Source organism: Lissotriton vulgaris, chromosome 2_1 (assembly GCF_964263255.1).
Source record: "Lissotriton vulgaris chromosome 2_1, aLisVul1.2, whole genome shotgun sequence".
In the NCBI taxonomy this organism is placed as follows: Eukaryota; Metazoa; Chordata; class Amphibia; order Caudata; family Salamandridae; genus Lissotriton; species Lissotriton vulgaris.
The window spans coordinates 1,945,172,212-1,945,316,390 of record NC_141687.1 but is presented as its reverse complement, the minus strand read 5'-3'; the positions used below and the strand labels follow the sequence as shown (position 1 = coordinate 1,945,316,390).

The window sequence follows — 144,179 nt, the reverse complement described above, 5'->3', positions numbered from 1 at the left end:
AACGTATCGAGTTTAAGACACTGACCATGGCATTCAGGGCACTCCATGGCTCAGGTGCTGGCTACCTAAGGAAGAGGATGGGATTTCACTGTTTGTCCAGAGCATTACGTTCTGCGTCCCTGTCACTGGCCACTGTCCCGGCAGTTAGGCGCGCTCGCATCGGGGGTCGCTCTTTTGAATATCTTGCACCCCGGGCCTGGAATGCACTGCCACTGTCACTAAGAAGAAGCGAGAATCTATTGTCTTTTAGGAAAGAGCTTAAAACGTGGCTGTTCTGCAAATAATCTTCCTCTATTGTCATTTTCGTGTTGTGTTAGGTCTGACAGCGCTGGGACACTCGGTTCGAGTAGCTGAGCCCTTAATAAAACTCCAAATAACATAACATAACATAACATATCTCTGTAACCCTGTCTGCCTTTTTGCCTTTCCATAGTGTTTTCGGTCTTTCTTTCTTTTTTCTTTTTCTTTCTTTCTTTTTTCTCTTTCCTTCTTTCTTTCTGTTGGTCCTCCTTTCTCTCCTTTTTGTTTCTTTCACCTTTCTTTTGTCCTTCTATGTTTTTTGCTTCTTTCTTTCATACCTTCTTGTTTCCATCTGGCCTTCCCTCTTTTTTTATTTTTGTTCATTCTTTTTTTTAATTCTCTTTCATGACTTCTTTCTCTTAGTAGTAGTAGATACGCTTTATTCGATAAAAATGTATCATAAAAGCATAGCTTCTTTCTTTCTTTATTAAAAACAAGAGACTGTCAGAAATGGCACACCAATTATTTTTTTAGGAGTGTTTTAGCCAAGACCTGTTGATTTTACTAAAATGATATGTATTATATAGTTATTTATGGAGTTTTCAGGCAGAGTTCATCCATTAGTCTGTGGTTGTGCCATTCTCATTTTTTTATCCACCCACTCCAGCATGCATCAAGGGGCAATGCATCAGCCCACTTCAGCCTTTAGGTTGACTTCACTATGAGTTACATCATGCTGTCCTTTCCTCCACACAATACATAGTTCCCTTCAGTGGCAGGGAGTATTATGGTAATATGTGCTTTTATGAGACCCAAAAATATTTTTGTCCTTCGACGTTTTTTTTTGATTGATGAAGGCCCAGGATGCAATTAAGTTCCAGGCTCAGGGTGTATTTTGCTACACAATTTACTAAGGATGTATAGGCAAAATAAAAATGTCAATGAAAGATAACACAATATATTTAAGTGTGAGCATAGCAATTATACTCTAGTTTACCAGGAGGAAAGTGCACAGAGATCAAAAACACCCTACCACAGTGTCTTGAAAATGTGGTGCCCATGCAGAAAAGGAGGTTTTGTTAACCGCATGGCACATGTTGTGACATTTTTTACATATAATATATATTTAGGAAAACAACAAACTGTTTTTTGTTATACTTACATTTTTATAATTTAAAAAAGGGGTAACTCAAAATTTAATTCTCTGGGATATCTGGGAGAAAAAGACAAAATCACAGTTGGGTGGGATGAGGGGTGAAAGGAGATGGCTGTTTTCTCTGCCACCAAAAGAGGCTATCCTGAGTCAGAGACCTCAGAGTGTGTATATGCTGTGTCCACCAACCAGCCTCATCACCCTCAGTGTTGCTGGGTCCTTCTGTGGCTGTATCTCCACCTTTGGACTCTCTCCTCTTGCTTTGTAGAGGCCAGCCAATGTATGATTCACTAGCTCCAGAAGAAACTGAAAGCAAACATATTCACACATCAGTTACACAGTAGTGAGGACAATGAAAACAATTTGACATATTCCATAGGTACAATCATAAATTATTTTCATTGAAAAATCTATTTAAAGGCCACACAAATAAACATTATTATGTTCAAGATTATGATTTTGGAATACTGCTTGCTAAGTCACAAATGTCATGGATATTATAATACTCTTATTATACTTTTTTCTGATGCTATTAAATGTATGTTAATGTTGAGAGGACATATGTGACATTTGTCACAGATAAATCCGTCAAAAAATATAAATATATCAAGGTGGCCCATACATTTTGGTTTATCACCACTTCTGTACTCTTAACCCTTGTTAACCTGGCTGGATTAAAGTGTCTGTGCTCCCATTAAACATGGTTACATTGCCTTGTTCCTGATTGACACATTTAACTTACAGATACATCCCTAGTATATGTCGTTGAAAATGCACCCAATGCATGTAAGTGAAAAGCCATTTGTGTACTACAACACCTTTTGTGACATTGCAAAAAATTGGATTAGGATTTGGGTAGACCACCTCAAGGAGTAATAACAATTCTTGTGAAGCTGAACCCCCAAAGTCATTAAATTAATCCTAGCTCAGACCTCTAATAGCAATGGCACCGAGCATACAAGCGTATCTTAAGGCAAAGTGTAAAGTGTAAAGGAAAGTATTTATGCAGTACCACCGAGACAATACTAAAGTCAGAACCATAAACAATAAAGTCCCAATCCAAATTTGAAAAAATGTGTAATCTTTTGTAATCAAATGAGGCCAAAAAGAACAAACATGGAATATCCAATAAGGGTAACCGGTGAGATGAATTTTTACAGGTTTTGATAAATATAGTGCCAAAAAGGGCAGGTCAGTAATTAGACCAGGACTGGGATCTGTTGCAGACCGCAATAGAGTCTGGGTGGGATACACCAAGAAGATTTTTCTTGCTGAAGCCTAGAATTTGAAAATTTTCAAAAAGTTTTTAAGTCCAAATCCCAAAAACCTCTTTGATGAAATGTTAACATTTCTGGAAAAAGAATTACAAAATCCCTTTCTGTGTTGGGACTTTAAATTATTATTCACAAAAATCCTCAAGAGCTACAGAGCTACATGAGAACCTGCCACAAAATGTATCTGACTGGCAGTTCGACAGAATTGTATTGAATGTCAGATTCATCCCATTCTAAGGTCCCTACACCTCCTGAAAAAATGACAAATTATCTTTCTGCCTTGGAGCATAGAAATGTTTTTAATAAAAATCCTCAAGTGCTCCAGAGCTTCAGTGGGACCAAACTACTTAGTGCATCTAACCTGTGCTCAAATACGGTTGGCCTCAAATCACACCAAGGATCATGACTAATTGGCTATTTTCCCTTTTTGGAGCTATATTTATCAAAAACCTTTAAAATTCAAGTCTCCTGTTCCACTTATTGGATTTTGTTATTTTGGACTCATATTTATTATAAAAATGTACATTACTTTTGTAATTTGATTGGGGGTATTTATTGTTTATGATTTTGACTTTGACTGGTTTTAGTACCAACATAAATAATTTACACATTGCCCTAAGTTAAGCATGTCTTCTTGCTTTCATAGCTACCAGGGGGTTGAAATCAGGTTAATATAGTGACATTGAGTTTTCACCGTAACTAAAGTTTTACTAGTCCTTGAGTTGGGTGCTCATCACCCAAAATAATAATTGAATTACTCCCTTTCCTGCCAAACCAGGGTCTTGTAATGGGGCTGACCAATAGAAATCTATGGCAGGACCAAAGGCAAGGATTATGCTCTGCTTTCTTTATTTTCATATCCAGTAGCGTTTAACTTTAACATAAAAAACTATCTTTCCCATGGATTCTCGGGAAAGGTCAACAAGAAGGTGAACCAATCAGCAGTCCCAAGCTCCCTGAAGGGTAATGGGCTTCTGGAATATGTCCTCTTTCTTTCCTGTTCTTCGGCAGTTAAGTCACAATTTTTTTTCTCTATTTTACTATGATGTTTATTGGTATATTTCTTCTAGATGGTATAGTGATTGCGCTTGTATTAGTGTTGCGCTGCCCAGACGTCCAGGATACCCACACTAAGGGTGAGTCCGCCCCGGGGAGTTCTTGTGCCCCAATATTCACGCTTGCGTGACCATAAAGCTTTCCACAGCCGCCCAACAATTAAGAGCCTGAGATTCGCCAAACTGGTGGGGCAGTGAGGACACTATTGAGATCCGTTCCCTCTTGTCATTTGTTTAACTGGAGGCCCCTTGAAAAGTCATGGATGGGGATTATATCGAGGAGGTGTCCCTACAGGTCCTTACCCCAGATGATGAATTCTCAGAGGCAGTGGATGCCTCCATCCATCAGGCGGTCGCGATGGCCATGGGCTCCTTCCAATGACGCCTCATGGAATCACCTATTTATATGCTGACAACCCCCCTCCAAAGGACACCCCCTCCCTTAACCGCACCCCTAAGCGCAAATCTGAGTCAGCCATCGACCTTGGTGCCTTTGAATGCCTTGAAAAGGCCTTCCTTGCACACCCTTCCCTTGACCCTTCCTGATGCACTGTGCGAGGTTCCCCCCTTGTCCCCACAGGGAGGGGGCGAAGGCGATGAGTCCCACGGTGAATCCATGGATGAAGCAGGCCCATTGAGGCCCTGGCGCTCCCCTGTGAGCGCAGAAGCCCCTTTAGTAGACATGTTGGTCTTGAGGACCATCTGCTCCCACATTCAACAGAATGGGTCGCTGGGGATAAGGTCCCCTGGTGGTTGACAAGCTTTGAACGAGTATAATCGTCGCCTCCAGTCCTGCTATAGAATGACAAATATCCTAGTACACATGAAGGAAGGTTTCAATTCTATTAAGGAAACAGAGGTGAGGAGTATTCCTGCCCAGAGTTTCCCGAGGTTATCAGTCACCTTTCCCACCTGGTCTAACAGAGATGGGGATGGCGGTGTTCCTGTGTTGAGGAGGTGGTTTTTAGGAGCCAGAAGCGGCATCCAGTGTCAATGGTGACTTTTTGTTTTGCATCGGAAGCTGTTTGGATCATTTTCAATGGCAAACAGTGTCCACCGTCTTATACTGGTGAGTGGCTCTTTAATTATTATCTGGAAATTGTGGTCCAGTTGCCAATAACCTATGAGGCATTTGAATCGGCCGCAGACCGCAAGACTATCGTAATGGCCTGAGTGCGCACATCTTACCTTAGTCTCTAGTGTTGCGTGAAGCTCTTGTGTAGTCATCGTTGGCATCTTGGAACGCGAGCTGTCCCACGACGTTGAGTGAGACACACTCGCTGTGAGCCATCCAACGCAGTTCTCCCCTGCGTGCCGCCATCTTGGCTGCCTGAGGTTGCTCTTCAGGCTGCTGTTAGCGGGGCACCCTGTCGGTGTAAATTAAAAACAGACATCTCAGCTTTGTCGAAAATTAAATAGAATCGATGTCTGAAATAAATCACTAAAGCGCGCGGTCCCCGCATGTGGGCCATACCTCATAGAGCTGCTTCATGTTGGTGAAAAAGCTAACCCTTCCATTCCTTAAAATTTCGAAGACAGGAGAAAAGCTGCCCCTAGTAACCGCGTAACGAGAGCCGTCTACCCGCTTACCTCAAAGCTCCCGATATGCCACATGTACACCAACAACCACAGTGTGTATTCGTCGGTGTTGAAACGCTGGCACTGGAGCATCAGCGCCCTTAAGTACGTGACCAAGGGCGCCGTGGGGCATTGAAATGAAAAAAGTCTACTCTTTTCTCAAGCCCTGTGATTAGGTGACCACGATGTAGGCGCCATCTTGTAAAGGGCAGTTAAAGCCCGTTCCCAAAATGAAGGCGGCTATATCAAAGCTATTCATCCACATTCAATGCGAAATTTAAACTAATAACATTAAAAATGAAAGATAAAAAATAATAAAATGCAAATCCTACTATCTGTGAGGGGAATTTTTTGAATATGTGAAAAAGGGCCGTCATCTCTGCTTTGGGAGAAACAGTGAAATACAGTGATGGAGAGATACAATGAAATGCAGTGACAAATGGACAGACCAGTTCAAGATACACATCACAAAATTCTCTTCACCAGATTAAACTGTAACTCTGTTTCGAAGACCATAGGCACAGGGTCAATAATAAAGTGGAAAAACTGGAATATTAATTTAGCTGGGGGGACTTTATATTCGTATTACTACTTATCCTACGACTCTCATCCAGTTTTCTTTGGAGTTTAAACCATTTTCAATGGTATTCAAACGAGAAATATACCATTGTTCACGTTTTTTTCTTTTAATCTCCGTATTGCCACCTCTTGTATTGCCTGTAATTTTCTCTATTACGTACCATTCAAAGTCAGTAAATTTGTGTCTTGCTGACTTGTAATGTTCCACAAGCGGGGCATTTTGTTTATTCGTTTTCAATGCTGACCTATGTTCAGTTGTTCCAAAGATGGAATAATATTGTGAGGGTGGTATCATTTATCTCAACAGGGAATTGCAGTTTTTAATTTTGAGTTGGCTTCGACGAATCAGAAATCCACTTGACTTTGTTACACGTTAGAAGCCTTAACAAGGTATTGGCGCAAGTCTTTGTTTGTCCATCATTAGTTATGGGATCATGTACAAGCCCCACTGCTAGACATTTGGTGGTGACCTTAATCAGCATGTGGATAAGGATTGGTTGATGTTTAAGCAGTCTACAATCAATAACTATGGGGGGTTGTAGTATAAATGTGATAAGGCGGGGTGATGCTAACTGCTATTGAATGTCGGAACACCTCTATAGGAGATATATGGAACTACTATGTATTTGTTGTTTTATATAAATATTCATTGTGATGGTATTTGTGGGTAGATATATTTTTCTGCTCTCAATACAATTTGCAAGAAATGATTGTTTTATACTGTGGTAACATGTCGAGACAAAGCTCAATGTATTAAGTGCATGAAGTGAGCATTAGCATTGAAACTGTGCCATGATTGGTTTTTAATTGCTCTCATATTTGCTTTGTTAGATATACAGTTTGAAATAAAGTAAGGAGTATATGTTTTATTCAAGTCCTGAAGAAGGTGGCATTAACAAGTTGGTCCCACCGAAACGTGTCGACGCATTATTTCTTTGTTAAATTCGAATTGGGATAAGCTACATAGAGGCCAGATTTTATTGCCCCTTGCCTTGTTTACTACGACTTCGAATTAACTTTGCAAAGGCATAGTTGGTTTGGCTTTCTTATGATCCTTCCGTGTAATATTTAGGTTTTGTTATTTTGAACTGCCTCTTGTGAGATATTTTGTATTGTTATCTTGTACGTCTTACGCTATTAGAGTGAACCCAGTGAAATGTTTTTATGATGTATTGAACCCAATGATTTGACTATGGGATTTTTTATACTGATGCTTTATTAAATCTATACATATCTTTTTTTAATTCCTGTTTCATTGTATTCCTTGTGGAGATGTTCCAAGTATATAACACATTTAATTGATATTATTGTGATTGAATGGAGTGAATTGTTATTGGTGTGTCCAAAGAGAATCTTTTTTATTTGCTTGTCATATATTTTGGCCAGCATACCATCGGATACTGCTGACTGCCATTACCCTTCCCTCCACAGTTGCCCGGATAATTTTCACTTGTGGCACCATGCACTAGATTAAAAAATAATGTGAATATATTATATAAATTACCTTGTTTCTCTACATACTTTGGGGCAGATTTATGATGCCCTTGCGCCACAATTGCGTCACTTTATTTGACGCAACTGCGGCGCAAACAATGCGCCCTATTTACAACGTGACGCATCTAGGAGATGCGTCACGTTGTAAAGCCCTGCGCCATAAGGAGGCGTTCCTGCGCAGGGGGGGGCGTTCCTGCGCAGGAACGCCTCCTGAAAGTGGCTGAGTGAAATCTATGAGATTTCACTCAGTCACTTTCAGGCCAATGCTGCGTCAAAACCCTGTGCCTGCTTGAAGCAGGCGTAGGTCTTGATGCAGCATTGTGTAGATGCGGCACCCACGAGCCTAGCTGGAGCTGCGTCGCGCTTGCGACGCAACTCCAGCAATGCGCCACATTTCCGGCACAGATGCGTCACCCATCTGTGCCGTTTTTGCACCATGGTGCGCCGCATTATAAATGCGGCGCACCATGGGTGGCGGAGCTGTGGCGCACGTTAACTGGCACATCCCTGGGGATGCGCCAATTAACATAAATCTGCCCCTTTGTGTTATATGTCTTTTATCTCTCTGACATCTCTGTGCCTCCGATTAATTGCGATTGTGCTGATATATATTTAATTATTAATCACTGGGTGCCACAGAAACCGCTGTTTTCTGTCCAATCATGGGATTCAGAGGCATATGTGATGATAAGAAGGCCCTAGAGAGTGACTTGGTGGTGCTCCTCTATTTGGACCTCTATGGGAGCCCCAGTTGTAGGATGGCCAGACCTTACACTATGATCCTTTTTTCTCTGTTTCTATAGGTGGGTATTCTCAGCCATTGTCTTTACATCAGCAAAAATACTTATTTTATCAGCATGGTATAATTTCTCTCGCTCTCTTATTTAACTGAGATGTTTGGAAGTATATTCATTGGTTTCTTTTTTTAATTGCAATCCAGCATGCAGACAATACATCTCTTAAGTTATCTGTGCCTTATATTTACTTGGCAAATCATTAGGGGGTTTCTGCTTGATCCAGTTCCAGCGTGTTGAACATTTTACACACTTATGAAAGAAACCACTTGGCCTGCAGAACAAACAAGGGGATGTTCTATTAAACATACCAAATGAAAGGCACTGTCTGTCCTCAGAAAACCGTTCCAAGGTGCAATTTATATCAACACTTTTACACCAGGCAATTGTACTGACTTTTTCATATTGTGGAGTTTCCTTTTCTCAAGCCAACTCTTGATTTTAATCAGTTTATTAGGGTATTCCGATTTTACCGAAGAGTATAAATTGAGCCTTTAAGAGGCCCCTAAGAAGGTCCCTCGGTGTTCTTTGCATCCCAAATTACCGAGCTGCTGACTTGTGGTTTATGATGTCATCATGTTCTTTGATTGTATCTTGTGCCGGTAATAGGCACAGCTGGAGGTAATTTATTCCTTATCTCACACTGGGATAAATGTCTGAAGAGAGGAACCTCGTGTCGGGTTTAGTGCATGTCTGCCTGACTCGGTCTCTCCTTCTATTTTGGTTTTGTGAGTCTCGACTTACTGTTCCCTCATAAAAGCGCACAGGCGTCAGGCACATGGAAACGAGGATGTTGGGCTGCACCCATTAGCGAGGGACACACTGCGAGCGAGACTCCGGCCTGCAATGAATGCACTTATTTGCAACGCGTCCACGGACTGCAAAAAAAGCGCCACCAGGCCATGTAAATGGAAACGGTGAGCTATACAATTTGCAGTTTTATGCTATTATCTATTAGAATGTTATGTTATGTGCATAACAGAAAATAATGTAACAGTATGTTACACAAAGCAGATGTACACAGTAATATCCCAGTGCCATATCCCATTACATCCAGTTTTCTGTAATACGTTCACTAGTGAGCCCCACACATTAATCTGTTATTTGCACAGTAGCATGTTTGAGAGGCTAAAGCAATAGTTCAAAAACTCTCCAAAAACTGCTCTGCAGCTCTAGGTAAAATCATGGTCATGTGAAATTAAACAACCTAAGATACAAAATCTGGATGGCAAATCAGAACTGTAAAATGACAAAACAAAAAAACCTCTTACGTGGCAGGACACAGACATAAGCGATCTGTTTATGATTATAATACTAAATGCTGGTGGTTAGCCTGTTTCTGGCTGCTGCAATCTTTAGAGAAGGGAGAAGAGATTATATATATATGCCTAGGCCAGGATTCGACAATTTAGTGAAATTTCCATTAATAGCTACAATTAGGCCACTTATTTAGAAAAATTATATTTGATACAAAGCCAGGTTTCTTTTAGCTCCACGGTCCCCTCTGGGTAAATTCTGTCAGTTACAGACAACATAGTAATTTTTAGGTCTCGCTGAAGCAATGAGTAAGCATTATTTGGCGAGTTTCTAGTAAGGCTTCCGAAAAGTCTCCCCAAGCTGCGGATTAGACACAGTTCATGTGAGCCACGTGCTACACATCAAACACAATCGGCCTCGGCATCAGACTTCAAAGGAATGTGTTCCCCGCCCCCCCCTTCAGACTTCAAAGGAATGCGCTCCCCCGCCACAGCAATGCCCAGAGCTTGTTGCTTTATTGCTCTCACTTGAGGCCTTGTTCTGGCAAGTTTAAAACGTCATTAAGAAAATACAAAACATTTACTCCATTTGCGCCCTGTCCATGTTGAACACACAATTTTATTTTTCTAATTAAAAGTTCTCCGCAGCCATATGCAAATCTGTATTGGTCCTGCTTCAGTATGAACAGCATAACATGAATTGTCAAGCCATGCCCACCCTGAGCTGGAAAACACCCATGGAAGGCTGATTCCACCCTCACTGGGCCGCCTTAGTGAGGTAATGTAACATCTTAGTCACTCCTTCCTCTCTTTTGGCCAGACGTAGGTCGCGCAATACCAGTCGGTAACGACCGAAATTACCGAATTCCGTCCGTTACCAACCGGTTTTGGGTTTTTGAGATGCAGGTGGCATTTTTTAAGGATTCGGTATTTTACCGAATCGGTAATTTAAGGATTCGGTAAAATACCGAATTCTTAACATACCGATTCGGCAAATTACCGAATCCAGGATGTAGGAAGCACTCAATTTAGTGCATTTCTCAGTTAAGGATTCGTTATTTACCACCAACTAAGAGTTGGTGGTAAATAATGAAAACCCTTGAAAAAGCATTTTTTTTGCTTTTCCAACAGTGCCATGTTGCAGACATACGTGCCCTTAGGGCATGTATGTCTGCAACATGTGCACCCATACACAATTGAGGGGTGCAACAGGGTGTCAAAGTGACACCCTGCCACCCTTCAATGTTTCCCCCAATTACCGAATCGGTTTTTACCGATTCAGTAATTGACATTCATTCCTATGGGCCTCCAGGCCCTTAGGAATGAATGGCAATTACAGAATCTGTAAATACCGATTCGGTAATTACCGAAACTTACCGATTCGGTAATTTTTCAAGAAAAATTACCTACATCCCATTTACCTGTTCTTAAATACCGAATCGGTATGATTCGGTATTTAAGAATCGGTAATCTGGGATTAACTACATCTGGCCCTTTATGCTCTCTCATTTGTTCTCACATCCATTCTCTCTCCCCCTTCCCTCCCCTTCCTCCCTCTCACCTTCACTTAATTGCTTCCTCACTTGGTGGATGTTTAACTCTGATCATGCATTTCCACTCTAGAGTTTGCTTTGCTGTTCCTGCTATTCACGTGAGTTGTAAATTACGTAAAACATGCTATTTCTGTGAGAAGGGCGGTGGTTAGGCTTCGACTTTAGATTCTTCTCCATGGTTTCTTACAACATTTAACAGTCTAACAATAGCACTCTACCTCCCTCACTCTACTGCCCTCACTCTACCACTCTACCGCCCTCACTCTACCACTCTACCGCCCTACTCTACCGCCCTCACTCTACCGCCCTCACTCTACCACTCTACTGCCCTCACTCTACCACTCTACCACCCTCACTCTACCGCCCTCACTCTACCACTCTACCGCCCCCACTCTTCCACTCTACCACCCTCACTCTACCCCTCTACCACCTTCACTCTACCACTCTACTGCCCTCATGCTACCGCCCTCACTCTACCACTCCACTGCCCTCACTCTACCGCCCTCACTCTACCACTCTACTGCCCTCACGCCCTCACTCTACCGCCCTCACTCTACCTCTCGACCACCCTCACTCTACCACCCTCACTCTACTACTCTACAGCCCTCACTCTACCACTCTACCTCCCTCACTCTACCACTCTACCGCCCTCACTCTACTGCCCTCACTCTACCACTCTACTGCCCTCACTCTACCACTCTACCGCCCTCACTCTACCACCCCCACTCAACCACTCTACCGCCCTCACTCTACCACTCTACCTCCCTCACTCTACCGTCCTCACTCTACCACTCTACCACCCTCACTCTACCACTCTACCGCCCTCTCTCTACCGCCCTCACTCTACCACCCTACCGCCCTCTCTACCACTCTACGGCCCTCACTCTACTGCCCTCACTCTACCACTCTACCACCCTCACGCCCTCACTCTACCGCCCTCACTCTACCACTCCACCGCCCTCATTCTACTTCCCTAACTCTACCACTCTACCGCCCTCACCCTACTGCCCCCACTCTACCGCCCTCATGCCCTCACTCTACAACCTCACTCTACCACTCTACCGCCCTCACACCCTCAATCTACCTCCCTCTCTCTACCACTCTACCGCCCTCACTCTACCACTCTACTGCCCTCACTCTACCACTCTACCGCCCTCACTCTACCACTTTACCGCCCTCACTCTACCGCCCTCACTCTACCGCCCTCACTCTACCACTCTACTGCCCTCACTCTACCACTCTACCGCCCTCACTCTACCACCCTCTTTCTACCACTCTACCGCCCTCACTCTACCACTCTACCTCCCTCACTCTACTGCCCTCACTCTACCACTCTACTGCCCTTACTCTACCACCCTCACTCTTCCACTCTACCGCTCTCACTCTACCACTCTACCGCCCTCACGCCCTCACTCTACCACTCTACTGCCCTCATGCTCTCACTCTACTGCCCTCACTCTACCACTCTACCGCCCTCACTCTACCGCCCTCACTTTACCACCCTTACTCTACCGCCCTCACGCCGTCACTCTACTGTCCTCACTCTACCACTCTACCGCCCTCACTCCCTCGCTCTACTGCCCTCACTCTACCGCCCTCACTTTACCGCCCTCACTCTACCGCCCTCACTCTACCACTCTACCGCCCTCACTCTACCCCCCTCACGCCCTCACTTTACCGCCCTTACTCTACCACTCTACCGCCCTCACTCTACCACTCTACCGCCCTCACACCCTCACTCTACCGCCCTCACGCCCTCACTCTACCGCCCTCACTCTACTACTCTACCGCCCTCACACCCTCACTCTACCGCCCTCACTCTACCACTCTACTGCCCTCACACGCTCACTCTACCGCCCTCACTCAACCACTCTACTGCCCTCACGCCCTCACTCTACCGCCCTCACCCTACCGTCATATCTAATTTATGCTCTTTTTTTCTGCACACTCATGTCCTCTTGTTTGTTATCTCTAGCATCACCCTCATCACACTCTCCTAACAAGTCTTCCTTCTCCGGCATGTGACCCTACTTGCACCCATTCGGATCCATCTTCATTCTTTTCTTCTTTTCCCTGTTTCCGCCACACACTCCACTCCTTTGTGTCTCCTTCCTGGCCTCTTTCCTACTTTAACTTTTCATCCTTTCTGCTTTAATCCCATTTCCACCTTCTGACCCTCACACCCTCATCCTCACACACCCTCACCCTCAGACACCCTCACCCTCACACATCTCCCACCCTCGCAAACCCTCACACATCCTCACACACCGTCACATACCCTCACACCCTCACACACCCTCACCCCCACACACCCTCACACACCCTCACTCACCCTCACACCCTCACCCTCACACACCCCCTCACCCTCACACACCCTCACCCTCATACACCCCCCACCCTCACAAACCCTCCCACATCCTCACACACCCTCACATACCCTCACACCCCCTCACCCTCACATCCCCTCACCCTCACATCCCTTCACCCTCACATCCCCTCACCCTCACATCCCCTCACCCTCACCACCCCACACCCCCTCACCTCACACCCCCTCACCCTCACACCCTCACACACCCTCCACCCTCACACCCCCTCACTCTCACACCCCCTCACCCTTATACCCCATCACCCTCACAACCCTCACCCTCACACACCCTCACCCTCACTCACCCTCTCACCCTCACTCACCCTCTCACTCTCACACCCTCTCACCCTCACACACCTCACCCTCACAACTCTCACACACCCTCACCCTCACCCTCACACACCCTCACCCACCCTCACACCCTCACACTCTCACACCCTCACCCTCACAACCCTCTCACCCGCACACTCCCTCACTCACCCTCAAACCGCCTCACCCTCACACCCCATCACCCTCACACACCCTCACCCCCTCACCCTCACACACCCTCACACACCCTTTCCCTCACACACCCTCACTCACCCCCACACCCTCACCCTCACACCCCCTCACCCTCATACCCCCTCACCCTCACACCCCCTCACACCCCCTCACCCTCACACCCTCACCCTCACACCCCTCACCCTCAAACCCTCACACCCTCACCCTCACACCCCCTCACCCTCACAACCCTCTCAACCTCACACACCCTCACACACCCTCACCCTCACACCCCATCACCCTCACACCCCCTCACCCTCACTCACCCTCACTCAGCCTCACACACCCTCACACACCCTCACCAGCATAGCATAACAAAACATAGTATAGCATAACAAAACACAGCATAGCATAGCATAACAAAAAAAGCATAGGATAGCAAAACATAGCATAGCATAACAAAACAAAGCATAGGATAGCAAAACAAAATATAGCATAACAAAATAAAACATAGCATAGCAAAACACAACAAAGCATAGCGTAGCATAACAAAACACAACAAAGCATAGCATTATTTGTTATATGAAGTGATCAAACAGTAGACATTGTATGCTAAATACATTTGGCAGTGCTCACAGGTTCTTCAGGCTCAATTTGGTCCTGAACATGTTCATTGTTACGCAGGGATGTGTGCCATGTTGACTCTTCACTTTGATCTGCACCAAAACACGCATCAGCAAGGGCATTATGTGAGGTGCTGCAGTCCTTAGAGACCTTCCCTGGTCAAAGTGCCCTTGGTACCTATGGTACCTTTTAAAAGGAACTTATATGTGGCCAGAGAGTTGCCAATTGGGGTTGCTGCAACAGTACAGTTTTAGGGAAAGAACAAAGAACCTGGGTATCAATTGGGCAGGACCCCAGGGCACACTTAGTCTGAGCGTCACCATCAGGCAAAAAGTGGGGGGCAACCATAAAAAAGGGGTACTTTCTTGAAGAATTGTTTTAAGTTCATATTTTTTGTGCACTAATAACAATGTGTAATATGCAAGTTTACCCAGGATCCTACATATATAGACTGGTTTAATATAATTGCAATTGTAACTAATTGCATGTGATATACAGAAGTGAAGTTAATAGTGTGAATTTTTAAGTTTAAATGTCTGCATAAATCTCCCTTTTGAAAAAGACGGATGCCATCTTTGTCTCCCACTCCTGCTCCCCCTGTGCACACATTCTTTTTTGCAGATCACGCAATTAAGCTGATGACATAATGGTTTGTTTCCACAACAGCAATTGCCTTGCGAGTGTTGGACTTGCTATGGTACTGATGTATTATTACAACACGTATATTTCTCATTTGGTTTTTTCACTGGGTCCATTCACTGGGAGAGAGTTTTATTTGTCTAAATTGTTCATATTTGTTCGAATTTCTCTGGATGTCATTAGCACAGAGGGTGCTGAATACGTTTTTTAAAACTGAGATGGTGCTTATGTGTTATGGTAATGTCCTGTAATAATTCTTGTGTTCTGATTTGTTAAATAAAATTATACATCTGCTCACACCACAATAATTCTGCAGTTCTAATTTATTAAGCAAGAATTGTGTATAAGAACTCCTTGATTCTAGGGGTGAGCCAGTTTTTTAGACTTTTATATTTTACTAAGGATATTACCTGATTTTCTTATGATTTAGTTGCCCATTGAAGTTCAAATATTTTCAGTTTTTTACATACTGTTTATACCTTTGCGTCTACAAGCTTTATGGCATTTACTTTGTACTGCTTATTTTGAACCTTTTGTAATAAACCGTTTAACTTGTCATTGATCCAGACCTCAATTCTTTAGTGGACCCTATTAACTATTTTACTCTGTTAATTGATGTTTGGGAAAGTGCCTTAATGTGGGGATACTTCACCTCATGAAATTGAGGTTTAACACCGTGTTCAATCCAGTGAACTGTTGGAGAACCAGAAGAGGCAAATTTTGGTGTACCTGAAGTTTGGGGTATTGTTAGGCTCCCACACCCCTACATGCACTCTCTATGTTGCTTCCTTCTATCCGTGCCCCCTTCATTGATTCTCACCAATTATGCCCCCCATGTTGTCTGTGCTCGACCCTTGCTGCTCCGCCTTCTTCCAGTATTGCCTTCCCCCACCTCTAAGTTACCGGCCTCTACCCTCATTGCTTCCCCCGCCTGCTGATGCTACTTTTTATTCTTTTTGTTTACGGATCCAACTTGCATCAGTAAACAAAAAGAGAGTGCACGGTGTGAGGTTGGGTACAGGGCCCACTCCCTCCCTTCCTGGGCAGCCAACCCCTTGTTACACACAGCCTTTGGACAGACTCTCCACCCAACCCCTGTTGAGTACTGCCTTTGGCTTCAAGAATTCCTCAGGATTGCAATGACCGCCTCCGCCTCCCAATTTTTTGATTATTTTGGGACTGATGGGGTCCCCCCAGGGACCCTTGCCCCCCTCCACAAGGGGGAGGTGGACCCCTATATAGTGTTTGTTAAGAATTTCAGGAGACCTGGACCGAGTACATGGGTCCTGAAATGGTGGCCAGAACATTTCTTGTTATGCTGTGGAATGCCTGTCAGAGACCTCACTCGGTCCTGCAGGAACAAAGTGGCGGATGGGACAAAGAGCCTGCTCTGCCAATAGCAACACTTAATTTCTTTTATTCCCGGTCCAGTGGGACTACTGATCGATTTCTGAGGTACCAACGGTTGAAATGTGTCTATGATTTTTACCCTTAATGTATCCAAATTTCTGAACGGATTTACAGGAAATCACAAACAACACACTTTCTAGGTATAGATCAAGTTTCCTGCCAAAGTTGGTGTAGTTCTGTACTGGTTGATTTTCCTGCACATTGTCTACATTTCTCTATGACATTGCATGGGGAAATCACATTGTGGGACCACTCATTTTTTAGGTCTCGCATAGGCAGCGCATGTGCTGCCTCTACCAGGCATCAAGTAATCAGTATGTTGGGTGAAACTGCCATTAGTTTAACTTTGTCATTGCTCTTGTTAGTTTTTTTTTAAGTGGCTGTTGATGCGATGTTGATGCGATACTCACTGCCGTTTAGTCCGCAATCAGCAGCTCCTAACTACTGTGTTTGTCTGATTTTTGGCAGCGTGTTCCCACTCTTTCTGTGCGCATATCTGCCTTTTATAGCCACTGAGTGCAACACACATCTGGTGTGCCGGAGCCCTTCTTGCGCAATCAACTATCGCTGTTCAGATCCAGCCTCCCTCACACACCCGGTGGGGCTGCAGACAGTCTCCGGATGCCGGACCCCGCGGAGCGCCTACTTGGCAAGTCAAAGCTGCGATTGGCACAAAACTGACCGGCAGCCGGCTGCCACCTGGCTGCGCAGAGCCGCTGCCTCTAATCCCCCGGGGCCCGCTTCCCACTTGCAGCTGCACAATGGGGCTCGGGCTACCACTGCCGCGGGTCACCCTTGTGGGGTTGTTGCGCATACTACAGGCAGCGTTGGGGTGTCAGGGCGCCGCCGTCATGCATGGAAGCCCTGGTGTGGGCACCTGGGGCATACCTGCACACAGCCGTCGTCAGCGGGGAATGAAGGCTTTTCTGACCATGGTGTGACACTTTATCTTAGCCAGGTGCTCTAAGTGTGCATGGCAGCATTCACAGCCTTATTTGACTCCAGTTTACTCACCACACTGCCCGCCATTTCTAGGCCTCCTTGTCTAAATATCCTGCATTGCTCTCGTGTTCTAAAACCGTTAATAGAGTCATCACATTTCCTTCGTAGATCTCCAGTATCAAGGCTGTTGGCGTGGTCGCAACCCCTATGCACTAGATTTCTTCCCAACGTGATTTGTTCTGCTGAGGGCCCGTGCTCCGTTCCGCATCGTTTATGTGGAATTTGTGTGCATTTTGGAAACAGCGTCAGTCAATTAGTCCTTCCCTGTCCCTGTGAGGATTCCCTCGCTCTATCCCTTTTCTTTCTGCCTCTACTTTCTCTTTGCTCCCTCACTGTCCCTCCTCAATGCCTCTTGTTATCTCTTTTTCTTCTGCCATCGCTCTCTTTCTTTCGCTCATCTCCATGAGCCACTGGCGCTTTCTTGTCCTCATCTCCTTGTATCGCCCCTCTCTCTCTCTATTTGTTTTTCCTTCTGTATTTCTTGCTCTCGTTTTCTCGCTCCCTCCTACAAACTTAAGTATTAGCTCCTTGCACCGAGTTCTTCCTTTCTTCCCCACCCTCTGCGCCTTACCAGGGGCCAGATGTAGGTAATCCAAATTTACTGATTCTAAAATACCGAATTTTACCGATTCGGTGTTTTAGAATCGGTAAATGGGATGTAGGTATTGAGTCGGTATTTTTTACCGAATCGGTAAGATTCGGTAAATACCGAATCGGTATTTACTGATTCGGTATTTCCCATTCATCCCTATGGGCCTCCATAGGGATGACACCCTGTTGCACCCCTGAATCGTGCATGTGTGCACATGTAACACTCATACATGCCCTAAGGGCATGTATGTTTGCCACATGCAACTGTCATAAATTGCAATAAATTGCTTTTTATAGGGTTTTCGATATTTACCACCAACTTGTAGTTGGTAGTAAATTATACCACATTTAGGCCTCCTACATATAAAAAGCCTAATACTTGTCGGTAATGGCTGAAATTCGGTAATTTCGGACGTTACCGGCCGGTATCAGGCTTCCTACATCTGGCCCCAGGTCATTATTTTACCACAGTGCAAAATACCTTTACATCACATTTTGGAAACTTTGACCTATTGGTGTTGTAAATGAAAATGCCTTTTATTATAGCAGGTTTTAAACATATAACTGAAAGGCATTGTCATTTACAATGCCAATAACTCAAAATCTTGCAAATGCGAGACCTATTGCATTGCAAATGCTTGTTCTATATAACTGCTTGACGGACCACCCCAAAACCTTGTAGGACGGAGCTGACGCAGACATTTTTTAAAAGAGTTTCATGAAGGTTTGTCAAATGGTGCCAAAGGTATTAGGGAAACCCAAAATGCTCTTCCTATGGAAAGTCTGACGTAACTATAACGGTCAAAATATCGAGTATGAAATATCGATTTAACAAAATATCGTGGCAGAAATTTCGAAGGTGCAGAATATCGATGACAAGAATATCGTTGGACAGAATATCGACCCTAAGGTAAGTAATATCGATGTAAGTAATATCGAAGTTAGTAATATCGATAGCATATATATCGATGTTACTAATTTCGATTACACTTATATCGATATTTGTATTATTTATTTTGTTTTTTATTATGTATGTGTTATATGTTTTACGTAAGTAATTAAAATAATTAATATTATATGTCTATTAAATTTATATATTATTAAATTTATTTATAAGCAAATTATATGTTTTAGTACCGGAGCGGGTTGTGGGTTTGTAGTGGAATAGAGTGGGAAGTCATTTAATTATGTTAAATTGATTATTAATTAGTAGGTTTTATTAATAGATTGTAATTAATTGGTAATTATTTTTAATTAATTGGAAAATAATTTTAATTAATTGATTAATTGATAAATATGTTCTGTAGCGGGTTATGGGTTTATAGGGAAATAGGGTGGGAAGTAATATAAATAGGTTAAGTTAATTAATAATTAGTAGTTAATATTAATTCATTATAAATAATTGGTAATTAAATTTAATTAATTGGTAAATCATTTTAATTAATTGATTAATTGATAAATATGTTCTGTAGCGGGTTGTGGGTTTATAGCGGAAAAGGGTGGGTAGTAATTTAATTATGTTAAATTTAAAAAAAATTGTAGTTATTTTTAAATAATTATAAATAATTGGTAAATCAATTTAATTAATTGTTATTTCATTAAAATTAATTGATTAATTGATATATATGTTTGGTAGCAGGTTGTGGGTTTATAGGGGAATAGGGTGGGAAGTTATTTAATGATGTATAATTAATGATTAATTAGTAGGAATTATAAATTAATTTTAATTAATTGATAAATAATTTTAATTAATTGGTAAATAATTTTAATTGATTGGTAAATAATTTTAATTAATTCATAAATAGATAAAAGTGTTCTGTTGTGGGTAGTGGGTTTATAGCGGAACGTGGGAAGTAATTTAAATTTAATTAATTAATAATGTTTTTAAAATGATTGTTTTGTAAATAATATAATTGTTAATTAATTTTTAATTGGTAATTAAATATTATAAAATGGTATTTTTATTTTATTTATTTTTGGTTAAATATATTTAGCTAATCATGTTTTTATAATTATGTTTAGGTATTGTATATGGTTTAAATTTTTTTAATAGCTTATATAATTTTTTTTATAAAAAGCTTTTATTTATAAGTATGTTATTTTAACCCCTACACTATCCAACATTTTCCCTACTTTTGCACTCTCTGGAGTTGGAATAGTAATTGTTACCCGTACGCTATCCAACATTTTTCCTACTGTTGTTCTCTCTGGAGTGGGAATAGTAATTTTTACCCGTACGCTATCCAACACTTTCCCTACTGTTGCACTCTCTGGAGTGGGAATAGTAATTGTTACCTCTACGCTATCCAACGCTTTCCCTACTGTTGCACTCTCTGGAGTGGGAATATTAATGTTTACCCCTACGCTATCCAACGCTTTCCCTACTGTTGCACTCTCTGGAGTGGTAATAGTAATTTTTACTCCTACACTATCCAACACTTTCCCTACTGATGCACTCTCTGGAGTGGGAGTAGTAATTTTTGCTCCTACGCTATCCAACGCTTTCCCTACTGTTGCTCTCTCTGGAGTGGGAATAGTAATTTTTATCCCTACGCTATCCAAAGCTTTCCCTACTGTTGCACTCTCTGGAGTGGGAATAGTAATATTTACCCCTACGCTGTCCAACGCTTTCCCTACTGTTGCACTCTCTGGAGTGGGAATAGTAATTTTTACTCCTATGCTATCCAACGCTTTCTCTACTGATGCACTCTCTGGAGTGGGAATAGTAATTTTTACTCCTACGCTATCCAACGCTTTCTCTACTGTTGCACTCTCTGGAGTGGGAATAGTAATTTTTACCCCTACGCTATCCATAGCTTTCCCTACTGTTGCACTCTCTGGAGTGGGAATAATAATTTTTACTCCTACGCTATCCAACGCTTTCCCTACTGTTGCACTCTGTGGAGTGGGAGTAGTAATTTATACCCTTACGCTATCCAAAGCTTTCCCTACTGTTGCACTCTCTAGAGTGGGAATAGTAATTTTTACCTCTACGCTATCCAACGCTTTCCCTACTGTTGCACTCTCTGGAGTGGGAATAGTAATTTTACTCCTACGCTATCCAATGCTTTCCCTATGGATGCACTCTCTGGAGTGGGAATAGTAATTTTTACTCCAACGCTATCCAACGCTTTCCCTACTGTTGCACTCTCTGGAGTGGGAATAGTAATTTTTACCCCTACGCTATCCAACGCTTTCCCTACTTTTGCACTCTCTGGAGTGGGAATAGTAATTTTTACCCCTACGCTATCCAACGCTTTCCCTACTGTTGCACTCTCTGGAGTGGGAATAGTAAGTTTTACTCCTACGCTATCCAATGCTTTCCCTACTGTTGCACTCTCTGGAGTGGGAATAGTAATTTTTACCCCTACGCTATCCAACCCTTTCCCTACTGTTGCACTCTCTGGAGTGGGAATAGTAATTTTTACTCCTACGCTATCCAACGCTGTCCCTACTGTTGCACTCTGTGGAGTGGGAATAGTAATTTATACTCCTACTCTATCCAACGCTTTCCCTACTGTTGCACTCTCTGGAGTGGGAATAGTAATTTTTACCCCTACGCTATCCATAGCTTTCCCTACTGTTGCACTCTCTGGAGTGGGAATAGTAATTTTTACCCCTACGCTATCCAACATTTTATATAATTAATTGTAAAAATATTAAAAGTATATTTAATTTTTTATGTTTTTTACATTTTATTTATGTTATTATTTTATGTTTGTAAATGTATTTGTAAATTAGAATATATTTTAATAATTTATAAGTTAGTAAAATAATTAATACAACATATTGTTCAGAACATATATATTTACAGTATATATTTAATTAATGTATTATTATTATATATGTATTATTTATTAATTTTAAACATTATTAGATACTTTTAACTATGTATATTATATGTATTAGTGTTATTTACTTTATTTTACATTTATATTTTAAAAGAAAAAAAACGATATTTTTAACATCGATATTTTTAACATCTATATTATTTTTTTGATATTTTTGTACTTACCATGTTGTAGATAGGAAGTTGATATTCTTGCCCTCGATATTTTAGACTCGATATTACTGTAGGTCGATAATTTGGAGGTCGATATTTTGTCAGTGATCCAACTATAACTGCACAGTGGTAACACTAGTGTTACTTGCTTTCAAGTATGAATGTATATGGTAATTCTCTAATGTGAACCTAACCAAAAGCAGCGGAGCACTTTAAATGATCAAATAATGCTTAAAGTCAGCAAGTAACAGGAAATGGAGCTGAGTTGTGCATGGTTAATGCATTGTGTTGCAGTGTTCTTTAAAAAGGTGAGTCTTTCACTCTTTCCTAAATTAAAGCAGCATTTTGCTGGCCCTGATCGATAAAGAGATGTTGTTCCAGATCCTGGGTGCATTTATTGGAAAAGGCCTATTATCTTAATTGTTTAATTTTTTACACTTCTTATTTTGCAGTCTAATGGTGTTCAGGCTGTGGATGTGCCAAGGACCACCAGAGATAGTGAGCTTGTGGGTTGTCTGCAAGATTAGCAGTGCTTTACATGGCTAGGTACTATCCAGTACTGAGTACATGCACTTTTTTCATTTGAAACTGTGAGTACCTGCACTTCCCAGCACTGCTGCAATACATTTAATGGCAGAGTGACCACAGTTCTTAGAAGACTTCAGGTACTCCAGAGAGTAAGTATGTGGGCTCCTGTATGTCCATTTAAAGCACTGAAGATAAGTGAAGGTGCTGGCTGTGATGGCTTTGTAAGTGTTGGAGCTAGTTTTGAAGATGATGTGAATTGGCAAAGGGAGTCAATAGAGTTCCATCCAGATGTGCTTCATTTCTTTGGCCCCTGGATGAAACATGCTAGGGTGTGTAGGACGCCTCTAAGGGCTTCAAGTGTGGAGTCTGGGAGGCCATGGACCATTCAGATGCAAATGTACAACGGCTTGAAGTGCAGTGCTGATGTTGCTTTCTGAAAGAAATTATTATTTAATAGAGAGAGCTGCTACCAGGTCGTCTTTGTGTTTTATTGGCAATTTGTTCCTTGAGGGAGCGGGTAGTGTCTTTGGTGAATTAAAGTAATTTGGCATTCATTCAGGGTTGGGATTCGAAAGTGTCAAGGTTTATGTCATTGAACCAGTTTGTACTGTATCTTGTTTGTATTTCTTGGAACATAAAAAGGATTCTTCCTTGGTTGGGTTGAGCTTCAGATAGGGGCTGGACATTCAAGTCTGGATGATGTGCAAGCAGTGGTTGAGGTGCTGCATGTCTGAAGTTGAGGAGACTTTCAAGTAAAGTGGAATATCATTGGCATGTGGTTTCATGTAAAGGCTGAAAATGACAGGAGACAGTACGGAACTCTCGGGGACTCCACATGTGATAAGGATCTTTTGCGACCTGAAGCTACCAATGTAAACAAACGGGTGCTGTTTGGAAAGGTAGGAGGAAAACCAGTGAAACACACTGCTGGTAAATTCCATTTGTGACTTGACGGTGGGATAGTCAGCTATGTTGAATGCAGTTGAGAGGTCCAGCAATACCAGGAGTCAGGGATCAAGTGCATTTGTTTTAACAAAACGAATTTTACTGAAACCAGGATGCAAGGGGTTACATTTTTACAGTAAAGTAAAATCATTGTGTTTAGAGAGTGATTTCAGTGTGTAAAGCAGTGGGTTCCTAGCCTGTGGTGTGTGGAAACCAGGCTGTCAGCAAAGCCTATTCAGGGGATCAGTGAGGCTTTAAACAACTAAATAATATTTGTAGGTTAATAGAGTACACATAAATAAAAAAGCAAAATGTAAAACTGAACATTTTGAAATGCACTGTAAATATGAAGGAACTTAAAACAAAATGTCAAAAATTAAGTTTGTATCGTTACCTTGAACTGTGGGAGAAGTGAAGTAATGCAGACAGTAGAATGGACGGTTTGAATGGACTGGAACTCATGTGCTCCGCCATTTTGGGACCCTCTCCTGTTGTCACTCTTGTCCTGGGTGCATCTTGCCATGTTGAGATGGTTTCCATCGATGCCCACAACCCGGGTGCGCCATTTTGTTGATTCTTGTCCTTTCATTTGGTCCCTTGGATTCCATCCTGCTGATCTTCAGACATTTCTCTTACGCTGGACTGCCTTATTTCTTTCTCCCCCTCAGGTCCCTCTCTCTCCTCTCACCAATCTCAGTCTCCAACTCTTCTCCCCCACATATCGTTCTCTACCACTTTTTATTTTATTTTATTTTAATTAAAAAAAAATGTTTTTTAATGTTTTCTTTTTTCACTCTGTAAATATGTGATGTATACTTGTCCAAGCCGAATCGCTGGTAAAATGGAATCCTGAGAATATTTGTATATATATGTATATGTATATAGAGATAACTCTAACCTCTAGTATATGTGGCAGACCTTTGTACTCACTACCATTTCTATGTGATTCTTAGAGTTTATCCATTTGTATCTCTTTCTTGAGTGACTTTGCAACTTTTTTCTAATTGTATCTCTTCCCTGTGTGACTTCACACATTTGCATTTTTTTCCTGTTTGTATCTTTTATATAACTCATGTAATCTTAAGTCCTTATGTATCGGAACTGGTTCTTTTGTAAAGCGCTCTGAAACCTTCCGGTAATGTTCGCGCTATAGAAAATCGCATCAATTAAATAAATAAATAAATAAATAAAATATGCATTCTAGCATTTCACTTCGTCATTTAGAAATAGCACCACATTTTGAAACATTCCAACTTTTCCATGAAAAATTTTATTTTTGTAAATCTTTTTATTATTCAATTAAACAAAAGATTTCATAATGTATGTATGTGCTTGATGTATGCTTGTTTCTGTAGTTTTGTGAATTGTTTTGAGGTTCACATCGTAGAAACTGATTAGGCGGGCCTTATTACTGGTCTTCCTACCATCTGGTCAGTGGGCTCATGAGTCAGATGCAGGAACAGAAAGCCTTTGAAATCCCTGTTTACTTTCTATATCTTTCACACTTTGGTTTTCCACTGCCTCGTCACTGCAAATAGAACCCTGTTTAATGGCTAAAGAAGGGATAAGCATTCAGTCATCTGATGCCATTGTGGTTCAAAGAGTACATAATACCAATTGCATTGCCCCTGCCAATTTCGTGAATTTACATCCACGTATGCCCCTGTAATCCTTATCTTCTTTGTTTCCACAGAGCGCAGCCAACTTTATAACAAGGTCCTCACAGACTGGTCCGTCCTTCATATTCAACAAACATAAAGCATTCGGAAAAAAGAATGAAAGGGTTGTAATAAGGAACAATGTTATCTAGGTTAGTATAGAATATTTTTTATTAAATTAGGTCATCACCCCATAAATCCTCTATAGCCAAACAGTTGTAGCGCATTGATCAATGAATAACAATATAATACGTAATTCATGCTGCAACACACATCAGAGGTTTACTAAGCAACTAATGCAAATCCCTAGATATTCATGGAACAGCTGAACTACACCTTCTCCCACCCACAACCTACTGAGGGAAATTAAGTCATGAACGGACCTCCGTTAGGCAGGGGCATAGCTTTGTCAGTTATATTTGGGGGGAGGTGTGAATCGCACGTTTCCCGAATAAAAAACAGTATACCGAAGGCTGGAGGGATGACCAAGGTTGGGATACACTGTTCCCACGAGAAACAAGTTCAATACTGATTTGCACTAGGTGGTCCTCTGATGAGTTCCTGATTAAAAAAAGATAGCAAGTTAAAACTTTTTAGTCAAAGGAGGGTGACAAGAAAAAACAACAAAGACATAGGAGACCTGATCCAGGCACCCCAGAAGCAACTTTCAAGCCAAAAATGCACTTATTTGAGGGGGGTGCCATACCCTAAACCTCCCCCTACCGAAGCTATGCCCCTACCCGTAAGCTTACAGATGTCACAGAACAGCCAGAGTGCAAGATTCAGAGACCCGTTGTGGCTCTACCTTGAATTTCAAGTGTTGCCCAGATCCACAAATTCAAAGTAGCTAGTGCACTTATGTCCAAAAAATGACAAACCCGTATATGACCAGTAAAAGGGAACAGACAGTCCAGGCCAAATATATCTCTAAAGGGAGAGAAAAGTAATGTTTTACATAGACTGGATTGTGAAGAAATAACATGTCACAATCATTTTATTCTGCTACATGAGAAACGATGGAAGAACATACAGATGAAATGAAGGTCAAGTCAAGTCAAGAAAGCTTTATTCGATTGTTTGCACAGACAATCATAAAAGCATATAAAAATACAGTACAATTAGTCATACAGAAAAAAAATATTAATTATTTTATACTATATTTAAAAAAATTAAAAACAGTATTAAACTGAAACAAGCTCTTGACAGAATGTATTAGATCATGGACAGTTGCTTCCTATAGGACAAGACTTTTTTCAAAAATATCAATATCCTAAACACCGTAGGCTCACTGTTTAAAAGTTGTAGAGCCAAAAAGGCTGGTCGGCATTGGCGCAACTCAAACTGTTTAAGAATAGGCAACAAGTACAGAGCCCTTCCAGCAGTATAAAATTTACAGAAAATGGTGACATGAATCATGGACTGTGGGGACAAATTGTCACAGGGGCAGGATTGGAGATTTTGAGACCAGTCATTTGGTGTGGGAAAAGTGACTAGTCGATAAAAAATGCCCAGCCTAAAATGGGTCAATAGGAACCTATCATAGGCACCTTGTACGTAAGTCAGGTTGAATGTTAAAAGTGATTAAAACCATCTGATTGTGCAGAACGGTCGGTTTTAAAATTTCAGACGACATTCCGATAGAGTCTAGCAGCAGCATACCCTTTTTTCTTAGCTTCTTCCTTGTTAAAAGCTTAAGGGAGCGGGGATCGGTGAAAAACTCAGGATGGTCAAGATCCTTTAAAAAATTATACACATATCTTAGCCATGGAATCCTCATTGCTCCTACCAGGATCAGCGTATCCGCAAGAGTTTCTCTATTTAAATTGGCCTTATCTTTTCACCACAATCTGTGCCATAAACTGCTTGGGCCCAGGTGTCATTATGGGCAAAGAGAATGCCCAAGTAGTAGAACTTCTTTGCAACCCCAATTTTCTGCCCTGCCACAAACATATCCTTATGCTTCTTGATGCCAGTACCACAGCCCATAATGAAAGTTTTGGACGAGTTTACTCTTAAACCTAGGTCTTTCATAAAGAGGGGGAAGCTATCCAAAACACGCTGAAGACCTATTTGGGTACGAGACATCAGTACCACACTGTCCGCGTACAGGAGGCCTGGAATTGGAAGCCTGGTTACCATCGGAAAATCCTGGTTGTCCTTAAGAAGAGCCTCCCCTAATCCATAAATATACAAATTAAAAAGGAATGGGGCCAGGACACAACCCTGTCTGACCCCGCTCTTAATCGGAAAGGCTTCTGAACATTCTCCCCTCATACCATAGCGAACGCTGGCCTTGGCCTCACAGTAAAAACGTTAAATAAAATAAATAATGTTTGGTTCAACCCCCATGACTTCTAAAATTGACCACAATTTGTCATGGACCACACAGTCAAAAGTTGCTGTGAGGTCCACAAAAGCTAAAAACAGGTTACCTTTCTTAGCCCTTGTGTATTTCCCCACCAATACAGAAAGGTTTATACCCTGCTCAGTAGTCCCTACCCCGGCCCGGAAGCCATATTGCAGGTCTGAGAGAACAGAGTTCTCCTCAGCCCAGTCCTGAAGACGCAAAAGAAGAACTCTGCCTACCACCTTTGTTATTGCGTCCAATAAGGAGATGGGTCTGTAGCATCCCGGATCGTGCCTATCACCCTTTTTAAAGATAGGCACGATAGTGGAGACAACCCAGGTAGGCAAAAAACTAGTGCTACAACTAGCATTAAGCACCTATACCAGGAGGGGCCCCCACAACGGGGTGTTTATTTTAAAAATATCAATGGGAACCCTGTCTGGTCCAGGAGCTTTGCCACCTTGGCTAGCTTGAAGGGCCCGCTCCACCTCCTCTAGGGTAAACTCTAGTTCCTTGTTCTGCAAGGAGCAGTTCATGCCAGAAGTGTTCCGAGGGAGATTATCATCCGTGAGGGGACTACCCTCTCCTTTATATACCTGGAAAAAGTGGTTAATCCACTGATCCTCATGTATGGCTATCTCAATAGTTGGGCCCACCTCACTGGTCAGAAAAGGGGCCCTAATTGCCCTTCAGAACGCTGCACTATCTTTAGTTACTGAGGCCTCATGTAGGGCTTTGCAAGCTTCTGTCTTCATTGTGGTCTTTCTAGCCTTTAATGCGTGCTTGTATGTCTCTCTGGCTAACCTTATTGCAGAAACATTTCTGGGAATTTTCTGCAAATCTTTCTTAAGCCGGGAAAATGCTTGAGTGCATTTCGAATCGAACCATCCAGGGTGAGAATAATTATTCTTCTTACGTCTAATGAGGGATTCACTTATGACAGTGGTTATACCCATAAAGGAAGTTAAAATCTTTTCAGGGGCAGCTTCTTCGCTCAAGCAGAGGTCTATGTCAGTGTTACACTTCTTTATCACTGTATTGGTAAGTTTTCCTTGGTTAACGGCTGCCCATCGAAGGGAGTATCCGTTGGTACTTCCAATAGTTATAGTTCCCAGAAGTTGATCATTGTTGCTATGTGGTCTAGGTCTCTTACAAGAGGGCAATATAAGTGAAAAACAAAGTGGATAATGGTCACTAAGATGATTTCCCGAGACATAAAAGGAACTGAGACTGCATGCCTGGTTGCTTGATATTAGTACATAATCAATTGTAGAGCAAAGTCCCCTCCTGTTAATTTTCCCTGGTAAAGGGGCAGGAGATGGGCATAACTCATTCACAAATCCTAAATCGTTACTGAAAATACGTTCATTAAGCGACTCCCCCAAGGCAGTATGCCTAAAGTGTGACAAACCCACCCCATCTTCTCTTAAGGTTCCACATATATTATCCCCGGCATTGGGACATAGCGTGCAATTAAAATCCACTGCCACAATTATCATGATTTCTTCTGACTTTCTTCTGTTGGCTAATTTCAGTGAGTGCGGGATGTTTGTTATAACAATGCCCGCTTTTCCTGCCGGAATATTATTATAAAAATTTACCAAGGCTATGGAGCGTGTTGCATCCACATCCGTTTTAATTAGGTGGTGATAATCCTTGCTGGCGAGCAGCGTAAAATTCTTTATATCTAGGGAATCCACACAGACCACCCTTGGCCCTGCCGCTCTGTACATCAACTGCGGGGGTATGGTAGGACCTGTATCCGTTCAGATTTATCTCTTTCTTAGTCAAGTTTCTTGAAGACACAAAATCTCAAACTTGGTAATAAAGTCGCACCATAGTTGATTATTTAATTTAGCAGTAGTCCCAGCTATGTTGCATGATACAATATTACAGGAAGGAGGTTTACCATCATCAGTACATTTGGGGAATGCAGAAGAAGTATCATTATCCCTTTCTATCGTGCATACTCTCAGGGCACAAGTCCTAAAAAAGAAGTGGGGGCAGGCTGACGTCACGACAGGAAGTGACGTCACGAAAGGTGCCTTGCACCATCAGACTCCTTGCATCCTCTCGCTCACCCCTTAGATGCGATTGCATCAGACAAGCCAGCGTGGGAGCAGCGTTCTAAATGAGCTCCAATTTCGCCCAGGAGAGGCCAAATAGTGAATGTGTGGCCCCATTTGCTCCAGTTATCGAGCTCCCGGTAAAATAATTGGGGGGATGCCGTCCACCCGCGTGGTACCCCGACTCGAGCCCTGCCTAATCTGTTCCTGGTTACAGGGCTGGGAGGCACGAGAGAAACCACAGAGTTCAGTCAGTCGATATTTCTAGGGAGTTCAGTGCATCAAAGCGATTATAGATTGGCATGGGGTATTTAAACTGCCTTATTTCCCTATGATTATCTCTCTCAAACATGGAGGTTTGCCGTTGTGACAAGTTGGGTGGTCTGTAAAAATATCCCAGCTGTAATTTGTTTATGGCATGCCGGTTCACAGGTCTGTTAAAGCCCATTTCCAGGATTGTGTGTACTAATAGAGGTGACCTAAAAGTTAAAACAACAAAGTCCCCCCGCAGTGATTTAGGTGAAGGGCCACCCATCCAATTCGGCAAACTATTTTAAAATCTGAAAATAGATGGTTATTAAGACCAATCTTGATTGACAGAAAGTGGAGAGACTTATTCTTTAGGCTGGACCAGTGCTCAGAATCGTTATATGGGCAAGAAGGGACGTTAGCTAAGACCACGGTATAAGGGGTTGCTTCTGATGGGAGATTTAAATTCTGTGGTTGGTGAGTTATGAGTTAGGTCTAAATGCTCAGGGAAATATTTCCCCTTCTCTGAAGCTCTATTTTTGCCGTTTGTCCTTTTAGATTCTCTGATAGATTCTGCTTCCCCCTTTGTGCCAGGCGGGTTCTTAAAGGCTGTGGGATGGTGAAGAGTTTCAGAGAGATGTTGACTAGTACATGTTAGGTCTTCATTGGGGTTACTATTGGTGATCCTGCCATATGGTTGTTTATTTATTTTGGAGCTCGAGGCTGTTCCAGAGACCAAACCTGCTTCCCCACCCGGTGGAAGGCATTCTCTCGTTTTGGAGCCAGTTGCCGCTGTAGCTGAATAACGACTGGTCACCAGCTCTTCCACCTTTTCTAATCTAGTTTCAATATTAGTCATCTTTAGCAGGACAGGTTCTAAGAAAGATGTCATCGTAGTCTCAAGCTTTCCCCAGAAGTTCCCATCTAATACCCCCTCAGCAATCTTGACAATCTCATTATATTTTATAGGTGGCTGTGGGCTATTCTCCGCATCAACAGCTGATTTCACTCTTCTCCTATTTGCGTTCTGAGCTGGTTTTGCATAATTTTGCCTCTCTTTGTCTTTTGGGGTTCTGCGCTGATGTCTGCCCTACGATTGGCCTTTTGTCCTCTAGTAATAATTTTCGGCCCACCAGAGTCAGCCTCGGGTTCAGAGGGAAGGGGAGAGAATCAATGTCTGCTGCTTGAATATTTACAGCTTAGTGAGGTGCCAATCAGTTTAGGGGACAGCTTGTTACTGGATGCCCTGCCTTGATTCGTAAAGACAGGTGTCAGGGAGAGTCTATTCTGTGACGTTACGGGCTCTAGAGACAATCTTCGTTCTATTAACTTAATTTCATTTATGAGGACTGATTCTGCCCTCACAAGAAAGGCGTCTAAAGTCCTTAAAACACCTCAATTTTTACGTGTATTCATACTAGAGAAAAGAGGCCTACCCAAATAAAATAAGTGCAACAAGAAAACAAGTAGTGCATAAATAGTCTCAGAGTCAAGTTTTTAAAGGGGTGGCTCAGACCAGCCTCTTACCGTCTCTGACGGGCTCAGACGGTCCGGCCCTTGGTCCGGGCTTCGTCCCGCCCGCCTCCCCCGTTGCGGTGGGAGCGGCAGTGCTTTATGCGTGATGGCAACGCCTCTCCCTCACTCGCAGCAGCTGCAGGTGTGTTGCACTCTGGGGGTTTAAGTCCTCCCCAGAGTGTGGCAAGGCAAGTTTGCATGGTGGCGTTGCTCTGATACCCTTATCCCTCCCGGGTTATCTCAGGATTGTGTGGGAGTGGCTCGAGGACTGGAGACCGAAGGCAGCAAAGAATCAACAGAAAGGGTCACGTTTGCAAGACCAGTCTGGCAGGTAAAACACTCAGGAATGAAAAGGCAAAAAGCAAGTGTCCCAATTCATTCCAACAACTAGCAAGTGGCACTGCAATGGGAAATAACATTTACAAAGACAAAAGATTCTGAGGCACCACATGAAGGGCTTCAATGGCTTGTGCACAACCACACTACTGGTAAATTTCATAGAGAGATTTTGCCCTAGTGACATCATCATGCTACATGATTGAGCATATAGTTTAGCAGATGATGAGGCAGACCAATATAACGTAATGGAGCATCTGGCACTTGGATAGCCTTTGCACCCGGAACACAGGAGACATTAGCTCAATGTTTTCTGTAGTGAAGTCAGGGAGTGACTTAGGCTGTCGTTATAATTTACTAGACTGGCAGAAGCCAATCACCTATGCAAGAGCTAGTGGCTTTGTCAATGTGTTTAAAGCCATGCTGTACACCAGCGTGGCTGCTGTTCAGCATGGCTAAAACGTAATGGAGTAAAGGAGAGTAGCGGGCGTGGAGTGTTGTATAGTGGCATGGCATAGAGTGTTGTAGAGTGGTGTGGTGTAAAGTGTTGTGGCATAGTGTGGCATTGCATAAAGAGGCTTAGCATAGAGTGTCGCACAGTGGAATAGCATGGGTGTCTTGGAGAGAGAACAGCGGAAGCGCGTAGAGTGGAGTAGATTGTCATAGAGTGGAGTGACAGTCATAGAGTGGAGAGGAAGAAAGCAGAGTAGAGTGGTATAGAGTGGACAAAAGTATCATGGAGTGGTATAGAAAGAGTAGATCTAAGTAGAGTGGTGTAGAGTTAAGTGGATTGTTGTAGAGTGGAGTGGAATAGAGTAAAGTAGTGTAGTAGAGTGGAAATGCATAGAGTGGAGTAGAGTATCAATCAATATATCATACAATTATAAAGCTAGCAAATCACCAGTGAGGGTCTTGAGATGTTGGCTGCTGCGTGGAAGTTTGTTTATTTGAACATCCAGGTCTTGAGGTCTTTCCTGAATTGATGGAGTGATGGGGAGGTCCAGAGGTGCAGGGGAAGTTTGTTCCATGTCTTGGCCTCCAGATGTGAGAAGGAGCGTCCTCCGCTGCTGGTTCAGCGGATCTGGGGGTGTCTGTGAAGGAGAGGGAAGCAGATCGAAGGTGTCTGATTGGTTGGTGGAAGGTCAGGTGTTTTTTGATGCATGCTGGACCTTTATTGTGCAGGGATTTGTAAGCTTGGGTCAGCATCTGGAACTGTAATCTCTTCTGGCTCAGGAGCCAGTGCTGTTTCTTGAGGTGGGGTGTGATGAGGGTCCTTCTGGGGAGGTCGAGGATGAGTCTTGCTGCTGAGTGTTGTATTGTGTGAAGTTTCTTCAGGAAGCATGCAGTGATTCCTAAAAATAATGTATTTCTGTAGTACAGCCTGATGGTGACTAGGTCCTACGTGACGGTCCTTTTGATGTTGACTGGGAGCCACCCAAAGATCTTGCACAGCATGCAAAGGGTGTGGAAGCAGGTGCATGAGATTGCATTGAGCTGCATTTTCATAGATAGTTTGCAGTCCAGGATGATGCCGAGGTTGTGGGTGTGGTCTGTTGGGGGGGCGAGTTCTGCCGACCATGATGTATCATTTTCCATGGTGTCATAGTGTGGAGAGGCATAGAGTGAGTAGAGTGGCGTAGAGTGGCGTAGATTGTCGTGAAGTGGCATAAAGTGGAGTAGTGTCGAGTGGAGCAGTGGAATGGAGTAGAGTAGTGTGTCGTAGAATAAAGTGGAGTAAATTGCCATGGAGTGGTATACAGGGAGTTGTGTAGAGTGTCGCAAAGTGGAGTAGAGAGCCATAAGGTGACATAGAGATGAGTAGAGTGGAGTATCGTAGAGTGTAATTTTGTAGAGCGGAGTGACATGGTCCGGCCTAGAGTGAAGTAGTGTAAAGAACAGTGGTGCAGAGTAGACTGGCATACAGTGCAGTGACATAAAGTACATTGGTTTTGAGTAAAGTGGTATAGCATGCATTGACGTAGAATGCAGTGATGTAGAGTGCAGTGGTTTAGAGTGCAGTGACACAGAGTAGAGTAGAGTGGTGAAGAGCAGAGTAGAGTGGCGCAAAATGGAATGGCAAAATGTAGAGTGCAGTACTTAGAGTGGAGTAGAGTGAGTAGAGTGCAGTGGTGAAGGGCAGAGTGGAGTGGTGCAGGGTAAAGTGCAGTGGTGTAGAGTAGAGTGGTGCAGAATACAGTAGTATAGAGTGCAGTGACATAGAGTGCCGTGGTATAGAGTAGAGTTCAGTGGTGCAGAGTAGATTAGAGTATCATAGAGTGGATTGCCAAAGAGTGCAGTGGTGTAGAGTGTGGTGGCATTGCCTGGAGCGATGCAGAGTAGAGTGGTGTACAGTGTAGTGGTGTAGAGTTAGTGACAAGGAGTGCATTGGTGAAGAGTAGAGTGGTGCAGCACATAATGGAATAGAGTTCAGTGGTAGAGAGTGCAGGGTTGAGTGTCGTAGAGTGCACTGGTGTGGAGTAGAGTGGCATATAGGCAGAGGCGTAGAGTTGTGCAGTGTATAGTGGAGTGGTGTGGAGAGCAGCGGCTGAAATGACAGTGGTGCAGAGTAGAACAGAGTAGAGTAGACTGCAATGACATAGAGTGCAATGGTGTAGAGTGCAGTGATGCAGTGGCATAGAGAAAATAGCGCAATGAACTGTAATGATATATAAAATAAATTTTAATTATATTGATAAAAATGAATAAATACATATAATCCTGTATGCATGATATGTTTACAGGATTATAGACAGAAACAGCCCAGTCCACCAGAATCAGGAATAACCATATTGCTGATCTTTGACCAAATTTCCGTTTTTTTTAAGAAATATATCAGGAACTAACAGATTTTATTGTGTAAACATATCATGTATACAGGATTATATGTATTTATTCATTTTTATCAATATAATTAAAATGTATTTTATATATCATTACAGTTCATTGCGCTATTTTCTTGTTTGTTTTTGCATAATGTGTCTTTGAATAGCCATTTCTTGTTGTGTAAGTCTGCCTGGGCATATACCTTCGCATTAAAATTGTTTTCCCTGACCCAGGAGCCATATCCTAACCAGGGGGTCCTTGATACACTACACAGATTGCAGTGCTGTACAGTGCAATTTAGTAGAGTAGAGTGAGTTAGAGTGGAGTGGCATAAAGTGGAGTAGAGTGGCACAGAGTGCAGGAAATAGAGTGCAGTGGCATAGAATGGATTGTGTCAGAGTAGAGAAAAGTGGCATAGTGTGGGGTGAGGCAGGGTAGAGTGCAGTACCAGAGAGTGCAGTGGTGTAGTGTAGCGTAGAGTGCAGTGGTGCAGAACAGATTAGTGTGGCGTAGAATAGCCAGGCATAGAGAGCAGTGGCGTGATACAGAGTAAAGTGCATTGGTGTAGAATACTGTGGCATAAAATGCAGCTTTGCAGAGTGAGCCGGCATAGAGTGGAGCTGTATTGAGTAAAGTGGAGTGACCTAGACTGGGGGAGATGTAGAGTGCAGTGGTAAACACTGCAATGATGCAGAGTAGAGTAGAGTGGTGTAGAATGCATTGACATATAGTAGGGTAGAGAGGCAAAGATTTGAGTGGAGAAGAGTGAAGTGGCATACGATGGAGTGGCATAAAGTGGAATGTTGCAGAATAGAGTGCAGTGGCGTGGAGTGTTGCAGAGTACACTGGAGTGGCGTAAAGTGGAGTATGCATTGTGTGGTAGCACACTGCCTATACAGACAACACATCTTCAATTGAAATGACCATTACATTTGCACAGGCATACAGTTCACCTGATAAAAGTATACAACACACAAACAATAATGTGTGGAAATGTCATAATCTAGTGTATTGATTTGTTTTTATCCTATTGAAACATGTGCTTCCACTACTCTACATAATTGCCAAAAAAATACATTTGTGCTCCCCAAATTCTGATATATTATTAACTATCTACACAGTTTATTTCCAGACATTTAAATATTGTTGTGTGCTAGAAAAATATAATATCCTACAACCTTTCCTCTGGCACATCCCCAGTAGCCAGCATGATTGTCACATAAATACTCTCAATTTGAAGTCATAGAAAGAAATGCAAACACCAAGTTCTCTTAGAAGGCAGAGTCTGACATTTGATCTGTCTTTGAATGCACAGCAACTGTAACATTTAAATGCCTATTTATAGAACTCTAACATTGATGGAAGGATACAGCAAATATGGCAGACAAGCTCAACCTTGACAGGCTAAAAAGAATGAAGTCAGCAAATAGAAACAAAGCAAATGTGAGTTACAACCCTCGAAGCCAATGGTAAGCAATGGGCAGAATGTATTCCCAGTGAAGCGTTCTGAATGTCCTTAGATGTCTTTAGCAAACCAGACAGCTGTGCTGTCTAGTAGGCTGTGACCTAAAAACGGGTCTAAAACGAAGAACTTCTAATGCAAGGATCAAAAAGGTAAAAAGTTGTACTTCTCCTTCACAATGTCCTCCAAACAGCATAGTTTCTTACATTGAAGTCACAGCTTAACAAAGCTATTTCGTTGTTCTCCGTCTACCACTCAACCACATAGCCACACGTCCCTTTATGCTCAGACTGATATTTCTGTATCTAAAGCTGCAGCCTAACAGAATCAAATGTCAGACTGGAACATGAATCTCCATAATGTACAACAAAAGGGTCTAGAAACTTTTAGAATGGGCTGAGGAATTAGACCTCTTTTGCCTCAGCTCTTAACATTAGAATACAACCTTCAAATGTTTTCGTAAGAGCTCCAGGCGCCCTTTTTCCGTCAAGTCAACAGCAGTCGCATTGTGCGGGAAAATGCCTAAAATTCTGTAAATGAGAGTCAATCTGAACATTTACCGGAAGGGTAGATTCTGTCTCCTTTTGCCCTTATCTGAGGCACTGCACAGCAAAGCATCTGTTAAAGTCGAGGGTGCGTCTGTCTCTGAGAACCACAACTTTTTTCTCAGATGAAGTATGATGTCTTCCAAAAGCTACATATTTTCCTTCATCAATAAGTCCACACCGTTCTCCTTGCCCAAGACACATGTCAAGAAGGAGAGCAAAAAACTACAGGAAGAGCTCAATAGCTGTGATTTATAAGACCTCTTATGCGAGCTTTTGTAGCAATTATATTTTTGTAACAGTGGTAACGGTCATGAATTCCACTGAGGTTGCACAGGGTTGCAGAATTTCTACAAAGGTGTGAGGGGTCTTCCAGTGAGTTGGGTGAATGTGTGAGCTGGTCTGTGGATTTCTTCAAAGGCTAAGCAGGTCGGTGTTTTACAGTTTATTCATTTGTTTATTTATTTGTTGGTATTTATATGTAGCACAACTATCACATCCTAGGAGTCTTTGGGCGCTGGCACCTATTGACACTCTATTTTACAGCCAGGAAGGAATCATTTGTGGTGCATTAGTCAGGATTGTGAGCTGGGAATAGGAGTCTATGGAGTGACATTGGCTGTGTCCCTTTCATTGGTTCTGCCTGCTCCTCTGAGGTTCGATGATGCATATTGAGTCATTAGCATATGATCATCTACTCGAGGTTCTCTCTGGCAGTAGCCGCCTCCCCCTCCCCACACCCCCAGCGCCTTGAGACCCTCACGGGTGAGTAGCGCGCTTTACAAATGTCTTGATTGATGGATGATGTCCAAGGGTGACCAAACCTGAACCGTGGGTGGGCTCTTTATACTTGGGGTTTCAATGCTGAGCTGCACCCTATAGGATATTTCCCGTTCCCTTCTCCTGTGCAGGGGTGTAGACTGTGCGTGTGTGGACTGGCAGGGCACTTCATTTGCCTCCAGCTGATGTGGGTGTGGCACCCTATTCTTATACAGGACACCATAGCCTGTGTGCAGTAAAGTCTGCGCAGTCATGAGGAGGTAGCACAAGTTGAAGGGGTAACAAGGTCACCAACCCTTACTGACCAATTAAATGAGCTTCCAATCTGTTTGCGTTTCAACCCTCAGCAAGGGGGACACCCCTTACCCCCTTGTTAACGTAGAGAAAAAGAAGGTTGTGCTGGTGCTTGAAGGTTTGAATGTTAATTCTTTGGAATAATTCCAATAAATTCCCATAAGTTAGTGCAGAACGTATTTATTGACACATCAGAGTGAACAGCCAACACGTGTTTCATCCCTAAACGGCCAGCAGGCCTGGGGCTTCTTCAGGGCGATATTTTAGTCATGAGGAGGTAGTCAGGCGACAAGCGTCAGTCCTCAAGCTTCTTCATGGTTGTTGAACGGTCACTGGAGTTTTGTGCCTCAAACTCTCCCTCATAAGGGACTTTCTGAGCTTCAGGACCAAGAGCATACAGGCGGCAGCAAGGGGCTGCACTCAGGAGCAGCAGGCACATTTCAGCAACACTGCAGCATGCTTGAATGTGCATGTTCTTTAACCTTTGTGGGCAGGTTGAGACATGACTGGGGTGTAATACTTAAGCCTCTTCATCAATTTACTGTCTATTTATTTCAGACGCAGGCCTAAGAAAGACCCACATCCCTGTGGTAAAGGGCACAGTTGTGGAACGCCTGGTTTTCAGGAGCCAGTCCTTGTTGGGTTGTGTGGAGCCTGTAGTACTTGATGTGCTAGCTCCCAGGGGCAAGGTGGGTTGGAGTGTAGCACTCTGGCCATGCCCATCCCTTGTATCCTGACATATATAAATGTTCTGTTGGTTGCTTCGTGCCCTGGGTGTATCTGCAGTCTGGCATGGGCTGGTACAACCTTCTCACTGCTAGGGACCATGGTATAGGAGGAGGCCTGGTGCCATGCCTCTTCCTCTTCATCAAGGTGCCAGGCACCTCAGGCACTGGAGGAGCTAGCTAGCATGTGCTGACAGGCACCTGCATGTGCAGCACAATTCTGAGCAGGGATGCTCACCTCAAATGATGGAGGTGGCAGTACTGCTTCTTCTCCTCCAAAGCAGTCACACCTTTGGTGTAGGAGGAGGCAGAGGTAGTGTGGCAGCTGATGCAGCTCCTGCCACTGGGACTTCTGCCACGACAGAGAAACAGCCAATGCTTAATGCTTCGTTCCGACCACTGGTGAGGGTTGGACCAGTTGCTGCAGTGGCCAGCTTCAGTCCTTGGACTCGTTATGTAGCGTGGAGGGACACAACAGTTTCTTGTCAGCTTGGCTGTCCCTCAGCTCTTTTGGTATTGACTCTAGTCCACACAAGTAGTTTTTGTATAAAGCGGGGGGTGAAGAAGGCTAATTCTCAGGCGTTCCTCACTACTTGTATGCTGTGGGGCAGTACCAATGCCCTTCCTGTCAGCAATACTGGAGGTAGGGGAGCGCCTGTGGCTCAGGGGGTGTGGCATCAACCATGACAGGGACCCTCTGTGTCCAAAGGTCACAATTGACACTCCTGGCTCTAGTTATGGGCCTGTTCCTCCCCAAAGCCCTGGCAGTGCATCAAGAAGCTTCTTGGGATGTTTCTCCAGTACTCCATACCCCCCTCTTCTTCGCTACGTGCCAGACTTTATTCTGTGGCTTGGTGGGGCATGGAATGGCTCTCTTTACAGGTAGGCACCGAACATAGTCTGGAACCACGGAACATCCGCTAATGATGGGCATAGTCACCTCCAGGATGTGTCAATTCTTTTGCTTCCTTTCGCCGGACAAATCTCAAGTACCACTTTGCTTACCAAATTCTGGGATCAGGCAGCGTCATCAGCACGGGTTGAGAAGGGGCTGCGCATACCTGGTGACGATACTGGGCCAGAGCAGGTGCCAAGGTAGGGATCAAGCCTCAGCAGGCTGCAGCTGCACACGGGGTCTATCTCGTTGCCATTAAAGTGTAGGGCGCCAGTGATAGAAGGACCGACACAAATAGAGTATTGGTAAGTAACTTAGGCTCAAGCAACCATGTGTTGTAATAGCATTTCTATAGCGCTTCATACTTCTCCCAAGGTGCTGAAGTTTCACCCATTTGTGTGACCCGGTGATGTAATGGTTGCTTATATGTGTGCAGTGCTTTATATGGGCTGCTACTGCACTTCTCTATTTTGAAAGAGAGAGTACCAGCACTTCTCAGCAGAGGAAATACTTTCAATTGCAAAGTACTGCTACTCCTCCGAATCAACCGGGTGCTGTGGTATCAGGTACCTGCACTACTATTTTTCCATTTCAGGCATTGTATGTGTGTATTTTTGCATGTGAAGTGTGAGATCTTTCTAAGAGGTGACATCCTTCATAGCATGTCCTTATAGACGCGACACAATCTATCTCCAAAAATAATCACTGAGTAAATACAGCCCATTTCGTTTCCACCATAGATTAGCAAGATTCTGCTCTGCATGCTCGCTGCGCTATCTTACTTGTTAAATGGATATGAGGCAAAGACCACCCCATCAGAAAAGGCAGGCGAGGGATCGTGTCCCTTTAAGAGAGTGGGGCGGCAGAAGTTGGGCTTTGTCTGCTGCCACGCCCACAGTTTCCTCTGGTGGTCCATGCAGAGTAATTAGGACAGGAGTTTGGAGCGCGTTTTACTACAGAGCTGTGGCCTCGCGCGCTCGGGTGCTGTTCAGGAGGAGCACTGCACGCTGCGTGACGTGACCTTCTCGAGGCAGTGAGGGGAGCGGTGACAGACATCCACAGAGGTAAGTAAGACCAGAGCACAGGTTTACTTTTTTGTTTAACTTCCAGAACAGAAACAAGTGTAACGGTAAAATGGTCCGATTAGGTGAGTTGGAAGGAACGGCATCCACTTTGGTTAATTAGGAAACTAGGTACATTTACACTGCACTGTGTGTTGACTTTTAAGAAACTGCGAAACGACTTGCATGTACTTGTTTCCAAGTTTATTTAAAAAGTGTTGCCACTGCACATGTATCTAGAATGCAATGCTCATTTATTTAAATATAACTGACATTGACTTGCATTTAGAGTACATTGTGTATTCATCTTTAAAAACAGAGAAATTTAAATGCACCCTAGGTTCTAAATTTTGCAAAATTCGTGGTATTGAGAGAGCAATAGAAAAAAATACTGCGGTGACTTGCATTCAGAATTAGACGTATTGTGCACTCTTTAAAGAACGCTGCCAGACTCAGCAATTGGAGTTTACTTATTTTAATAAATAAAGGTTACCGAATCACTTGGTGTTTGCATTTTTACAGACTGTGAAATGTGAGACTCACCTGCAGGCGGCCGTTATCATTTCTTGCCAGAAACCCAGGGCTAGGCGGCTAATACTTTAAAAGCGACAGATCTCGGCACGGGACAAAGCTGACATCCGTCATTTGTCACCTCACATCAGCATTTCACTGCCACATTCCTTCGACTTCGATGGCATCTCTTCACGGCTCAGTGGAGCCGCCAAGGCTTTGTTGGGCAATGAGGCCGGAGATATTCCCTTTATATGCAAACAAGTGTTATCTGTGGGAATTGTTCAACTTTCTTTTACTCTGCTTTGCAAAACATAATCCGCTGTCATTGTTTGCTTTCTTTGAAGTTGTATTTCTTCATGACGTGCCAGGCACTAATTCTTATTGATTTGTAGATCTGTTGAGAACATGTGGCATTTGAACTGTAAATGCACTGCGTAAAAGCAGTTTCTTCTGTCAGATCCCGGTTCTACTTCTGTTTGTAATTCATGTAACCTAGGCAATAGGGCGGTGACGTAGCATGGTCCTTAGACACATCGAATCATTTTATACGCAATAAATAAACATGATAATTTTTTTTGCAGTCTGTCCGTACTGCTGACTAGGGCAATGGAAGTGCGGCTGAGTAGCACTGCCCTCCCCGCCCCCAATGCCTTCCACATAGTTCTTCCAGCTTTAACATTCCCTGAACTGTGGTCACTTCAAAGGAGACTCTAACGCTTGCCTAAACAGGGCACAGATGTCAAATGCCTGCTTCAGAGGAGCACACCTTGGTGCATGCTTCCCCCTACTGGCCAATATCTGAACTAACGATAAAATATTGGATTCGACCTTACGGAAACCTGTGAACACCAGCACCGAGATTTGAAGTTATTTATTTAACTCCTCAGCAACGAACTCGTGTAGCATGGCTTGAGCCTTTCTGACCCTGCTCAAAGCAAACATGCCAACAATTTAGAACGGAGAAGTGGTAGATTGTGAAACAAAAATCGGGAGAATGTATTTACCCCATGAACTTCTATTGAAACAGATGTAATTTCAGGCGGGTGACAGCTAAAATAGTGTCCTTTTCGGCTTAAAAAATCTGTAGTCTCCCTTATAAATCGGATCTAGTGGCATGTGTGTTAAACGGATGCTCGTAGGCACAGGTGCGATTGTTTAATATGGCATGTTATATTTACACTGTTTCGCAATCTTGGACACCTAGGGCCATATTCATGAACACATTTTCCCATAGACACAGAATGGGCAAAACCCTTTCATGAATCAGGCCCCTAGTGGTAGATTTGCAAACATTTTGCGCTGGGGAGTGTCACAAAAGTGACGCTAACCATCACAAAATGTTTTTTTATCTCTTTACTTTCCAGCGCAAAACCAGTTTTGAATGGGAAAGTACCCTACAAGTAACGCAAAAGCAGAGTGAAGCTTTGCTTTGCGTTACTTGTGTGGTAAATGGGTGTTCCCATGCAACCATGCCTTTTGACACAACACCCTATCCTCTAACAATAGTAGACAGGGTTTAGCGCGCAAAAGTTAATGCCATCTGAAAAGAGGCGTTAAGAGTAGAAATGTTTTTATTTCTCCTTTCTTTTCCTACTTTGCATGCACTCTGCACAGCGGGGTACACATACAAAGTGGGAAAAGTTATTTGTGGAGGAATGAGTGGATACTGCCTGGGTCACGGCAAAACTTGAGTCAAGGCCCAATTCCATAATTGACACATACCACTCAAGTGGCTACACCCAAGAGCCACTAGGTAGAAGACTTTGGTAAAAGTTAGAAGAGAGGTGTCTGTGCCTATTCATTGTTAATAGTATCAGGGATGATAAATTCCAAAACAATTTTTCATTTTCCAATAGGCTATGCTGTGTTTATTTTTAAAACAAAATCCAATAAACAAAAGAACAGTCGACATGTTTCGCCTGTGAGGCCAGCAGGCCAAGGGTTTTTTCAAGGCAAAAAGTGTCTTGTATGTAGTCAATCAATTATTATTTATTGTGTTGAGCGTGAACAGTCTCTGCAATCCCAGTTATTTTGTGAACGACCAGGACCGTAGAGACATCTCTCTCCTAACTTTTACCAAAGTGGGGAAAGTGTTTGAACTTGTCTAGGTATAGTATTTTGCACAGGAAGGGTACCCTTCCTGTACAAATCCTATGCTAGACTCAGGCACTCACCATAGAGCTTTAGCCTTAAGGTTTGTGTGTGCAGCTGAAATCCGTGCTGGCGCTAGGGAGAGGGGGAGAGAGCCATATCTCTCTAGATATGGTGCTCTCCTGCTCCCCCCTTTGTCATGCAACGCAGTGCAACATTTTTGGCTGCTGCGCTGTGTGACATCTTTTAAAATCTGCACTGAAATGTTTTAATTTCTCCTATCTTTTTCTACTTCGCATCCGTGTTGCGCTGTGCACCACACATTCAAAGTGGGAAAAGTGTTTGAACTAGTCTAGGCCTAGTATTTTGCACCGGAAGGGCACCCGTCCTGCACAAAACCTATGCTAGACTCAGGCCATGTGCTATGGGGCTAAGGTGTGTGCCTGGAGCACGGTTTCTGAAATCAATGCTGGCGCTAGGGAAAGAGGAGGAGAGAGCCATATCTCTGTAGATATGAAGCTCTCCTCCTCTCTCCCTGTCACGTAACGCAACACAACCTCTTTTGGGGCTGCGATGCGCTGCGTTGCGTGCCTTTTTGAAAAATCTGGCCCACAGGCTTGATTTTTAGACAGATAACAGATAACATCTATGTCAGGAAGTCTCACGTACTGGAGCATAACGTCACTGGTTTTTGTTGGCCCCGTTGATGGGGATGTACTGTGTAAGCACCTTATGGTTCAATATTACAGACAGGGAGTGAGGGGCTTGAGTGAACGAACTATGAGGGGTGTGAAAGGTGCGGCTCCTCAAACTGAAGCGCCTCAACGCTCTTCCTCTAGGAGTCGGCGCTTTATGGATTAAGGCAAGGTGGGGTGTAAGGCTTTGTTCGAGAGGTGAGATGGTTGACTTCGATGCGGCTGGCCAAGGGTGGGGGCCCCCGTAGCCTGGATTTGAGAGAGGCAGGCTAACCCACTTACTGGAGGGGCAGACTGCAGAGCTAGTGGGACTCCTTCTCTCTGTTACAAAACAAAAAGTAGCGCTGTGGGAAAAGGCAGAGTCTACAAGGGTGGTGTGTGTGAAGCCCACACAAAGTAAGAGTTGTTCTTTGACCCGGAAGAGACCGTGGCACTTCCGTCAGTGTATTGTCTCTTTTGGGACCTTGTGCAGAATTCAGGAATACATCAGGTAAGTTCGAACACATATGGTTCAAGGTCTGATCCCACCTAGGCAGCGGGGTTCCTTTGGGGCGAGAGGAAAGGGACTGAGCTCTGCAAAATGCTTCCTTTGGTTAGAAATCAGAGCATGAAACGAGAACAGCCTGGCGGGCCTGCGCAGCTGCAGGTGACCTCTCGGAACCGAGGCCCGGAGTCATCGGAGCTTCAGGGGAAAGGCGAGACCCGCGGCTGGACTGCGTGTCTCGGTGTGACATTGAAAGGGGAGATGAGGCTGCCTCTGAGGGAACATCCGATCATCAGGACGCTCGGGTGAAAGTGAGACGGCGTGGCGCGCACTCACTGCTGCGCTCCTCAGCGCGAGCTGGTATTTTTTCCGAATGGCAGAGGTGTAAGTTGTCTTTCGTGACTTCAGCGTCTCGCAGTCTCTGGAGGTGTCATTACTGAAACACGCGCCTCGTATGAAGCCTATGAAATGGAGGGACGCGTTTAACGTGCGTGACTTGTGGCTGAGCGCTGTTTCCTAGTATAAACACTACACGCCCGAAGTTTTACAGTGTGCTTATGTTTTATTACATTTCACCCTCTGCAGACCTCTAATACTCTAATAACATTGCCCACTGCAATGGGAAAAACACACACCTTTACCTTCATTGTGTAATTCATGCAGACCTTTGACCTGAGCTCAAGAGGTTACATCCCCGCAGCTAGATTAAATCTTGTTATGGGAACTTGTTTGCCCTTGCCGGCATGCTGAGATAGGCCCGGCGGTGACCACGAGGAGTACAGGTCAGGTCTGCCTGCTCAGGATTGCCCGAGCAGCCTTTAGCCATGCCTGCCTGCAGGGGAAGTCCAGAACTGTGCACTCGCACAAGTGCGCGCACGCACCCATCCCATTCGCGGCCCGGGGGCTGACAGTGAGTGATGCCATGCCCTATCACTGGCCCCGGGGCTTGAATTTCCGACCCGAGCGGCTCTCCAGAGTTCAAATTGTCTCCGTTACGGAGCGAAATGACCCGGAGACGGAGACTGGTAGCAGACAAAAGGCAACATTGCGCAATGTTTTCCATTTCGTGCACAGCCTTTGTTCCACGGTAATAGGGTGAAAAGTGGATACTGTTCATTGCTGAGCAGACACAATAGCTGTTAAGTAGGCGATAATACCATGGGCGCCTCACGTGCAGGTGATGAATGCCTGAGCTGAAGTGCTGCTCCAAAAGGACATGGCCACGGGTTAAATAAAACGTGCATATCGGTATGTTATGAATTTCATCACCGTAGCTAAAATTTTCACCTACACATTAAACCAGTCTTGAATTCTATGCTCTGTAAATAACAGGAATGGTTATTAGTTGACCTCTGAAGGATTAACAATTGACCTTGAGGGTGCACAGTCTTTTCTGCAGCAGTTGCGCTAACCCACTGAACAGTCCAAATGGTCACAGGATTAATTCAACGTTAAAGACTGAGGTGTGTTCCCCACCTACTCAAAGAAAAGAGTAACCACACACAATTTCCACAGATGTTGGAGAATGCATCTGATATAACAGTTGAACTAAAAACGTCATTATAATCCAGAACCTAAGATCGGCATGTCTCATCAGTCTGCATCAAATGACGTGCTAGAGAACTTTCTAAGTGAGCAACCTCCCTCAACCATGAGGGGATGCTCGCAAACCTCCCAAGCCTCAAAAATTGCCCTAACTCATCTTCTAAAAGAACATACCACAACATTCCATGCAGAGGCGCAACTAGAGCCACATTTCGGGGGGGGGGGCTAAGAAAAAATTTCGGGGGGGGCGAAACTTTAATCAGTAGGCAAAGTGGAGCCGCAGGGCCTCCAACAAGGGTGAAATAACAGCAACGCCTAATTAACATTCAAATGGTCTTTTAAAGATCTGTGAAACCTTCGGGTGCTGCTGTGTGTGTGCCCGGGATCTGTCTCATCCCGGGCTGCCACACACGACGGGGGGGGGGCTGAAGCCCGGTGAGTCCAATGGGTGTTGCGCGCCTGATTCCATGTGCATTATATCCTGCTCAGATAGGCCACAGGGTCAGCTATCTCACTGCTCCCAACAATACCCAACCCACTCCAACAGTAGACCTCAGCACACAACACAACTCCCAGATCCCAACAATGCCAATCCACTGCTCATCCAACATTGCTTTTTATTCAGCTCCATGCAGCTATGCATGTACTTCGCCCTACACCAAGGCACAGCAGGGTGACTATGGCATATAACTATGGAGTTGGTTCAACATTGCCACCTCAACAGTGCCTCCATATTTTTCACAAACTTACATATCAAAAGTGTTCACACCAACCTGGGTTAAACTTATAAATCCACACGCTGCCAGCATTATATTGAAGGCATAAAATCAGCCAAGAAAGGCCTTTTAACAGAACAGTTTCTTGGTCGAGCTATGGACGGCTGTGAACCGCAGCAGAATTAACTAAATGGCAAACTCCTTCAGCTCACACGTCCATACTCACAGTTCACTCTAAGGATCAGGGTTAAAACAGTTTGCTTGGCAGACAGAGTTCCAAGGTTAAGGAAATAATGTATTTTAGCTGTACAATTATTAAATATAGTTATTTGAAACGTACGTCTTCCTTCCAATTCTAGGGTTTCTATATAATGCCACATTTTTCGTGTCCTCTTTCAAATTTCCATCTGCAAGTCAGAATTCGCATAAGTTTGGCTCATTCTTTTCACAAGTAGTCATATAACAGCAATGAAGCACTGTAAGTGTCGCCTGGGTTCATAGTCTAATAAGTCTTGTTCACTGTGTTTTATAAAGCAGAAAAATACATGGGAACCAGTGAAAATAACGTTATCTCTGTTCTGGCTGATGAAAACGTTGGGAAAAAAATGCTTTATACATTTTGGGGAAAATTGTGGTCATTCTTGTGCCATACAAGTTATTTATTCTATCCTGCTATCCTTGGCCCCATGCATTTCAATGATACTGTTAGGGAGAAAAAAAACTACCCCTCCTTTAGATAATCTGCTGCCATAATATCCATGATATATTTAGCTGAAAAGTAATTGACAATGCTGGAGTTTTCAAGGAGACGTCACCCATTATTCATGACTTGGGAGGTATTGCCTACCGTACTATTTTTGATTGGGGGTTCAGTTCACTACATTCTTCGATTGGTGGAATAGTGCATATTCTTCCATGAAATGATACAGGTGGTTTGAATTTCCACCAATTTATAATTTGTTCAGTACCCATTTCTATACTATCACCTCTCTACACGCAGTGAGACTCTCCTGATAGCCAGTGGCATTGAAGCTTTCCTGCCTCCCTGCACTGTGACTTGTCCCATTTCTTCTTCCAGTTTTATCTATCCTTTTCTCCAAGTACCAGTTAACCTTCATCCCGCCCCCTTGTTGGTGTCTCTGCAGCATACGAGTAGTGGATGAAAGAACAGTAAGAAGAGCTACTGCCAACCTTTGCTGACTGAGAGTCAGTGTCAGCCCTCAACACTTTGGACAGGTGCAATACCGAGGCTGAGATTGCACAACGTGTAACACATGCATATTTACAACTTTTTTGAAGAGGTTAGCACCTGTGTGCCTGTCTGGAGCAGAGATACTTAGGCTCTGACTGGGTTGTTCCAAATAACAATTAACTATTGGGTTACAGCCACTTCTCAATAGTCCGAAAACCAAATAATCAATACAAACAGCAGGCCTCTGAGTACTGCAGCAGGACTTTCAATATGCTGAGGTGAAACTGTATCAATACAGGTGAGAATGGTATCAGAACTCAAATTTTCACTCACTCGGCAATTAAAAAACTCCTTTCAGCGAGTTAGGCACCCACACCAGAGATCCGTCTGTAGCCTACACGTCACTCATGTCAGGGAGTGATGAAAACTCCTATAATTCTGCCCTGCTGTATCTGTTCTGCAGTGAGTGGAATATTTCCTTACTGCCATGCTGTACCTGTTTTGTGAGGAAGCAAAGCTGCTGCCTGATTTGTACATGTCCTGTGGCGGGGAAAGTTTGTGCAGCTATGTCATAGCTGTATCTAACCTCGGAGGGAGGAAGCTTGCACTGTTTTGCCCTGAGGAAGGGGCCCTTAGAAAAAAACATTTAAAACACCAAAACATGTTGGTAGGAAAGAGAAGAGGGTTCTTTGTTTCACCCTTCTGTTTTTAATCTTGTGGTAGGAATTCACCTACAAAACCATTTTTATTGAACCCACACACATATTTAATATTGGCCGTAGAACAACACAAATGACAACATTTGGGACGTCACCTCACCAAACTAGTGATCCTATCAGTAGGAGACTGTAAATCAAGCAAACAGCAGCACTCTGCGATGCTCCCCAGCACTGGAGATTGAACCCCCTGTTGAAGCATACCACACTAGATAGGCGACGGTTCATTATCCTATGTGAGTACAAGACGTTATGGTAATACCTCAAGAGGTTTGGCTGTTTCTGTATGTTTGTATCTACGGAGAGTATTCAGTAGTTCCTTAACATATAGATGAGAAGTAGCTCCATGTCATGTATAACACCTTCAGCCAATGCAGACATTTTAACCAACGGCATTTTGCATCTTAGGCAATTGAGCTCATAATGACAGTGCTAAAAGCAACACTTCTGGAACCACAATGAAACAGGCTAATGGCTGACAGTCCAGGAATGACTGCTGATATCATATCATAGTGCCATTGGAGTACTTCTGTAATGCAATATAACATTTAGTACCTGACCTTCTGCTTTTTTTCTTGTTGACAATCAAGGATTACATAGCCCAGTGGGTGAGAGGACCTTTCAAATGCAAATGCAAGCATCTCATTGCTAATGGCTTAATATTAACACACCTTGAAAAAAGAACCAGCTTGCTAAACCATAATCTACATCAACAAAGCGAACAGCAGCACCTAAATGTGTCTGAAAAGACACTGAGAAAGGAAAAACAGTGTTCGGGGCAACAATTCATGAGGCCATCCTCTGCCACAAAGTTGGTGTGATTTAGGTGGAGCACCTATTGAAGCTCCCTGACTTGAACAGGTGCAGCACGTGCTGCCCCGCGAGGGCCACCAGTACCCTGAGTGCTCAAGAGACAGAGTAGGACCTACCTATGTGTCTGTGCTCCTCCACGATCACATGTACACCAGCAGCAAGTGGCAGTTAGCCCTTGCTCCACCTACTGTCAAATTAATGAGAAATCAGTCAATGGGTTGGAAAAAGGGTATCTTGTTTTAGGGTAAAAAACAGGAACGAGAGCATAGGATGCATGCAGAGAGATAGGTTGTGGCATCAAAATACATGAGACACAATAACATAGGGCCTGAGGTCGGGAGGCCAAAAGGACACAACTGCACACAGATAATGACAGTTCACACAGAAAAAGGGTTCAAAAGCATGGGCCACTAAGATACAAAGAATCTGAGCCAGAGAGACACACGGAATACTGCTGCATTGGTCATAAAGGGAAACAAAAACAAAGAAGGCAACATGTGATTAATGCCACATAGAGGCTGTGGACACAAAGAGATTTGAGCACAAAGAGACATGGCTGAAAAAAGACAAAAATGCACAGACATAAGCAGAAACAGACAAGAAAGTACCGGAACATGAGCCTGTGAGACAGAAGGGTCAAACTTAAAAAGAGTTCAAAGAGAATATGCGCATCAAGAGACGGGACTCAAATTGACACAGACACGCTGCATTCAGAGAAAGGATACGTTAAGATATTTGGTAGAACAAAAAAATGACAACTCACAGAATGACAAAGTTTACAGAGAGCATATTTCAGATAGAGGCAGAGGACATAATGAGCCTGTCACATAGCAATAGCATTGTATTATATAGAGAGACGTGACAGAAACTCTGGCTGATGTTGAAGCATTACTCAAGAATTTTATGCAGCACCCGCTAAAAGGGGAGGCAAATGTAAGAACTGCAAATAGGGAGTGCATCATGGTTTGATAAGGAGGTCTGCTCTATATGACGTATATATTGATCACTGTTCAGGAAAGGTAAGACATATTGCTACCACCAGAACTGGAGGTGGAAGCAATGAAAGCAATGGTTGAACAAATGCTATGAAGTATGCAACGAGACATCAGCATTTGCAAAACTGGCAGATAATGCTGAATGCCAATTCTTCCAATAGCTTATAAAGTTCAGGGAGATATTAGAAGGGGGTTGTATGGTTGAAACTGTGAGAGATAAGGCCGTAGAGATTGTGAACACGATGAGCCTGTGCATTTAGCGTTTCTCTATCTACTGAAGCCTTTATATAGGGTCCTTAGGCAGCGATTGTGGCTTAAGTTGGATGCTTTGATGAGTCATATGAACGTTTTGTCACAGATACATCTTAAAACCAGAAGTTTATTGGGGGGACAGTAAGAGAATATATTGTCTTAACTAGTGTATGAAAACACAATATTTATTTAATGTCTTTTAAGCTGTTTTTTCTCTTGCCTCATGCATACTGTAAATCCACCTTGAATGGGCACCATGAGTATTCTTTTGCCCCTTTATGCAGACATTCATTCTTCTGTTGACCCACACTGCTGCAGGGATATAGAAACACTGCACTCCCTGGGTTATTATGCATTGGCAAATCTTCAGGTGAGCCCTTTTGATTAAAAAATGGTTCCACTTTGGATGTAATCTTTCAATTTAAATATCTTGGCATTTATATAGACGAGAAACACTCCTGGCACCTGTTCTATGAAAGATAATGGGCATTTATACAGGCTTCATATATTACCCCATTGTGTTTTAATTAAAGGCTTGGTAGTGGTCAGTAAACCCTGTGACCAGTGCCAATCGATGCTGTTAAAAAGATGTGTGCGCCCTGTGGCTTGACCCCCCTATAAGAAAGGCCTTTTACCTGTCAGAAAAGATGGCCTGTCAACGGCTGTTTGGGTTGAGAACCAACACTCCTGCTTTCAAGCTGCGCCTACTGACGAAAATAGAGCAATGTGTGTGGCAATGGCTTTGTAAGTGTCTTTATGTGTTCATTTGTGCATCACCGTGTGCATGTGTGTTAGTGTGAGCAGAGTGCCCGTGCATGTGTGCCTATGTGCTCATGTCTGTATCCCAAGTTGGTGTGTGTGTGTGTCCAGGAGGGTGCAAAGTAAATGACAGCCCTCTTGATTTCGTCAATGTTTGTCCTCTGAATGTCACGGCAGCCTTGAGGCTAATTCCATTTGATATGTTCGCTGTTTCTGCGGTGCCATCATTATCCCAGTATCAGTGTCACCCTCCGCCATATTTGATCCTGCTCAGATGGTGAGATAGCTCAGGCAAGTGATGTAGACCTGTGTGGAGTCACTGTTGAAATCCAGGTGTTTCACTCAGACTCTCGCCCATGTGAAGTGATAAAAGAAGTCCCAGTATGTCAGGCAAGAGTTATGCATCCTAGTTACAGTGCTACTGTGATGTATCTGCATGTACACACTTTAATATTCTTCTTCTTTCCATATTACTTTTACTTACCCAGTACCTCTTTTTCAGTGCATTTTCTCTTGTGATAAAGATTAGCCAGCCCCATCTTTGTAACCCTTACCCTGCTGCAGTAAGTCCCATAACGGACTTTTATTGCCTCAGCGATCTCTAATAACATGCTGGCATTTACACGGAAGAGACAATTTCGCAAACCCTTCTCGTCCGTGGTAATAACATTGTGATACTATTCGTGCAGCGCAAACTAAGACAGCGACGTCCTTTGTAAATTGTACGTGCGCCTGTGAACAAACTCAAAGTTAGATTTTTTTGTCGAATTTGGATCAATAATGTATGACTCGCCCTTCGACGGTCCACGGCTGTGCATTACAGGGTGCCAAGAGTTCTCCGTCACAGGTGCATTAACCAACAGAACGCAGTGGCAGTGCCAACAAAGGAATCTGGGCGCATGTGCAGGAAGCCACGCATTATCCAAGTGCATACATACGTCTGTTTTTCAGAAGAGGGAACAGGTCGCAAATTGCAGTTCATAAAAGTACAAAAGAGGTTGTTACTTGAAGTCGTGATCCATCATCAATTTTTAATTACAGACGTTCCTTCTGTTCGTGTTCTTTGGAGCTGACTTTGATGTCGCTGCCTTCCTCAACTACAAAGCTGCAGTATTGTGGCTCAGAAGATGCTCTGTCTGATGTTCCGCTCACATGGTAAAACAAAGGCTTGTCTGCAAGAAATCACATTTGTGCTCCATGGACTCTGGAAACAGCAGCTGCATGAAATGTACAGAGTGACATACGTGTTTCAACCTCAGAGTTTCCAGGCCACAGTCTGCTGCCGGATAATTGCAGGCAGGATGGATGCCTGTTAAAACAAGGAGGGCTTTATTTGCTCATGTTTCTTTCTTTCTCTTCTTAAGAAGTTTCCTCTTTGCCTCATATCTGCAGTATTTGAACCCTCCCAAAGGTTTTCTTTGTCAATCTGATACAGTGCTTTAATTTAAAGAAACATGAATGTTTTTTTACATTTAAGAATGGAAAGGTTTATATATTTTCTGTTTTCCAACTACAGAATGTCGCATTATTACATTATAATGGTTAATTACTTGACATTTGACATTGGTTTCCAGATTAGAAATCCGTGTGATCTCTGTCAAACCCATGTGCTATGTAAATGCAGAACTTGAAAACGTCTAAAAAATGACATCATTTCATAAAAAGAGGTGAAAACAAATAATATATTATTTTACTCCCCTAATTTCATCTCAGATAACTGGTGAGATCTTCAAAATATAGAAGCATCGGCTTCACGATGACATCACCAGAGCCCCTTGTAAAGATTATAGAGCGCCCTCTATTGATTCATTGACTGCACTAGGGTCTGATGGAATCAGGACATTCCCCTAGCTTTAAGGGCATTGCGACCAGGTTTGAAAGGAAAATATGCTGCTGTCGGCAAATTAATTACTTTGTAGTGCAGGTATTTGGAAAGCAAACGTTCTTTTCTAAAGGGCTTGGTGCTATGCCCTACATTTTTGTGGTAGGGCAGGCTGTAAAAAATGTATCACACGTGGAAACACGAATTAAAACGGGGGCAGAGGAGGGCAATGTGGATTAAAATTCCAAGGTGGTTTCCAAGATACCCAGTGCAAGATAAAGTATGTGCAAGAAAGAAAAGAAAGCAAATTAAGCAGTTGAAAACAGCTTGAGTTCTGTTAAGAGCATCACCCAAGCCACTGTAGAGTAGTAGAAACTACTAGACTACAATCATATGTTGACTAAAATGGTTTAATCTCCTGTGCTGTGAGCCATGGCTACAACACCTTCTCTGATTAACTGACATATTTTGATATTAATATTTAGTATACACTTACATGGTTCCAAAGTACATTTCATTTTGTAAATTAGCATGATGCAGATTCAATTCACAGATTTGAGATATATCTCCTTTAATTGGATTTTTCTTAATTTTGAGCATCACCTGGAAAGCACGCTTTCAAATACAATTAATGTTGTGAGCCTGGCCCAATAACCAGCCAATTTCCTTGGGCCTCGCAGTACTGGACTATAGTTGCAAGGTTCAGGGGATGGAGGGCAGGTCTCTAGGGTTGTGTCTGGACAGTATTTTACCATCATGGACAGTTTTTCATGTCTAAACCAGAGGAAACAAGCAAACTATCTAAGAGAAGGTCTTGGAATAAAACAATATAGAACAAAAAATCCTTGCCTCATCAACTAAGTTGAATCGCTCAAATTGGAAGTGCCCAAAATATAAAGAGAAGTAGTGTAAGCAGAGGTCTTCATAATCGGGGTAGGCCCCCCTGGTGGACCTAAGTTGATTTAATGGGGGCACGAGCCTCAGCAATGGCCTAGATTAATTGAAGCATTCAATTATTCACTATTGGGTATGCTTTACTGTATCGGACCTAGGTAGACTTGGCATGCCAAAACATGGGTCACGTGCACACTATATCACTAGGACCAAGCTATACCCAGCTGATGAGCCCTAAGAAGGGCAAAACTATTTCTGGGTTGATTGTGTTCCGGTTCAGGGAGAACCTAGCCTGGAAGTTTAGTCTACACTGTTCCCATTGGAGCAGGGTCAACAGTGATTTGCATATGTCTGGGTCCAAATTGAGGTGGCTTGTTGTGCAAAATAACGATGGACTGGCATGCTGCGCGAGTAATTACCAGTTGTTGAGATTTACTCAAGCATTCCATCCATCACATTTTGTATACTTTTTTGTGGAAAGTAAATACAGCCATAATTTGGCTGCATTAGACTCATAACCACACAAAGCCACAGCCCCACTGTGCTTGCTGCATTATTGATAGCTGAACCCTTAAGTGGGACCTCTTGCCCTGGTCATGGCACCCATGGATCAGTGCTGCAAGGCAGAAGACAACCGGCTCCCTCCATTGGGTCTCTCATCACTGGACCGTGGCTGGCATACCTAGGAGAGGATTCCCCTTTCCTGGGCTTTGCAGCTCTGAATCATGGCTGTGCGGTGCATGAGAGAAGGGACCTGTTGCTGCTAGTCATGTCCCTGATGCAAGAAAATTATGCCAGACAATAAAATGCATCCATAATCTAGATGCATTGGGTCCCAAACATCCAAGGGCCCCGGTGTTACTGCACCTGCTGCACTACTGATAGCTAAACCCCTGAGAGAGACCCCCAATGTGCTCTACAGTCATACTTCTGCGCTGCAAAGCTCATGGGCTTGTGCTTCCTCCTGTTGGTGTCCAACCAAAGCTGGCTGTGAGGCCCAGGTAAAGGAGGGCCTCTCCCAGGCCTCACCTCTCTGGAAAATCGCTGTGAGACCAATGGAAGGGAGGCAAGTGGCACACGAATGAAGCCACAGGCCCTGTTGCAAAGTAAAAGTGTGCCTTCAACTTTGTCCACTGTAGGATATGTACTACATAATTGAACAAAATGGAATACTGTTGTGAAAATAAGAAATGCCAATAAAAAGGTTAAAAAAACGTGTCCACTGGCTGTAAACTAAAATAAAGCCATCATTTGGGAGCATTGTAAACTTTTTACACCTAGGCCAAGTTCTAGTGCACCTGCTGCACTACTGATGGCTATGCCCCTGACATGGACCCATGCACAGAGCCCTTGTACAGATCTGCCAGCCAGTTTCAATTGGGGCCAGAGGAGAGGCCCACAGAAAGCGCCCTCCTGGGCCTCTCAAGCATGGTGTAGCACTGAAGGAATTAAGGTATGGAGCCCACTAACCCGTGGGCCTTGCTGCCCATAAGCATGGCTGCCCAGCCCCAAGAGAGCAGCCCTCCTCAAGGCCTTGTAATGCTACACCATGTCTATGAGGCGTAGGGTAGGGGCATTTACTCCACTTGCCCCCTCAACCATGGTTTAGTGTGACAAGGCCCAGTAGAGAGGATTCAGAATAGTGGAGCCCTCTACCACAGGCATTGCAGCAATGGTGTAGTGCTGTAAGCCAGGTCCTCTCCTGGACCACCCTGTTATGATCCAACGCTGTAAGGCATAGGAGAGGGTTGCCCCATCCCTTGCGCCTTACAGCTGTGATCTAGTGTTGCAAGGCCCATGTCATGTGGCCTCACTGCACTGAGTCTCACATGTGTGGAGGCACATTGTGTGTGCAGAGATATCAGAAGATGTTTATTGGGGAACTGGGGAACTATGAGTCACATAGAAGATTTTTTGGGGTTTCATTTGAAATTTGTCCCTCTAAAGCGACCATGTTAACTCGGGTGAAGATTGAGTTTAAGAGTGTGATTACTCTTCACTCTGTAGTGGGATACTAATCCTTTATCACCTCCTGGAGTAAGTCTTGACTGCTCACTATTATAAATTTTGAGCGACAAGTTTAGAAAATGAACTCTGGTATTCAAATAGAATTAAATAGTCTTAAGCTTTGAAACACCTGTTTTGCCCAGATACATTTTACCAAAGTTTGCTAGCTCAGCCCACAGGCAATCCCTGCTCCTTTTGTCAAAAGCATTTGAATGAGCCATGAGCAACAGCATGTATATTCTCTCGATGAACTCTTTGTTGGTAAAGTACTAGGTAGGGGGCATGATATTGTCTGTTGTACACAACTGTGACCTGAATCCAGCTTGTTTCAGTGGTAAGATCGCCTTTTCATCCATCCAACCCAATATATATTTTAAAATGAATTTGACAAATAATGTATTCTTGCAGTTTAAGAGGGCTATCATAATGAAATTAACTGGGTTTAATTTTGTGTAGCGTGGAACAGGTTTACTGCCAGTCCACTAGGTTGGGAGTTTCCAATGCAGCAGAATCATTTTATATATAAAGGATAGGAATGATCGGCCCAAAATTCTGTTTTCAGTTTTTAAGTGAACTGGTTAGCCCACTGGGAATTAGAGAATTTGAATTTTTGGAATATTTGAACACTTCATTGATACCAGGCCAAATGATTTCAAAAGAAGTAGAGACATAATTCAGAAGACTGACATGGGAATAGGTGCAAGAAGTAGGATCTTTTCCATATAGTACTGTAGTATATTCAGCCCATTGTGTGTTTGTTTTAGTGCCTTTCATACCCAGAGAAACCAATGCCCAACATTTCTGGTTGTTCTTTAATTTATTGGCTATAATAATTTGAGTTATTATATCCACACAGAGTACCTAGCGGGAAGGGGCCGACCAGTGGCATACTATCCCTGTCTATCATGAACCTCGGAAAACAAACACCTGGTCATAAAACACAGTTAAAGAGATAGAAATCCAAAAACCATAAACTCATATATGTGAGTGTATGTGTGTGTGAGAGGTGCCAAGCGAGAACTCCTTTCAGGACAAGAACCTCACTGACCCGAGGGTGATATGATTCATCATTGAGTTCCCTCCTCACACCTGGACTGTAAGGTCCACGGTCTGGCCTACTCGTACGTTTTGTGAGGTTTATAATAATTTGATCCTATAATTTCTCTTTGTGTACAAGTTTTATAGTCCTTTCTTAGTTGATACTAGGACTTTGCTATTCCAACAAAAATAATCAGCTATGAATTGTCATGAAATATTTCCTATTGCAATTAACATGAGAAAAATAAACATCAGAAGTAAACAGAGACATATTATCCTAAGAACTTAACACTTTCAATAAATGGACTTAAATAACCTCGAATTGTGACTACCAAGATTAATATCTGAATCATTAGCTAATTGAATTGATTGACCAAGGCTCTTGTTGACAAAGATGTTGGTGATTGGACTGATTTACGTTAATTATTTTATGCCTGTATTATATCCATTATACAATTTCTAACGTTAAAGTGTGTATTTTCCGGATGGTTACCATGAGCTGCAGGGAGCCACGTGGAGATGAAAGAATAGATGTTCAGTTAATGTCACTTATTGCAATTATGTTGTGGTAATGTGAAGTGGTCAGTGGTGCAGTTAAACAACCCTAGTTTCTATGTGCAGCAGTTGGCTGTAAACACTGTGACATAAATTGTTGTTTAATAAAGATTTACATATACATTTACATATACAGTGCACTTTACTTGAATGTCTAGAATTCATTATCTCAGTTGTAAGAACTTTGTCTAATGTCCCAACACATACTTACTGCATTTTTATGTGATGTAACTGGATTTAAAATAACCCTTCCCATCCCCTCTGCAGTAATGATGGAAACGGGTTGGGTTGAATCTTGTCTACTAATGTACTCATACTCTGTAAATGATCAACCCACCGATCAGAATACTATTACATAGCTCTAATGATCAAAAGTTAACAAATGTTCATTCTCAGTAGAGAATTCTTTAAGGGATGGAACCCCACTGACACAAATAATCCCTATAATTTAAAGAAAAAGGTAAATTGTTTAGTAATGTTAATATCAGTAGGAAATGTACATGATTCAAAGTGTTGTGATTCCCCTCTGACTTTTATAAAAGAGCAAAGAAGAGTGAGCTTGATCTATAATTAAGCTCAATGACTGATTCCGAGAATTGTTGCCTAATAATTTTAGATGCAAATGACGAAGTGAAAGGTTTAAAATTTGTGGTCGTTGTATCATGTACCATGTGAACATTAAAACCCATGTTTTCAACACAGACCCATCTAGGCCCATTGTTCATATCATTATTTGACTGTTGAACTCCGATGTTCATGGAATTATCAGACAGGATATGTTTAACAATGTAAATTGGATAGGCAATCAATCTATTGGAGGAATCCAGGTTATCTTGTTCCTTTCAGTTAACTGCATAAATGCATGTAATTCTTTCTCAGAACATTGGAAATTGATATCACTTTTGATCATTCCTTCAGCAATAGATGTTGAGCTGTTGGAATTTGAAGTTTCCTACATTTGAAGATTAATTTGCACTTGCTTTTGTCATCAGAAGATGCTATTGAGAGATTAGAGCTGAGTGATCAGAAATGTAAATTTAATTCTTACAAGTGACCTCATCCTGTGTAGATGTTGGGGAATTTATTTTGTCCACATTAATAGCTGAAGCTACAGCCTCAGTTTTATGCTTCAATTTAGAATTAAATAATCCACAATGTTGATCATTGGGATACCTCAAGAATCTATTTTTCTCTTATGACTTTGTTTGTGCCACTGCTTTTGGGATGTTGAATCTCATGTAACACAAGGGGACTTAACAGAGACACATTATATCTCTCCAAATAAGAGACTATTTACTGAGATTTGGTTTGTTTGAACTTGACTGTATTAGACATTTCTGAGTAGGCTCTAACCTTATGCATACCATCTAACTGAGAGTCTATGGTTTATATAAGCTATTATTTGTTCAAGCACAAGAAGTCTTGAATCAAAGCTTTTATTAAGCTTAGGGGCACCTCACTTTGATTCAATACATTATTTTTCATTGGCACAGCAATGACATTCTCTTTGTAATTGGCTACAGAGTAAGGTATCTGTTCTAAAATGGTGAATTAAACTTCCATTTTCAAAGATTGCCAGGTCAAGGCAGTGTCTATATTGATGAGCAAAGAAGCCATCAAACGTATCAAAGGTAACACCACGGTAAAATTATCAGTGACAGATGAATGAGTAGTGTTATTTCTATGATGGCTCTGTATGATTGAGCTATGGGTGTCATTAATTAGTACTGAACCATGACAATTGCTTGGAATAGTATCAGGAACCCCAACATCCTACCTTATCTACCAAGGAAGCATTATAACTAACAGAATCTGGAGCAGGTAAGAGTGAAATATTCCCCTAATTGAATTTAATAGCCGGAACCTCCACAGTCGGGGAAGAGTCACCTGCTGTACTGCTGTAGATAGACAAGGGTCTACAGTCTCCTGTTATATGCTGCCAACTGAGAGTGGACTGTTCTAGGGGAAGCATTATGGAAAATTGAAAAAATAAGAGCTGTGAATTTGTGGTTCTACTTAGAAACTCTTCATTGCTGTATTGCCCCTCAACTGTTATCACACGTTATTGGTGTATCCTTCATTGCTACACTCATTAACAAAATCACCACTCTAACTAACAAGTTAACATTTTAAAATAGAAGGTAAAATACTTAATTAAATTTACCAAAAGAATTGACCATGAATCTGCTAAAAAAAAAGGATTGGATTTAGAAATTTAGATTGTAACAGCCATGCCCCTTACCTCATCTCTCTGTCGGAACTTCTAATGAACTCTAAAATACACTCCTCTAGGCTTCGTGCTGAAGCTTCATGTCGATGCATGATTATGTAGAAGAAGATGGGAGACAACCCTGAACTGAAACAAATCCACTTTCTGCACCTGATCTCCAGTCTTAAGTGCTGGCAAGTCTCAGTGAAGGTTTGTACTTATCCCGCCATTGTTCGAAGTGCAGTTTGAAATCACAATAATCAAGAAAAACAAAATTCCAGTAGGACGGATTCCTTCATGTGAGGATTGGGTGGTACTGCACTATGGCCCAACAAGGAGACAGGCAAGATCCACACATCCCTTAGCCCCCGAACTCCAGCTCAAGTTGAGGTTAAGGCTCAGTGAATATTTTTAAAGAAGAGCACAGGGGCACTTCAAATGCATGGAGAATGATTTTCATGACAATCTCTTTGTAAGTGTGAAATGTCTATCAGAGATACATTGACTTTACATTTAAGTAATTTTAAATTGAAAATATTAGTTCAATGAGCAAACAGAAACCTATGAATAAAACAGTTTCCACAACTAAATTTAAAGTTCAAAAATATTTTCCAAGTACTGTGTGCTCTATTTTCCAGTGTAAGGCATCGTACCAATGACACTGCAGTGAAATTCTCAGGATTTATCTACAAACCTAAATCATAGCGCATTCTGGGTTGTTGGAGCTTAAGAATAATGTTGTTGTGTGCTTACATTTAAAGGATGCCCATCTGTCTAATTTGGTTGAAAATAAAATAAGATTTTTCATACACACCATTTCAATTAAATAAGGCACCCTATAGGAATAAAAATAAAAAATATTGCGGGAGTAGGGGGTGAAATTTATTGTTATGAGCTACGCTTATCACATGACACATAAAGTGTCCTGAAGAACGCCGTAGTTAACATTTTGGTATGTGAGATGTGAACAGGCTCGAAGTTAGAAGCGTACCGTATTCCCTGATTTACCTACAATTTTTTTAATTGATAGAAGCTTTGTGTAACCAATTCAGCGACAGAAAGCTGCGACTTTATTTGCTATTGTGTTAAAACTTACTTGGGAAAATATATATTGAGTGCTTTTTAGGTCTTGCCTGAGAAAGTACATACGCTGTTGCATTCAAGACATTTGCTTCACTAACAGGGCACAGAGCCCACCCATTGCTTACTAATGGCTGGCTTCATTGTCACTCTCATACCCTTGATTCTCTTTGATCAGCATGTGCTGGCTTCTCTTCATTTCCATGTGGTTGGTCCAAGTCCTGCTTCCTTGTCAAGAGCAGAGTCCTTCCACTGCATGCAGTTTGTGTGAGGTACATTTTTCTTTTTCCTCACAGCACTCCATAAGAGTTTGTGTGTCTGAAGGTCGTCTCTCCCCATCCTGCCCTGTATCTGTGCTTACCCATCATTGTTGCTTGCACCGTCATTGCTGCTTGCCCCATTCCCCCTCCTGTGTTGATGATTGGCCCTTCACACCCCATGTTGTTGTTAGAACCGTTTCCCCCACCCAGTCATGCCCCTTCCACACACACCGCTGATGCTTGCCCTGCCGAACCTCCTCCCAATATTGTTACTTGCCATGTCTCTCTACTCGCTTTTTTCTCTCACCAGAAAATAGGCGCTATGGCATGGCCCCCACTGTCAGCGTCATAGCAATTTTCCCCACTTACCTTAGGCCATTCCGCACAGCAGCTGTGCATTGACAAAGTTGACAGCTCTGGCATAGGTGACACCTTTTGACTTTGCCGGTGCTTGTTAACCTTATGATGCAAGGCCTACTTTTTCCTTTGAACCAATGACTTTTAATTTCATCTTATCATTACTTCATGCCATCAAATTCCGCCCCCTCCCTCCGACCCGTTCTCTTGGTTCTTGGTTCTAGCCTGTTGAAAGTATTGAAACTTACAGCTGGTGTTGCTGCTGTTAATTCCAAGTGCCCAGTCTTTAGAACAAGCCTTGGTCCTCTCTTGTTGGAAACATTCCATGGCTTCACTCTCCTTAAAAGACATAGACCTACCCACACGCCTCACTCAGTTTATCACAGTATCTTTACTATATTTTCTTGACAGAATAAATGAAGGCGTCGTTAATCAACAGTTGTTTTCTGCATTAGAGCAGAATCCTTGTTTGATTTTGCTCGGGTAGTTTTACGTCCAGCTTTCAGGACCAACTATGTTCCACTGCTGCTCCTGAGGCTGTTAGTATTATCTTAGCAGGGCTGCCCTTGAGCTGGCCTTGAGCTGCAGGTTCTAGCCACATTATCTGACAGGCTCTCCTAACCCCTTCTTGGGAGACACATGTGTTTGCTTTGGGGTCAGGGGGGTCCTCTTTCCGTATTCGAACAGTTCAGTGAATTACACTAAATAATGTACTGTGTGTTGTTGTAGGCTACATATGTTGTGAGTGTGTTGCATTTCCGGTGCTTCACACTCAAGACACACGTGAGCTGTCTGGTGTGGTGGACCCACTGAAGTGCTAGGTGTACATTGCTCATGTGTCATGTGTGGCATCAACCACTGAGAAGCATTCTTACACCTGTGTGTGACTGACTAGGCCCCTGTGCTCCACAAAAAACAATCCTGTGCACAGTGGGTGTGATCGGTTATATGTTCTGGTCGTCTTGTGATAACATGTGATTTGTTTCATTGATGTTTGCGTGTGTACCGCACTAGGAGCAGTGTCGTGCCTTGCTTAACACATTGACAAATACCCTTCACCAATAGACAGGTGGAGGAATCCATTATAACAACTTTCCCCCCTGCAGCAGGCATTCCATTGGACAGTGACGTCACAGCACAACTGACAGGGGGCAGCCCAACGCAAGACATAATGCCACTCCTTTTTTTTAATCACAAACACAATACCATTATAATTATGAAACCCTAGTTTACCATAATACCACTGTGCTGCTGGTGGGATATGGTTGGGCATGTGCCAAGTGTATGGACCAGAGAAAACGTGCGATGAGTGAGCTGGAGAAAGAAACTGGAAGGGACAAGGGAAGAGTGACAGAGTGGGATGGGTGAGAAGAGGACAAGGGGATAGTGGTGAGGAAAGAACCAGGGAAAGTGGGGATTGCAGCAGCGTGGTGGACAACCGGATAGTGGTAAGAAAGCATATCCGTCCACGCAGTCTATCAAAGGTGGGTGTGATGACAACCACATGCTCCAGCTTTCTCTTATGTGCTGTTACCAGCTGCACTTAGAGATAATAGGGCCTCAACATACATTTCTTTACATGCTCTTTGTCCCAGTGGTTTCCAGATGTGGTCCCCACTCTAACATGCTGCACCAACCCTACTGATTAGGGTAGATGCTCTTCATTTACTCACAAATGTTGTGATCCACACAGTGCACTTTCCTCCTCTTAATACAACCGACAGGATGTTTTCAAGCCACCTTACATATTCGGTGTTTTTATTGTCTCACAATTCTATAGCAACAGATCAATCCATCATTTCAAAACTATTCGGGAGTGTTTATCTAACCTTTCACGAATTGCTACCACTGCCTTACAGAGACATATGTGTTGCCTCAAACAACAGAATTGAATTCAAAGCAACAATGCCACAAACAAGAAGTCACCTGCACCAAAAGGTCGAGTGTATTAAAAACATATAATGTAGTTCATTATAATCCGTTTTGTACATTAACTCGCAGATTTTAAAAGTTGTTGTACGGTTTGAGGATACTTATACACGAAATTAAGTAGTTAATTACTAATAGTGCCAAATAAATCTATGAATATGTAGAGTATTTGAAAGAGAATATATTCATCTTATGTGTAAGTATAGAGACATTCATCCACTTTATAAAGAATCCGACGTGAGGTAAAATTGATTTATTTTGAGTTCTTCAACTCTCATGAGACAGCAAATAGTTGTTTTGCCCTATCGAGCCGTGCAGTCCTGGGGCCTTTTCAAGGCCAGAAAATAACATTGACATATAAACACATTATAAAAACGACTATCTAAACAATATATTAATAAAGTATAAAGGTATTTGCGCACAACAATCAGTGCAGGTGTGTCTAATACATGCAACCAAGGGTGGGTACTCAAGTCACCACTGCAAAGTAGTGCCAAGTCGCCAAAGTGTTGCTGTGTGTCAGGTAAGCAACCAGAAATGCAGGAACGTGGGGATATGTTAAACGCAGTGATCTAAGGAGTGTAAAGTAGCAGCTGAAAAATGTCAGTGAGAAGCGAGAAGAAAATAGGAGAGAATCCCGAGAGATGGGTCACCTGAAATTACTGTGAGAAGGTCGAGAGTCATTCTTACCGTAGTGCCAGGAAGTCCAACAAACACAGTGGATGAAGGTTTCCATACCTCTGCATTCCTTGAATGTCTCCTCTTTCAAATGTTCTATTTAGTAACAGACGTATTTGTCACTGGTGGTAAATAACTACTTATTTGTTATGAAAGTATCCCTAACCTTAAATCAGTCTTGGTGACTCCCGGTGTGAGGGGCCATGTCTTCAAGGGAATAGCAACACATTCGTTAAAATACTAACTAGATTAGGCAATTGCCTTCAGTTTGTGAACGTTGTATTGTTTGAAAATTGTGTGATTTAATGTGCATGAAGGTTTGCATTGGATAAATAACTATGAGTTGAACTTTTGGCAAGGCATTGACCCCAAACGTACGCTACATTATCTGAGGCCTTGTGTTATTGTGCAGTGTGATTGTGTCAGATGCTGTGCCTTAATATATATGGTGTTCCCTTGCAGAATACTTTGCGTCCTGGTCGCAGTCAGCCCGATACTCTGAACCATGCATTTGTTGGCATCAGTGGCGGCCATGCTTCAGCTGCTCCTCGGCTGCAGGGCCCTCCCGTTCTACAATGGCTTCTATTATGATCACATCCAGAATGGAAATGGCGACGCCAACGGGACTGTCAATGGAAATGGTGAAGGTACGCGCAGGTCAGGTGTTCTTTGTTTGTATGCAATACATTATGAATGCATATAGATGGGCGAGGGACTGAGGGCTCGAGGCAGGCTTGAGCCAGATGCCTGGCTCTGGTTCACCTTGAGGTTCTCTTGGACCCTCGAGCCAAACGCGAGCTGAGCTTTCATGTGGCTTTTGTGTGCCACCCACGCGGCTCTACACTCATGCGCCACTCATTAAAAAAAGCATAAACTTCGATGTTAAAAACAAGGGAAAGAGGAGGCCATCTAGTGGCAGAATCAGTAGCTATAATATTGTCTATGTCTAATAAAATCACAGTATGGGGTTCCGAAAAGATTCAGCCCCAGATATATTATACCTAAATGAATGCAGGTATCCTTCAGGAGCGAGGACGGGTGTAGGTGGTAGTAGGCACGTTCCGGAGTGACAAGTCGTGCTCTGAGTTGGTGTCCTCACAATAAGTATAGTTCGATTTGCCCTCCATTTCAGGAGGGTTACCAAAACGAGAGCACTTTATTGTATAAGACTCCCCAGTGGCTGTAAGTCGTCAGCCGGCACCTTATCACCTATGCAGGGTGTGGGGCTTTGAGTTATTGAGCTCCTCACTCCGTGGAGAAGATTAGGTCACATCTACCTGTTTTCACAATTTTTTGGTCCTGGTGAAATGCCACGAGATTTCTCCGCGACTCACTAAGGCATGAACCATGTTGACCTATAGCATAGACCTTAGCTCACTGGCAAGTCTATAGGTGACCGATACACACTCTCACTTACAGAGGGACCCTTATTCCCCCAGTTTCTCTGTCATCTTTTTAAGCTCAACATCAACCAGAAAGATTACATCAAAATATTTTGCGGCATCTGGTTGATTGTTTATCTCCAAACTTTCACCAATCTTCTCAGGTTGTAGGACACACCATTCTCTGTCCTACTGTGCTCCTCTGGCAAATTTATTAAAAGATCTCTGTAAATTGCCCTCTAGTGGTGCCCGCCTGGCATGGCAGCACAGGCCTGGCAAGGAGCACGCCCAATGATGAAGCGTGTCACCTCCGGGTGAGTGAGGGCAACTATTCTCAAAGGAACATGCTTCTCAGGGTACCTGCATTCAGTTAGGGATAATATCTCTGGGGCTGAATCTTTTTGGAACAGTATACTATGATTTAATTTCGGTTTATTTGGGGAGAGTGTTTCCTGGACCGTCAATCTCCTCGTCTTCCTCTGTGATATATATAATAACAACTTAGGTCACATATCGAGGGTACGACAACTGGTTTGCCTGTTATTTTTACTAACGCCATGGTCATGAGGGCTCTCTAAGTTCATGTTTAAAAACTAACACTTTTAATAAATGCCTTTCAATTCAGGGATAAAATTCTTAGGTGAAACGCTTCCGCGTGTTGGAGAAACACACTTTAATTTAATTTCAAAGAGAATGTATTTAGTTTTTACATGATTTTTGTTGCAATCTATACATCTATTAATAATTTAAATTGTTTATTAATATATATTATTATTTTTATAAAGGAATGTATTTTTCAATTTCCTCTTCTGAAAAAGAATTTTTGTTAATTTTAATAAATTTCCAATAATTAAAGATTTATTTCAAAATTAAGTTAATAGTACTGTAGCATTCTTCATTTCTCTCGATATTTAAAATGTTCCCTATACTTTACTACTGAGAGACTCTGCACTTAGAGCAAAAGGCAAAACCTAGTAAACGTACTCAAAAGCGCAAATTACTCAAACGTATGTTATCTTTGTGAATTAGGTCCTAAATGTTTAAGTGGTTTGCAGAAAGGGTGATACTGTGACAGTGTATTATAGGGAATAGAATACACTCACAGTGTATTATAGGGAAAAGAATACACTCTTTTACACATTAAAAGTATATTGCAGAAATATCTAGGAGCTCCAAAACTCTAACAAGGAACTTGGCCTTCATACTCATTCCTCTATGAGACGGATTACGACTTTTGGTGGTGCGGGAGGCATGCCAATGCCATGCCCCACACCGCCAAGAGTTGCCGCTGCCCACAGGCCAGATTACTAATTGAAAGTGGTCTGTCATGCGGGCAGCGTGGTGGTTCCACAGGAGGGTATGCCTTTGAAAGGCACTGCCATGGAACGTCACACAAGTTTCCTGCACAACATGAACTGTAACGTCAATGCCGTGCAGGAACGGCAGTGCATGCACACCCCCTGTATGCATCCACATGGCGTGAGGCACCAGGGGACCCAGTAGAGCCCGCTTTGTTTCCTCTCCACCACGGTTTTCATGGAGGTAGAACCACCATGAAAACCGTGGCGGAGAGGAAACTCATACTATGCTTGGCGGGACCACAGTGGTGTTGTCAAGCATATTGCGGCCTCAAGGCCACCAGGCCCCCGCCAGGGAACAGAAGTACCCTGGTGGGGGGCGGCGGTCCCATGACAGTCTGACCGCCCAAGTCGTAATACGGTGGTTGGACCTCCGGTGCAGCGGTGGCTGGACTGCCATTGCCGCGCCACCACGAGTCTGGCAGTCCTCGGACACCCAGACTTGTAATTAGGCCTTTTATGGTCACCAAACTCCTCAATGACTTGCACTATCCTTATAATGTATGGCAGGTAGTACTATATTCCATATATAATGAGTGGGAGTACATTATCATTTTATAAATGCTTGTACTTTGTTTTCTTGTGACAGGGCTTAACATTTCTTTGCATATTCCCTGAAGATATAAGAACAGTAGGACTTTTAAGCTGTATTGACTTGCACCAAGTTCCTCTGCCACTGTGAGATACAGTGGATGGTGGTGGACAGGCACTGGTGTGCATGGCCATATCACTTCGTGAAGCCAGATTCTCTTTACTGAGATAGCCAATCAAACATTCTAGCACTTGCCTGTTGTTTCTCCCTCTACCACTATCATTTATTAGGTCTTGCCTAGCGATGCAGCGCATGCGTTGCTCGCGTAAGCGAGATCTATTGTCGCCGCCTAGCTTAGCAAAGCAGGACAGGATGGGTGCACTCGCTCTTAAAAACTGAAGACATCAGCCTTGGTGAATGTGCTCTTGGAGACATCAGCTGTGCACGCGTACGGCTTGGCTTGCAGCGTCATCACAATGCCTGCTCTCACCATACTCGTGCACATTTGACGGCGCCGGGACATGCCATGTGCCCACTCATGGCCTCTCTTTGAGACAGCCGATGTGCACACTCATGGCGTGGGTCCGCTAACAGTATGGGCGCCAGCAACTTCAGCATGGAGCCTGATGCAGCTCAGCGTGGTTCCTGTTTCAATTAGCCTGCTCTGTCATCGATCACGGTCTGTTGCGCGCTCCTGTGATATACCCCACACAGGAACATTCCCGCTTACGGTGAGCACCAGCAAGCATGCCCACTTTCGATTTAGGTTGTCTGTATCCCTATGCATGATGGAAGTGGCCGGACCGTGGACGCAAAAATACAAATGGCCTCAGTTGAACGCTTAAGTAGGGATCAGCTAGGGTAGGTGTAGATCGGCGCGGTAGTGTTACATTACCTTCGCCGTGTACAGCGGTAGCGTTAGCTTGTTAATGTTGCCATGGTGCCATCTTGGAGTCAGCCCTTATGCTCTGTTCTGCACCTTGCAAAGCTGGAAAATGCTTGGTATGCGCAAGATTGCTTTGCACGTTCAAATCAACAGAAACATTATTTGTTTACTTACATTTCCTTGATAATAATAGTTTCTAATGCGTGCATCTGTGTATTGCTCCAAATTGGGTGTAACTTGGGCTAGGTTTAAAAAAAATGTCCAACAATAGCGACTTTGCACCAGCAAGACAGGATTTTTGTACCTTTTTCATATTTACTTTTGCAAAAACTTGCACAGAGCGCAGACAATGTCAGGAGTGAAAAAGAAGAAAGCTTGGGAGAGGATGTGGTCTGATGGCTAAAACTGCATACTTTGGTGCTGGAAACCAAGGTTCGAGCCTCGGGGTTGACTCCACATCCTGTGATTGTGGGCAAATCACCTAACTTCCCTGTGCCTACCAAAAAATACCCAAATAAATCATGCGTCCCGTAGAGCCACGCCACAGTCCTTAGATCCACTTTACCATCCTTAGAAACACTCCAGCATCTTTAAATAGAACTGTCTCCAAAAGTATGTTTTGGCAGCCGAGGCGGTAGGGGCTGGCGGGTCACAATAGATTCATCACATTGCACCCAGGGGACAGGTATGGAGAGGCTCCAGTTTGACCATCACAAAGTTAGTGTTCAAATATAATAGTAGGTCATGGGTAGTGCCACTAGAATAATGCGATCCTGTGTTTGCTGCTTCTGCTTTATTTTGCATAATTATCCCCCATATGGCGCATAATCTGTAGATAAATTGTTTCTAACTCAATAGGATCAAAGCTTACTGAAAACTTGGTGATATATGTTGACATGCTTTGGAAGACCCTTTACAGACATTAGCTGGTCATCTTTCAGTTGCTTATTTATATTTGGTTGTTAGACTGGTACTAATGAGGTGACATTTTTGCCCAGACAGTATTTCCATGTGTAACAAGCATTTGCAATTCAATATGTCTCGCATTTAACCTATTGGGATTGTAAATGACAATGTCTTTTATTTATGTTTTAAAAACCAACACATAAATAAAAAACATTGCCATTTACAATGCCAAAAGCTCAAACTCTAACAACTGTGAGACCTATTGCATTGCAAATGCTTGTTCCCTCAGTCAGCTGCTCCTGCAGGCAGACATCTGCTCATTTAGCTTTGAATAGCCTCTGCCATTTCTTCATGGATAAAACACAGAAACCTGTCAGTCCTGCCTTGCACTGCATTGCTGAGCAACAGAAGAGCCTGCTGGCTGGCCTATGAACCAGAGTAAGCCATAAGTCATTTAGAGAAACAGGGGAAAGGGAATGGATGTTTTGTGGCAGCTTCCACACCACACCAGACAAGTCAGGCAGGAAAATCATACTGGATTCATACGTCTGAGAGCATATTAACCCCCCTGTAAAATAGTAAAGAAATGCAATACAGTTTCAGTAACGTCTTTAATAGCATGCATAGCTTTTAACATACAGGTTTTGTTGCCATTAAACTGCTAGTCTAAATTGAACTTTTCTTTGAAGTGCACTGGACTGAATGCAAGCTTTAGTCTCTTCACTTGAGTACTGTGGGGATTACCAACGTTTTGCAGCATGACCTTTTTCTAAATTCACATGTTGTGCACTATTCTGCCATCTAGTGGTTGGGTCCAGAAAAAATTAACAAAACCTTTTGATACAGGTTTCAACAGGAGTGTAAAAGCTCAGTGAATGAAGGTGCTAGCTGCAAAGCCCTTCATGAAGCTAACAGTCAGAGGTTTTAATTTCAATATGATATCTCAGAAGGTTGGGTGAGGCAGTGTATCTGAGTGTTGTGTGACATAGCTGGAAGGTTAGAATATTTTGAAAGCAATATCACAATAGCTCTACATTTCACTAGAAATCATTGCCGTACTATTCTCAAAACCCCAGATAAACACGTTTTTAAATCCTAAAACGTTGTGAGCAGTTGATTGGTAATTAAAGAGCACCATTTGCACTATGTTGCACACAGATTTCTGGGGCGGGGGAGCTTCAATCCCCATATGCATACTGATTTGCGAAATCGGACTTTACTAATTTGCTTAATTGTAATATCTGCCGTTATATTTGACACAACATGGTATGCCATAGTCCATAAAACAATATACTGGCCCGATAGCGCTCCGCAGTACACTTATGCCGTCTATAAGCCCATTTAACCAATCGTCATTGTATCCCGTTTAACGCCTTCGCTGAAGGGGTAATTCCCCCGCTGTGCTGGGGGTAGGGGAGCGCGTACAGCGCCAACATGCTCATGACGAGCTGAGCTCGTCATGAGCTACTGAGCTCCTGTGCTCATGACGAGCTCAGCTCGTCACAGGTGCATTGGCTCCTGTGGAACGCTCAGCACAGCAGGAGAATTCTCCCTGCACCTGAGCGTTCCACGGCCCATGACGAGCTGAGCTCGTCATGAGCACCGGAGCACCGTGCCTCATGACAAGCTCAGCTCGTCATGAGCATGGAAAAGGTTAATAGTTATCAACATTGAAAGAATGAAAACAGCTGCTGGCCCTGACCCTGGCGAACTGCAGGTCACAGATAGATAACTGCAGCCATCACTTAGCTCACTGACCTATGTTGCCAGGTCTAATATCCTTTGTTATTTCCTTTTATTCTCTCAGATATTTTCGTGGTTTTGCCTGTTCTGTCGGAGTGGTGTTTCAAAAATAGAGGCACGCAGCGAAAACCGTCTCGAGAGATGCCAAATATGTCCCTTAGCTGTGCGTGCCTTGCGGCGGTGTCCCGTCGCAGCACAATAAAACTGACCCCCAGCCTTCACTCACCTTCAGTGCCATCGCAATTACCAAGAGCCCGGAGCTCTTAGTGTGAAGGAAGGCGCGCAGCGTGTTTTTCTAAATACACAATTCACGGATGGGGGGCGTGGCTTGCGCGCCGCTACAGCATGGCGTGTTGCGCTTGACCTCCGCAGCGAGAGTGTCCCGTCGGACTAATTCCTCAGTTTCCTGACTGCCCCTGTGTGCGGAAACGGCAGCCTTCTGCAGCGGAACATGCATGAGCTGTTTGAAGATGTTTTTCTGACATTTTGGTCACCAGCTGAATGAATTCTGTGTCAGGCTCCAGAGACGCTCGATTCCCTCATGGGCGGCCGCCATTTTCCCGCTTCTGACGCAGCTGGCATTTTCTCTTCAGAAGTGCCGCTTTGGATACAATCTTGCAGGTTGTGGTGGCTGTCCAGGACATTTCCTCTACGATGCCTAAAGTTGGTAACATTTCTTTCTTTTTTCTGCTATTTTCTTGCTGCTTGGCTGGATATTAAGTTGCCCATGCGCTGTTTTACTCAGTGCAGTTATTTCATACAGGTGTAGATCTTTTTCCTACGAACTCATTGCTGTGCCCTCCTGCTTTAATTGTAGCTATATCATTAATTTGCTACCTGCCTGCCCTGCATATAAGTCCGCCGCTATTACTTAATTAGCGCCCATTGAGCTCAGTGTGCTATATCTCTCTTTTTGGATACAGACTACGCAGTTTTTGCTCTCCTCTTCCCCTCAAGTGGTTGTGTATTTTTTCTTGAAGGCTGCTCCTTCATGGCTGCAAATATGGGTCGTTCCTCAAGCAACAAAGACTCAAAAGATGTTGGCACTTCACTGAAGAGACTTAAGTCAGTGTCCCCTACACCTGAGTCTGCTCAGTCAGACACTAACTCCACGCTGGACACAATATTAACGCGCCTTAATGAAGTGCATGATATTGCGCAGTCAACGAAAACTAATACAGATTTACTGCAAGTGGAGATGTCTGCTATCAGAAATGACTTTAAAGCCCTCTCTCTTCGTGTATCTGCTACGGAATCATGAATCAGTTGTGCAGAGGATGGTATGCAGAAACACTCCAGATTCCTCAACCACTTGGAGCGCTCAATGGCGGCATTGCGAAGAGATCTCACTGAGCAGGAGGACCGTAATCGTAGATCTAACCTACGCATTTTTGGTCTGCCGGAAGATTCAGAGAAATTATCTTCATCTATGATAGATTTCTTATCTCATTGGATTCCGGACACCTTACAAATCTCATTCCACAGAGAATTTGAGATAGAAAGAGCACATCGTGTTCCAACGTTTCGGTCTAAATCGGCAACCCAGGCAAGAGCAATCTTTTTTAAGCCATTGCGGCATCAGCATACTGAACAGATTCTCTCTCATATGCGGAAAGCTAAACAGGTCATCTGGGACGGTCATCGAATCTCAATTTCTCAGGACTTTGCCAGAGATACGGTCATAAGGAGAAAGGGCTTCCTTAATCTTCGGAAACGTCTTTCTGAGATGGGCATTCCCTTTTCGTTTTCTGGACCATCAAAGTTCCTCATTACTTATAAAGGACGTTCTAGAGTTTTCGATGAGCCGGCCGATTTAACTACATTCCTGGACAACCAGTTGGAGATAGAGATGGAGATTCAAAAAGCGACTTCGCAGACTCCTGGTGCCTCGGGCACTTGAAATGTCTCCTTCTTTCTTCTTGATGTATTTTTCTGTATGCCTGGTTCTCTCCTCTCTCCTGTTGAGCTTACATGTCGGTCTTAACCTCCAAGGCCGTTAATGGAATTTCTCTGTTCTCCTTGTGTTCACACGGTCTTCTGTTCTATCCCTCTTCCTTGGATTTATACTTGTTAGATTTTTCTCTGGTTCTCTTTCCAATATTATTCCTACTTATCTCTCTATTGTTTTTCTCGTTCTTCTATTTTACTCCTCTTCTTACCATTTCTCCTTTCTAAATTCTTACCTCTTTCAGATTCATGCCGTTTATTTTTTCTTTTTAACTTGTCTTCAGCTCTTCTCGTCTTTATTTTATGTCAATGTTCATTTCAAGTCAATTTTCTCTTTTCTTGATGCTTATCTCTTAAAATAGTTACCTTGCTTTTTCTGATATGTGTCATTTTCTATCTTTCTTTTTTCTTTCTATTTTTCTATTTTTCTTCCTTTCTTTTCTTACATATCTATATGTTCCTGCCTTTTCCACTTCAGCTACATATTGTTAACTATATACAGTTATAGTTTGTTCATTAACTACGTATTTATTTCTAGGATATACATATTTATCTTCATGCATTCATCTACTGTTCATGATTTACCTCATGCTTTTGTTTCCTTATCAGTTTGTCTGGTATTATTACTTAGTATAGATATGACTCTTGATATTGGACTAATAACTAAATGTGATTGTACAAACTTCTTAGTTACATTATGACTATTTACATTATTAAGCTGCTTTGCGTTGCTACTTTTGATTGTTACCAGTTCTTATTTTAATGCTATCAGTTTGGTATATTTTTGGGGCTATTGTTATCAATTATTTTTCCTCCTTGTACGGGTCCCTTACTCGCATTTCCACGTTCTCCCTAGTATGAATTTGGTCTTTTTTAGGCCTTCCCTCCTGCTTCTTCTCTCCCTCCTTTCTTTTCTCTTTTCTTCTTTTCTTTCTTTCTCTCTCTCTTGGATTCCCCACATGGATTCTCCCTCCTTTTTTCTTATGTTTGCTGGTTGGTTCCTTGTATCTGTGAGGTTGGCTCTTTTTCTGTCATCCATGTCGTCTTTTTTCTATTTTTATGTATTTCCATGCCGGGTTTAAATGTATTATCCCTTAATGTTAAGGGTTTGAATCATCCGGTGAAGAGGTCGAAAATCTTAGATTACTGTAATTCTCTGTCTTCTGACCTGGTCACTAACAGAGAAGCGTTGTTTTTGAAGAAGGAATGGGTTTCGGATGTTTGCTGTTCTGATGCCTCTGGCAAACGAAATGGGGTTATTACATTAATTTCAAAGAATTCTGGTTTATCTATACTTTCTTCTGATCATGATTCTGAGGGTCGCTGGTTGTTATCTAGATTGTCGGATGGACAGCATGATCTGTATGTGATGAATATCTATGCTCCTAACGTTGACGATCCGACCTTTTGGAAATCGGTTACCAAAAAATTAAATGACACCCTGCACTCTGGCAATCTTATAGTGGGCGGAGATTTTAATTTACCGATGGACCCTCTTTTAGATAGGAACTCTTCATTTCAGTTTCGTCCTCCTAAATCTCACAAACAAAATGCTTAACATGTGTTCCTTTACTCACCTTCAAGATATATGGCGTCTTCATAATCCCACTGGTAATGACTTTTCTTTCTTCTCTTCGCCTCATTCTTCCTTTTCTCATATTGACTATCTCCTGGTTCATTCTTTTCTTGTTTCATCTTCCTCTTCTCCGCTTATACATCCTATTTTGATTTCTGATCACGCTGCGGTCACTTTTTCGCTATCATCCTTTGCCCCTAAATCGCGCGCTCGTTCCTGGAGATTGAATACCGAAGTTTTGCATGATGCTTCTCAGGTCGATGAATTTTCTAAAGCTATAGATACTTTTTTCCATGAGAACGAAGGCTCTGTCTATTCCCCAATCGGTCTATGGGACTCATTTAAATGCACTTTCCATGGTCAAGTCATTAAATGCATGTCCAAACGGAATTCTGATATTAAAAAGGAGCTTACAGATTTATCATCTGAAATTAAAACTCTGCAAGCCACCTTTAGGCAATCTAAGGACTCATCTTGTTTACAGCTAATAAAACAACTAAAATACAAATATAATACTATTGTCACTAAAAGAGCCCATATTGGTGTACAAGCACAAAAATCCAAGAAATTATTGTTAAAAAATCGAGCTGGGAAGATTTTGGCTGCTACATTAAAATTCCAGGATTTCTCTTTTAAGTCCTCGCAAATTTCTTCTATTACTGACCACTCGGGTTCTAAAAAATTCCAAACAGTGGAAATACTTGAAGTTTTTCGTGACTTTTATAATAAATTGTATACTCCTTCTAATCAATCCTCTTTTGACCAGTGTCAGGATTTTTTAAAATTGGTTCCGGTTCAGTCGGTCTCTGAGGATGATCGTACTTTTTTAAATAAGCCTATCTCCCCTGAGGAAATCGTTTCCGCAATTAAAGCTACTCGTTCTGGCAAGGCTCCAGGCCCTGATGGTTATCCTATTTTATTTTATAAAACTTTTCTCCCTGCGCTTGTTCCCAAATTGCAATCTGTCTTTGACTCTTTTGTTAAGGATGGGTCTGTTTCTGGTACGGCTGCTGAAGCTACTATAGTAGTGATCCCGAAAGAAGGGAAAGTTTATTCGGATCCCAAAAACTTCCGTCCTATTTCTCTACTTAACATGGAAGCTAAGATTTTTGCTAAAATCCTGGCCAAAAGATTAGAATCCTTTATCCCTCATCTTGTTCATCCTTCTCAAACCGGTTTTGTGAAAGGTCGTCTTGCGCGAGACAATATACGCACTTTCTGTCATATTCTCGGTGCTGCTAAACGGTCTCAACTTCCTGCCGCGGCCTTGGCCCTTGATGCGGAAAAGGCCTTCGACAAGGTCTCTTGGCCATTTCTTCGTGCTGTTTTATGCGCGCACAACCTTGGCGACGCTTTCATTAATATGGTAATGTCCTTATATTCTCAACCTAGAGCTAACATTAGAGTTAATGGCGCTACGTCGTCGTTTTTCAATCTTCGTCAGGGCACTAGGCAGGGGTGTCCTTTATCCCCACTTTTATTTTTATTATCTATTGATCCTCTTCTTCGATTAATTGAGTTACACCCTGATATTAAAGGTTTTTCTTTCGGGCCTCACTGTATTAAAACTGCTGCATACGCAGATGATGTTCTTATTTTTTCGGATGATATCGCCTTGGCAATACCTGCTATCTCAAATATCATTTCCCTCTTCTCATTGGTCTCAGGTTATACCCTAAATAGAGATAAGACGGAAATGTTCCCTTTGAATGCTTATTGTTTCCCTTCTCATATGGGCTCTGCGGGCTTCAAGTGGCAGTCTACACACCTGAAATACTTAGGTACTTATTTCTGTTCTACCCTTTATGCCACTACTGCCTATAATGAATCCCAGACTCTCCTTAAAGTGCGTCGTCTTTTGGATTCATGGTCTCCAAAACATATTTCCTGGTGGGGTCGCCTCCAGACTCTCAAAATGATGATCACGCCGATTATTAATTTTGTTTCATCCATGCTTCCGGTTAAATTATCAGATTCCTTTTTTCGCGAAATTGATGCTCTGACATCTAAATTTTTGTGGAATGACAAACGTGCTCGACTTGCATACAAATTTTTGCGTCGTCCTTGTGATATGGGAGGTTGCAATTTTCCTGATTGGGAAAAATACCAAACTGCCTTTTTGGCCTCTCAAGGTGCTTTATGGTTCTCTCCTCCATCTCTTCATGTTCCCTCTTGGCTGCTCATAGAACAAGACTTAGCATCTCCTTTGCCTACTGCCTCTTTTTGCACTGCATCTACTTTGCATATCCTGTTCTCTCGTTCTATTATTCTTGATACAATTGCTGCGGTCAGGAAAATAGACAAGAAGGTGGCAATCCCTTTACATAAAACTAGGTGGTCGTCTATTTGGCGGAATTCTAAAATTAAACTCAACATTACTCCCAACCTCATGTCCTATTGGGCAGATAAAGGGGTCTCTCTTGTTGAACATCTATATGGTGCTTCTGATGAGCCATTACCTTTTTCCACCTTGGCTCAAAAGCATTCTTTAACAAATCTTGATTGTTATACTTTTCTTAAAAGTAAAGTGGCCCTTGCTAAGGTTCGTTTTCATCCTACCTCTTCTACCATTTCACTTTTTCATATCTGGATTAAATCTGGTCACGTCGCTTCCAAGATTTATACATTTTTGTCATCTGCCTCACTACCCGCACAGACGGTTGCTCAACAAAAATGGTTACACCATTTTGATCATGCCATTACGGATCATATTTCCTCGGCAATTAATTGGTAAACTCTCTCTCCGTAATAAAATCGCACCATCTTTAATGCAGTCTACATTTTTCTCTATCAATCTCCTTCATTGGATGCCTGTGCGTCTTCATTCGCTCAATCTTAAAGATGACAATCTATGTTGGAGCTGTGGATTGTTGGCAGGCGATTTTTATCATATGATTTTTGGTTGCTCCCTGCTTCAGCCTTTTTGGAACCTCATCCATAAACATCTTTCTCTTATCTTTGGTATTGAGTTCCAACTCTCTTTCCCTTTAATTTTATTGGGCCCACTGGCTGCCCCTACTCCTCTCCCCTTAGATCCAGTGGAAATACAGTTGACGGATCTTCTCCTGACTGTTGCGGTGAAAATCATTCTTATGGAGTGGAAAGCCTTTTCTTCGGTTTCCTATCATACATGGTGGGCTTGGGTCTCCTTTTTACGCAGTGCTCACACTTCGGTTGATCAAGCTCACCTCTCTCCATCTATTTCTAGTGGGGTTTGGAAAGCTTTGGATGATTATATGGATTTGTCATCAAAAGGGTTGGTTTCTCAGTTTCCTTTTGGTCTGTCTGTCTAATTGTTGTCTTATCATTTTCTAGGTTGGGTCAGTCCTGTGGGAATCCTTCTTCTTTTTCTTCTTTTTTCTCTTTCCTGTCCTCTATTCCCTTTCATCTTTTCTATTGCTCTCTCTTTCTTTCCTCTTTTCTTTTATTCTATTTCCTCCCCTGTCCCCATCTCAAAATTTGATAGTGATACGTTTGTTTATTGCTTTGATAGTAGCTTTTACCTAATCGGATTCTACACTTTATAACAGGCTACTTTTACTTTTATACGCATTTACTTTGCTTACTTCTCAATTTTAGCCCCTGATTGTGTATTTCTCCTGATCCAATTGTATCACTTGTATTGTATTTTGTTCCTTCTAATCTTTATCACTTCTTTATCAATAAAAATTTTTTGAAATCAAAAAAATACACAATTCACGGATAAGCGCGGTTTCTCGTCAGTACTCCAAAGCACTGGCATTTTTCCCAGTTCAGAGCCGAGTAACCTGTCTCCCCAACAGTTGCCGAACATGCCTGCGGATTTTCCTTTTCAATTATTGCCTGGTCCCTGATCTTACCTCACTCGGAACGAGGTTTTACACAGAGGGGAGAGCTTAATGAAGTGCATAAATTGTGTTTTTCATTCCAAATTTCCCTGCTAGCAATTTTTGAGTAATAATTATTGGGTGTGGTTTCTGTATTTCAATTACTGGGATAGGATTGGTGTGCTTCGGTGCATCTTTAAAGCACTTTTTTTAAACATTGAACACATCTATCTACTGAGCTCTATTATTGCAGTCATTTACTAGAAAAAAAATATTGTAAAAGAAAAACACTCACCTGGCACCATGAGGTGTGTACTTTAATTCGTGGATCTCAAGCAGGGAGGCCACAGAAAGAATGTGTCACTGCTCCCATGCACTCCCGTTAGAAGCCGATTCACAGACGCCTTTAGGTAATGGGGCTGGAGTCAAGTCATACGGCGACAGCAAGGGATGCAAGCGTGTGGGCCCGCGGAGAATACATTATGGGAGCGACCTTTGGTGTTCTTGTGGTGATCCTGTTTGTAAAGCAACAATCAAAGCCCCCTCCCCCGTACCACTGTTGTACCACTGTTGTACGAAGGGGGCTGAGGTCAAGGTTTAAACAAAATGTTGCAAACATGGCTTGATAAAGAATGAAGTTTGTGTGAGGTGATGAGTGCTGGCCTGGAATAAGGTGGAAAGAGGGAGGGGAGCAGGAAGGAAGGCACTCAGGCACACCAACTGGGAGTGTGTGTGTGGGAAGAGTGGGATACAAAGAGTGGTGGGGGGGCGGGGGGTGGGGAGAAAAAGAGAGAGAAAAAGAGATGTTCCAAGTAAGCATTACTCAAAAACAGAAGGGTGTACTCGTCTATAGAGAAATGGAGAGATTCCTAAAGAGTCAAATGTGTCTCCAAGGCGAGTATGGCAGACCTATGTCAGTTGCATCTGACAGGTGTGTCATTCTGCCTAAGCCCCACTGTTCTTTCATGCAAGGGGCTTGTTGCTACCTGGAGAAATTTGCTGATATCATGACACACTGTACCTTCCAGAAGACTGGAGTAGAGTTAGTTGCATGCCAATGATGTCTGATGTGTCATAGCTCTAATACCCACCATTGTCGAATGACCACAGTCCCCTGCCTTTCGAGGAGTGCAGATATTTCCTGAAAAGCTAATTGGACTGGAGAAAAGTCAGTCACCTATCCATCACATATTCAAAAGCTACCACGGCTATCATTAGCACTGGAATGTCTGCAAACTTCACTGTTTTTCTGTACAGTTCAGCCCCTGTTATTGGTAAATCCAACCATAACCATGATCTTAGCATGCAAAACAGCAACAGCATAAAAATAATTAGAAATTATAAAAACAACAATAAAAAACACAAAATGTGGGGCCCCTTTGCATTGTTCAAAAAATAAATAAAGGCTCATTATGTTATAATGTGAAGGCAACATAAGAGAGACAGCACAATTTAAAGTTCTCATTAGTATAGCTGGTGAACGGAACTGAGGTTTTAGATAAGCTACCAGCAAAATCATAGTTGAATTGGCAGCGGTTTGGTGGCTCACTTATTTTTGTGGGTTACACACTCCTGTTTGTACAGTTTTGGGTGTTCATTCTGCAAAATAATAATAGTACCGCAGTGAGTAGTACCATCCCCTTTTTAGGTCCGTCACAACCAAAGTCTTGTTGTGTTTGGTCAGCCCCCTTCAGCCATTGGTTGCTTTGGGTTTTTTCCCTTCATTCTTTGCTTTTATACAGTTTCAACAACTTCCTGAATCAGACCAGATACATTTTTACTCTCACTGCCACGTTATTGGCTGTTAAGTGTTCTAACCCACCTCCAAGGAGGTGCTACCATTGAAATGCATAAGATAGATTGTTTTCAGCGTCTAGCCGGGACTATTTGATGAATACAGAAGCCATTGTGAAAAGCAAGTTTTGCATGCAAAAAACAACAACTATTGCATGATAACTAAATGCTTACTTGAAATATGATCTGCATAAGTAGTATATGTACACTATAATATTAACTAGGTTATCTTTAAAGACCATAAACGTGTGTTCATAAAACCTTATCAAAAATAAAGAATCAATTATTTAAATTGAAAAAAATGAGACATGACTATTTATATTAGAGTGCATTTGCTGATTAGTGAATGAACTACATTAAGTTATGTGATGTTCTGTCCTAAAATGACAACTGCAAGCAAAAATACATGGTCTCCCCAATGCAAGTATCAAATCAAGTCAAAAACATTTGTTAGGTGTCTAAACTTGGAGGCATCTAACCACCAGCACAGAGTTTCCCTCCACCTGAACTAACAATGGGAAAGTTCCAAATAGAGAAACATTTTCTCAAGTGGGAGATTTTATCAATTCTAGTTGGGACTTATTCTACAGCTAAATTCTTTTGCACTCCAATCTCTTATCCATAGTGTCTTACTTTAAAATTTGAATTCGTATAGCATCTCCTAACGGAGTGGCCTGGATCATAGGCCTTTATTTCTGACTTTCAAAAGTTGGAACCTCTCTGAAGAAGGGATTTAAAGTAAGGGTGGGCGGAACTCACTGAGTGTCAGTGCGCAGAATACCGTGGAGTTACATGAAAATCCCGCGTGATTCCTTCGAGTTCTGCAAATGGGTGTAATTATGCACAGCATGCTGCTCGCATTGATTTTTAGTGCCGGGAGCTTGTTCCGTGGTAAAAAAATCAGCACAAACGGCACCACAGGGTGCTGCTTTTGGATCTGATTTTGCTGCTGCTCCGGTAGATTCTCTGCTCGAGCAGCAACTTTCTGCCCGTGAACTGTCTAGACCGCCCACGATCGTCTGCATTGGGAAATTTCACCAGGTGCCTTCTAGCGACCAAAAATCGTGCTAGGGGATGCCAAATCTCACTCACGTTCATCAATTTACCATTGGCGAACCGCGTACGAGAAAAAACTGCCACGCTCCGCCGGTGGAGCGGAAGTTATTGCCCAACCCTAATTTAAAGGTGGTCATTAAAGTCTGAAAGGTTATGCTGCAACAATTGGCAGGAAGTTTAATGGCAGGTATGTTTGTCTGATGTTCTACTCATGATCAAGGCCAGCCACAGCTTATGTTGTGGGTGGCTTTTTAGAACTATTGAAGCTGGCACAAGATATTTGCTAGTGCTGCCATGAACGTGAATACCAATAAACAAATAGAGGCCCTCTGGTGGCATGGAAAATGTTACCCTTATGGAGGTCAAACAAGAAAGATTGCATTTTAGTTTATATGTGGTTATTACATCCATAGAGTCTTTGCAAGGGTATTCACTTGATCTTCCATAGCAAGGTAACTGTCAAAAACTAAGGCTCTTACCCTTGCTCTTTGCCAGTGTTCCTGTCCTTCTGAGAACAGGAGATATGTTCCAGCACTGACTTAGGGCCAGATGTAGGTAATCCCCGATTACCGATTCTTAAATACCGAATCATACCGATTCGGTATTTAAGAACTGGCAATCGGGATGTAGGTATATTTACCGAATTAATTACCGAATCGGTAAGATTCGGTAATTACCGAATCGGTATTTACCGATTCGGCGATTGCCATTGATTCCTATGGGCCTTGAGGCCCATAGGAATTAATGTCAATTACTGAATCGGTAAATACCGATTCGGTAAAATTACCGAATTTACAAGGGGGACAGTGTGTCACTTTGACACCCTGTTGCACCCCTGATTCTGGCTTGTGTGCAATATGACACACATACATGCCCTTAGGGCATGTATGTGTGCCACATGGCACAGGTGTACATGCACAGATGTGCATGTACACAGGAATTCGTTATTTACCATGAGATAGTATTTCACGGTAAATAACAAATTCTTAAGGGCCTGTGGCACTATTTTAAGTTCCACCTACATCTGGAATTTCCGATTCGGTAAATATACCGAGTCGGTATTTTACCGAATCTGTAAATTTACGGAATCAGTAAATTTACAGATTCGGTAAAATTCGGGCCCCCTACATCTCAAAAACTAATTACCGGTCGGTAACGGCGGAAATCGGCCGTTACCGACCGGTAATTGGCGACCTACATCTGGCCCTTAGGATCAACTATCAGTACTGTACAGTCTTGCTGGCATTCAGCACCAAGCAAATCAGCTTTATCGTGTTTGGGTATGAACAGTAATGTTAGTCAATCAAGCTGTATCAACCTCGGCTTTGCCAGTCAGGGGAAGTACCAGTTAAAATATGAAACCCAACCCCTTGAACTGTTAGTTAGCAAATTGTGCAATGGGTTCCTATACACACGGAATAGCACAGGCCAAAGGGGAGAACCATCAGATACGCCACAAGTGGCCACCACCGCTATGGCTCTGATCGCACGTCTGACCACCTGGAAGCACCTAATAAATAAAAAGGCCTTGAATCAACTAAAGGAAGACTGGGTTGCCCCAGCCACCTACTGGTGCTCACGGTGAATGGCCTCATGATATCATTGATAACAAAAGAGACCCTCATTGAAATGACCACTTGTCTGCTGTTTTGAGCAACCTTTCCATGACATCCAGCTATGCTGTTTCAGTACTCATATGAGGGTTGACAACCATATTACAAGTTCGCCCGCGTGGCATAACACTCTAGTTGTAATGTAAATCGCAGAGTCACACTTTTTCATAATCTTAACCATGAGAGAAGTCCCTGAAATCTCCATGCTGCTGCCTGGAGCGATCGAGTCAAGAGACGGATTTTGAGTATTGTGACCAATAATTTGTTAAGGAGGCTGGGATGGAGCCTTTGATGAATGGACAACTAATGATCTCAGCATCAATAGCACCCATAAGAGGAGCAAGGTCATTAGACAAAAATGAAGGACTTAGGTCCCTGTGGCAAGGTGAAGTGGTCATTCTTTTTATAATGGCTCTGACTTTTGCAGGGTGAGCACTAGTTAAAGCAAGAACTTTAACTTAGAGCAGCCAAAGAGATGGACTCAGGGGCTCTCCCGAGAGAACTTCCAGGTCCCATCAGGCGAACTCCAGGAGAGAGAATTCTTTTCTGAATAAACCCGACCTCAATGGTGAAGAAATCATGGATTTCTTGAGCAGAGCTGGGGGCCTACGACTGACATAGAGGATGTTCTAGTGACTGTAATTTATTTTACGGTCTTAAAAAGCCCCTTAGTTCAGTTTCCTGCATATCCTAAGACAAATTAGTAGCCTTGATCTCGCTAAGGTACTTCTGCTGGCTTTCTGCCTTCATCTGCTAGTAGCGTAGAGCCGTGCTGTGATGGCCTATAGACTCCAAAATCACCACTTCTAAAGAGTTCATGCTTTTTTGTCTAACTGGTGGCTTTTTATAGGGAACAGCAAGACACATATCTTTCCTAAAATAGAGTTTCCAAAAAACAAATCAGTCCTTGGCCTGAGTAAGGGGGTTCTGTGTGAAGGGTTCCAATATCAACAGCTCAATTTGGAGGCAGTTAAGGTACTTCCTGTCCATCTTTGCAACTCTTTTGAGCTAATTCGTCTGCCAAGCCAATTTTCACTCATAATTGGCTGTGCAGGTGACCGGCTTATGACCTTCCCATGGCAAATCAAGGGTTTGTGTATTCCCCATCACAAAGCTGTCTCACAACTAGGGCCTCACGATGTTTCAAAAAGGAGACTAGTCCTAAGTGGTCCTTGTCACCAGCCTGTAACTTGATATCCCCCATGACAGCTATGGGCCTGATTCACAAAGGTAAACTGAGACGAAAGTCTAACTTTACGACTTTCGGTATTCTACAAAGGGCATTTACAAGTAGTAAAGTTAGAAATTTGGTCACAACCACGAATAGAGACATGAGGCATGGGAAACCAGCCTCAATAATTTCCCATAGGCCAGAAGAAGTCTGACCCCAGGGTGAATATCTGGGGTCTATAGATGGGAAGAAGCCTCCTTTAGGGACCTGCCAGAGCTTGCGAAACTACAAGACGCAGGAGGACTCTCCAGGGAAGAATTCTGCCAAGGGCAGAAAACATGGCCTTTGGCACAGTGGGATAGCAGTGGAACCCACATGGTCTATTGGGAGGAAGGTATCCTGTACAGTGAGACTAGAGTCCCAAAACCCAGGTCATCTAGGAGACTGGTAGTCCCTCGACCGTTTCAGGTCTTCCTTATAAATTTAGCACATGCCATCTCCTTGACTGGATATCTGGGGCACAGCAAGACCTGAAACAGGTTGGTTAACCTTGTTTACTGGACCCAGATGTCTGAGAAGTTGAAGAGGTTTTGTTGCTCATGCACCACCTGTCCAGCTAGTGACCAGACAGGAGAGTAACACAGGCTCTCTTAATTCCACTGCCTGTGGTTGGGACACATTTTGAGAGGGCGGGGATTCACATTGTTGGTCATCTGGAACTTCCAGCTTCTTCAGGTAATAGGTTCATTTTCGTGGTGGTGGACCATGCAGCAAGGTATCCGGAAACAATATATCTGAGAACAGTGAATGCACCCTCGGTGCCAGGGCCCTGCTTTGTGTTGTCTCCAGAGTAGTGTTCCCCAAAGAAGTAATATTCAACAGTGGCACAAACCTCATGTCTGCATACTTGAAGGCTTTATGGGATAAGTGTGTGGTGACTTACAAGAAACTCCTTAGAATGTGGCATATGGTACTACCATGCTTTTTACTTGCCTCCAATGAGGTACCACAAAAGGGAGGGGGCTTCAGCCCCTTTGAACTTTTGTATGAGCACCCTATTAAAGGCCCTCTAAGTCTAGTCCGAGAAGGGTGGGAGAAATCTCTCAAGGAACCCAGGCAGGGCACAGTGGAATTTACTCCCACGTTGCAGAGTTCATGAAGATGTTTCACCAGAACCTAAAGGCCCGCCAGGACCTTATTAAGTGTCTGGTAGGACCAAAAAGCTTCCTTGGTAGTACTAGCCAGGTCAGAAAGTGTGGGAGATGGAGCCTAGGGCTCCTAGGGCCCTCCACAACAGGTGGACTGGGTCTTACACAGTGCTGGAAAAGATGGTAGAGGTCATCTACCTGGTAAAAGTGGGTACTCTCAGACACTCCATAGGGTGATCAATGTCAGACGATTAAAGCTTCACTGTGACAGGGCAGACATGACTATGCTCATGGTGAAGAAGAGAGTGAGGCTCTCCCAGACCTCCTATCCAATAATGTCTAGTTGTTCATTAAAATGCACTCTCTTTTTATGAATTGGATTGGGATTTTTATTGTGTGGTGTTTTCTGCTTTTTAACTGTTTTGGTAATGATAAATACTTTACACATATCTCCTAAGTTAATCCACTTTCTCATAGTTACCGTTTGCTCTATACCTAACATCTATTAAACAATCTAGAAAAAAAAACACAGTTAATAAATGCAAATAATGTTTTTTAGAGAGTGCAAGATTAATCTCAATAACTAACAATAACCACTGGATTAAGCACTAACCTTGAGTCCATGAGCCTTCAATAGCATGGTACTCGCCGCAAAGAATGTTAACAGTACACCGAGGTAATTACAATGCAATTACAGTTCTTTTTAAAGTGGATTTCTTCTGCCCATTTGCTTAAGTGAAAGTGACAATCTTGAACTGATTTCTTTGCTTCACATGAACCAGGGGTGTTGATTGACATACATTTCTCTTTAAAAATTAAAAGTTCATGCTCGATGGTTTTTACCCAGGAGTTCATATTGCTCATATTCTGTGTAACTCAACATGTAAGGTGTAAGTGGGCTTCAGATAACACTAAGCATGAATGACTTGACGTTGGATTATCCACCTCAGTATGAAGAAAGCAGTACCAAACCTTTATGGGGTTGTCCAGTTTGTGGCATTTTCAGTTGTAGATCTAACTTTCTCATACTTGAACAGAAAAAATATAAATATAGCCAGAGAATAAGAAAGGTGGTTGGCTGATGGAAAAAGCTAATTCAACTACATATATTTTGACTTGATTCCTCTTAAAAGTGATGCCTATACAGTTGATGACCTTGTACCTCCTTTCTATCTCTAAGCTTTTGTGTTTTCTTTCAAGCAGTGCATTTTAATGGTGTGAAGCTCATCGTGAAGACCCCGGAGGATGCTCTTTTCGCATACCGTGGTGGAAACATCACTCTCCCTTGTCGCTTCCACTACGAGCCCAAGCTTGAAACACCACGCAGGATTCGCATAAAGTGGTCTAAGCTCAATCAGGACAACACCAAAGACAGTGACGTTTTAGTGGCGATTGGACTGAAACACCGCAGCTTTGGCGACTTTCGTGGTCGCGTGCATTTACAGTTAAAGGGTTCACAGGAGGCATCCCTGGTCATTTCGGACCTGCGGCTGGAGGATTATGGAAAATACAAGTGCGAGGTGATTGATGGTCTGGAGGATGAAAGTGGGATCGTGGAGCTGGAACTGAGAGGTAAGAAGACTTATCAGAGTCTTTGATTTATTGAGAATGAGCAATTTAGTGAGGAGTCAGTGATAACTACTTAATATATAAAAGTTGAATTTGTGGTCTTTTTGACGTATAGCAAATTCTTCCACACTTGACATCTTGCGGCCCTTTGACCACCCCCGTTTAGGCAAGAAAAGCTATTTAAAACAGTTTCAGCTTTACATACGGGAACCTTTATGTTTAGCTAGCTGGTTGGTCTTTGTGCGGGACTAAAACATGACATTAAAGGCGTGGGTGCGGTCTGTGTGAAGTGGAGATGGTTCATGTAATGTGATTCCTAGGCTGCTCATTAACATGCCCCTTCACATTCTAATTTATTTATTTCTTTGTTGTAAACTGCTTTTATTTATTTATTTATTTGTTTATTTTTTTAGAGCTGCATACATTCTGGGAAACCAGGTTCAAAGGAAACAGATATAAATAATACCCAAACTATTTCGCAGTGATTTTCTATAAAAGTGGCCAAAGCACTTGATCAGCAGAGGATACCAATATATTTTAACCAGAATCAAATGAAGGGTGTATCTTAAACATGCCAGTAGGGAATCCATAAAGCTTCCTTACTTAACATTTTCACTCACGCTATAAGCAGTTTCCATTTTGGAAGGACTAGTTTAGGATCTGCTGCTAAATGGAGATTTCTGTTTGGTTCTTTGAATTGCACACCAGCCATTAAGTAGTCTTGACGTAAACTATGCTGAGCTTTCCAGCCAACAGTTCGATAATCATTAAAACAAATCAGATGAACTGTTAAGTGATCACATTTTAATACACATATAATTGAAATTTCTCTTTTTTTAAACTGCCTGCAGTTTTATTGAATTAAATTGCATTAAATTCAGAAAGATACTAGCACAATATAGGAGTCTTTGAAAGATCTGTCTTTACTAGTGAGGTAAGATGAGGGGTCCAAAATGGCTAATATAGGGAAAGTGTTCTAGTGCACTCTCCACCTGAACCTATCACATCCAACAGATTTCTTCTTGGGGTTGAAGGCTCAGTAGCCACATTGCTAGCCAAGGCGCCCTTCTTCTGTGCTTACTCTTTGGAGGCCCTTGCGCCAGTCCAAGTGTTCGTGCTCTTCACTGGAAGGGCACTGTAGGCCACTGGTGTGGGGCAAGCTGGGTACAGAGTAAGGCATGACCGATGCCTCCATCTAGGTTGGACTCAAGCGGGCTGACTGGTCCATCTGTAGGAAACCTGCAGTGGTGCATGGACTGAGGTGTGGTGGTGGCACGGATGGATTGAGGGTGGCCCAAGTGCTGGCTGGGCGGGTGGTGGAGTTCCTGACACACCAAGGCAATACGAAGGGAAAGATAGCAGCCTGAGGGAGAGGTGGCAGCCTGGCTCGGGTAATTGGCCTGTACAGAGACTATGTGTCGCTACAGGTGGAGGAAGCAGTTCCTTCCATGCATGGTGTGCCGCTGAGGAATAATTGACCTGGTGAAGTGAGGTGCCTTTGTTTATGGTCCATCATATCAAGACCTAAACCTGCCCGTGGACATGATTCTGCTCCTGGCAAACAAGATACATGCCTCCCCATCTGCCATCGGGTCCCCCAACCTATAAACATGGAAATGAGCCACTGAAGTTGACCCCAGCAGCAGTCACTACCTCAGTACATTTAGCTGACACAGAATAACACAATGAGCACTGTGCCGTCTGCAGGGCCTTCGTTGGATAATTGCTCAACAACACTCCCCCCGCCAGAGATGATGGCCATGGAAGGCAAGTGTGAGTGGATACCTGGGACAGCTAGTAATACCCCGAAAAGGACCAAGGAGTACTAGGAGATCATTGCATGCAGGTGAGCATTACAATAGGAGAGAGAGAAAAGCCCATTATAAGAATTTTAAATAATGACGATGACCCGTGTCTCCAGACTGTCTATCCTCAACCAGGTCCGCCAGAAACGTTTGTCCTCGATCCCTGACTGGTCACCTCCTTCTGTGTCGGACAGGCCAGATTGCTCGTGCTCAGGTTTCTGTCCGCATCTCTTATTGCTTGGTGTCTCTAGTGCTCCCTGTTTCTTCTCCCTCTCAGCCATAGAGAGGGTGGGTGCCACCTGTATTTGAGGTTCCCTGACTCCATCATAATACCATCCTCCTCATCCTACCAAATAGCTCCTCTGCCCAATCCCACATGGATTCTGGTGTCTCAAAGAAGTGCGAGTTGCCATAGAGGATCACCTTCAGTGTGGCTAGGTATGAACGTTGATATTCAGCCCCATTGTTCTGAGCTGAGTGTAACTGTTTGTTCAAACTCAATATAATCTGGGTATCATCTACATAGATTTGATATAAAAGAGCCTACAAGCCAATTGAATCATACAGATTTTGATTTAAAAGGGTGACAAGGAAAAGCCTTGAGTAATGCCAAAACCTAGTGGAACGGACATATATCTAAATCAGTGATGCTCAAACTACAGCCCGGGGACCGCATGTGGCCCTCATAACTATCACCTGCGGATCCCTGGTGAACAGCAGCACTTGACCGCTGTTTACTTGACTCAGCACTAACATTAAAAAGATGATAAATAAGGCAATTCTTTATTTAAATGTTAATTGAAGTTAGAAAAAAGAAATAACTCTGTTGTCCTGGACTGCTTAACTTTAGGAACACCTTCATTTTTATAGACATCTTTCAGCAAAAGTGTAAAAATACGAAAACGGCTCTTAAAAATTCAAAAAAAGTATATTAAATTAACATACAGAACCATTTCGCCTTCTTACATCAGATTATATCAGTGCATTAAGAAGTATTTGTTGAAAAGTGATAGATTTCAAACAGAAATTCAGAACCACCCTGACAACAATGCCAATAGTGAACTAAGAAGCTGGCCTGCTTTCCTATTATACATGGACAACATTATAGTTTATTAAATCAGGCACAGGAGAAGGTTTTGTACAGCGCATGTGGAGGTCCTCTTATGTTCCATTATGAAGAAAAAGTAGGGAAATCGAAATAAAACAATTGGCTAGGAACACACAATTTGGTAAAGTGGCTAAGCTGGGACATCATAAACACGAGCATGACTTTACCCCCTATCCGTTCATTGCTGTAAAATAGCCATGCCTTTGCAGTCCTCTGAGATTTCAAATGAGTAGGCGCGGGCATTACACCGCCCACTGCTCTTACCTGTACTGGCCACACCTGCAAATGAGTGGAGACCCAGAGAGAGATTATGAGAGACCATAGAAGCATGTTCTGCTTCCCACCAGCTCCCCCTGATGAAACCACATAACACATTGTTTCTGCAGTGTCCAGTTTTTTAAATTGAAAATAAAGATATTTTCTGAACCCTACAGGCAGATTAGCATATGGATAAGCGTATGCAGTAAACATACATTCAAGCAACACATGCATGCACACTTAGGCAACAGGACATGCGTGCACTGCCTATGCAGGGCATGCATGTATGCATGCTGCCTAAGAGGTAGTTTGTGGCCCTTGGGGACTCTGTACAAACTTAATGTATTGGCTTATTTTACGTGCATCTCTTAAAGTCTGTCCCATTACAGTCTATGTATGTGGAAAATGTGCTAACTTTAAAATCATAGCATGATTTGCTTACCCGTGTTTGTTCTCAACTTCTTTGGTGGAAGGTGTTCTCGCTCTGAAAGTAACCCCCGGAAAGTCTTAGGTTTCAGAAGGCTGCCGTGCTCCCTGGTCGTAGCTGGTTTCCATCCTCTCTGTTGGTTAACGTGTGCTAGTGCCCCCTGGTGGATAACAAAAGAATGACCTAGTAGCATCAGGTAGTTTTCTTTCCTACCTACACATTTGCATTCAAAAGCAGTTAACATTGAACCTCTTTTTTATTTTTTATTTGTAGTTGTATCCCGCTCTGACAGGATCATTATTAGGCGCTTCTATCTGGACTTGTGTGTCAGAGTTGCCCGGCTGCCTTGGTCACCATCACATTCACACGAGAACAGGATAAAAGGCACCTGATGGCTGGTGTATGCCCTGTGCCTCTGAGGTAGCTTAAAAACAGCCGGGTGAGTGTAATTGTGAGGAAACAGTTACAGTTATTTAGCAACTGAGGTATCTCCATCCAACAAATCAGCTAGAACCTAGTAGCTTATTTACAAGCCCATTGTGCCACTGTTTCGGCACTTTTTTTAACGCACCGGTGCGCAATGGGCTTGCCCGTATTTACAAGGCCACATAAAGTCACACTGAGAAACTTTTTATGGCTTTGTAAATATGGGCCCGTTTCACGCATTACTCTGTGTGACAGGGAAGTTCCATTGGTATTGCTGTGGCTGTTCCTAACCAACATCCATGGAACTTGACGCATGTCTAGCTTGACAACATTTAGTAAAACTGGGAATGCGTCAGAATCCTAGGCCCCCCCAGGAGAGGTGCAGGAATGGCGCAACGAGTTGAATGAAAATGACACTGCGCAGCGTAGCTAAATGGCTAGATGAGCCCGTAGTTTACTGGGGGCTCCTCACTTCATGCCTTTTGCTGCGTTCATGGCAGCAGATTGTCTTTTACCTAGCATCTCGACAGGGCCTACCTTTTGGGAATGCCCAGACTTTTCCAATCCATCCTACAGCTGAGCAATCCAGGAAGACTTCATCCTCTGTGGAATTAGGGGCGCTGGATTACAATCATGACAGCAGAGGATGTCACATCCCACAATCTTTAACACACTGCTAAAATTAGCTGAAATTATATTTGAATACCATTTGACCGATATGACCTCACCAGAAATGACAATACAAAGCTTTTGTCCTAGGTGATTTTTCGAAAGTGGACAAAAATCCCATCAATAAGAGTAAACAGAAGAAAATCATACACACACAGATAAAAGGAAAGCGTGAGATATACATCAGGAGCCATGGGCACATACCTGTTACCCTCGGTTATTCTGTTATTGTTTCACAGAATACTTGCCCATATGTTCCATATATTTCATACTTGTTCCTACAGTAGAGGGCGGTGCCAACGCACTGTGACGCTTAGCTCTGATGCTTATTAAGAGCCAACCACATGGCTTCTCTCATCTACTGGAATTCCTGCTGAATCAGTGTATCTACGGAAACTACAAGGGAGCAAGTGTGTCTCTTATTGACCCCCAAGTGAGGTGTATGTTTGTGTGGTTACTGTAAAATAGCCAGCGTCCTATAAAAGGCCAGAGAGCCGTCTAGACTACCCTAATAAAGCTTTGGTACAGGATCTCATACTGAGTTCTAAAACATGTGCCTTTAGCGGCTAATCACTTCTGGTAACGTTCAAACTAATCTTAAACACCGCCTTTCTTCTTGAGCGTCACCTCACTAGACCCACAGTAAAGATTCCTGGGCAAGTAGAAGCCTATTCTTTGCACCCTCGCCTGCACTATCTTTGTTGGGGCCAAGGACCCTTCCTAATAAGTTGTCTTATAAGTCCCACCTCCTTTGACAGATGTGGGCAACCACCTGACAACATCTCCATCTTGTCCACAGCGCCTCGAGGAGCCTCTGTGGAGCTAGGACAGGGTGGCAAGAGACACTAGCTGAAAAGGAGTTGTGCTGGTAAGTCCTGCTCCTTCCTGAGTGGGGGTAGAGTGGAGTTTACAGATGCCCACCAGTCAAGGGCATGAGATGAAGCCTAGAAGTGCCACTACTCTTCAGTACACCTGAGAGGCTGCCTCGGAAGAGAGTCCTTGATGCAGATAAACGTGGGCGGAAGCTTACACATGGAAATATCTATTTATTCTTGGAACACGAGGTTAAAAAAAGTTTCTCTCAAATTGGCACAATATGTCATGCCTCTCCCGGCCCAGACCTTCCCCAATCAGTGCTCAGATAAAGTGTTCTCTGTCTAGATGGGAGCTTTCGCTGCGGTATTAAACAGTGTCCCCCCTTGTGCTGGTCATTCCTGACCCACTTTCGTAGCTCGGCTCCCTCCTCGCCGCTTGACCACAGTGTTGCACCGGTGTCCAGATGTGGGCAGATGATAAATGGCAAGCCCTCTGGCGGTCAGGACAAGCCTTAGCCTCCCACCTGCAGGAATGTTAATGCATCGCAGTGGTGAATACAGAGCCAACATTGAGAGAGGTGGACACATATTTTAAGGGCCCACCAAGGAAGCATGAAGTGAAGCTGGATGGCAGAATGATGGCTCTGCCTCAGGGCTGAGAGAAGGAGCCGAAGCGCACGCAGCAGACGCGCTTGGAAAAGATGAGTGATTTGATGAATGCTGTGTGCTTTGGAGTGAAAGGTGAGACATAGGTGCATGCTGGGAAAGTCAAAAAAAGAAAACAGTTTGGAGGTGTGGATAGTGAACTCTAGGCCCCCATCATTTTACTCAATGGCACAAACAAAGAAAGGGAGAAATTATTGTTCATGTTTATATTAATTTTGTGCATAACGCACACACTGCACAACTACATTGCTTCTAGGCCCAAAGAAATATGGCTGGAATGTATTGCAACTGTAGGCGAGATTATTGCCCCTCATATATGCAGCTCCAAAGAGGCATAGTTAGATTGTCAAAGTTTGCTAAATTTCTCTTGCCTGGAAAGAAACTAAAAAGTGCAAAGGTGTTTCACTCAGCTGGACGAATGCTCACCGAGCTTACAAGAGGTCGTGACCACGAGCTCAATGTAACAACGAATTAGATCAGTTTCACTGCTAGCATCTCCCCTTCTGGTCAATTACCAGCTTCGGCTCTGTTCTCTCCAGCAACCTGTATGTTTCCAGGGATTGCCTGGGCCACGGTAAGACCCAGTAGGAGAATCCAGGGCACCGAGCCCGGATCCCGCTAACACCAGGAGGGGTTTATCCTGTCAGCTCTGGTCTTTGTGAGCAGCACACTCCAAGAAGCAAGAGGAGTTTTTTAGACAGGGAAGGAGAGGTCAGGTCACATGAACACTGGAGTTGTCCGTTCGAATCCTTTTTTCTTTGTTTTCTATGTTAATATGACAAGCTTTAAAGACCGTGGAGTCCTGTGCAAAAATCGAAGGCTTTAAGCCAGAATTACGAGTCCCAGTCTATAGCACTCAATTTTGACAGCTATGATACAACAAAGAACTCCGGGACATATTATCAAGACAGGCGATAACAATGATCGCCGTTTTAGCGGCAGAAAACAGCAGCTAAAACGGCGATAATGGGCTTGATAATATGCTCTATGGAATTCCAACTGAAGCCCATGTTAGATGTCCTTCACATCTAACCTGGGCTTCAATTGGAATTCCATAAAGCGTATTATCAAGCCCATTCTCGCCGTTTTAGCGGTTGTTTTCTGCAGCTAAAACAGCGATAATTTTATCGCCTGTCTTGATAATATGACCCTACATTTTTTATGTTATCAAAGTAGCAGTGGGTAACTGATATGTTTATATTTCAGAATTACACGTCCACAAAAATACACATAAGTTTGTTTTTTACTTAATTGCATGGCAAAAAGAGATAAAAATTGGAATTGTATAATAGTATTTCAAAAGAATAGAGAAACATATTTATGAGCCCCTCTGCACTGCGGTGCAGGAGCGACAGAATGAGATGAAGCCTCATAAGAACACCTGGTGTGACCCTGAGTGGCTTCATTAATCTCAAGTAATACAAAGCAGCGCAAATCCCTATGTTGCATTATTCTGCACCAGGAAGGCATTTCCATGGGTGTTGCGCAACATCCATGGACTTTGACACATTCCCAGATTTACCAGAAGTGAGGCGTACCAAAGAGAAATATCTTTATTTCTCCTCGTTTTTCATTTTTCTGTGTATGGTGCATTCTGCAGCACATATAGAAAGAGGAGAAGCTTCAGGGGATTGTTTTTGTGCAGGAAGGTGCCCCCTCCTGCACAATAACAATCCTCCTTACAACCTAGGGACCCTTGCACCCTGGTGCAAGGGTGCCTGCATTGGCGGCTGCCAGTCAAAAGGACGGCAGTGCAGGGGAAAAAGCAGAAATGCACCTATTGACTTGCATACAGCACACTCCTGCCCTTTCCCTCCTGTCAGGCAGTGCAGCACAGCTAGGTGACTTGATGCGCAGCACAGCATGACTTGGTCATAAACATGGCCCAGAGTGTATATACTAGTTCATGTACACATCCGATATACGGCCTGATATCAATGAAAGCCTTCCTCTTTAAACAGCTGGGATTATTCAAAGGTCTTTAACTAGAACTCATTGTAATTGTATTTTATTGTAATAGCAGTTATATAGTGCTTAATACCCTTGTTGAGACGCTGAAGTGCTTTACGCTGGGCAGCACCCTGCTCCAGAACCCACAGTTAGTGGTTAATCCAGTGGTTATTGGTTATTGGGATGAGTCTTGTGGTTTTAAGAAACACATTCAGTGCATTTACCCTAGCTTCTTTGTAGCAGATTAACTTAGGTGAGGTGTGATTTTTAGTGAGGGCAGAGGGAATGTGAGTTCATACAGATGGTTGGTACGATTGATAGATGAGCTAGAGGTGATTAGGCCTTGTTAAGTTGTAGATGTAACTTTCAAAGAAGGAGAGGCAATTCGCAGAAATATAATAACAAAGATAAAGGCAAACATATATGTTGTTTAAAATAGATTGTGGCCCAGACTGAGGAGGCATAAAGAGGAAGGAATGTAAGAAGAGGGTTGGAAGTGTAAAGGGGTTGCTAGCATGAAGTAACGGCGAAACGAATATATTAGGGAGATATCAAGAGCTTCAGGGTGCACTTAAAAGATGCTGCAACCTCATAACCACAGCAACGTGATTAAAGATGCAGAGTAAATAATGCAAACATTGTAAAGGAATTTCAGCAAAGGCTAGAGTGAATGTCTTCTGATGTTCACCCTTAAAGCTTGTCTCACAGTATTCATTGGAAGAGCAAATTGGCATCCCTTTGACTGTCCCTTGTTTGGCATGGAAGAAAATGGCGGCGGGGACAACTTCCACAGCCAGTGGAAGTATATTGCCAAATTTCCTGTGGCTGGAGTGTGGACACTCAGGCACTTAAGTGATGAGCTGGGAAGAAAGGCTTCCTTTAGGAATTCCTTGAAGACGTTGTTATCAAGGGACGGATGACTTGTTCTTTTTGAACACTGTTATTTATTTGGTAGATGAAGATAGTGAAGGATGGGACTGCAGTTTCTGTTGTTGAAGATGGGGATGTTTCTAGGCCAAGCCTGTCTTTTCTCTTTCCCTAGTTGCTGCTTCAGGAAGGTTGATGCATAGATTGCATAACTGCCCCAGTATTCCCAGCTGTCGAAAGCATCACTTTGCACAAAGGGGAGTCAGGAGGGCAACCTGAGGAGGACACTTGAAAGAGAAGCAAACCAAACCAAATAATCTCATTCAGATTCTTCCTTCATTGCACATGAACCCCTCCCCTACTGGTGACGGAACCACTCCGTCATCAGCCGCGGTCGCGCTGTGCTGATGACGGAGCGGTTCCGTCACGGCCCGCTCGGAACGCCTGCGCGGCACGGATTCCGCGCCTGCTCTGAAAGTTCTATTGAGCGGGCGGGGCCATGACGGAACCGCTCCGTCATGAGCACAGCTCAACCGTGGCTGGTGACGGAGCAGTTCCGTCACCAACATGCGCGCGGCCGCCCTACCCCCTTAGCACTGTGGCGGAATAGCCGCCGCAGTGAAGGGGTTAAGATATTAAATGAGTCTACAGGCGGGGCAAGGAATCTTCAAACTGGGAGGCAGGCTACACTAGGGAGGGCCTCAAGTGTTCCCTGGGGGTGCGCCAGGCTGTGGCCAAAAGAAGCGTTATGTAGATTGCAGTGCTTTGAAAAAAATTATCAGCAGTAAGCCTCTCTGTAATGGGCCACCACTAACATATTTTGTCATCCTAGCTGAGAGGATATGTCAAAAGAAAAGGGACTCCAAGTATTCTTCCAAACTCCCACCTCATTCTAAAAATCACAATTAGTAAGGCCTGCCTGACCTGAACAGCATGTTTGGCAATCATGTATTTGATTGCATTTTTGTAAGGGGTAACAGAACTTAAGTACCATGTTTAAATACGTGTAGACATGCTTAAACAGTGCCAATTCAATACATTAATTCTGAATAATTCTGAGGGGGCCCGATGATTTTGATTTTTTCACTGTCGGGGCACAACATTTAAAAGTATGAAGACCACTTCTCTAGGCAGAAATTAAATGATGAGAGACAAAAATATTATAGATGGGAGTATTGACTTTCACCACTAAAATTGATTCCTTAGTACTATGAATTAACATGTTTTTCAACTTAGTTAATTGCTGTATAATATTTGCAGTTGAAAACAAAAGGCGTGTTTCTGTTTCTTTTATCAGGAGACACTTTATCAATGTTTTAAGACTCCACCTACTGTCCCCCACTCACAATTAAAAGATGCCTCTGGTATCTACCACAGGCAAAGCATGATGCACGGTGACTTGGTTAACTGTGTCTTGGCCCAATTAAGATCATCTTCATATTATATACTGCAGTAGATAGCAAGGATTGAATTATTTGGCCAAGTGGAGGGTGACAAAGTGGTTTGGTTGAAGCCAGTGTAGTAGTGTCTACTTGATTTACGGGAGACTAGTGACCAAACTTTGGCTCAAATTGCCATGCCTGCCATCTTTGTTTAGTTTAAATCCATGCACACACCTCATATTGGCCCAATACATAAGCAGGCTCGAAAGCTTTATAAACAGCATGCTACTAAAGCTAAGCTCAAGCTGCAAGTGGATCGAACCTAAATACATCTTTCAAAAGTTATTTTCTAAGGCAGCTTACCTACTATAATGGGGTCCTGGGGGGGGCGACCGAAGGGAGGCCTTCCCCGCCCGGGGAAATTTGGGGCCGGGGAAAGGGGGGGAAGGGGGTAGAGATGGCGCCGCCCGGGGGACAGTTCCTGGTTTGGTAGCTTTTGGGCTGGGGGTGGGGCTTGGTGGGGCTTCCTCTGGGCGGGGCTGTGGGTTCCGCCCGGCCACGCGGCAGAGACACCATTTAAAGGTGAGGTGTCTCGGCCGCCGGGCGGGGGGTGGCGCTTGGGACAATTTTTGGACATTTCGGTTGGAAATTTTTTTTGCGGATGGATAAACTTTTCAAGTCTCCATGGTTGCTAGCGGCACGAGCGGAGGGCCTGCAGAGGAGTGGACTTCACGATTGTGTGTTGGGACATTGCGGGCTTTCGATGGGACATTTCAGGCTGGCAACGAGACTTTCACGGCGCGGGACACTGAATTTCACGGCGCGGGACACATCGCTGGACGTGGGAGGAACTCGGGAGAGCAGCATGCGGCTCCACGCGACCGAGCGGATGGGCCTGTTCTGGCTAGTGCGGGCGGTCAGGCTCCCACGTGGGACTAGGTGAGTCCCTTCTGCCCCCTACCCGAAGGGTCCATGCGGCCGCCGGGGTGCTACGTTGGGGCAAGGGGGGGGGTAAGGACCTATGAGTGATTGTTTGGGGGGAATTGTTTGCGGTTTACAAATGTGGCTAAGTGTTATCCAGTACTTTTTGCTGAGGTTCTTCTTGGGGGGTGGAAAGGTTTGGGAGGGTGCGCTGGGGGTATGGACTGCTTAGTGGTGTTCGAGGTGGGAGAATGGGCGTTACGGTACTGTGTCTTTTCCCAGTGCGATGTGTTGTGGGTTTCAGAGGGGCCTGCCTGCTCCTCACAATGGGGGAGCGGTGGTTCGTGGCCTCAGCGGCTCCCGGAGCGGGAACATGGATCGGCCGGGGCGCGGTTTGCCGCTTGCCTAATTTGCAAATAAATTTTGCTTCTGCGTAGTGTTTTGGGGTTGAACATTAGCTTCGAAAGGTTTGTTTCTGTTCACAGGGGTGGTCTGGGTCCGTGCTGGTGACTTCATTTGACCCTGCCTGATTACCCAGTTCTTTCGTAAACTGACATGCAGCCCTTCGTTTTGTGCAGTCTGCCCAGAGGATAACGTCTGGATGCACATTCGATCTGAGGGAAAATGAGCGGCGCGCCACTGACGCGGGCACAGTTTGCGCCTTTCCTCACGGGCACGGCCTAGCGTGCGCCACTGTCCTGCGGGACCGCCCACGATCATGGCGGTGCAGCGCCTGTGGGGCAGTTGGGGCGTATGATGCAGGCCTCTGAGGAACCTTTCTCACGAGAAGGGTCGTGGGTTGCAGACTGTTGCCACCTGCTCGACCGCATTCCGGGCGGCGGTGGCGTGGGCATCTGGGTGACTGGGGGGGGGGAGGGGCGGCAGGGCTGCGCAGCCGAGCAGTTCGGGAGGTGAAGGCCCGGTTTTTCCCCGGGCGGGGCAGGCCTCCCTTCGGTCGCCCCCCCCCCAGGACCCCAGTCTGTCTCTACGTTGTATTCCCTGAATTAGGAACACGTTTTCCCGGAGTTGATAAGAGGATGCGCATATTGAACGCTGTATATGTCATTAGAAAGCCATTTTCTGCCCCCCTCGCCACCTCCGTTTTTCTGACGCAGCACATTTTGTGATGCTTTATGACTTCAAAGGACAGCTGATGCGGTTACATTGACACCCATTAAGAATTTGCTGTCTCACTTTCTCAATCAATTCTTATCAATGTGTATCAATGCGCTGGATAATAAATGTGTTATTGGCAGGGGAAGTGGCGGGCTGCAGACTAGGAACTTTTATTGGTAGGGGCTTTAAGGGCGAGCACGTGAGGCACAACCTTTCCACAGTGAATTGGCTTGCAGTTAAAGGCGTTCCTCGTGTGCTTTCGAGTGTCGGACGCCTGTGCGGCGCTACATTATAATCCAACCAGTTGTACAGTAATAGTATTATGGGTTATGTGTACGCTAAAAGCTGTTTAAAAGAGGTGCGTCATATGCCCATGGGTCTCTGGACTCTGGGTGCTAAGACATATTGCACATAGCATGTGCTGCTCAGCATTTCATTTATTTCATGTTCATGCAGTATTGTTATAACATACCTCCATAATGTCGCTGTATGTCAACAATGTGACCACATTGCTCAGGGAGTAACGGTGCGTAGGGAGCAGCGCATGACAGAAGGATGTGTGCAATACAGTCTCAAGCTATTTGTACGTTTGCCATATGCCATTGAAACATTGCCTTTTATTTAACTCCTTGGAAACCAGTGTGACAAACAGATGATGGGGCCCCATGGATTAGGGGACAAATGTCTTCTCCAAAACAGGTTTTATAAAGGAAAACTCTGGAGGAAGCATAGGTGAAGGCATTTGGAGTGTGGAGGGTCATATAACAGTCGACTTCATTTCCCGTTCAAGTGTTTTCTCATGGTAAAATTCAAATTGGGACTTATATTTCGGATATTTGGGCCAGTGGCTTCGTACACAGTGCGCCCCCCCAATCCCATCGCAGACGTTGGTCACTGCCTCATAGGGCCAAGTACTGTCTTGTAAGTACTTTTAAATAGCGCTTACTACCCTGACGAGGTGCCGAAGCGCTTTTCAGTGGGGTAGCTTGATACTCCGGAACCTATAATGGATTCGTGTGGTGAAATATGGAAGTGATTTGCGGGGGACCAGTCTGTTTTAGCACGAGTGCCAGTGAGGACCTGATTGACCGGCGACTCGTGGTACATTTGGTGCTACACGGTTTTGAGCAATGTGATGTTGCACTTTGCGCCTCCGTTTCAGTGAAATATATTCAATCTGGGCCCAGGTTACTGTTTTTGCATTCTGGGTTCGGATCCCAAGCTCTAAAATATATACATACTTTTCTTTTCTGTTGCCATATTGCTGATCTTTTCTATGCAAAGGGGCGTTGCGGAGTACCACGCTGTTGTCTTCTGTAGCACCTTTTTATTAGTATGAAACAAGAAGGCAAGGGCATAGAGTTTATAAATGTGACATTTTGCGTGGGTGAGAGGTACGTTCTTCCATTTTGTTAGTATGAGACAAGGAGGCAAGCTCAAAAAATTTAAAGAGTGACAATTTTCACAGTTGAAGTCCTAGAGTGGAAAACCTTACCAAATATCTGCAAATGCACTTGGGAATACGGCGAACAAATTTACCGTTTCAATAGGCCGCGGGCGTTTCCAGTCGCTCGGGGGTGAGGGGTACGTCCTTTGCAGTGGGTTTTTTTCCTGGCGGACAGGCTCTGGGGGTGCCGCACTGTGTGGAGGACTTCTTTCTGGGGCCAGAGAGGAAGCACGGTCCCATGTCAGTTTGGTCATTCTTTGTAGTGAGCTCGACTCCATGGCCAGGGAGCACGCCCGCCGGAGGACAGGGGGGTCGCAACGAGGTCGCAGTCGCGCGTGGGTGAGGGGTATGTTCTTTGCAGTGGGTTTTTTCCTGGCGGACAGGCTCTGGGGTGACGCACTGTGTGGAGGACTTCTTTCTGGGCGCCAGAGAGGAAGCACGGTCCCATGTCAGGGTGGTCAATCTCCGTAGTGAGCTCGACTCCGTGGCCAGGAAGCACGCCCGCCGGAGGACAGGGGGGTCGCAACGCGCAGTGGGGTTTGACGCCGAACGGTGCCGCTGCCATGTCGGGGGCTGCGGGGTATGGTAGGTGACGGGGGGAGTTGGGGGCACTGCGGCAGGGGTTTCTTCCTGGCGGACGGGCGCAGGTGTGGGACACGCACCCGGAGGGCTTCTCTCTTGTGGAACGGCCGGCTTCGGCGGACGGCCTGCGGGCGCTGAGCGGCTTCTCAGGCCTGGTGTTGACTGGGGGGGCCCTGGGCACCACAGAGGGGGCACGGCCCCGTTTTATTGCGGCATACCTGTAGGGAGCTCGATTCCGCGGCCAGGAAGCACGCCCCGGGGGGCGGGGGGGTGATGTCGACTGAGGGCATGGCCCTATACAGTTAGTGTCGGAGGGCATGGCCCTATACATCGGTGACGAAGGGCATGGCCCTATACATTGGTGACGGAGGGCCTGGCCCTATACATTGGTGACGGAGGGCATGGCCCTATACTTTGGTGACGAAGGGCATGGCCCTATACATTGGGGACGGAGGGCATGGCCCTATACATTGGTGACGGAGGGCATGGCCCTATACTTTGGTGACGAAGGGCATGGCCCTATACAGTGGGGACGGAGGGCATGGCCCTATACATTGGTGACGGAGGGCATGGCCCTATACAGTGGGGACGGAGGGCATGGCCCTATACATTGGGGACGGAGGGCATGGCCCTATACGTTGGTGTCGGAGGGCGTGGCCCTATACATTGGTGACGGAGGGCGTGGCCCTACACATTGGTGACGGAGGGCATGGCCCTATACATTGGTGATGAAGGGCATGGCCCTATACATTGGTGACGGAGGGCATGGCCCTATACATTGGGACGGAGGGCATGGCCCTATACATTGGTGTTGGAGGGCATGGCCCTATACATTGGTGACGGAGGGCATGGCCCTATGCGTGGTGACGGAGAACATGACCCTATGCAGTGGGACGGAGGGCATGGCCCTGGGGGGAGGGGGAGGACCTGCCGGCGGGTCGAAGACATGGACCGGACAGCACGAGGCTTGAGGGGGGCCGCGGCACTCCATATAGTTAGGGGGTGGTTCTGCCCACGGGGTCATGCGCCACGTACCGGTTTCAGGGGGGGGGGTCCTAGGGGGGGGGTCGAGGACCGTTAGCACGTCCCTCGAGTGGCGGTTCTTCCTAATATATGGGGGAAGAGCAGGAGAACTGTTTGGACTATCGGGGGGTAGGTCAAGCACAATAAAGTATTTAGCCAGGTGGAGAGGCAAATTGACGTTATGCCAATTGTTACTGTTGTGGATTGTGGTAAGCAGTTAGGGGAGGGGGTGGGGGTGAGGCAGGAAATTACATATTCATGAGGTTTAGATTGTGCGGCGCAGGCCAAGGATGTTATTGTGTAGAATGCACCTGCTTCCAATAAAGCGGCCTTTATCACACTTACATTGAGCCTCGGGTCGGTGCTTTCTTTCCCCCCCCCTTCGCCAATGGGCCCCAATGGGGTCCTGGGGGGGGGGGCGACCGAAGGGAGGCCTTCCCCGCCCGGGGAAATTTGGGGCCAGGGAAAGGGGGGGGAAGGGGGTAGAGATGGCGCCGCCCGGGGGACAGTTCCTGGTTTGGTAGCTTTTGGGCTGGGGGGCGGGGCTTGGTGGGGCTTCCTCTGGGCGGGGCTGTGGGTTCCGCCCGGCCACGCAGCAGAGACACCATTTTAAGGTGAGGTGTCTCGGCCGCCGGGCGGGGGGTGGCGCTTGGGACAATTTTTCCCTCCCACCCTCCCTGGGCATGATTCGGGGGGGGGGGCCATGGGCCTGCATCTCTTCTTACGGGGGAGCCCCCTTTACGGGGGAGTTTGGAGTGACGGGGATTTTGGGCTATGTTTTGTTGGAGGCTGGTGCATACAGGGGGTGTTTGGAGTGGGTGGGGGGTTTTTCGCATGTCGCTGGAGCAGGTGTGGGGGTGCATTCGGTATGTAGGGGCGGTTCTTCCTAATATATGGGGGAAGAGCAGGAGAACTGTTTGGACTATCGGGGGGTAGGTCAAGCACAATAAAGTATTTAGCCAGGTGGAGAGGCAAATTGACGTTATGCCAATTGTTACTGTTGTGGATTGTGGTAAGCAGTTAGGGGAGGGGGTGGGGGTGAGGCAGGAAATTACATATTCATGAGGTTTAGATTGTGCGGCGCAGGCCACGGATGTTATTGTGTAGAATGCACCTGCTTCCAATAAAGCGGCCTTTATCACACTTACATTGAGCCTCGGTCGGTGCTTTCTTCCCCCCCCCCTTTCGCCAATGGGCCCCAATGTGCATTGCTAACTCTGACCCATAGGTGGCTGCACATTCTTTTTGCCCCTTAAATACATCTAGGGCAGGTAAGACTACAGAATCACTGAGCCTATAGGCAAACCATGGCACCAGCTGAAAGTATCACGAGACTGTAACTTTTAAACACTGTCTAAGCAGCTTCAAAAAAACTCACACGCTAAAGCCCAGGTTGCCAATATCTGAAAACTTTGCTAGAGAGGTTTGATTTTGATAAATATAACTTGAAAAGATTTAAGTGGGCTTTAATACCATAAATGTAACCAGTAAGATGAATATTGCCAATCCTCAACCCTTACAGATCTTACAGATTTTCGAGAGCTTGTTAACTACATATTGAAATCCATGCGCATAAAGTAAAACTACAACGGTGTCAGTGGCAAATAAGAGTGGGGATTGTTTTGCAACGGAGGTAGCCTAAATCCTAACATCCCATTAACATACCCGGTACATACCGCAGAGGCAGAATGCCCTCGTCGTGCGTGGCGCAAAGGAACAGCGAAGACCTGTGTGATCTCTCCACCAAGGCCACATTTGGGATAAGCAAAGTTGTGTTCTCGGTGACAAAATATTACAATGCCCATGTTTCAGAGCTTCTAGTTGGGAACTTTGTTAACCGTTGATCTAAGATCAGTGAACAGAAGATATAACTTGCTTCGGATCTGTGAAAAAGGAGTAATATGCTACCTGTAGTCAGAAGCATTGCCCTTGAATGCTGCATCTCTGAATCAGGCTCGCTCCTGTTGTAAAAAGTAAGAAAAAGTTGAGCCATGTATGTGCGCGCACACACACACACACGCACACACACATACACGCACGCAGAACGCATATACTCTCTCTGACTCTGGCTATTTCTTTCTCTCTTCTGATAATTGAGCTCATCGCTGTCTTTGATCATATATACTGTGTCCTCTTATCATGCCTTTCAGCTGACCAAACCAGTGCTTAATTTGAGCCAGTGGTTTCTGGTGCTCCCCACTGCCACTTAATTGGTTTCTGGTGCTCAGCACCTTCACTTATTTGTCAACAATGCACTAATGACAATCTGCCACATGATGTTGCATATCATTTAATTTAAAGATGAGCAGAACAACAGGTGTTAATGAATATAATGCACAATAAAAATGACTAAATCTTGCCTCCCCAGGCATTCCTTTAGCTTTGGGGACCTGGAATAGTCTGAACTGCTGCACTTGCAGGGGAGAGAGATGGTTAGTAGTTGTTTTGGCAATGAAGACAGGGGAGATGGATGGTGCAAGCTGCAGTGGCCTCCTGGTCCGAGCCCAAGCACTTAGGGGCAGATTTACAAGCCCCTTGCAACACATTTACGCTGCCATTGCGTCACTCCTGTGACGCAGAGGCGGCGTAAATCATGCGCATGTTGCGCTGTATTTACAGGGGAAGCATCTAGGGAGATGCGTCACGTTGTAAACCCATGCCCCACAAGAAACCTGCGCCAAGTTTCATGTGAGATTTTCAGTGCAGGAATGCCTCATAAAAGTGACGCAGTGAAATCTACAAGATTTCACTCAGTCACTTTTCAGGCCATGCTGCGTCAAAGCCCTGCGCCTGCATGAAGCAGGTGTAAGGATTGACGCAGCATGTTAGGACTAGGGGCATCCCGAGCCTTGCTGGAGCGACGCGACTCCAGCAATGTGCCGCCTTTCCGCTGGGGGATGCGTCACGCATCTGTCCATCCGTGCGCTACATTGTAAATGCGGCGCATCAGTGCTGGCGCACGGGTGGGCAGATGCATCGCAACTCTTCTGGTGCATCCCTGCTGATTAGCAGAGATGCGCCAGAAGTAGTAAATCTGCCCCTACATATTTTACAAATTAAGCTCTGGACCAAACTCTTAGCTAATCCTACTGCCAGATTTTCAGTGCCACGACCCTACACACAGCATCAAAAACAGCCAAGTCAGGCCACGAGGAAGAAGCTAAAACCATTAGCCAACCTCATTCACACCAGAAGGGCTATGATCTGTCCAGTTCTGGGATTGGAAACATATCTCTTCATAGCTGGCCCGGAAAACTTGTTTAAAAATCTCCCAATCTATCACAGCATCCACGAATGTAAAGAGATAATTTACAAAGGTTGCGTTAAAAAAGAGAGCTCTAAAATTATATTGCAACTGGATTCACTAGCATGAAAACCAGCATGGCCCTTACAGATCTCCAATTGTTCATCCATGATCTCGAAGCATGGCAAATGATATTCATATCAACATTTTCAATTTTGTATATGCACAACTTGATGCAAGAAACAGGAACCACAATCGCAGCACCATGCCGTTTTGACCTGGTCTGTCTTTGTTAGCGTTAGCCAATTAATGTAAATACCTACACTGTTCTATAAACGGAAAATGTAAACTATACTGTTGTAGAATTTTTGGGGGATTTATGTGACCACTGGGTGTCACTGTTTGCCAACATTTGAAAGCCTATTGGGGGCTAGTGATCTGGAACAAGCTTAAAGCATAAAACACGAAGTCCTTTATTTAAACTACCAAAAATACAACGAATGCATACTAAGGCGTTATTTTACTAAGATCGGGACATACGATATATCTTCAGAATGCTCATAAATCTGCATTATGTGAAAATGAAGACGCCATAATAAAGATTACAGTAACAAAAATCATTGCAGTCCATAATGAAGAAAAGGTTTCATGCATGTAATATAAGAGATAATACAAAAACAAAAACGAATCATTAAATGCAAAGGAGTTATGGTTGCAATTAGGGATAGGGTATGGATAAAAAAGCAGGGTCGATATAAGGATTAGAGTAGCGGTTAGAGTAAAGGAAGGCATCCAGGACAGTGGCAGGGTTACTGTAAGGATCACTGACGGGGTGAGGGTAATTTAGACTCACGGTTTGGTTAATGATACGTAATAAGAATCAGGAATACGGTAAACGACAGCGGACGAAAGTAGGGTTCGGGCAAGGAGCGATTTAGATTTAATTCTAGCCGAATGACAAAGGTTAGAGCAGGAGATATGCTTAGTCCTGTATTTTCAACCGTCTGCCATTCTCTTCATGATGTAGTCCTCTTTATGCCTAACCGAAGCCAAAATTAACAAGCATTGGCAATGCAACAGGTCTCGCAATTGCGAGAGTTTAAGCTATTTGGCATTGTAAATGACAATGCCTTTTATTTATCTGTTTTGCTAATTAACACACAAATATAAGGCACTGTTATTTACAACGCCAATAGCTAAAAACTCATGTAAATGCGAGGCCTATTCAAAGAAGCGGCCGCTTGTCCAGAGCTGCTTGGAAAGTGAAAGCACGCATGGCGCAGGAAAGCATACAGTAGGAGAAACTCATTAAAGAGAATAGTGCTTACAGATTCAAAAAGTCGTACTGTGTATCAACCGAAGTAAAAGGGCCAGTCCTCATGGGAAGTTACAAATGAAGACACGCCGGTATGAATGAGGAATTTACAAGTCTAGTAATGAATCAGAAGCCATCATTTACGAAGGGAAATGACAGGAGCCAATGAGAGATATGGGCAGAGAGTGGGCAGGCCTTTAATTCCATACTCCAATACAGTATGCCCCGCAGAACAGCGCATGTTCTGCCCAGGCTCGACCTAAAATATGTGGTTATGGTTTCTTTGTTATGGAGTGGGGTTATGGTTCCAATCTATTACGACATTCTTCCCTTTTCGTATTGGTCAGTCATGAGCCTTTTATAGCACTGAGGACGAACAAAATGGCAGAGAGAACTCTTAATAAGGCAGGAACTTTGTGTACTTCATGAAAGCCTGTGAGAACATAGATTTCCTTCTCCACCGGACACTACAAGGCGTTCAATTTGTCTCTAAAATTGAAATTGGGCGAAGTGTTTTGGGGTCAGAGGTGGGCGAGTAAACAAATTAAGAGGGAGAGCCAAGCTCTGGGTTGTCTCTTAGAGCCCATGCACAAGCAGAGCCCTGCAAATGTTTGCTATGTAAAACATACAACAAACATCATGTAAAATATGATACAGTCTCCTCAAAATTCAAAAAAGTGTATTTAACACATGGAAGCTTTGACATTAATATGTCACAATATAGCGCTGCACCAATAAGTACCTATTAAAAGTGATGGGTTTTAAACATGAGCTTAGACTCATTCCTGCCCCTTTCCTCACACTTGTGACAGTGCCATTAGTGAACTAACAGGCAAGACAGTTGGTAAGTGGACCCTGTACGTAGCCCAGATTATTAAAGAACAAGATTAGTCTATTAAATGAAACATAATAGGTTTTTATATCGTTGGTTTTCTGATTCATGTATTTGAATGTGCTTTCATTCGCAAATATGAAGAAAAACACGTTTTAGTGAAATAAAATATTTGCCCAAGCTCACACAATTTAAGTGGGGATGCAGCAGTTTATCCAGGTTTTATGCTTTCACTTTGTACAAATAAGCCACTAAATGGCTATCCTTCTCTCCTTTTTATGTTAATGCTTTGTTTTTATCTCCCAGGTTTTCTGCTGTTTTTATATAGTGTGAACTCCACCTGGAGATATTTAAATGCTTCACATGAACACCAGTTACATTATACAGGGTCACAATTATTTATTTTAGTCACTGGAGATTCGTCCAGAATCACAGGATGTTGCTCCAACGCCGAGACTCAAACCTAGCTTGTTCACTTCCAAAGTTGGAAGCTCTCCCGTAACGCCACATACCGATTAGATTGAGGGTGGCACTCAGAAGGTACATACTAGCTTGGCTTATTGGGGGCTCAAATTTCCAACAGGACCTCAAGCTGAGGCACGCTTAAAGGCTCAAGCCCAGATGAAGATTTCAGGCCAGCCTTCCTAGTGGGAAATGTCAAGGCTTAGTTATGGTAAAAGGGACCTCTTTAACCTTGAACTACTATTACAGTCTGCTTGGAATCCTGGTGCTGATGCTAAAGCATAGCCTGCTGGAAATTATAAGAGTTGGGCTGTTGAGTATAGACATCCGCTCTTACTCTTAAATAACTCTCTAGACGCTCTGTATGCCTGTTTGGAAAAAGATATGAAGTAAACCTTGAGGTTGTAGGCTATCTTAAAGAACTGTCAAAAATTGGACACACATTGGCCCACCAAAAAAAAAAACCTATGCCCATCCAGATGAAAATTCCTGGAACCGGGCCTGATCCTAATACATTTGAAATAGCTGCCCAGGTCTGGCTGCAGCAGTTACACAGAGCGCAAATATGCTCGAAAGATAGAGTGTTTTACAGAAGAAGATGTCATAATACAACTAGAAAATGTCAGAATCATCAAAAAAGGGGACTTGTACAAGTAGCAAGACATGACAGAACAGGGAAAGCAAGAGGGAGTGTGTTATAAGGCTGGGAGCTGAATTCAAGACTTCAACTCAAATTCGGGATTTGGAAGTATAAAGCAACAGAGAAAAGGTGAGATGCAAAAAAAAAGGAGTCCATAGGCAAATAGCTAAGGAGCGAGTTAGGCAAAAACGGAAGAAAAAAATCCAATTGGTAAGAGAAAACAGTGGAGAAGAAAGGGAGGCAGGGTAAAGAGAACAGTCTAACGTTGTGAGTGAAACAGAAAATAAAGGTTGCAACGAGTAGGGTTGTCTTTGAAGGTGACCAGAAAGGTAAGATCTAAAGCCGAGAGCTCCAAATTCTAGTCACAGTCCCATTGAAGGATTGTGCCATGGTGCCCTCCATTTTGAAAGTTTGAGTTTCCGAGGTGCCTCCCCCCACCCTTTCCCCCAGCTTTTCCCGTTTTGGGGCGAGGTAAGGAGTGCTGGCAGCATGTCGAACCTTGAGGGGGATGCATGACGCTGACGCCTTGTGACAATCCAGAGCGCCCGATGATAGCCATTGAAGAGTGTGTAGCACGAACTGCATTCGTTGGATTCATACATTTGCACACACTGCACGTGTTCATGTTCCATTCCTAAACTGCAATTGTATCCCGAGCAAACATTGCGTAAATACACCCCCTTTGATGCAGTTGAGACTTGTATGTATATGACTAGCGTGCAGCTATTTAAAAGAGGAGGGATTTAGAATATACAATTGGGGTACGACAAGGGGAGGGGGCCAAAGGGAAGTAGCGTTGGCTTGATAACATGGTGGGGAGGCGAGGATCGAGGTTGAGCAGCACAAGGAATAGAGGAAGGAGGGGGCTACAGTGGCAGAAATCTGGGGAGCACTTCAAACAGACAGTCACAATGCAGCAGTTTTTTGGGCACAGGCACATGAATCAGAGTGACAGCTTTATACTGCACAAACAACATTTTAGAGGATATGATTTTACAACAAAGTGGTCCATATAGCTCTTATTAACATTCCCCTGCTGCATACATTGACTACCTAATCCTGGCAACCAGTGGGAAAGCAAAACACACAATATGATGGACGGAATGTTGCACAATGGCAAAACATTCACCCCAGTCACAGATCTGGGTTTAATCCATCGTTATTTTGCGTGCCAAGCCACCCCAGTTCAGACATGGCAATATGCAAATCAGTCTTGACCCTGACCCTGTGCCTCATGGGAACAGTCCAGACCAAACTGCCAAGCCATGTCTTCCCTGGACCGGAATTAAGCATCCTAGGACCGGTTTCTGGCTATCAGCCTTCATCAGCCAGGATAGCTTAACTCCAGTGGCGTTGTGAGCACGGTACCCACATCTGGCATACCCTTCACACATAGGGTGAGCAGCAAACGTTGTTGACCTGAGAGCTCTGTAAGTTGCCCAATGGGAAAGGCAGGACTTGCTCCATGGCATCAACAGAAAGATGTTGAATTCACGTTTTAAGTGCCCAGTATGGACATTCAAGTTTTAAAATCTCCATTGATTGATTCATGGCCGATTTTGGGGAATATCCAGATGGAAAATCTGTCGTGCTTTACTCCACTCTACCGCCCTGGAGTCTGAGCTACACAATGTATGTCATAGTTACCTGCAGCTTTCCCCTGTATGGTTTTGTATTATTCACTTGTTTCAGCAGGCAGTAATATGTCAATTACTGTTAGCACATCCTCCGCATATTTATTTATTGTTGAGATTACCGGTGGGGGCCGTCCACCTGACACACGTACCACACCGCAGTGGTAACTCGCTAGCAAGGATTCGATAGAACTGAGTATGAATGAATGAATACGCATTTCTATAGCGCATGTCTACCCTGGGGCATCCCAGCGAATTTAGGACAGCTAGAACTTTCCCGCTACTCATGGGAAGAGAAAGGTCTTCAGCAATTTTCTGAAGTGGAGATAATTAGGTTCAAGGCGAACGGAATCGGGGTGCCGGTTCCATAGTTTTGCCGCATGAAGCGTGAATCGTCGGCCACCCATACGTGCCCGATGGATCCTAGGAACTGTCAGAAACTTTTTATTATTGGATCTAAGTATCCGAGAGACCTGATACAGTTGAATCATCGGTAGGATCATGGAGGGTCCGTTGCCGGTAATGGATTTGTGCACGGTACACATGGCCTTAAACCAAATTCTTTGTTGCACTGGAAGCCAGTGCAACTGTCAGAGTGCTGACTTAGCTGAGGTGCGCCTCGGAACATTCCTTAGAAGTCGAGCAGCACAGTTCTAAACAACTTGTAAGATCTTGAAAGTCTCCTGTGGAGCACCCAAGGAGATCGCACTGGCATAATCAAGTCGCGATAGAATAAGGGCTTGCACCAGCAGAGGTCTAGCGTCAAAGGGAAGGAGTGGCAAGATCTTCCTCATCAATCTGATCAGGTCATAGCAGGTAGCAGCCACTTTGCGCGATTGTACAGAGAAAGTAAGATTAGAGTCCAACCATACACCCAGACTCTTAATTTGTTTCTTTGGTAAAGGGGGGGGCCTAGACAACTGGGCCAATATGGATCTAAGTTGGGGGGAGCTGCATGTCCTAGCATCATGACTTCCGTCTTGGAGCCATTAAGTTTGAGGAAGGACGAGTCCATCCACTCAACTACATTTACCAGGCAAGAAGTCAGGTTCTTGTCATTCATATCATGTTGGCTGAGGGACACCACCAACTGGGTATAGTCAGCATAAGTGACCAGCTGGACCCCCTAGGGAAGCACAATGTCCGCAAGGGGCCGCATGTAGATGTTGAACATGGTGGGGCTTAAGGAAGATCCCTATGGGACACCATACTGTAGAGGGGTCTGTTTTGAAAGAACCTCATCTTCAATATGAGTATGAGGCACTGAGTTCCATCACACCAAGTAGGACATTTTGGTTGCCTTTTCCTTGTCTCAAACTCTTGCATCACGAACTGTGGGGCAATCAGTGTGTGTTTTTTCTTTTCAGGTGTTGTGTTCCCATACCAGCCGCACCACGGACGCTACAAACTGAACTACCACGAAGCCAAAAAAGCCTGTGAGGGTCAGGACGCCATGATGGCGTCGTTTGATCAGCTCTTCCAGGCCTGGGAGGATGGCCTGGACTGGTGCAACGCTGGCTGGGTGCTGGACGGCACTGTACAATATCCAATCACCGTGTCCCGTGAGCCCTGTGGCGGAAAGGCCATGGCTCCTGGAGTCCGAAGCTACGGAGAGCGGCACAAGCAACTCCACCAATTTGATGTTTTCTGCTTCTCCTCCTCGCTGAAAGGTAAGGCAGGTTGACTTCCGGTCACGTGTCCATTGTAACCTTAGGTTTAGCAATCTCAAGCTGTTACTTCTTCGTCTGGGTTAACCGCTGCAGCCACTTACAGTTATGCAGTCTGAGCTCAGTGGAGCCTCAGTCCTGAAACGACCAGGCATCAGCAGTTCACATCTCAGTTTACTGGGCAGGTCAGCTTTGGAAATCTGTTGCGAGGTGATGAGCATGGAACAGCTCTGGAGGCAGCACCGCTAAGTATGACGTCACCCAGACCAGACTGAACACAGCTCATTCTTGCTTGTCATGTCTGTGCCCCTGGGCTCGCAGTGAGAGAGGCTGGGCGGAAAACAGACGAGGTCATGACCCATGCTTCCAGCTGATGGAAAACCATCTGCTCATTGCCTAGGATCAAAGGTCAACAACCCTTTAAACTTAACCTTGAGCCTCATACCCCAATCTGCGTGTTCACCCCAGGACCTGATTTCTGATACTGAAGTATACCCAGATGCAAACCTTCATTTCTTGTGGAGGGCGCTGGGGGTGGGGGAGGTCCTACTAAAAATTTCGGGGGGGGGGGGGCTGTTTCTTCCAGCAATATGTAGAGTGGAGATGCAGGGACTCTAAGAAGGGGTGAAAACACAACAAAACCTCGTTAGCAAGTAAATGGTCTTTTAAAGACCTGTGAAGTACTCGGGTGCAGCTGTGTGTGTGCCTGTGAAGCTGTCTCAGCCGGGCTGACGCACAGCCGGGTGGGGGGTGGTAGGGATTGAAGCCCTTTGAACCCAATGGGCGTTGCGCGCCTGCGCATGAGCAGTAGACTCTCAGCTGACAGTGCCTTCCATTCCTTCCCTGACTTTTCTTTTAATTATTTCCTCCTATGAACCAATTAAGTGGGAACAAATGCCGAAGGAATGATGAGTGGGATAATGATATAGGCTGACTTAAGGAAAAATGACTGCACTTTTTCTATTAGCCCCCCCGCATAGTATTTGATTTGTTCATACAGCATCTTCTTTCTTTTTGGATTTGTAGGGAAGGTGTACTACTTGGAGCACCCTGATAAACTGAACTTTGAGGAGGCTAAGACTGCGTGTCAAGAGGATGGAGCAGAAATCGCCAAGGTTGGCCAACTTTATGCTGCCTGGAAGTTTGCCAACCTGGATCGCTGTGATGCAGCTTGGCTGGCAGACGCCAGTGTGCGGTACCCAATCGCCACTCCGCGTCCAAACTGCGGACCCTCAGAGCCAGGGGTTAGGAGCTTTGGTTTCCTGAATAAACAGCACAAGTTTGGGGTATTTTGCTATAAGAGGAGCTAAATGCCTCCTCTATGCGAACATTTTCCTTCATGAATACCGCTTTATTAGGCATGGTCACAAGATATTCAAATAGTTTGTCACTTTAAATGAAAGCATTCAGTGTCAATTTGGAGGGCTTTTAGAACGGACGAGACCACACTACACCACAAAGAGCAAAGATACATATAGAGCACATTTGAAGGTTTCAGGCAATCTAAATATTATCTCACCACCTCCCAATTTAATATTTAATAATTTAAAATTATCTATATATAACATTTGGCTTGGTGTCAAAGGGCGATTGCATTTGTTTTTTTTAATAACATAGAAGAGGGAGTGCTGAGAAAGTGCAGCGACGTCGTTGACCTAAGAGCTCTGTAAGTTGCCTGATGAAAGTCAGCCATTTAACTTTGATAATAGGTTTGTAAAAGTTAATCCCACCAAAGATTGAGTCCAAAAGCTGTTTTCTTCATACATTATCTGGTTGCAGAACATATGGAGTTAACAGGGCACTCCACAAGCACACATCTTTCTGGCTAAATATTTCATGTATGCTGTAGTCTTGTTTCTCTTTTGCATCGTGACCTATTGCATCTTTGTTGGCATTGGCATATCTTGTCATTACCGCGCCCTCTACTGCGTACTACTGGCGTAGAGGTCTGTTGAGATCCATTGACGTGGATTCTGGAATATTGCTTGAACTCTCCCTTCCCCGGTTGGCTGTGAAGTGTAAGACGTGTTGCTCTATTTCTTGGCAGCAGTGTTGCAATCTCACGTGTCACTGGTGTGGAGGTGTCGTATTATAACTGAATAGTTGTATTTCCTCCTGCGGTGCAGCGGTCTATTGGAGAGACCTGATCCCATGTTACTACTTACATTTACTTTCCGGCTCTGTGTCTGTGTGCCACTGATTCCAATGGACAGGGACAGAGCCTGCTCTCCGCTCTCTGTCGGGTAGTAAGCACTAACCCCTGACACGGGTAGAAAGGTGGGCAGAGTTGCGAAGAGTCAAATGCACATAGGGTGCACAGATGTGATAACACTGCTTAATAGGCAGCTAATAAATGCAAACACCACACTATATGTAATGGGTCTGAAAATTGCACCTGCCTGGATTACTTGGACATTTGTCCTTAAAAAACTGTGAAAATGGCATGAAGAATTCAAATTAGCCAGTCACCACTCAAAGCAAACGCAAGAAAGCATTACGTGTTGCCAGTCCGCCCTATAGGTTTCACCCCAAAAATAAGACACAATCAGATCATGGTGATATGGAGTGAAAACACATTTTATGTTTTCATGCCTTCCCGATGCAATGACCACTTCTAGGCATTTCCCACTCCCCACTGTCACTAACAGTGGTTTCCATCTCACAATAGTTCATGGAATGAGAAGCTAGGGGAACCCAAGAAAAGAAATCAAGTAGAAAATCGAATTGGCGAACTGTTATCTATCTGAAACAACTCAAGAAATGCACTGACCCTGCTTTTGGACTCAAGCTCCTTCGATATCCGCCCCTATACTGTTATTTAGCTTAAGTTAGGATAGGTTCTGCCTCAGAAGTATAACATTTGAAAAATATTGCTTATGCCTATGTTTTCATTAGAGCAATCAACAGTTACAGATAGCAAATGCTAACACAAGCTGTCTCCAATTGAACAAACTGTAATGACAGTCAAGTTACAAGTTCAACAAAAGCACACTCATTCCTTCTGCTCTTGCACGTGTTTACGAGACAAGCCATTCTCATAAACAATGGTTACAGCACATCGAATCTTAATGACCTGTATTGGCCACCAGTCCAACATAATACAGGTTTTAACATCTTGTGCATAATACAGAACATGACATGGAAATCGGCCCACGTTGCCTGACATAAAGATGCAACTGATATATAATACTCAGAGCTGTAAATGTGCAGAACCAGAACTGATTCGTAATTTCCAGTTTCAGCCTGGAGAAATGTGTTGGTCGAGCTTCAGCACCCAGGGCACTGCCTGGAGACCTTCAGCAGACAGAAAAGCACCTTAGATATAGTTCTTCACAAAAATAATTTACTGTTAAAAAGGGGGATCTGCCTCAGAGCAGTCGAAGGTAAGACATCATGTCCTAACACCAGCTTTGAAGGTTCAAATAGAATAAAGGGCATTCCGCAATATGACAATAGCCTTTTATCAAAGATAAAACACTTACACTATTAAACCCAGGGCCTAGCAGAAGCTACACCAGCAGGTTTTGAACATTTTCAGTAAGACTTGAGTAATTTACTGTGAATTTCGGTATAAAAATATACACAAGAGGCTCAGATTAGACGAGCTTCGAATGCAGTAGCCCTGACAGGGATTATTTATCAGGTGGTGTTGATGCCACTGAAGCTCAGCTGAAGTTTTAGCTTTTGCTCCCGAGACAGAACAGCTAGCTTATAAAGCTAGGACATGGGTCTAGCCATGGTGTGGTCCAAGGAGAAGATAGCAAGTGGAAGATGAGCAAGCAAGCCAGTGCAACTACTAGGACGCTGTGTCAACATCCGCCCTGTGCCTCCAACCAGGCACACGGGAAACGGCAAGAAGACGTCTGTGCTAATGTTTCGATCAAGTACCAGCTGGAGGCATCGATGCTGGCATTCTCTATGAGCTAATGAGGTGATACATACTACTCCCTGATATGCACTCTGCATTGTTTTCACAAAGAAAATCTGACAGTCAGAAATAAGGGGGCAGATCTACAAGCCCCTTGCGCCTCTTTTACTCCGCCGTTGCATCACTTTTGTGACGCAGCAGCAGCGCAAAAGATGCGCCATGGTGCGGGATATTTAGAACTTGACGCATCTGGGTGATGCATCACGTTGTAAAGTCCTGCGTCAGAAAGAGGCGTTCTGACGCAGGGGGTGGGGGGGGGGGCGTAAGGATTGACGCAGCATTGTAAGAATAAGCCCCCCTAGAGCATTGCTGGAGCTGCGTCGCGCTTGCGACGTAAGTCTAGCAATGCGTCACTTTTACGGCACAGATGCGTGACGCATCCGTGCCGTTTTTGCTCCATGGTGCGCCGCATTATAAATGCAGCGCATCCATGGTGGCGGAGGCAAGGCGCACAATAAGTGGCGCATCCCTGCTGATATGCAGGGATGCGCCACTTATTGTAAATCTGCCCCATGGTCTCTTTTATCTTAACTTTATTTTTAAAAATTGTAGTCCTTTTAAGGTCCCTTAAAAATAAAGCCTATGGCCACCTTATGTGTCGAGGGCACGAGAATTATCGTGTTGCTGATTTCTGTCACCAAAACAAAAGACATGTCAGGTCTAGACCCGGAAAAAGCTTGTATTTACATGCCCATCACACCATTCTTTCCTCCTTTTGCAGGACCTTCAAGTGTTTTTACGGATTCCAAAGTGAGCATATATTTGTAATATAAAGAAAAATCGTGCTATTATATTTTATATGTAAATATTATCTTGTCTTTTATAACTTCTGTGCGTGTTGTTCTACTCATTTCAATGTTAATGTCAAATTCTGTAAAATCTTTTTTATGAAATAGTTATCAAATAAAACACTCGAGAAAATTCTCCTTTAGACTTTTGCTATATTCTTCTCATGCATTTTAAAAGTTGTTTGAGGTGTGAGTATATGCAATGAAAGCGTTATTAACTACGTTATTGTTAGCAATCACTTCTATGGTTTAATTTGGAGATTGTTATACTAACATTGTGTTTGGCCTTGGATAAAGCAATAAGAACACAATTTCCTGAGTCACTGGAATGATGCACAAAGCATAAATAAGAAGGTCATGAAATATACAAGAATAGAAGTCGGTAAGAAAGAAAGAGAATTGCAAAATGATTCTCCCACTTGCCCTTCCTACACCCATCAAAGAAAAAGTTCACATATATTTTAATGAAGTGAATTTGTGTGAAAATTGTGCAGACATCCCCATTTGCCTTCTTGCTTTCTTCAAAACATTTATAACCAGATTAAACATAAGCCTTTGGAAGAGACATTGATTCTTAAAATATTTAGGGCCCCGTTAGGACGGCGGGCGGACTTTGTCTGCCCGCCATCCCGACATAAAACGGGACCGCCCGCCATAAGGGCGGCGGTCCCGTGGGGGCCACACTGGCGGGCACATCCCACATTTTTAACATTGCGTTGGGTGGTGGTGAAAGCACTGCCCACCGCAATGTTAAAAATGCACATTGCGCACTTCAATGCACAACGTGACAGGCACCGTGCGGTGCCTGCCCCGTTGTACAGTGAAGTGCAGGGGGGGTATTATAGGTACCCCTCATGTGCACACCCCACCCCCAGAGTCCCTGGGGTCCCGCAACGGGCCCCCACAAGACATTCCTGCATGCCTTTCCGTGGTGGCAACGCCACGGAAAAGCATGTTCCCTCCCACATCCTAATATGGATTGCGGTGTCTAACAGACACACCACCATATAAAACCCTTTTCCGCCCGGTCAACTCGTTGACCGGGCGGAAAAGCAGCAGATGACCTTTCCATATTCCACGGTCCCCCCGCCATAGTAATACGGCCCCTCGCGGCGGGATGCCTGGCTTTCACCTTGTGGATACCCTGCCGGGGTATCTCACAGGGGAATACCAGGACGGGTTCCCTAAGCAAGCGCATAGATGCCTGCGATGTGGGCGATTTGCGCTATATAAATACATGTACATTTACATTTACATTTATGGCGGGGGGAAATGGGTGGCGGGCGGGGAAGGATGTCGGGTGGATCGCCACCGCCTGCATGGGGGTGGCGATCCGCCCGACATCCTAATGGGGCCCTTAGTTTCTCCTAAGACTTGACGCTGTTGGTAATTAAAACCTAGACTTAGGGGCAGATTTACAAGCCCCATGCAATACTTTTATGCTGCCGTTGCGTCACTTTTGTGACGCTGCTGCGTTGTGACTTATTTACAATGTGAAGGATCTAGGAAGTTGCGTCACGTTGTGAAGCCCTGCACCACATGAAACCTGCGTCAGGTTTATGTAGTTTCATTGCAATGGAAAGCTGTTCCTGCTGAAGAGAAGGATCATTCAGTTAATCAAATGTACTCAGTGTGCTAACCACGACCCACCTGGGCAATCAAGGCCCAATGATACAGAAGGCAAAATATGCTTCCACAAGGATTTGGAGCTACAAAATACAAAAATAGAGGGTTGGATTAACTGGTACTCTGCTACAATCTGTTGGAAGATGCAGATCCACGTAGTTGGGTGGTAAATTGCTGCACTACTTACTCTGCGATAATAAAATGTGCTATTCAAGTGTGGGCTTGGATTTTGAAGAAAGCCATACGAGACTGTTTATTTCTACCTGGGACGATTACAATTAATGATGGTGCCTACCGCAAAACTTTCATAACCTTACTGCCACTAGCGCCTATTCCTCTTTCTGATTCCTCAGAATTAGATGCATGCTATACCACTTAGTGACACTCCGTGCAGCCATCCATTCAACAGTCATCTTGATTTAATTGTATCCTTCCATTTTAAAAGCCCAACTGTTTTACAATTTGCATCCTCAGGTATTATCTATTTTGTCTTGATGATCCAATAAATCTGTGAATGTCGAAACCCCGTTCACAACTGTTAGAAATGGGGGTCTCTAGTTGGCAGTAGCTTGCACCCTGTCCAAGTAGGAACCCTTATTTTAGTCAGGGTAAGGGGATTATACAGCTGAGATAATGCCTGCTCACCCCCTTGGTAGCTTGGCACAAAGAGGCAATGTGTAAAGCATTTGTAAAAAACACACACAGTAACACAGTGAAAAAACTACAAATGGACACCACACCTGTTTAGAAAAATAGCCAATATTTATCTGATAAAAACAAGACCAAAATGACAAAATCCAACATACACAAAGATGTCACTTTTAAAAGGTTGTAAACAGTTCAGTCAATAGGAAACAACAGATGCAGTACTTTTAGCACAACCTACCTGGGATGCGTCTAAATCAGAGATGAAAACAGGCAATATGTCGATTCCTTACTCCCAGGGGAGACGATGCGTCAATTCCTTACTGCCAGGGGAGGTGGTGCGTCAAACCATGCTGCGGTGCAGAGGAGGTGATGCTTCGATTCCTTATGGTCAGTGGGAGCAATGTGTTGATTCCTTAGTCGAGAGGAGGTGATGCATCGATCTCCAGACACGCGGCCTCGGTTCCTTACTGCTAGGCTAAGTTGATGAAAAACTTGGCTCACAGGTGGATGTGCTGGGTCGATGCAGCGGTGGCAAAACAGGCGCTGTGTCAATTTCCCAGCTGCGTGGCAGGTGATGCATCAATGTCTACAGCAGCACAGCAGGACCTGCGTCGAAGTTGGAGCAGGTGCTTTATACATTGGAGACTCACTGCTCAGGAATCGGGGTGATTTACAATTTATACAGGGAGCACATGCATTTTAGCACTGATCAACAATGGTAAAGTGCCCAGAGTTCTAAAACCAGCAAAAACAAAAAGCAGCACACAGTCAAAAACAGAAGGTCAGAAGGAAAAAGACAGGTGAAAAATACGCCAAATATGCCATGTCTAACAAACCCATTCAGCATAAAGACATTGCTGAGAGACTTTTTACAGTCAAATAATTTACTGATACATGAGAACTTTTGCTTTGGAATACATATCACTGGACTCTATTAAGAAATTATGTTGTAATTTCGCCGCTGCTTCCTTTGCTTATTACCTCCTTTGCACAATTTTTTGTACTTATCATGCACTGGTGGGCTTATTTATGAGAGCCCGCCATCATATTTCTCCCACGTAAAGTGGTACATGTGTAACGCAGGACTCTCGTAAAGATTTATGAAGCCACACAAAGCCACCCAGGTGCTTATGGACAGCCCCTCTGCCATGTGGAATTGCAACAAGCAGGGTGGTGTGGGGTCCTGAACCCTGTGCCAGGAGGCAATACACCTCTGGAAATGGACGGACTATCAGGGGATTTTCCTGGTGGTGAACCACCTGGCAGGATCTTTGAATGCCAGGGATGTCAAGCTCAGTTGTGGACACCTAGTGAATCATGAGTGGCAGTTACACAGGGAGTTGGTGCAAGGTGTCTTCTATGGATGGAGAGAACCATGGCTCAATCTATTTTCCACTTCCAGAATGTGCAATGTCAGCAGTTCTGTACATTGGAGTTTTCAAGGCGCCTCTCGCTATGGGAACATTCCACCTAGAGTGGAACTTGGGACTCCTGTATGCCTTCCCACCGATACCACGCTGGCTCCAAGTTCTGAAGAAGATCTGAAAATCCCTTTGCCCAAGTCATCCTAGATGACCTCTGATTGGCCACAGCGAGTATGGTATCCAGAACTTTTTGGTCTGAGCATCTGTCCTCCAATAATCTAGTCACAAACTGATATAATTGATGACAGACAGCACTTACAGGGTCTTCTTTAAAGGCACTTTCATCTCCTCATACAGATCAGCGAATTCTACACAGATCGCTGGTTACCACTGTAACCAGGTAGACATTTATCATTTAGTGCTGGAAGAAAACGCCCTAGCTACCATCACTCAAGCCGTTTGGTGCACCAGAGCTGGCCCCTGCAATGTACAATCCCCCACCTTGCTGCGAAACTACTGACAGACTTGCAAAACTCCAGAAACCAGCAGTCAGTGTATCAAACCAAAGTCACAAAAGACTGCACTTCCCTGTCCTTTTAATACTTCACTGGCTTTCTTGAAAATAAGGGCCACAATAAAATAAAAAAAAAAAACAATGCTTTGGCCGCTCGAGCAGCACAGCACAATAAAAAGAAAAAGTTGTGTAGATATTTCTTATCCCACAGCCCCTAGACAACAAATAAGCTTCCTATTAAATTGCACACTTCCATGAATATACTTAAACAATTATACTTCTAGCAATGCAGCTTCAGCCAAAGAAAGACAGTAATTAAGTGTCAATAACAGGAAAGCAAGATCTGGACTGCCGCAGTGATTTAAAGTTACACAAATAACTCTGCGTAATATATGCATATGCTGGCTTAAAGGGAAACAAGAAGAGCAGTCACATAGTACATTATTGAAAGTCACAATTCTCTACATGAGAAGGTAAGACAAAGGCGATTTGGGTTATGAAAGACCAGCCATAAGCAATCCAGAGGGATAACCCAAGGCTGATGCCTCAGGCAGGTTTCTTCACCCATTTATCACACATCTTGCAGGGCAGGTGTCTTCCTTCCTTAGCTGGGAGCTGATATCTAGTCAAGGAGTCCATTTTATCCCAGACAGCTCCCGATAGGCTACAGCACAATCATCGAACCCCTGAGAGAGGTGACTTTCTCAGTCCTGCTAAAGATCTAGATAGAGCAACATAACAGATAAGGCTTAACCTTTTTATACCAGAAGACTACATCTCCCACTTTCTTTGTCAGTCAAAGAAAAAGAAAACACTCCTTCTGTTGTGGTCTTCTCAAACGAATGGGTCCTAAGAAAAGGCCTTATTGATCACCCTTCTAAAGCAGGGTCACATTCCATGCTGTCCTGTGGAGCTTTCCCCTCTTCAGACCCCTGGCGAAATACGGCCAGACTGTGTTCATTGGGAAGGATGCCTTCTGATGTGCAAGGTGTTTTAGGCGTGAAGGAATCCTATCCTGAGAACAGAGGGGCATATTACCTAGAAGTGCGTTAGAAAACGCACAACGCACATTCCCATATCACCGGCTATCGCTGGATTTTTTCACCGTGATAGCGCGCAATTGTCAATGCGCATCACGTAGGCGAAATTAAATCCGGCGATAGTCGGCGATATGGCACATTAGCGCATGAAAACAACATGCGCTAATGTGTGCATTGATAATATGGGGGGGTGGAATCAGCGTTATGATCCATACCCCCATGTTATCAATGCCCTAACACCTTGTCAGAGCAGGCGTTGGGAGACCTGCGATAAATGAGTTTATCACAGGTCTGCCTCTCCCACGCCTGCCTTGGTAATAGGGTGTTCCCACCTACAACCACATTTTACATGTGGGTGGACGTGGGAACGCACACTTTGCATGTCATTAGCGATGTTTGTCGCCGACACGCAAAGTGGGCTTGAGCCAGGCGTTAAATGCCCTTGTGGAAAGGGCTCTAGAAGTATCGGCGCATTCTCTGCACAATTCGCTGAAAAAGCGGCGATACTTCCCCTTGCTAATTTGCCCCAGAGGCTGATATCCACCCACAGAGGCAAGGCCATGGTGGAAGTTCAATGAAGAACATGCACTCTGGGATGGAGGCAGCCAAGAACCCTTAAGTTGGAGGTGATTAACGGGAGCAGGAGAGGTGTAGGCACCAACGCTGAGAGGATTGCAATGGCCGAATGACACAAAAACCTCGTGAATAGAAGATCTGGTGCTGGAAGGCTGGAGACACACAGTAGGTCCAGCCAATAAGAGCGAGGGTGTGGTGTGCAGTGCACTAAAATGGCAACAGAATGACTTCCACTGCCATGGTCCTAACATGCCCAATGGGAGCAGTCCTTTGTGCTGCAAGAGGGAGTGTCAAATGCAAAAAACAACAGGTGATGGACAGAATGCAGAACAATGTCATACATTCACCCCAGTACAGAGATCTGGGCCTAAATACATCGTTTTTTGGCTCACCATGCCATTCCAGTTTGAACTCAGCCATATGCAAATCAGTCTTAACCCTGTGCCCCATGGGAACAGTCCAGCCCGAACTGCCAAGCCAGGTCCTCCCTGGACTGGAAACAAGCATCCAAGGACCGGTTTCAGGCTTTCAGCCCTCATCAGCCTGGATAGCTTGATTCCAGTGGCATGGAGAGCACAGGACTCACGTCTGAGCATACCTGTCTCACTCGGGGTGACAAATGCAAAAAACAACAGGTGATGGACAGAATGCAGAACAATGTCAAACATTCACCCCAGTACAGAGATCTGGGCCTAAATCCATCGTTTTTTTGTTCACCATGCCATTCCAGTTTGAACCCAGCCATATGCAAATCAGTCTTGACCCTGTGCCCCATGGGAACAGTCCAGCCCGAACTGCCAAGCCAGGTCCTCCCTGGACTGGAAACAAGCATCCAAGGACCGGTTTCGGGCTTTCAGCCCTCATCAGCCTGGATAGCTTGATTCCAGTGGCATGGAGTGCACGGGACTCACGTCTGAGCATACCCGTCTCACTCGGGGTGACAAATGCAAAAAACAACAGGTGATGGACAGAATGCAGAACAATGTCATACATTCACCCCAGTACAGAGATCTGGGCCTAAATCCATCGTTTTTTTGCTCACCATGCCATTCCAGTTTGAACCCAGCCATATGCAAATCAGTCTTGACCCTGTGCCCCATGGAAACAGTCCAGCCCGAACTGCCAAGCCAGGTCCTCCCTGGACTGGAAACAAGCATCCAAGGACCGGTTTCGGGCTTTCAGCCCTCATCAGCCTGAATAGCTTGATTCCAGTGGCATGGAGAGCACAGGACTCACGTCTGAGCATGCCGGTCTCACTCGGGTGACAATTGCTCAGATGTGAGTCCCTTGCTCACTTTGCCACTGGATTCAAGCAAGCCGGGCTGAAGACGGCTGGAATGCCAGAAACCGGTCCTCGGAAGCTTGTTTCCGGTCCAGGGAAAACATGGCTTGGCAGTTCGGGCTGGACTGTTCTCATGAGGCACAGGGTCAAACTGATTTGCATATAGCCATGTCTGAACTGGGGTGGCAGAGTGGGCTAAAGAACGGTGATGGATTAAACCAAGATCTCAAGATCTTTTGACTGGGTGTGAGTGTTTGATTGATTCAGATGCTCCGTCCATCACCACCCCCTTTTGTACCGCAAGAGGGAGTGTGGCATGAGAATGGAGCTATTTGACTGTAGGAGCGAGGCTCCTAAGACCAAGAGCAAGGTTTAAGACCTTTGGCATAAGACTAGCAGCCCATTGGAAGCAGCATACCCCCCAGTTGGTACCCACCAGGAGTCATGGCGGCTCGTTACCTCTGCAGAAGCCTGATGAATGTGGGAGGCAGGGGTTGCTCCAAAATGAAATCTGAACTTACATAGATTTATCGGCTTTTGCAAAGGAGGTATAGTGTTGTGCAATTATGTGGTCACGCCTGTATTTTATTCTGATCACATGGAGGTGATTCCTTCATTCAAAGCAAACAGGGAGAAGAATGCTAGACAGAAAGTAAATAGAAGAAATTATGCTTGAAAAAAAGAATAATATCCATTCCTTGATATTTCATTAACAAAGCACGTTTGATCCTTCATTCCCATAATAGTGAGTTAAAAAACAGAAGGCTGACCTTCTGTGTCAAGAGGCAGATCAATGACAATAACGTAACATACAATAACATGAAATCACCATGCACAACTCCACATCTCTGTCACCCATAATAACAGCTAACACGAGCCTTCCTGTGCCTTTCCTTCCAGCCGCCTCGATCACAGTGGTCCAGGGGATCATTATATTTGACCTTGACTACAGTACCTCTTTGTACTAGTGCCTTACCGGCTTCCTTCTTGCTCACCTTCAAAGGATACCTATTTCTGCAGTGAGACTCATTTTTCTCCTATACCATCGAGCACAGGTCTCCGAATTCAGGATTTCTTTGCTTCTTATTTCTAAGTGTTTTTTTTCATATGACTGTCTTTGATCTACCATAAGTATCCCTGATCAAATTCTTCATGCTAGTGAATATCTTATCTCCCTGCCAGCTCTCTTAGCCTATTAACTTCTAAACTTTTGACTATTCACCACCATCAACTGGATTGGTCAGGAGGTCGGACTGGAATGTAGCCAGTATAGGTAAGGGGAAAACCCGTTACAAATTTGGGGACCTGGGTAGCATACGATATAGAAAAACAGTGGTCCTCAAACCAAAGATTCACAATATCTGAATTAATCACTTAATTTCATGTGAAAACTACCAAATTTGAAAAGAAAAAATGTGCAAGAGAGTAAACTTCATATATATCGACTTTTTATTTTCACAAATGATTTTTTCTTAAAAATTGTCTTTTCTACATTCAGTGGTTGCTGCAATAGTGAGTAAGGGAAATAGAGAACGTGCAAGAAAAAGTAGTGCTAGAAATGAAGTAGGTGAGGAAAAAATATTTCCAACAGTGAAGGGTAGAGAGCAAAATTAGAATTATTTTGTTATGATTGATCTTGAAGTATCAATCTAATTGTCCTGTCCCAAACGCTATTTTACATGGTCTATTTACAATTTAAGATACAATCACAGATTGTATTCATCTGTGGCACGCAATAGCAGTACAAAGGGGGGCAAAGAAAGGGTCCAGGCTCTTGAAATGTTGTCGACGTTTCGACTCGACTTGTGGCATGTAAGGTGTTTTTGCCTTGCCTGCGAGTCTTCCTCAGGACGAGAAGGGTGGGGCGGGGCCATGTAAAATAGCGTTTGGGACAGGACAATTAGATTGATACTTCAAGATCAATCATAACAAAATAATTCTAATTTGTGAAAATAAAAAATCGATATATATGAAGTTTACTCTCTTGCACATCTTTTCTTTTCAAATTTGGTTGTTTTCACATGAAATTAAGAATCTGTGATTAATTCAGATATTGTGAATCTTTGGACTGGAATGTAGGGCAATGAGGCTGCCTCCAAGGGCTGATCCCATAGGTAAGTGTGGGGACTGTTGTGCTCTGCTGGGTGGGTTTTTACTAATGATTTCCCTGATATTACAACAAATATTGCCTGCTGCAAGCTCACTTCCATGCAGTCTTTCGCACCTTACAAAACACATACAGTTTACAAGTTCAAAACTGCACCAACTTGCAAACATAGGCCACATTTTTAGCTTTGTAATTTACTAATGGGGTCCACTTCGTTTTTGTTACCCGGTGCCTATTTCCTGCCCCCATCCGAGACTGCTTCCCATTGTTTGCTGTCAAATATTGGAATTCTCTACTCTCTGTGCTTCATTTGATTCACAATCATCAGGGGCCTGATTTATCAATCTTTCATGCATCGCTGCGCTACGTTAGCGGTAGAGGGCAGTATATTTCCAAACATGTGCCATATTCCTGCTCTCTACTTGCACTGGCGCACAATCTGCTAACTAGCTCCAAGACAAAACACCCTTGCGCCATGGTACAAGGGTGCCTTAGCTGCATGCAGGATTGTTTTTGTGAAGGGGAACATTCCTGCACAAAACCAATCCTGTGTGGCAGCAGCGGTCCATGCAGGAAACAGCGGTGGGGCGTTGGGGCCGTGTAAGAGGGGATTTCGAGGGACGATGCTAAAGGAAAATTAATTATTTATTTAATTTTCCCTCGGCATCGTCCCTCGAAATCCCCCCTTACATGGCCCCACCACCCGCCGCTGTTACCTGCACGGACTGCAGTTGCTTTGAGGCTTTTTCCTCTTTCTAAGTAAGTGAGCTGGAGAATGCAGCACACTTCGAAAGAGGAAACAACACAAGGAGAAATAAAGATATTTTTCATTGTTGCATCTCCCAGTATTGGTAAATTTTGGGAATGTGGCAAAATCCGTAGATGGATGTGTGGAAACACCCATACGCCACCCATGGAACGCTTTCCCAGGGCAGAGTAATGCAGAGAAGTGACATGCAGTGCCTTGTGTTACCCCAGATTTACCAAGCAACGCAGGGCCGCGCAAGGTGGGCTCGCATTGCTGGGTAATTCAGGTCTTAGCTTTGCGTTGACCTTGCAACATCTCACGTGCCACAAGGGCAATATAATGCTACCGTACATCTGGAACCTAGGGGTTTATTTACAAGCCCCTTGCGCCACCCGCACGTCACTTTTCCCATGTTAAAAATGCCGCAAAAGTGGCGCAAGGGGCTTGTAAATAAGCCCCCTAGTTCATAGCGAAGCCCTGAAGACACGATTAATTTATGTTCTTAGAGGCCCCTGTTTCAGTCTTGTCTGTGATCCTTACCATAAGGACCACCTTTTGGTTGATTGCTGTGGTTTATAAACTCCTAGATTAGGCTAGATTACTAAAAAAAACCACACTGATGTACACGTAACTTTAAAAGAAGAGCTTTATGGGTAATAATCATCTCCTTTAAGCTGTACCGCGATTTTAGATGAAAAACTTGCCCATGTTAAATTAAACTAACTACATTTTTCAGAGATTACCTTTATACCCGTATGATAGGAGGCACTCAGGTTTTGGGAAAGTAAAAGCACACTTTGAGCAGGAGCCACAGGCCTTGGGCGTCAACAGACTCGTCTCTGTAAAGGAAAGTGCAGCTGCCAAACCGATGAAAGAAAGCCCGCCACAGAGGAGGCTGTGAAACCCATCCCATGGGCAGCAAAGGAGCTGGGCAAACAGCTGACCAAAAAAGGTTCACCTACAGGTTCGCTAACACAAGATGTCACTGTTTCTTCAAACGTTAATTAGGCAGCTTGAAGGCTGAAAGGAACGTGTGTTTTTCCTCTCAAGCAACTCTAAAACGTACTGTCCTGTGTGCAACATTGAAAGGGAGTTTTTATAGCTTGAAAAACCCACATCTGAACAACATTTTCAGTGTGCTTTTGAATCTACACAATTAGGGAAGGATTGGCAATGTATTTCATCGGCACCATTTCCCGCTGGTTATTGAAGACCAACTGTCTCTGTCTCCATTATTTCGGATTTTTGGCAGCAGAGACAGCAAGCAAAAAGAACGAGAGAGAGCGAGAGTAAATGAGAAAGAGAGAGTGAAAAAGAAAGAGCTAGAGCAAGGGCTGGCTCGAACATTTTTGCCAGGGCTGATATTGGTTTCCATTCTGTCCCTGCATACAATCCTGCACGTACTCCCTTGAAGAAAAGTGCAATACTTGCATTCACAAGTACACTCTGATGTGGTATAAAGCCACCAGGTGTTTTCTACTTTGTATTATTGATTGTAGTAGGTGCCATTTCAGTGAAAAAAGACTTGGGGGTCCTTTAGACCCAGTGAACGCCCTGCCAGGTCAGTGGATACACTCATTCTTCAAAGTCTTTTTTCTCAAAAATTAACGTAGGGAATTGTTTCTCGAAGAGAAAATAAAGCAATGGTCCAGACAGATAGATAACTTTTACTCTGAGGGCCTCATTTATGAAAAGTGTTGCAGCCCTGCAACAAAATAGCAATGCAACAGTTATCACTGTGCCCTTTCTGCGACACGATGGATGTGTCATATTTAATTTATGGTGCTCTATGTCTCACGGAATGATAGATACATCAGGAATCCTGACGTATCTGTTGGCGCAAAAGTCATGCATTGCTGAAGTTGTGTCACAAGCATGATTCAACTCCAGCAATGCATGAGGAATCTGCCTAGATGCGGCGCATTGTTTGCGCCACCGCTGCGTCACGAACAGTGATGCAGTGGCTGCGTAAATGTGTTGCAAAGCCTTCATGACAAAGGCCTGAGTTTGGAGGCCATCGTGTGTTTTACGTATCACTTAAATTGTGAGTAATAGTGATGGTGGCCTTCCAAGTACTGGACAGACCATCAGGTCCATGGATTTAATCAGCACAGCCAGTGGAGGCCATGCTGGTGTAAGCAGAGTGTTGCCTCTGACTCTAAATAGAGTGGGGAAACCCCAAGGTTAGCAAGGCAGAGGCACTGCCAATGTACTGTGGTACTCCGGCTCCACCACACTGTAAATGAAGCCCATCATATTGTTATTATGACTTTAATTGACAAAAGACATTTTCAACTCTAATATTATAGCCCCTTATTCTGTGTTGGCTGAAGTAGTACACTAGGCAGACCAGGCCAATTCTGATTGGCCAGTGTTCCCTCACCCAAGAAATGTGCAGGGATATAGGGTTGATTGACCTTGATGCATTTTCCCACCAGGTAAACCTACATGCGGGTCCTAGGATACTTTTAACCTGCACCTGAGAGATGGATATGGCCTGGGGTAAAGCTTCCAGAACCATGAAGCCACTCGCGTTAAAGGATCTGCCACTCCAGTGCACATGTGTTATTGCCCATTCCTGGGACTCTTACTTCTGATGCCTCGAATTTGGTGTGGAGATATCAGTCGGAATTGTTATGTCTTTGCCCCAGTATACCTAACCCTTACTTCTGAAATTCGATAAAGGTAACCGGAATAAAAAATGTCTGTCTGAATTTTGCATTATGAGCTGCATTTTGAGATTTATAGGCTTCCAGCCCCCACAGCTGCTGGCCGTAGTCAGGATCGAACTTCTGGGCCCGTTTCCCTCTCTAAATGGCTAACCCCCACTGTAGCCGAGGCGGGCCACAGGGCTGTGAGCGCCCGCCACAACCCCACTGCAATTGGTCTTTTGCAGTGTGCCCCTTTAGTGGGCCATAGTCCCTGCAGCCTAGGTATGCTTGTGCCCCACCATCTACTGCTAAAAAGGCTGAAAAACAAATTAATTATTTTGGTGCAGGGAGCTTTTGGTCCTGTCAAACATTTTGATCTCGCTGCTCCCAATATAGAGCATTGAAAGTGAAACAATCTGACAATTTGACTGACTTGCGTTGGGGGGCGGTAGATAGTGAATAGTTTAATTTACTATTCCAACTCCAGTCCCCGTGGATAGTAGGGAAGGTGTTGGATAGTAAATTACACTATCCCTTATCCTAGAGCGCCCTCCAGCGAAAGTCGTTGTAACGACTTTCATTGTAAATCCTGCGTTGTAACGGTACCGCGTTGTAACGGTTCCGTTGTAAAGGATGTTCCCCCTTTGTAATCAATCAATCAATCAATCAGTGACACTTGTAAAGCGCTACATACCCGTAGGGTCTCAAGGCGCTTGGGGGGGGGGGGGGGGTGCCGCTACTGCTCGAACAGCCAGGTCTTCAGCTTCTTCCTGAAGGAGAGGTGGTCTTGGGTCAGGCGCAGGTCGGGCGGGAGGGAGTTCCAGGTCTTGGCGGCCAGGTAGGAGAAGGACCTTCCTCCTGTAGTCGCTCTTCGGATGCGGGGGACGGCGGCGAGGGCGTGGTTGGCTGATCGGAGGTGGCGTTTGGGAGCGTAGAAGTTGACTCGGCTGTTGAGGTAGCTCGGGCCTTGGTCGTGTAGGGCTTTGTGTGCGTGGGTGAGGAGGCGGAAGGTGATTCTCTTGTTGATGGGGAGCCAGTGGAGGTCTCTCAGATGTCCGGAGATGTGGCTGGATCGTGGGATGTCGAGGATGAGTCTGGCTGAGGCGTTTTGGATCCGCTGGAGCCTCTTCTGGAGCTTGGCGGTGGTCCCGGCGTAGAGGGCGTTGCCGTAGTCCAGTCGGCTGGTGACGAGGGCCTGGGTGACGGTCTTCCTGGTCTCTGTGGGGATCCACCAGAAGATCTTCCGTAGCATGCGTAGGATGTTGAAGCACGCCGAGGAGACGCTGTTGACTTGCCTGGTCATGGAGAGGGAGGAGTCCAGGATGAAGCCCAGGTTTCGTGCATGGTCTGTCGGTTTGGGTGCGGTGCCCAGGGCGGGAGGCCACCAGGAGTCGTCCCAGGCGGAGGGTGAGGAGCCCAGGATGAGGACCTCCGTCTTGTCCGAGTTCAGTTTCAGGCGGCTGGTCGTCATCCACTCGGCAACCTCTCTCATCCCTTCGTGTAGGTTGGCTCTGGCGGCGGCGGGGTCGTTGGTCAGGGAGAGGATCAGCTGGGTGTCGTCGGCGTAGGAGATGATGCTGAGGTGGTGTTTGCGTACGATGGCCGCGAGGGGGCTCATGTAGACGTTGAAGAGGGTGGGGCTCAGGGATGAACCTTGGGGGACGCCGCAGATGACTTCGGAGGCCTCTGACTTGTGCGGTGGTAGGCGGACTCGCTGTGTTCTTCTGTCGAGGAAGGAGCTGATCCATTCCAGCGCCTTGTCCTGGATTCCGATGTTGCTGAGGCGCTGTATTAGGGTGCGGTGGCAGACCGTGTCGAATGCCGCGGAGAGGTCTAGGAGGATGAGGGCCGCTGTTTCTCCGTTGTCCATCAGGGCTCGGATGCCATCGGTGGCGGCGATGAGGGCGGTCTCGGTGCTGTGTTTGGCTCGGAAGCCGGACTGTGAGGGGTCGAGGGATCCATTCGTCTCGAGGAAGGCGGCCATCTGCTTGTTGACGGTCTTCTCGATGACTTTGGCTGGAAACGGGAGAAGCGAGATGGGGCGGTAATTCTTGAGGTCGGTGGGGTCCGCTGTTGGTTTCTTGAGTAGAGCGCTGAGTTCGGCGTGTTTCCAGCTTTCGGGGAAGATGGCGGTGTCGAAGGATGTGTTGATGATGTCTCGCAGGTGGGGTGCGATGACAGCGTCGGCCTTGTTGAAGATGTGGTGAGGGCAGGGGTCGGTTGGTGATCCGGAGTGGATGGAGTTCATCGTGCGGATGGTGTCTTCGGTGCTGATCGGGGTCCAGGCGTGGAGGGTGGTGGTGGGGGGGGGTGGCTGGTCGGTCGTGGTGTGCGTTGGTTGGTTGTTGAAGCTGCTGTGTATGTCCGTGATCTTGTTGTGGAAGTATGAGGCGAGGGAGTTGCAGAGGTCTTGCGATGGGGTGATGTCGTTGTTTCCTGCGCTGGGGTTGGAGAGCTCTTTCACGATGTTGAAGAGTTCCTTGCTGTTGTGTGCGTTGTTGTCCAACCGGTCCTTGAATGCTGTTCTCTTGGCGGCGCGGATCAGCTGGTGGTGTTTCCGGGTGGCAAGTTTGTAGGAGGTCCTGTTGTCCGGTGTCGGTTCCCTTTTCCAGACTTTCTCGAGGGCTCGGCAGTTCTTCTTGGAGCTCTTGAGTTCGTCGGTGAACCATGGGGCCTTCTTGCTGCCGGGTCTGCTAGGCGGGGTCCTCAGCGGGGCGAGCTCGTCTGCGCAGTTGCTGATCCACTTCGTGATGTTCTCGGCGGCCTGGCTGGGGTTCGCTGAGCTGGCAGGAGGGTGTTGGCTCAGGGAGGTGGCGAGCTGGTCTGTTGTGATCTTGTTCCAGCTTCTGCGGGCGGTGTGTTGCTGGTGTTGGTGGGTCGTCGTTCTCTTGAAGGTGAAGTGGACGCAGCTGTGGTCCGTCCATTGAAGCTCTGTGGCGTGGCTGAAGTCGATGTCTGTGCTGGATGAGAAGACGGCGTCGAGTGTGTGTCCGGCGAGGTGGGTGGGGGTGGACACCAGTTGCTTGAGTCCCAGGTTGGCGAGGTTGTCGAGCAGGGTGCTGGTGTTGTGGTCGTTGTTGTTCTCCAGATGGAAGTTGAGGTCTCCCAGGAGGATGTAGTCAGCGGAGGGGAGGGCATGCGGGCTGATGAAGTCGGCGATGTCCTCGCAGAATTGCGTGCGTGGTCCAGGGGGTCGGTAGATCAGGGTGCCTCTGAGGGTGGTGTTCGGGTTGGTGTGGATCTGGAAATGCAGGTGTTCGGCGCTGGTCAGGGTGTTGTCGGTGCTGGTCGAGAGGCGGATGGTGTTCCTGTGGATGATGGCGATGCCTCCTCCCATCTGGTTGGCGTTTCAGTCCCTCCGGACGATCTTGTAGCCCTCTGGGATAGCGATGGCAATGTCGGGAGCTGACGAGGCGTTCATCCAGGTCTCCGTGAGGAAGGCAACGTCAGGGGCTGTTGTGTCTAGGAGGTTCCAGAGTTCGATGGCGTGTCTGTGGACGGAGCGGGTGTTGAGCAGGATGCACTTGAGGTGGGTGCTGCTGGAGTTCGACTTGGCGGGCGCTGGTGCGGGGCTGGTCCGGATGCAGGAGAACTTGCAGGCGTGGCAGCAGAACGGGCCGTGGGTGCGTCTTGGGGTGGCTTGATGGCAATCTGGGAGTCGGCCGGTGTTGAGAGCGATGAGGGTGGCGGCGGAGTACGTCAGGCGGGACGGTCGGGGTCTTCGTGGGCCAGGGGTCCTGGCACTGGTCGCGATCCGGTCGCGGACGGGCGCAGACGGGCTTACCTTTGGCGCGCCTTCGGCGCACAATCGGCGCGCCCGCTGCGCGTGACCGCTGCGCGTTCGCACGGTCGCCATTTAAGGCGAAGTGCGCGGGTGGGCGGGGCAGCTGGGAGGCGGGAGCGGGGAGGGATACAGAAGGCAAAAGGGGCGGGGACAAGCGGCGGTGGCGGGAAGGGAGGGCGGGGGGCGACGCGGTAGGCGGACAGCAAGGAAGGAGAGATAACACGGAAGGAAAAGTAAAACAGGCACAAAAAAGTGTAAAAAACGGGGAAAAACAGAGTTTACACACAGTTTACTAAACAAGCACAATAAACAGTCAAAACAGGAAAACAAAGCACTCGCAGCGGCGGCAGCCGGCAAACGAGGCAGCAGCGAGGCAGAGGGCAGGCAGGGGCACACGCAGCAGCTGGTGGCCGTGCGGCGCGGGGGTGTCCCACAAGTGGTACAGGGAAACTTAGTGTTATGCTGAAGCTAGGTCCAAAGTGCTAAATACCTTGGCCTCTTTAAGAAGCGCCAACATCTCAGATATATTTCAGAGAGGCTGTCAGACCACCCAGATAGGCCTATTCAGTCCCCTCAAGTCCACACACATACACACATTCTTTACTCCATCCTCAATGGCAAGGATCGCCGTAACCAATCATTGGGGAGGTCCAGCATGAGTCTGGCTGCAGCATTCTATATGGCCTGGAGTCTTTTAAGGAGGTGGGTGGAGATGGCAGCATAGAGATCGTTGCCGTAGTCGAGGCGGCTGGTGACGAGGGCTTGATGAGGGCTTGAGTGACGGTCTTTCTGGTGTTTACTGGGATTTATCAGAAGATTCGGTGGAGCATGTGAAGGGTGTGAAAGCAGGAGTAATTGATTGCATTGACTTGTCATTTCATGGTCAGTTTGCTGTAGGGGATGATGCCTAGGTTGCGTGCATGGTCTGAAGGTATGGGTATGGGTGTTTGTCCAAGTTCTGCTGGCCACCAGCTGTGATCCCAAGAAGTTGTGTTCTTTCCGAAGATCTATACTTCTGTCTTGTCAGAGTTGAGTTTATGGCAGTTGTCTCTCATTCAATTGTCTACATTAGACATAGCTTTACAGAAGTTATTTCTGGTGGTGGAGGGGTCTTCGGTTAGCAAGAGTATGAGTTGAGTGTCTGATAGTATGTTGATGCCGTGGGATCTAACTTCTGTCAGTCCTTTGTCATTACTCCCCTATTGTCCTTCTACCTCATCTGCCTATCCTTCCCCCTCATCATACTACCCTCCTCTATCTTCCTTCAACCTGTCTACAATCTCTCTCCAGGATTCCTCTGTGCTGTTTCCCTTCAGCTGCACTTCTCAGTTGAACGTTTCTCTGCTTACTCTTCCAAGTCTGATTTCTGTTCTTACAATGTTCAATGTGACACAATACTGTTCTCTACACTTTGTAAAGTACGCTGACACCACTAGGCAGAGTGGCAGCATATAAAAATGCATAAATATATTTTCTGGCAAACCTTTACTTACATCAACGAGGGAGTTTAAAAAAAACATATAGGCAAAGGAGCATACTCTCTACAGAGACATGAAAGACATGATAAGGGATTTCACCTGAGAATGTGTTACTAGGGAAGACAAAGCAGAAATGCTACTCTGGGTAGCATGCAGTAAACATAAGTATGGACCATATTAATTCAATGGGTTTAACTGTTCAAAAATATGCTCCTTTGACTTACAGGTTTTGATATCCTCTGGAGACTAATAATAGTGTGCATTGTTCTTCAAATTATAATAGACACCAAACTGTGTAACATTTCTTTGGCAGGAACATGGAATTGTCTCTAAATCTGCCAGAAGTCTTCAGGGAGTACAGCAAGTCTATACTGTTTTCACTCAGTTGTCTTTCTGGTGTTGGTTTCTCTGCTTCCAAAATTGCACTAATTTATACAATTGCACTAGCCCCCTGTATATCTAGTGGCGGCCTAGAATCTGCATAGGTGAAATATAATAAGATGCTTTTATGTATGTTTTCTAACTCTTAGTTGCCATGGATGACCTAGAGGCTTGCTTTTCTTCAAGTACTAACAAGGATATGTTTAGAACACTGAACAGTTCACATAAGTCAAGCACAGCCACATGTTGATATGATTGTCTATGACGTATGACTGGTCAGATAAAGTGTGTAAAATTTTATAACCTGCACTCATTTTTAACAGCACCAATACAAAACACCCAGAGAATAATTATTCCAAAAATCTGCTAACTATCCAAAGACCAGCAGTGAATCCTTTACATCTTAATCAATCGACCAGATTCACTCCAAGCAGGTCACACAACATTCATAGTCCTATATATAGAACAGAGCACCCTAAACATATAATCACAACACATGAAGAGTTACAAGGCCATACTAATGGTAGACAGTGCGCTATACAAATGGCAGCAGCATAACTTGATATCCTTAGTGTTTGTATCATCACCCCTGAGAAATGCAAGAAAATTATCATAATTGCCATTCTTTTTTTGCTGTCATTTAACACAATTTTCTGTTTGTGAAAACAAATGTATTCAAAGTTGACAACTTAATCTGTTAGTTAATACTGGCACATCTGATACTGAAGTCTTTTGAACTCGAAACGTTTATAACTTGCCTTATATTTTTTTACACAGTGGTTCTTTATTGATTTTAAAATATCACTGCCAAACACCATCATCATAAATATGCTTCATTATAACAATTACCTGGTAATGCAACTTGTAGTACAATGTGGGATACCGTGCATGATAGCCCTTACAGTAGAGAGTAGCAACAATGAGCATAGTAAAAGACAAACACAAATAGCAAACCAACAGTCAAATGAGCAGGTGTCATGGTGAACTCATATATCACTGCTACTAAAGCGAAGCCCCAAGAGACGAGAGAGTCTGTGAGCTAATCTCAGTCAGTGTTGCCCCCCTATGTAAGTGTCAGGGAGGGGTCAGAGGGGAGCAGAAGTGGGGCGGGCCCAAGTTCCCAAATAAGCAATGCAGTCACTCAGACCCATATAAGGGCAGGCCCCTCCCCCGGTCCACCAGCTTGGTTACACAATCAAGTCCCGTGTACGGTCTAACTATCAAGGTGGCCTGTCATCTGATTTGGCCTCAACCACTTTGCTGAAATCTTTCCATTGAGCTTGGTTTGTCGAGGATGCTGCGACTCCTCCGATGTATACAACAGCGTCTTGTTCCGCATAGATTCCCATTTAGCTTGCTTGGAAGGTGCGGATGTAGATTTTGCAAACCATTACCAGCCTGTGATTTGCAAGTACAAAAGGATGGTCTAAGAACCGTTGCATGTTTCGTGTGGCCTTAGAGCATTTTGCTAGACTCAGTAAGCAGTATGCGGGGTTTACAGGCATCACGATGCTTGTTAGACAAAGTGTTATCACTTCACCCCACACCGTATGCAGTGGCGCAACTAGACCTAAACTTTGGGGGGGGGGGGAGGGGCACTGGTCGCACACGCTGAAACATTTATTTGGGCGCCCCTCCCCCATTTCCTCTTTTTCCATGAATAACCTCAGTACCACTCACCAACAATGCACCCCATCTCTATATAGCACTTTCTGACAAACATTTCATTTAGTTATAGTACTACTCATAGTACACTCACACTCATTTCCGTGACCTGCATGGTACACGTTTTTGTGGCAGGCACATTACCCCTCTGCACTGTTTGGGTGGTAGAAGTGCCCATGTGAGTGCGTGGTGAGCCACGCGACAGAGTGAGAGTAGGCTAAGAGGAGTGACTGCAGGGTGAGTGAGGTGACCATATGGCGCAGATGTAAGTGCAGAGTGGGACGAATGAATGCACGGTTAGTGATGGGCTTGTTTGAGTGAGATTGCAGATTGAGCAGTGAGGTGGACAGGTGGGTGAAATGTCACATGAGTGCAGTCTGTAGTGTGTTTGTGATACTGCAGGGTGAGCTACAGGGTGAACCGTGCAAGTGCATTGTGAGTGCAGAGTGATCTCTGAAGTGCAGGGTGAGCCGGTGAATGGTGTGAGTGCATAGTGATCAGCGTGAGTGCATTGTGATCACTTGAGTGTAGGGTGAGCATGAAAGTGAAGGGCGATAATGAGGAGTGAATTGTCTGAATGCAGGGTGCATTCCCAGATACTTGAAGTAACTCAGCATGCTATTGAAGGTGGCATAGAGTTTCAGATATAAGTTAAACAGTTGCTTTCATGCAGGGCTTTAACTGGGATGAAAAAAATGGGGGGTGAAGGAAGCTGGGTTTCTGTTGCAGTAACCCCCCCCCACTTTTTGCTAGATTTCAGAAGCTCTTTGATTTTGTGTGCCCTGGGACACTGCCAATCAGGTTCCTAGGGCATGTGTCCTTTCCCAAAACTGTACCTTTGCACCCCCAATTGGCACCTCTCTGGCCACATGTAATTCCCCTGTAAAAGGTACCATGGGTTCCAAGGGCACTATGACCAGGGAAGGCCTCTACGGACTGCAGCACATATTGTGTCACCCTTAGAGGTCCTGTACCTTAACACACACACACACACACGGCCATTGCAGGCTGCATGTTTTGGTGCAGAGAAAAGAGAAGATTCGACATGACACACATTCCTGTGTGCTATGTCTGCAACCCACTGCCTATGGTATAGGTAAGACACCCCTTTAGCTGGGTGAACAATATCACTGGTGAGGGTAGCGTTACATGAGCACTGTACCCCTACAGTGTCTATGTCCATTTTTAGACATTGAAAGTGCAGTGAAGTCATAAAGAGTATATGGTCTGGGAGTTTGTCATTACGAACTCCAGAGCACCCTAATGGCATTACTGAGTTCTGGGAAGTTTGGAAACAAAATTCTCAGCATTACAAACCCACACTGTTGCCAGTGTGGGATTTATTATACAATGCAGTCAGAATGCATCTTAGAGAAGCCCCCTGAAAAACGACCAGCCTCTGGTGGGTTCATTGACTGGTACACACCAGCCTGCCACCACGAGCCATGTCTCTGGACCCCTGTGGTGGGAGCCTTTGCTTACTGAGCACAGAAACAAAGCATTTTATGGGCAGTTATGTTCACACCTCCCCCAGGCCAGGAAGAGCAATCTGTGGCAGGGGAGTTTCAAAGGCCTTGCTGCCTTAGTTTAGTCCTGCTGGTACTGGATGCACATCGTAAAATACAGTTTCACTACTACTACATGTTTGAACAAAAATCAATCATGTTAATCAATGTTTAATGAAAAATTATATTACAACGAATGATCAAGAAACTGAGTATATATCAGTCACGAATCATATATGCTACTGAATAAATGACAATATGTAACATATAATGAAAATAATTATATTTTGATCATTTGCAATCTGCAAAAAGAAACTTCTAATACATTTTTGAAACTGAATTGCCCAGCCCAGCCCAATGCATTTCGGGATTCAGATAATCCCTTCTTCAGGGGCTACTGTGCAAAAAAGATTAGACACATGATCAATGTGAGTATAAATTAAATTCATGGTTATTGTACAGAATATTTAACGCCCAGAATAGGCTGAAGTGCATTTACACACGGCAATACGTCAAAGTCACCAACAGAGTAAATCAAACAAAGAAGTGAAAGAAACGAGAATATGAAAGATCAAGAAAGTATGTGAAATGATGAATCCTCATCATAAAATGGCATGCACTCTTCAGTGCCCGCCATCTTGCAGATGGCAGGCACTCTCTAATCAGGATTGGGGATTGTGCCCACTCCTGCAAGTGGGGTGAACACACCAAGGGTCTAGTCATCCTAAGGTCAACCTAATGGGCTACTGATATATAGTCCCCTAAATTCGGATTTAGGAGGCAGCCCTGAACCAAGAAGACAGATTCCCGCAACCTAAGAAGAAGGATGAAAGAAGACACCCAGCAGAGGAGACTGCAGAGAAGAACTGACTTGGCCCCAGCTCTACTGGCCCGTCTGCAGCTTCCAGAGATCCTGCACCAAAAGTCACCTTGTCCTGCAGCTAGCGACCTCCAGAACCTGTACAAGGACTGACTGCCTTCAACAAAGACCGGATCTCCTGTGAACAGCATCTCTGCTCAAAAGAAACTCCCAAGACAGACTCTGAGTCTGGTGAGGAAAAAGTAACCCGACGGCTGGAGCCACCACTGCACACAATGCCTACGACCTGAATCTAGGTGGCCCAGGAGTCCTAGCGATGTCTCCCAGCACTCCAAAGTCCGAGTCTACATTTGTTTGACCCCTCCAGGACTCTCCAACACCGCCTGCAGCCTCTGAACGGAGACCCCCCCATCCACGAATGGCCAGTAAGGTGAAATCTGACCTCAAAAGACACCCCCGCATCCACCAGCCCTGCACCCTGGAGAACAGAACCCGAGGTGCACCTACATCCCCGCACCCTCAAACTTACCTGCTCAGCTGTTGTTTACACCCGGACGTCTGCCTGGACAGAGCCTGCAGCCAAAAACCAAAACCGGCAATCCCCATTGAAAACAACAGTGCACTCAAAGCCAAAACGGTACAAAAGGCGGTGGTGATGGACGGAACATCTGAACCAATCAAACACTCACACCCAGTCAACAGATCTGGGTTTAATCCATCACTGTTCTTTAGCCCACTCTGCCACCCCAGTTCAGACATGGCCATATGCAAATCAGTCTGACCCTGTGTCTCATGGGAACAGTCTAGTCCGAACTGCCAAGCCATGCCTTCCCTGGACCGGAAACAAGCTACCTAGGACCGGTTTCTGACATTACAGCCGTCTTCAGCCAGGCTTGCTTGAATCCAGTGGCAAATTGAACAAAGGACTCACGTCTGAGCATACCCTGCCAACTTATGACGAACAAAGCGGTACAAAAGGGGGTGGTAATGGAAGGAGCATCTGCAACCAATCAAACACTCACACCCAATCAACAGATCTGGGTTTAATCCATCACAGTTCTTTAGCCCACTCTGCCACCCCACCCCCTTTTGTACCACTTTGTTCGCTATAAGTTGGCAGGGTATGCTCAGACATGAGTCCCTTGCTCACTTTGCCACTGGATTCAAGCAAGCCTGGCTGAAGACGGCTGGAATGCCAGAAACCGGTCCTAGGAAGCTTGTTTCCGGTCCAAGGAAGGCATGGCTTGGCAGTTCGGGCTGGACTGTTCCCATGAGGCACAGGGTCAGACTGATTTGCATATGGCCATGTCTGAACTGGGGTGGCAGAGTGGGCTAAAGAACGGTGATGGATTAAACCCAGATCTGTTGACTGGGTTTGAGTTTTTGATGGGTTCAGATGCTCCGTCCATCACCACCCCCCTTTTGTACCTCAAAGCCAAAACAGCGCCCTGCACCCTGCTGCCCCTGTGCCGCTGTGGGTGCACCTTGTGTGCTAATTCAGAACCCCCTTCTCCCTGAGCCTAAAACCAGGAGCTTTGCTCCTACAACCTTGTGGCCTGCTTGTGAGCAGCCACCAACCGAGGACCCCTATCCCCCTTTGGATAACATTGGGCTCAGCACCCGGCCGCCCTAGTACCGCTGAGGGTGTTCTGAGAGTGCATCCTCAACCTTGGGGAAACCCTGGTTCTAACCCCAGAATACAAACTCCCACAAACCAGTACTTACCTGCAAACCGATAACTTAATTTCCTCCCACTGCTTTCCCTTGAAAATTCTTCTGTGAGTGAAGATGGTTTGCATGAAGCATTGAAACACTGCATATGTATAAAACCTGAATCCCTTACCTTTTGTCTAGGAAATGTCTCAGTGTGATATTTAGACATATCACCCTGATTAGTAATAGTAACTTAAAAGGTAATCTTAAAAGTAATGTGCACAGTAATTTGTAAAGTAACTGAAAAGTAATTTTGAACTGTTGACTTACCAATAAATCAACCAACTTCATTTAAACCTGCATTCAACTGTAAATCACTGTATACGATTTTGCAAAGTACTATTTCATTTACCTGCACCAGACCTGGCTTGCTATTAGAAATAAAATAACTAAATAATATTTGTATACAAACAAATTGGTCTGAGTTCAGTCTTTGAGTATGTGACATAACTTCTTGCCTGAGTGTTTACAAAAATGCTTAACACAACCCTCTGATAAGGTCTTACTGCTCACCGACACTACCACAAATAGAGAATAAAGTGCTATCTACTTTTACCTCTGCCTAACTTTGGGGTTCCACTGGACTACAGGGGGTCTCTCAAAGGAGCAATATAATTAAGGGCGTAGCTTAAAACATTTATGCTAAAAATCTGTGCTCGTAAAGCAAAAGGAGTTAGGTCCTTGGCGGGACTGAGGGGGGGCTGGACCGTAATACTATTCAAACAAAGAAGGAGTGCCCGAACCCTCAAATCTTGGGATGACAATTATTTGATAAAGACCAAGTGCAAATTCATGAAACCTGGTGAGGTACTTTTATTTATACCCATCACTCATATTTTGTACTTTTTTTTATAGGATTACTTTTTTAGACAGAAATAGATACACATTTATACCATCGCAAAACTAAACAATAGTGACTACTAATAAATCATAAAGGACATCGGATTAACACAGAACATAACACATTAAAATATTAATTTCATCAATGTTTACAATCAGGGCTTTGTTAGTTGTCTGTGTGGAACACAAAAAACAATAGAGTTTTGTTGAGAACCTGTGTGCCTCGAGGCTACCTCTCAAAATCAGAAGAATCATAAGGAATATATACCTGTACGTATCAGGCTTGCAATTTCCAATGATGGACCTGGGGGACGACGCTTCAGGCTTTACTTCTACAGTAAGTGAAGCAAGGACTATATGAGGCATTTTGGCAATAATGTCTCTTTACAGACGATCAAGTGCATGTAAATTAATTATACCTACCTCTATGTGCACCGTCCGGCGCCTCTTAGAGGTAGAAGGTTGTGATCACTGTTCTAGGAATCCTAATTGGGAGAACAAGAGGAAGTTGTTGTCCTATCATGTTAGCTTTTCAGCGAATGGATATTTGATCATTCAGATGGCCCCATACCTTGCGTCTTCATCCTGAATTGAGAAGACGATTCGGGTCTCTATCATTCAATGGCGGGTTGTTTGTGACCTGATGGGGATTAAAGAACTTGTAAGCACAGACACTTGTGCATTGGTTGTGAACACCAGCATCATTTTGTTCCAAACGAAATAAAGCGTACCTGGATATTAGACGAAGTCTGTTTTCCAGGCGTTTTTTTATATGACTTTCCTGTGCGTCCCTCTATCGCTCGTGGCGCACTGCATGGGAAAATATTGGAACATCAATACAGGGACCGCTGGAAAAGGTATCCGCGGGAACCAGTCTTGCCAAAATCAGTCTACAAGCGAAAAATGCTCGTTCTTACCTGAATCAATGCATTCAATGCCTTCAATGTGGGGCTTCCACACGAATGCCTAACAGCTCGCGGGGGCCACCTTGTCTCATTTAAGCAAACGCGAGTTTCGCGTCCCGAGGCATTGTGGGACATGTAGTCCCATACCGTGTGCTGTGGCAGTTTTCACATTGGGCAATATTCGTTTATGATTTAGAATCACTACGATATCGACGCGGGTGTGCTAATTGCTTGTAGCTTCGAAAACATTGGATCGACTCAATAAAGAAGCTGATATAGGCGCCATGAATTGGGACCAACTTATACGATTTATGTGGTGATGAAGGCAGGTAGGGGAGGGCATAAACATTTTCAACTCCAAATGCTTATACTTCAGTGACTTTAAGGTGAGAGTCTGATTCAAAGTAAGCGATTGTCGAAAAAAGGATGCATTCAGATCCCTGATAGTTCAGACAAACTATTTAGACCTGTGAGTGTGCTATTAAATTTGAGAATTAGGTATGCTTCCTTTTGTAATAACGCCTTGTCAACATCCGCTGGGCGCTGTACTGTACCAATTGTGAAAAGTACTGACCATTTGAAATCATGTTCAGTATGAGATTTCTCCATGAAGTGTTCGACCATGGGAGCAGTTAAGACTTTCTTTTTAATTCGAGACCTATGCTGACTGATACGTAGGTTAACTTGCTGATTCATTTTGCCAATATAGATCTTTTGGCACGGACAAGTGATGACATATATAACATTTTTGGTCTTGCAGTTGGAAAAACCAGAGTGCTTCCACTTGACCCCCAGATGTTCAAATTCGTTTCCTTCAATTGTGCTAGAGCATGCAACACAATTGCCGCATCTATGGTGGCCATCGATAGGTTTCATGTTCCAACAAGACAGAATGTCATGTTTAGATTTTGGCTGCGCTACATCAGCCCTCACAATTTGCTGTCCAATGCTTTTGTTCTTTTTGTATGCAAAAATCGGGCGGGGAGAAGGACATTCCAACCCTTCTAGTAAATGCCAATTTTTGAGAATTGTTTGTCTCATTTTGTGCGTGTCGGGCCGAATGTGGTCACAAAAAACAAGCGATCAAGTTTTTTCTTTTCTTTTGTTTGTAACAAACACTCCCTTGGCGTGAATCGTGCTCTTTTATAAGAGTGTTTTAGGAGTTTTTAGGGTAACCCCTGTGTACCATCTCTTCGCAAAATGTTTGTGCATGATGTTCAAAGTCACCAATCTCCGTGCAGTTTCTGCGTATCCGCCCAGGAATTTAAAAGCCAATCTACCCTACGGGCAATTTCTGCAGATACTTGATCGCTTGGTTTGTGTGACCACATTTGGCCCCGACACACACAAAATGAGACAAACAATTCTCAAAAATTGTCATTTACTAGAAGGGTTGGAATGACCTTTTCCCCGCCCGATTTTTGCATACAAAAAGAACAAAAGCATTGGACAGCAAATCGTGAGGGCTGATGTAGCGCAGCCAAAATCGAAACATGACATTCTGTCTTGTTGGAACATGAAACCAATCGATGGCCACTATAGATGCGGCAATTGTGTTGCGTGCTCTAGCACAATTGAAGGAAATGAATTTGAACATCAGGGGGTCAAGTGGAAGCACTCTGGTTTTTCCAACTGCAAGACCAAAAATTTTATATATGTCATCACTTGTCCGTGCCAAAAGATCTATATTGGCAAAACAAATCAGCAAGTTAACCTACGTATCAGTCAGCATAGGTCTCGAATTAAAAAGAAAGTCTTAACTGCTCCCATGGACGAACACTTCATGGAGAAATCTCATACTGAACAGGATTTCAAATGGTCAGTACTTTTCACAATTGGTACAGTACAGCGCCCAGCGGATGTTGACAAGGCGTTATTACAAAAGGAAGCATACCTAATTCTCAAATTTAATAGCACACTCACAGGTCTAAATAGTATGTCTGAACTAGCAAGGATCTGAATGCATCCTTTTTTCGACAATAGCTTTCTTTGAATCAGACTCCCACCTTAAAGTCACTGAAGTATAAGCATTTGGAGTTGTAAATGTTTATGCCCTCCCCTACCTGCCTTCATCACCACATAAATCGTATAAGTTGGTCCCAATTCATGGCGCCTATATCAGCTACTTTATTGAGTCGATCCAATGTTTTCGAA

At 44.4% G+C, this 144,179-nt stretch overlaps 1 protein-coding gene across 2 annotated transcripts; it reads left to right on the top strand.

Annotated features, from left to right (window-relative positions):
• The first annotated feature begins 40,189 nt into the window (after positions 1-40,189).
• Positions 40,190-113,124, top strand: HAPLN3 (hyaluronan and proteoglycan link protein 3). 2 transcript variants are annotated; one of them, XM_086958128.1, is made up of 5 exons: positions 40,190-40,322; positions 64,382-64,566; positions 86,041-86,409; positions 111,363-111,665; positions 112,689-113,124. In XM_086958128.1, the coding sequence occupies exons 2-5, from the start codon at positions 64,425-64,427 to the stop codon at positions 112,970-112,972; spliced, it is 1,098 nt and encodes a 365-aa protein (XP_086814254.1). In that variant the 5' UTR covers positions 40,190-40,322; positions 64,382-64,424; the 3' UTR covers positions 112,973-113,124. The 2 variants fall into 2 exon arrangements, with proteins under 2 accessions (XP_086814254.1, XP_086814252.1); XM_086958126.1 differs by having other exon boundaries at positions 86,038-86,409.
• The last annotated feature ends 31,055 nt before the right edge of the window (positions 113,125-144,179 follow it).

What these genes read in the sequence shown, in the direction of transcription:
- HAPLN3 (XM_086958126.1), top strand. Translation starts at nt 64,425, where the DNA reads ATGCATTTGTTGGCATCAGTGGCGGCCATGCTTCAGCTGCTCCTCGGC. An exon ending in CGTGGAGCTGGAACTGAGAG is followed by an intron (nt 86,410 to 111,362) that starts GTAAGAAGACTT and finishes TTTTCTTTTCAG; the next exon opens with GTGTTGTGTTCCCATACCAG. An exon ending in CTTCTCCTCCTCGCTGAAAG is followed by an intron (nt 111,666 to 112,688) that starts GTAAGGCAGGTT and finishes TTGGATTTGTAG; the next exon opens with GGAAGGTGTACTACTTGGAG.